At 41.6% G+C, this 121,896-nt stretch overlaps 4 protein-coding genes and 3 long non-coding RNA genes across 14 annotated transcripts in view; 4 read left to right on the top strand and 3 right to left on the bottom strand.

Annotated features, from left to right (window-relative positions):
- Positions 1-2,774, top strand: part of LOC113018152 (polymeric immunoglobulin receptor-like) — a 5,134-nt gene extending 2,360 nt beyond the window's left edge. The window contains exons 2-5 of one of the 3 annotated variants that reach the window (XM_080294030.1): positions 1-276; positions 526-855; positions 1,070-1,289; positions 1,407-2,774. The exon at positions 1-276 is cut by the window's left edge and continues 57 nt beyond it. In XM_080294030.1, the coding sequence (XP_080150156.1) occupies positions 1-276; positions 526-855; positions 1,070-1,260 (797 nt within the window). In that variant the 3' untranslated portion in view covers positions 1,261-1,289; positions 1,407-2,774. Of the gene's footprint in view, positions 277-525; positions 856-1,069 lie in introns of all 3 variants that reach the window. The other 2 variants (XM_080294032.1, XM_080294029.1) reach the window with 2 other exon arrangements.
- A 7,793-nt stretch (positions 2,775-10,567) lies between these two features.
- Positions 10,568-16,599, top strand: LOC145425607 (polymeric immunoglobulin receptor-like). 5 transcript variants are annotated; one of them, XR_013906324.1, is made up of 6 exons: positions 10,578-10,798; positions 12,873-13,205; positions 13,435-13,764; positions 13,979-14,198; positions 14,316-14,706; positions 16,382-16,599. XR_013906324.1 is itself a non-coding variant. In XM_080298809.1 (5 exons), the coding sequence occupies exons 1-4, from the start codon at positions 10,735-10,737 to the stop codon at positions 14,167-14,169; spliced, it is 918 nt and encodes a 305-aa protein (XP_080154935.1). In that variant the 5' UTR covers positions 10,578-10,734; the 3' UTR covers positions 14,170-14,198; positions 14,316-15,677. The 5 variants fall into 5 exon arrangements, 3 of the variants coding, with proteins under 3 accessions (XP_080154936.1, XP_080154935.1, XP_080154934.1); XM_080298809.1 differs by lacking the exon at positions 16,382-16,599 and having other exon boundaries at positions 14,316-15,677; XR_013906323.1 differs by having other exon boundaries at positions 10,584-10,798; positions 13,979-14,706; positions 16,382-16,598.
- Positions 16,600-73,792: 57,193 nt separating this feature from the next.
- On the bottom strand, positions 73,793-80,202 carry LOC145425634 (uncharacterized). The gene is made up of 3 exons (XR_013906347.1): positions 79,963-80,202; positions 75,505-75,603; positions 73,793-74,063 (listed from the first exon to the last, which is right to left on the bottom strand). It is a non-coding gene; the product is annotated as an uncharacterized LOC145425634 (long non-coding RNA).
- Positions 80,203-87,387: 7,185 nt separating this feature from the next.
- On the top strand, positions 87,388-96,799 carry LOC145425616 (ICOS ligand-like). Its single transcript, XM_080298833.1, has 3 exons — positions 87,388-87,654; positions 94,824-95,156; positions 95,393-96,799. Exons 1-3 carry the CDS (start codon positions 87,591-87,593, stop codon positions 95,569-95,571), a joined length of 576 nt encoding a protein of 191 aa, XP_080154959.1. The 5' UTR covers positions 87,388-87,590; the 3' UTR covers positions 95,572-96,799.
- LOC145425614 (uncharacterized) lies at positions 95,397-101,563 on the bottom strand. Of its 2 annotated transcripts, XR_013906325.1 has the most exons (5): positions 100,643-101,563; positions 100,000-100,035; positions 98,733-99,001; positions 98,459-98,653; positions 95,397-95,519 (listed from the first exon to the last, which is right to left on the bottom strand). XR_013906325.1 is itself a non-coding variant. In XM_080298824.1 (4 exons), the coding sequence occupies exons 1-4, from the start codon at positions 100,119-100,121 to the stop codon at positions 95,476-95,478; spliced, it is 630 nt and encodes a 209-aa protein (XP_080154950.1). In that variant the 5' UTR covers positions 100,122-100,605; the 3' UTR covers positions 95,397-95,475. The 2 variants fall into 2 exon arrangements, 1 of the variants encoding a protein (XP_080154950.1); XM_080298824.1 differs by lacking the exon at positions 100,643-101,563 and having other exon boundaries at positions 100,000-100,605.
- A 10,179-nt stretch (positions 101,564-111,742) lies between these two features.
- Positions 111,743-117,621, top strand: LOC145425633 (uncharacterized). Its single transcript, XR_013906346.1, has 3 exons — positions 111,743-111,992; positions 116,047-116,195; positions 117,483-117,621. It is a non-coding gene; the product is annotated as an uncharacterized LOC145425633 (long non-coding RNA).
- Positions 113,647-119,155, bottom strand: LOC113014718 (uncharacterized). The gene is made up of 6 exons (XR_013906341.1): positions 119,037-119,155; positions 118,447-118,482; positions 117,741-118,326; positions 117,276-117,654; positions 114,905-115,003; positions 113,647-113,771 (listed from the first exon to the last, which is right to left on the bottom strand). It is a non-coding gene; the product is annotated as an uncharacterized LOC113014718 (long non-coding RNA).
- Positions 119,156-121,896: the final 2,741 nt, after the last annotated feature.

Below are 121,896 nucleotides of genomic sequence, written 5' to 3' on the forward strand. Positions count from 1 at the left end.
CCAGAGATGTCGTTGTCCTAATGTTAAGGTGGAAAAAACAGGACGAGCAGCGTTATGTTATATTCATCAGAGAGAATCGCATTGATGAAAATCTCCAAGATCCATCTTATAAAGGTCGAGTGGAGTTGAAAGATCCAGAGATGAAGAATGGAGAGCTCTCTGTGATTCTCAAAAATGTCACCGTGAATGACAATGGAATATATGAATGTTCTGCAGCATACAACCAACAGGAACCTCAACTTTTGAACAGCATCACTCTGACAGTTGATCCTCCAGGTGAGTGAGTAGAGGTGTGTGCGTGTGTGTGTGTGTGTGTGTGTGTGTGTGTGTGTGTGTGTGTGTGTGTGTGTGTGTGTGTGTTTTCTCTCTCAGCATCAGCTCATCATCTGTCATGTGTTCTGAGTTTACATTAGTGAACATGCTGTTTGAGTTGAAGGTAGAAATGAAGGTATTTTCAAAAAACTATAACACTATAAAGATCTTTAGTTTCATTTTCCTGTTATTTTCTTTCTTCATCTCATCCAGATGTTCCAGTCAAACGAGGAGAAGAGATTATTCTGGAGTGTTATGGTCCTAAAAATGCTACTACCAGACTATTAAAGTGGTACAAATCTGACCTGAAGTCAGACTTTTATCTTTTCTACTTCAGAGATGGCAAGACTTATGAAAACTATCAGTATCCACATTTTAAAGATCGAGTGAAGCTGAAAGATCCAGAAATGAAGAATGGAGACTTTTCTGTGATTCTCAAAAATGTCACCATGAACGACACTGGAAGATATGAATGTTATGCTGGATACAACGATCAGGGACCTCAACTTATAAACATCACCAACCTGAAGGTAGAAGAAGAAGGTGAGTGTGAAGTTGAGGCTGCTTCCTGGTTGTTGATGTTTGTTTCTAAAGATGTTGTTGATGAGACTTTGTAGAAAGCAGCTGGTCTGAGTGATGTGATCAGAGTGCAGTAGATAATGTCTGACAGCAGTTTGAAGAGGAAATGGATTCTGTTCTGTTCTTCACTCATCACCTACCTGACAGCTGACACCTCACACCTGTTTCTCTCCTGCAGGTCAACCAGGAGGACACAAAGAGGCTGGAGGGAAGGAGGATGGAGGGAATGAGAGTGGATCTGTTGGACTGATAGTTGGTCTGTCAGTTCCTGCTGTGCTTGTTGTTGGTGTTGGTGCTGTTTTTATCTACAGAACATGTAGACGTAGACAAAATCCAGATTACCGGCCCCCTGAGGATCAGGGGCTTTGAAATTCCATCAGTGGCTTCCAAACTGAACTGTGAGTCCTGCTGCTTGTTTCAGATTCATGAAAAGCCAGTTCAACATTCAGAGTGACTGATGTTGGTCCAACAGTGGACTCAGATAGTAGCAATGTCAGTTTTTGTTGTTGTTGCAGGTGTTGGTGTTTTGATCAACATAAGATATGAAGAACAACGTTAGGACCCACATGGCACTGAACCACAGAGACAAATGTTTGAGAACGTTCTGTGGCTGAATTGTGAATCTCCTGCTGATGGAGACAAAAATGATATGAAAACAGACAGCTGTCACCAACACGCCACAAGGATCCCTGATGTCACTTTGACACTTGAGAAGGAACTGCTTCATCAACCTCAGTCTCAGCAAAGAACAGAACTGCATCCAGAAAGTGACATCAGAGTGCAGCAGATAATGTCTGACAGCAGTTTGAAGAGGAAATGGATTCTGTTCTGTTCTTCACTCATCACCTACCTGACAGCTGACACCTCACACCTGTTTCTCACCTGCAGGTCAGACAGGAGGACAAAGTGGAGAATGACGGAGGTCAGAACAGTGGACTTATAGTTGGTCTGTCAGTTTCTGCCATGCTTCTTGTTGTTTTTGTTCTACAGAAATCGTAGAGGGCGACCTCTTTCAACTAATCCAATGATTTGTGTTCAGTGGGTTCATAACTGAGCTGTGAGTCCTGCTGCTGTTCCAGGTTATTATCAGTAAGTTCAGCATTCAGACTGACAGAGGAGAGACACAGGAAACAAGACAAAATGAAACTTTGCATTGTTTTGCATAATTATCTGATCTCTGATGTTCCTGCTCACCATACCAACAAACTGCCTAATTTTAAAAATAATTGTCAGCTTAAATCATCATCTGTTGTTTATAAAATATTTTATTTTATATATATTTTAGATTTTATTAAAAAAAATTAATAATGTATTTGAATTGTTACAGATTATGTAGTGATTTTTAAGAAAGTTTGTAACATAAACATGTATCACTCAGCTACTGTACAGGTGAGAATGTTATATTCTCTTAATACACACACACACACACACACACACACACACACACACACACACACACACACACACACACACACACACACGTGCTAGATAGGTTAGGCTACACTCTATGGTAGGAGAGCCAAATATCCAGCCTGAGAACCATCGGATGGGTTTGAAAAATGGGCTTAAACTTTTTTTTCAAGTTTTTACCATGGCTTTTTTTCTAATATAGGCTTAAAATGTTTTAATATTTGATTTTTAAAAAGTATATCTTGGTTCAACCTCTGACCGGTTGAGCCAGTCAATGCAGATTTAATCTGATCTGGAATCAGTCCAAAGAAAATAAAACACTGATATGTGGGCGTGTGAATGAACCCACTGCATGTACAAACAGATGTAACACTGTGACTGAGTTAAAGTGAAACTGTCTGAGCCTGTCCCTGTGAAACAGAGTTTGGAGCCTGCAGCCTTGTTTCAGTCAGAATAAAATCTGAATAACCAAATGTTGTGATGACTTCCTTCTACACAGAGGGCGGGACTCTTTTAGAGCCCGGCAGCTTCAGCAGTACTGAGAACAGTGGCTGTGTTTGTGGGAGGTGCTTAAATGAAAAGAGCCCAGGCAGCAGGTTTAACAGGTCGTTGCATTCAAACATGAAGTCTGATTCAATACAACCTCGACATACACCCACAGTATACCATCACTAAGCTACATTTTCAGTTCATTCCTCTGTGAATGTTTTAAAAGAAAACTAAAAACAGTAATTTGATTCAGACAAAAGGTGCTGATAAGGTGGGACAGGAATTTTCCAGACTGCTGTGTCATAATATTTGGAGTCCTGTTTGATTTTTCTTCTCTAGAAATATATTTCATCAGGAGGCACAAACCTGCAGCTTTGTGATTTCATTAATATAAGACAAACATTTAATATTTCTCAGGTATATTTGAGTCTAAGTGGTCCTTGTGCTTCAAATTTAAACACTTTCATTTAGATTTAAAACATCTACAAAAATCTTGGGGCAAAAGTCATGTTTGTAAAAACAGAGAGTAGAAAACATGACGTGACCAACAGCTGAGACAGTGGAAAAACTCACTTCCTTCTAGCTGTCCTTCCTCTTACCTGCTGTGTGGATTCATGGATTTTTTTTTTTTCACATTCTGTCTCTCACAGTTGAAGTGTACCTCTGGTGCAAATTACTGACCTCTGTCATCATTTTAAGTGGGGGAACTTGCACAATCGGTGGCTGACTAAATAGAAAATAGTACTGTGTATTACTACTGTGTGTATTTTTAGTAGTGTGTCACACAAATAGCAAATATTGTCAAAAAAGTAAGTAATCTTTGTGGGTGCTTTGATTCATTTTGGGGGCACCCCCAAAGATGGGCTAAAATCCCCCCTGCACAGTACTAATTACTTTTTGCATTGGTACTGAATATTATCATGTTGACTGTTCGAGGAAAAAAGTGCCAGTTTATGTGGATAGCAAATCTTTATTAACATTCGGAGCCTCCTGGCTGCATGCCAAATATCCTTGGGAAAGACACTTCACCTGTTGCCTACTGGTGGTGGTCAGAGGGCCCGGTGGCGCCAGTGTCCGGCAGCCTCGCCTCTGTCAGTGCGCCCCAGGGCAGCTTTCGCTACAATGTAGCTTGCCATCACCAGTGTGTGAATGTGTGTGTGAATGGGTGGATGACTGAATGTAGTGTAAAGCGCTTTGGGGTCCTTAGGGACTAGAAAAGCGCTATACAAATGCAGGCCATTTACCATTTACCATACGGAGAGCTTGAGATCAAATAGCAACACATGAATAAAGCTGAGCTCATACTATTGGTTAGGAGGCCTACATCACTCTCTCCCTTAGTCTGCTGGTTTTGGTAGAATGCAGTTATTAGAGAAGTGAATTTAGTGGGACTTTATATAGAGATTATAAACACTGTAAGTAGATGACCCTGTAAATCACAATAATTTGCCCCACTAACTAAATCACATCTTATTTTTTGATATGTTACTGTGGGGCAAGAAGTGAAAAAAAGAAAGAAAAAAATGTAGGAATGTTGATTAATTAAAATTAGGCCTCTTTACAATTTTAGGTATCGATCCAGTGTAACTCAATCCCCTTTGCTCAAGATTTCCATGGCCAGAGTAAAATTCTTCCCTTACCTTAACCCACCTGATATGAGGGAATAAAAAAATACATTTATTATTCGTTCCATAATACAGCCCCAGAAAGTACAGGGTACTTACAGTGTCGATATTTCATTGTTTCCTGAAAAACCTGACTTCTTGCCTGTGAATTGCTTGTAAGTACCCTGTACTTACAAGCAATACAGGGTTCCCTGTTCGCAGGTCATGTTATTGTCATGATGGGCTGTCTGGCAGGCAGACAGGAGAAAGGACCCTAGATGCAAGAATCTTAAAGACCAGACTGGAACTCAAAACGCAGATTTAACCCTCTCGAGGCAGGCGTTGCCGATTTGCAACAGTTAAAAACTAACAACCTGATTACCCCTCATACATATTTTATGTTTTTTTTCTCAGAAGTACCACTTCAGGATTTTTTTTGTGCATTAGCAACAAAAATTTAATTTGAGCCTAAGTGTCATGATCCTGGGTCTGTTGACCCAGCGTTTTGAGTTTTAGTTTATGTAAGCCCGTCAGGTTTCCTAAGTTCATTTGTTATCATGCCTAGGTGTTTCTAGTTCTTATTATTTCCCCCTCGTGTTTCCAACTATGTTAAATCTCCCCTGCTCTTCATGCGTTTCATGTCTGTGTCTTACGTTGTCAAGTTCGGGTTGTCATGTCTATGTCTCTTTATGTTTCCTGTTTTATTGTGAAGAGGTCTGGTGTTTCTGTGTTCAGTTTTACTCTCCCACGGTGACGTCATTATGTTCATGTGTGCCAGCTGTTTCCCCATGTGTTCCCACTTCCCTCATCATCCTCCTGTGTGTATTTAGTCCGTGTGCTTTCAGTCATTTGTTGTCAGGTCGTCTGCTCATCCATGTCTCATCTCCAGGTATCCATGTCAGTTCACTATGGTTAAGGTTTTTCATGTTTTGTTATTAGTTCACCCAGTTTAGGTTATTGTTTAGTTTTCACCGATGCCCGATTATTTTTACCCTCGTTGCTAGCCTCAATAAACGGCTTGTTTTGTTTATCCACACTACGTTTTGGTCTGCGTTTGAGTCCTCCTCTGCAACACATACGGTCTGCCCCAGCCAGACCGTGACAGTACGACCTGACCAGTATGGACTCAGCAGACCGCGAGCTCTATGAGCGTCGGGAGGCAGCCTTCGCCCAACTGGAGGAAGAGCTCCGTTGGAAGCCGTGGCGTACCCCCGACTACGAGCGCATTTTCCACGGGACTCGGCTAGCTCTCGGAGGTCCCAAGAGCTGCCGAAAGTCCCCGCCTGTTGCGCTGCCCTCATCAAAGCCTCGCTCGCTCCAGGTGGGAGTCCTCCGTGTGGCTTCAGGCGCTCACGCTCCAGCCTCGGTGTCACCGTTCTGTGCACCAGGGGCTCAGTCGCTCGCTCCGCCAGCTTCCTCTGCTCGAAGGAAGCGGCGCACCCGCCGCCATAAACCGGACAATGCTGAGCAACTCACGGTGGTGAGTGACAATGACTCTTATTCTCACGTCCCGTCTGACTGTAAACATGCGGTTAAAGGAAAAACTGTGAACACTTCTACCAGGTCTACAACACTCAGTTCAGGTTTTGTTAAGTCTGGTTCAGTCATCTCCAAGTCAGCTCACTCTAAGACCGTTAACCCAAGGATTCCGAAAACTATTAAAACAAGGACTGCTAATACTAAGACTGCAAAACATGAAGTGGACGGCGGGTTCATTTTTGATAAATCTGTTTTTGTCGACCCCGTATATGTTGACCCTGAGCCTGCCGTTTCTCGGACTGTTTTTTCTGAGCCTGCTCCTTTTCCTGCTCGTGTTTCTCCTCCCAGGGCAGCTCGGGCCCAGCGTACCTCTGCACCCGTACCAGTTCCTCGGGTGGGGGAGGCTGAGGCCCAGTTGGTCCCCGCTCTGGTTTCCAGGCCGGCTGAGGCTCTGACCCTTTCTGCACCCGTACCTGCTCCTCGGGTGGGAAGGGCAGTTGCCCAGCCGTTGCCGGTACCTGTTCCGGTCCCCAGGGTGAGGGCAGCCAGGATACAGCCCGTCTCCGCACCCGTACCTACTCCTCGGGTGGGAGTGGCTAGTGTCTGGCATGCTCCTGCACCCGTCCCTGTCTCTACTGAGGGCTCAGGAGAATTCGGTCTGCAATCCACACCGCCATCGCTACTGCATGCCTTTCAGTCATTAGCTCAGTCATTAGCTCTGTTAGCAGCCCGGTCCGTAGCTTACATTCCTGTGCTTCCGTTAGCCCAGCCCTTAACCCACTGTGCAGCTCAGTCATTTGCTCCATCACCTGCTCAGCCTTCTGTTCAGCCGGTGGTCTCTGCACCTACTGGTCATGCCACGTCAGCTGGAGGGCCCGAGGAGCCCGTCCAGCCTCATGCCACGTCAGCTGGAGGGCCCGAGGAGCCCGTCCAGCCACCCGTCTCCGCTGGAGGGTCTGAGGGGCCCGTTCAGCCACCCGTCTCCACTGGAGGGTCCGAGGGGCCCGTTCAGCCACCAGCTGCTCCACCGGCAGCCTCGTCCACGTCTGCTGCAGCTCCAGCCTGTGCTTCGTCTGCTGCAGCTCCAGCCTGTGATTCGTCTGCTGCAGCTCCAGCCTGTGCTTCGTCTGCTGCAGCTCCAGCCTGTGCTTCATCTGCTGCAGCCTCCGTGTCTTCAGCCTCGTCTGCTGCAGCCTCCGTGTCTTAAGCCTCGTCTGCTGCAGCCTCCGTGTCTTCAGCCTCGTCTGGTCCAGCCTCCGTGTCTTCAGCCTCGTCTGGTCCAGCCTCCGTGTCTTCAGCCTCGCCTGGTCCAGCCTCCGTGTCTTCATCTTCGCCTGGTCCGGCTTCGTCAGAGTCTTCCTCTTCGCCTGGTCCGGCTTCGTCAGAGTCTTCATCTTCGCCTGGTCCGGCTTCGGCCTCTGCTACGCCTGGTCCAGCTTCGGCCTCTGCTACGCCTGGTCCGGCTTCGGCCTCTGCTACGCCTGGTCTGGCTTCGGCCTCTGCTACGCCTGGTCTGGCTTCTGCTTCAGCGTCGCCTGGTCCTGTGCCCTCCAAGCCTCGGCCAGTACGCCTGACACTTGGGAGCTGCCGCTGCCTTCCGCGCGGCCGGCCCCTTGAACTGCTCCGTCTCCTTCGCCGCCGCCGCTGCCTTCCGCGTGGTCGTCCCCCGGATCGCCGTCGCATGAATCGCCAGCCGCTTTCTGGGCCACCAGCTGGACGTCACCGCCGTCGAGGTCGGCCCCCTGAACGGTTTCCATGTCGTTACCGTCCGCACGGTCGGCTCCCTGAGCAGTTTCCACGTCGCCGCCGTTGCCGTCCGCACGGTCGGCCCCCGGAACTATTTGACCATGAACTCCTGTGCCGTCGGCCTCCGGACCGGCCCCCTGATCAAATGAACTATGGACTTCTGGACCGTCACCCTCCAGGTCGGCCCCCTGAGGCGTTATGAACTGTTCCCTGCGCTCCTGTGTTTTTGATGGACATTTTGTTTTTGTGGCCTTGTTTCTGGCCCTCCGTCCTGGACCCCCGCCGCCCGCCCTGGGTTGTTTTCTGTTTGGTTTTGTTTTTCTGGGTTTGGGCTGTCTGGAGCCAGCCCTTGAGGGGGGGGGGGGGGGGGAGGGTACTGTCATGATCCTGGGTCTGTTGACCCAGCGTTTTGAGTTTTAGTTTATGTAAGCCCGTCAGGTTTCCTAAGTTCATTTGTTATCATGCCTAGGTGTTTCTAGTTCTTATTATTTCCCCCTCGTGTTTCCAACTATGTTAAATCTCCCCTGCTCTTCATGCGTTTCATGTCTGTGTCTTACGTTGTCAAGTTCGGGTTGTCATGTCTATGTCTCTTTATGTTTCCTGTTTTATTGTGAAGAGGTCTGGTGTTTCTGTGTTCAGTTTTACTCTCCCACGGTGACGTCATTATGTTCATGTGTGCCAGCTGTTTCCCCATGTGTTCCCACTTCCCTCATCATCCTCCTGTGTGTATTTAGTCCGTGTGCTTTCAGTCATTTGTTGTCAGGTCGTCTGCTCATCCATGTCTCATCTCCAGGTACCCATGTCAGTTCACTATGGTTAAGGTTTTTCATGTTTTGTTATTAGTTCACCCAGTTTAGGTTATTGTTTAGTTTTCACCGATGCCCGATTATTTTTACCCTCGTTGCTAGCCTCAATAAACGGCTTGTTTTGTTTATCCACACTACGTTTTGGTCTGCGTTTGAGTCCTCCTCTGCAACACATACGGTCTGCCCCAGCCAGACCGTGACACTAAGAGGGTTAATGATGAAAAAATCCCCTTAAAAATAACTCTCACAAAAAAACAAAAAAACAAAACTCGGAACAGAGGAACGGAAACACTTGAACACAACAAACTAGTGATGTGACGTTCTGTATCGAGGCTTCAAAGCTTGTGTCGAGTAATTGAGGGGGCGTTTCCGCGAGGCTTGCTTCATTTATGGGAGGAGCTGAAAATGATGACGTCCGAAGCCTCGCAGCCCGGCTGTACCACGTGACTGGTTCATGAAGTGGTTCGAACTTTGCCGCGAGCTATGACAGCGCTATAAACCCCTCAGACTTCAATCAAAATGTAGGTGTTTGATGGAGAGGCCACACTCTTCAAATTCATGCCAACTAATATTTTTACGTCCAGTAGGTGTCCTACTAGAGCAAATGAAGTTTCTAGACGCTTTGCACTGGGATGAAGCAATTGGATGAAAAGCTTCAGTGCTTCATGAAGCTTTTATTTATTTATTTATTTTTGGGTCCCAGCAGAAAGCAAAGGAAAACACAGGGCTTATATACCCAGGGGAGTAATCAGGAAATGGGAAACAAGAGGGAGACACAGCTGGGAGAAATTAGGGCTAATAAGACAGGAGGAAGTAAAACTGAATAGACTGACATAGGACTGGGACTATCAAAATAAAACACGAAGCAAATCACAAAGACACAAACTTGACGCTGAACTAAACCTAGAATAATAATCAAAATAGCACAACTTAAAGAACGAGAGCATAAATCCTAATATAGAAAAACACCAAAATATAAGAAACAGAAAATGCTGGGTCAAAATGACCCAGAACCATGACAGTTATAAAGACTCCGATTTTCTTCCACTAGTCGTTGTGTTTATCTATGTGTTTAACTGGCTGCTGATAAAAATTCAAACCACTTTAGTAAGTTATGGCATAAAATTTGAAAATGTTCACGCTCACATGATAGGCTGCATGTTTTATTATTTTAATGAACAGTCAGGATGGTCTGTTGAAATGAATTATGGGTCATGACTATCTCCTCTCCTTTGATAAAGGATGGTCCAGTCTGTCCTCTGTTGCACTCTTTTGATGTACTCTACAAAAAAAACTAAAAGCGGTTCAGTAAAATGATCACTAGATCTCGCACTGTGTCAGACAGCTAATCTGTCGCTTTAATGTGTGAATAAAAGAAGAGAAATGTGGAAATGGTGATGACAACAGCAGCTGTTAATGTAGTGACTAACCTATAGAAGGTTTCATGGAAATTGACACCTGTTGTGCAGTGAATGTGTTCGGACTTCTTATCCAAGCCAAATATGTCTGAATCATATGTCTCCATCAGCGGGAAAGAAAAGAAAAATAAACTGACACAGATGGAAATTCAACAAAATTGAAAAAATTGTCTTTGCTTTGATAGAGGGCAGAAACAGAAGAGATAATGACCTGACAAGTAACCGCTGCTCTGACATGGTAACAAATATGACAGGGCCTGATGTTGGTGGTAACTGTAACATTTAATATTTTAACATTATACTAAGAAGCCTCCGAAACAAGATACTAAACGACTCAGAAAATCAAATTACAAAATAGTGATCAAATAATAATCATAATCAATAATAATAACTTCATCATGAATTCAAATAAAACGAAATGAAGTGGTTGGTGAATGAATACTAGTGCATGTTTTTACTATACAGTTTATTATTAATGTTATTTTAATGGACACGTCTTTCCCGGTCCTCTTTACAGAGCAGGTTTCATAACCCAAACCAAATGACACTTTCTAAAGAGAGAGTTGAATTTGAAGGTAGAATCCTGCTTTAGAGTTCATTAGATTATAAATTATGGCATTTAGTAAGCTGTAACTGGACACACAGAAACTTGCTATAGATTATATGTGTGCAGACTATCTGTTAGAAGTGAAACCAAACTCACAGGTAGAAATAATGTATTCGCTTCTTCCTATAAATCACGTGACCACTCCCGTCTCTCTCTGTCAGTATCGGCGTCTGAAGGGAGCGATAAACTACATCGTCAAACTTTCCCACCGGCTTTAAACAACACCTGATGTTGTTTAAAAAAAATTACCAACAACTGAGTTTCAGCAGAAAAGAAAGTGAACGATGTTAAAATCAACGATATTTGTGTTTTTCTTCTCCTTTTTTCTGGGACGTCTGGACTGTGCAGGTAAGCCGTTTGTACCTGTGAAAATAAACCATTTTGATCGTGGATAAGTGGATCACTCTGTGTGACTCTATGTGTATGAACAAAAGTCATCTACAGTTTCACTTTCTTATTGCAAAAGTGAGTGAATCGATGAAGAGCAAATGTAAATAAGCAGGTAATCAATTAAAAATACATATTAAATCACTTCGAGACTTTTGAGTCATGACCAAAGTTTAGTTTCATTTTCACTTTGTGTAATGGCGGAGTCCGAGAACGAGTCCCAACGCGAGTAAAATCCAAGTTTAGGCTTTAACAAACTTCTATATTTATAAGTACAATAGATTAGATTGATAGTGAGAATGACAAACTAATGTTTGAAAACAGGACCTGGCTGTAAACCGAGTCACTCTGACATTCACAGTTTGGTCCAAATCGAAAATAAATTAGAGATATAGTTAAAGGGATATAAATTATTTATTACTACAAGTGTCTATCTCAGTAAAACTGGGATATCTCAAAATTTAGGGGAACAATATATTTCAGTTATTACAGTCGTGAAATGCTAAATTATTTATTTATGTAAAATAATTACAATTATTTGAGGATTGGTCTAATCTTTTTTTTTTCTGCAGTATGGTGATGGTAGGTGAGCTAAGTGAGGATGTTTATCACACGTTTTCATACAGCAACAAAACAATGCTGTGAACTGTGTAATGGCCACTTGTGCCTAACTAAATATAAAGTAGAGCTTTGGACACCAAAAACCAATGGCCAATGGCCACTTGTGCCTAACTAAATATAAAGTAGAGCTTTGGACACCAAAAACCTCAGTTATTCAGAAGAGTCTCAAACTGTGATCCCGTTTGATCTGCTTGTAGGTGTCAGTGCAGTATTTGGTAGTTTTAAGGATAGCCGACATTTGTGGGCAGGTGTTCAAGCCAAAAGATTGCACATAAATATTTTTAAACAATTCTCACAACAAGTTTCACACATTAGCAACCTTTTACTTACCTACTGGTTTACTGACTTTTAACACATACACAACATACAGATGGATTTCCAACAGATTCCTACAGAGTTATGACTTCACACAAAGAACATGCATTCTTTTACCTTCACTATTTCTGTGCAGCAAGCTGGATATTTAAGCATATTCAGCATATTTAAGGAAGTAAAATAAAGGAAACACAAAACAGTTTGTTTTAACGTGGTCCACTTTTCTTGGCATTGTGCTACAAGGGATAAATTATAAATCAGTTTTGTAGTTGCTAATTAATGATTACTCTGTAACAAAATAATGCACAGGCTAATGTTTAAGGTTTAAAAATGATATTACTAAGTGACTGAGACTTGGAGCTGACTTCAAGTGTGTGGTCAGATTTTGAACTTGCATTTTTCCACTTCTATTGTCTCTGTGAATGCTCAATGTATTTTAGTCAGGTGGCCTGTAAACTATCCAAACTAGTTCGGACATCTCACGCAGACTGTCACCAAGATCAGGCGGTCAGAGTTGTGACGTTGCTCCTCATGGTGCTCTGAAGGCACATGTAGCTAGCTGTGATTACAAGGAAAGTGAAAGGAAGGGTTAGTCATGAGAAATACAGAACAGCTTTTATTACTGAACTTTCAACTATTCAGCCTGTCAGGAATTTGCATCTGTGTTGTTTTGGCAATCGTTCATGGAGCAAATGGAGGTTTGAGATATTTGTGTATTATAATTTTATTACAGTAACATTTACTATGTTTTTGTTTATCTTAATTTGTTATAGATTAACAAACACAGAACTGAAGTGACCAAAGGGTTGATTCCTTACATCTTGTTCTGGATGCTTCATTGTATTATAACTTGCACTGGTTTATACCACAAACATCAGATGATGACACACTCTCTCTGCTAACTCATCACAAATCTGTCATATTTGTCAATGTGTCAACTGCATGTTAGTACAAGTGGAATGGAAGCACAACAGTTTCTTATTTTTTTCTCTCTGCATTGTCCCATTATCTGTTCTGTGGTAAACTCAGTTTAAAGTGAAAATACTGTTTGAATTATTGAATTCAAATTATTTTGTTATTTTTTTTTTCTCTTTTTAAGACAATAAACAGACCAACGTGAAACATGGAGACAACGTTACTCTGACGTGCTACATTCCCAGAGATGTCGTTGTCCTAATGTTAAGGTGGAAAAAACAGGACGAGCAGCGTTATGTTATATTCATCAGAGAGAATCGCATTGATGAAAATCTCCAAGATCCATCTTATAAAGGTCGAGTGGAGTTGAAAGATCCAGAGATGAAGAATGGAGAGCTCTCTGTGATTCTCAAAAATGTCACCGTGAATGACAATGGAATATATGAATGTTCTGCAGCATACAACCAACAGGAACCTCAACTTTTGAACAGCATCACTCTGACAGTTGATCCTCCAGGTGAGTGAGTAGAGGTGTGTGCGTGTGTGTGTGTGTGTGTGTGTGTGTGTGTGTGTGTGTGTGTTTTCTCTCTCAGCATCAGCTCATCATCTGTCATGTGTTCTGAGTTTACATTAGTGAACATGCTGTTTGAGTTGAAGGTAGAAATGAAGGTATTTTCAAAAAACTATAACACTATAAAGATCTTTAGTTTCATTTTCCTGTTATTTTCTTTCTTCATCTCATCCAGATGTTCCAGTCAAACGAGGAGAAGAGATTATTCTGGAGTGTTATGGTCCTAAAAATGCTACTACCAGACTATTAAAGTGGTACAAATCTGACCTGAAGTCAGACTTTTATCTTTTCTACTTCAGAGATGGCAAGACTTATGAAAACTATCAGTATCCACATTTTAAAGATCGAGTGAAGCTGAAAGATCCAGAAATGAAGAATGGAGACTTTTCTGTGATTCTCAAAAATGTCACCATGAACGACACTGGAAGATATGAATGTTATGCTGGATACAACGATCAGGGACCTCAACTTATAAACATCACCAACCTGAAGGTAGAAGAAGAAGGTGAGTGTGAAGTTGAGGCTGCTTCCTGGTTGTTGATGTTTGTTTCTAAAGATGTTGTTGATGAGACTTTGTAGAAAGCAGCTGGTCTGAGTGATGTGATCAGAGTGCAGTAGATAATGTCTGACAGCAGTTTGAAGAGGAAATGGATTCTGTTCTGTTCTTCACTCATCACCTACCTGACAGCTGACACCTCACACCTGTTTCTCTCCTGCAGGTCAACCAGGAGGACACAAAGAGGCTGGAGGGAAGGAGGATGGAGGGAATGAGAGTGGATCTGTTGGACTGATAGTTGGTCTGTCAGTTCCTGCTGTGCTTGTTGTTGGTGTTGGTGCTGTTTTTATCTACAGAACATGTAGACGTAGACAAAATCCAGATTACCGGCCCCCTGAGGATCAGGGGCTTTGAAATTCCATCAGTGGCTTCCAAACTGAACTGTGAGTCCTGCTGCTTGTTTCAGATTCATGAAAAGCCAGTTCAACATTCAGAGTGACTGATGTTGGTCCAACAGTGGACTCAGATAGTAGCAATGTCAGTTTTTGTTGTTGTTGCAGGTGTTGGTGTTTTGATCAACATAAGATATGAAGAACAACGTTAGGACCCACATGGCACTGAACCACAGAGACAAATGTTTGAGAACGTTCTGTGGCTGAATTGTGAATCTCCTGCTGATGGAGACAAAAATGATATGAAAACAGACAGCTGTCACCAACACGCCACAAGGATCCCTGATGTCACTTTGACACTTGAGAAGGAACTGCTTCATCAACCTCAGTCTCAGCAAAGAACAGGACTGCATCCAGAAAGTGACATCAGAGTGCAGCAGATAATGTCTGACAGCAGTTTGAAGAGGAAATGGATTCTGTTCTGTTCTTCACTCATCACCTACCTGACAGCTGACACCTCACACCTGTTTCTCACCTGCAGGTCAGACAGGAGGACAAAGTGGAGAATGACGGAGGTCAGAACAGTGGACTTATAGTTGGTCTGTCAGTTTCTGCCATGCTTCTTGTTGTTTTTGTTCTACAGAAATCGTAGAGGGCGACCTCTTTCAACTAATCCAATGATTTGTGTTCAGTGGGTTCATAACTGAGCTGTGAGTCCTGCTGCTGTTCCAGGTTATTATCAGTAAGTTCAGCATTCAGACTGACAGAGGAGAGACACAGGAAACAAGACAAAATGAAACTTTGCATTGTTTTGCATAATTATCTGATCTCTGATGTTCCTGCTCACCATACCAACAAACTGCCTAATTTTAAAAATAATTGTCAGCTTAAATCATCATCTGTTGTTTATAAAATATTTTATTTTATATATATTTTAGATTTTATTAAAAAAAATTAATAATGTATTTGAATTGTTACAGATTATGTAGTGATTTTTAAGAAAGTTTGTAACATAAACATGTATCACTCAGCTACTGTACAGGTGAGAATGTTATATTCTCTTAATACACACACACACACACACACACACACACACACACACACACACACACACACACACACACACACGTGCTAGATAGGTTAGGCTACACTCTATGGTAGGAGAGCCAAATATCCAGCCTGAGAACCATCGGATGGGTTTGAAAAATGGGCTTAAACTTTTTTTTCAAGTTTTTACCATGGCTTTTTTTCTAATATAGGCTTAAAATGTTTTAATATTTGATTTTTAAAAAGTATATCTTGGTTCAACCTCTGACCGGTTGAGCCAGTCAATGCAGATTTAATCTGATCTGGAATCAGTCCAAAGAAAATAAAACACTGATATGTGGGCGTGTGAATGAACCCACTGCATGTACAAACAGATGTAACACTGTGACTGAGTTAAAGTGAAACTGTCTGAGCCTGTCCCTGTGAAACAGAGTTTGGAGCCTGCAGCCTTGTTTCAGTCAGAATAAAATCTGAATAACCAAATGTTGTGATGACTTCCTTCTACACAGAGGGCGGGACTCTTTTAGAGCCCGGCAGCTTCAGCAGTACTGAGAACAGTGGCTGTGTTTGTGGGAGGTGCTTAAATGAAAAGAGCCCAGGCAGCAGGTTTAACAGGTCGTTGCATTCAAACATGAAGTCTGATTCAATACAACCTCGACATACACCCACAGTATACCATCACTAAGCTACATTTTCAGTTCATTCCTCTGTGAATGTTTTAAAAGAAAACTAAAAACAGTAATTTGATTCAGACAAAAGGTGCTGATAAGGTGGGACAGGAATTTTCCAGACTGCTGTGTCATAATATTTGGAGTCCTGTTTGATTTTTCTTCTCTAGAAATATATTTCATCAGGAGGCACAAACCTGCAGCTTTGTGATTTCATTAATATAAGACAAACATTTAATATTTCTCAGGTATATTTGAGTCTAAGTGGTCCTTGTGCTTCAAATTTAAACACTTTCATTTAGATTTAAAACATCTACAAAAATCTTGGGGCAAAAGTCATGTTTGTAAAAACAGAGAGTAGAAAACATGACGTGACCAACCGCTGAGACAGTGGAAAAACTCACTTCCTTCTAGCTGTCCTTCCTCTTACCTGCTCACCTGTGACTTCTGTAAACAGGCTGTGTCCACTTTGATGTCTGCGCCGCCTGGTGGCCAGTACAGGTACTACATCAACCCCAGCCCCTCACCAGACCTCAACCTAAGAGCAAATACACACTTCAAAACTGGCTTAACACGACTCAGCTTCTGATTATTATCCACTAAGGCTTTAATTATTTGTCATCTAATAGTAAATTTTATTTTAAATGCGTGAGTGTTTTATGATATTGATCTGTTAATTTTTTCTCTGTCTTAAATGCTTCTTGGGGACACATGACATAAAAGAATTAATGAATAAAAAAAATTCAACCTCAAAAGCTGCTGAGAAATATCGCTCAGAAGAGGTCGAAGCTTCAGCAACATTTGTAGTTGAAAAAATGCTTTTTTTCACAGACTAACCAATTTTTTAGAGGCACACAATCACAAATTTAGCCTATTATCATCTTCATTTACACTTTTGTCTTCTCTTTTATCTTTAAAAACAAACACTTGACTTTAGAAAATAAAACCCACTGAAACCATTATTTGACCTTACAAATCATAAAAATATTTTCACTTTCAGTTTGGCCAGATTTGTCAACCAAACATGGGTGATGAGATCTGCCCTCAAAATGTTTGTGGTTGTATCTTTTTTCTGAACTTTTGAATCCAATATGTATGCAAAATATTAGAATAACTAAGAAAACTTGAGCTAAAAGGGAAGCTAAACTGCAATGAAAATAAAAGAACATTTTCCACAGGATGGCCAGGATGGAGCTGTGATCATGTTGGGGTGGCACACATGTCTCACAAACAATGTATTGCTATTTAAGCAGCTTAAACTACACACCTGTACAATATGTGAATGTAGGTAGTGTAGCAAAGAAGCACTATACAAATGTAGCAGTGTTAATAGAAAATAGTACTGTGTATTACTAGTGTGCCGAGAAGAGATGTTCAGTTTAGCAAAGTAAGTTTATTACTTGAGTCAAAGTGAAAAAGTACAGACTCTGTAATGTACTCAAAGTAAGAAAGTAAAAATGGCTCCTTCAAGGAAGATTCTACGAACTATTTTGCACAAAGAGAACTGAACCTGTGCTATATTAATATAATAATATTACTACGACAGAATACAAATACTATTACAATTTGAACTATAATTTTTAAAAATGGGGCTAGTTTGTTATGTAGGAGACATGCAGTAAAAGAAAATAAGTATTTACTGTTGCTTACAGAGGGCAGAGGGTGACTTCACCTCCAAACCTAAACAGTAAAATTAGAACAGTCAAGGTTTAAATTGGGATTCAGCAGATGTGGAACCCTAAAATCTCTTTAGTGGTTCAGCAGGGAAACAAATCACAACTCATGATAATTTCTAATGTGAGCTTCACTATGTTTTTTAATGTACATGATGTGATCACATGACCTGCTGCTGTTTGTGGATTTACACCATTAAATTCAACAAGATGTCAGCAGATGTTTCACAGCCATCCTGGTTGATCTCCATCCTCTACACTGACGATACGCTGTTTATACTTTCTCTATGCATTTGGTTTGGTATGAAGTTGGAATTCGAGACAAAAGCCTCACTCAGATTTGTTGCATAAAAAGTCCAGATTATGTTATTGGGACTTCATTACCCAGCAGCCCTTGCTCAGTCATACAGACTGTCTGGCTCCAAAGCAGAGCTGTTGTGAACTAAGTGAATCTCTATTTTGACACTTTAGTTAACTTGCTAATTAGTAATTACCACTAAAATTGGCTCATAATTTGATATTTGTTAATCTTGTTCAGGGTTTGTTTGTTTCCTTAAATGTCTGATGTGTTTTCGAACATTATATTGTGTGACTGTGTAAAATGGAGGAGTTGTGAAACCATGTTTCGGGTGTGCAGAAGTTAATTAGATGTGTAGTACATGTGACTGCTGACCTGCCTGAGCAGGAATGATTTCATTCCTTGTGTTGGAGCGCCATCTTGTGGTGGTTTAGAGAATTGTTGAGAATTTATATTCTGTCCCCTTAAAGCACAAATATGATGATGTAACTCCTTAAAGTTGTAAAATTTTTAACCAAGAAAGAGTTTCCTTTCTTGGTTTAAAAATGTATGTTATGTTTTTAATGAATTTCATTAGGACATCTTAGCATTGTGAGATGTGCAGAAACACAGAGCGGAGGAAAACACTGCTCAAGTTCTGAAGTTCTGTCTATATTTTAGCATTTTCATTCTGATTATTATGAAGCTAATGTTTGAGTTCAATAACAGACATTTGTAATCACTCATCTATCTGTTTGTTTTGGTTGCCTTTCCATTTTCTACATCACTACCACGTGGTAGCCGTCAATCTCAATACTGTCACCATTACTCTAGTACAGCGGTCCCCAACCCCCGGGCCTCGGACCGGTTCCGGTCCGTGAGTCATTTGGTACCGGGCCACGAGAGTGTAGGCTCAGGTGTGAAATGTATAGTTTTCAGGGTTTTTATCGGTTTTCAGCGTTATTTTGTTATCGTTTTTATTTTCTTTTTTTCGGTACCGGTACTAGTTTTATTTTGTTGTATTCATCCGCGACACCTTAAAGGCCGGTCCATGAAAATATTGTCGGGCATAAACCGGTCCGTGGCGCAAAAAAGGTTGGGGACCTCTGCTCTAGTACAATCATCATCAGTCCTACCATACTTGACTTATTGTGTAGAGGTGTGGGGCAATAATTACAAAAGTTCTTTGCATCACCTGGTTATACTACAAAAATGTGCTATAAGAATAATGTATAAGGTAGGATATTATAGTCACACTAATATTTTGTTTTTGCAGTCAAAACTATTAAAATTGATTGATTTAGTTTAATTCTCGACTGCTCAACTCCTATATAAGGCAAATAAGGGTATACTGCCAGAAAATATCCAAAAGCTCTTTATACATAAAGAAGGAGGTTACAATTTGAGGGGATGTAGTAACTTTAAAAGGCAGATAGTTAGAACTACCAGGAAAAGCTTGTGCGTGTCTGTGTGTGGAGTGAAACTTTGGAACAGATTGGATGTGGAGCTCAAGCAATGTCCAAATATCCATCTGTTTAAATCGAGGTACAAAAAATGTATATTGTCAAGGTACAAAGAGGAATCGTGTGTGTGATTGTTTATCCATGATAGTAAATAATAATATATTCTTTGTATGATTTTTTTTCTCTTTCTTTTTTCTTTGTTTATATATAGAATGTTAACAACAAATACTTATATAAACAATTATCTTGTAGAGTTGAAATGGACACTGTTGATATTGTCTTACGCTGTTGTTATTACTGCTATCTCCATTATTAGGAAACAGTAGACCAGAATTAATCTTAAAAGTAAAATTGATGAAGTTACTACTATATAATGGAAGCAAAATTCATTGATATTTTCATAGCTACAATATAAATAATATATGGAGAGGATTTAATGACCATGATGGTGATGACTGTGATACTCAACGGTGGTAACAAAGACTGTATAATTGATGCCAAATATTTACACTATATGTTGTAATTATGACAGTGTGATAATTTTATAATTGTAATTGTATGTCACAAATATTTAAATGTAACTACTAAATTACTACGCAACTACAAAATTTAAAACTCAGATAAGATTGCAGGGGTGGGAGTTAAAAAGCTTGTCTTCATCCCACTCCTTTTCGAGCTAAGCTTGTTTTTTTGTGTGTGTGTGTGTAATTGTACATTACAATAACTTTATTAATTGGTTGCTCGAATAAAGACATTCATTCATTCATTCATTCATCTTCTTGCCTGCTTTCTTTGGACTAATCAGGAAGGAGAAAATCTTTTGTTCATTTGTTTGTTTGTTTCTACATGAGCTTTGATCATTCTCTGTAGGATTAAGCTCAGCTATTGAACGGCGTATATTTTAAAGTAAAGGTTTTAAAACCAAGTTAGTTCAAACGTCACTAATGTCACATAACTTTGCCGACATGTGGCCAACAGTAATGTTTTAATGTTCTTCATTATTAAACATTTGCACATAAATAAGTGACATAATATTCAGTACTTAAAGTTCACTCTTCGGGCGCCCCTCATCCGCTGATTTTTTCGGCAAAATGATCCACACCCACCGCCGCGCTATGCATTCTGGGATATGTTGGGCCATGAAGTCTACACTGCCACATCCTTAAAATTCAGGGAAATGAAGGATGCATTTGAGGGCCGCATTTCGAGCAGCCTCCGAATTGGGACAGCCTTCGTCGCCTCACTGTGACGTAATCGGCCTTAAAATGCGGCCTTTGAGGCTGCAGACCCTGAATTGGGATACAGCCTATGTCGACACAGTGTTGCTGTTTTGCTCCATACTGACACCTGCTGGACCTTAAATATCATTGCAGGCAACTTACTTGAGACTCACAACAGACACTGATTCAATGACCTACTCATACTTGTATACACTGTAAGGTATCGTACTGTCCATGGAATCATTTTATATATTTTATACTGCAAATATTGTAGACATCTTTAAAATTTATTGTGAATGACATTAACTGAAAATTAAAATGAAAGTATTGTGAATGTGTTATATTACCCATTTGACTCAGAGCTTATTATAAATTTCTATTCAGAAAAATAGGTTTATCCAATGTTTTTGCATTCAGTCTATTGCGTTTTTTTGACATGTTTTCCCCAGCTTTGGAAAACTCACAGGCACAGATAAAGCTGCGGTACACAAAAACTGTAAAGCCAGGTGGAAAAGGTTCTGATAAGATGTCTTCCTATTCCCCCAGTACGTTAAAGGATCCTCTGATCTTGGAATGTTTCTCTCTGACACTCTCCACAATACTAAGGGGTTGGCAGTCCTTTATAATAAAACTCAGGACTGCCTGGTCCAGAACAATCTTCCTAGATGCTTGATTTGAAAATAATAAAACACGTATTAATAAAAAAAATATGATGATGAAGCTGTTCAGTGTCTATATAGGCCGACCTGTGTTCATTCTCAGTGTGTTTGTCTCCTCATTTTCATGTTTGGCTCTGTAATGCCTAAACACTGAGGAGGTGCTTTTGTTTGTGTAAGAAATGCAGAACAGATGCAACATTTACAATTTAAAATCAGGCCACTGTGCGATGTGTTCACTGCTACAGATACACATGTGGTAAATGCAGACTACAGATACCATGGCAGTGCCAGGATTGTGAGTGATTGCTGAAAATGTTGAAATGTACTCACTCACTTTTTATTATTATTTGTACATATGTGTACAAATGGTTGGTTTTTTGTACTGTTTTCATCAATAAATGTCAGCAACAAAGGACCTACACCCATGTGTGTTGATTTCTCCCTAAGATGGCAAACTGAAACACTCCACTCCCCCACCCCCTCATTCACACACCCCCACTCCCCTCCCTCCAGAATTCCTTTTTAACAACCTAATATACATATGAATGACTAGCCAATTTAGCTTCCACTTGGCTGAAGCTAAAGCTTCATTTGACTGCTCTCTGGCTTTTAAAGGTAGAAACGCAAAATGACTGCTCTCTGGGAGTTCTATTAAAGCGTTGTACTTTTGTTAAAATGGTAAAAAAAAAACAACAACCCTGTTTTTCAACTGTCAACTTGAGAAATAATGTTTTATAGCAGGTAGCTGTTGTGTGTTTGGGGCTAGTATGAAACCCTCTCTCTCCCACCCTCCCCCACTAAGTGAGTTGGGGGAAGGAGCTGTTGTTAAGGAAAGAGGGCCATACAAGCAGGAGGCCTAAAATAGTTAGTGCATACCTTTGTCAGTGTGTTAACTCCAAATATTTGTAATTCACTTCTTCAGTCAGCAAACCCAGGGAGTAGAACTCTTTGAACACAACCATTTTTCACCCAAGCCTTTGGTGATTGCAGAGATACTCAGAATTCCACCTTAAGGCATAGACCCTAAATTTCATCACAGCACCCCTAAAAATAACTACAGTAATACTAGTACTGATGATGTATTTTACTATTATTTTGATATTGTTTTCTAATGTTATATTTGCCAACTGGAGAGAGTGAAAAGCGGCCAGTATTGTTGATGTCTTAAAGAGACAGTGACCTCACACAGAGGCGTTTCTGCTTGTTGATGATGAAGAGGTAATTTAATGACACAAATCAGTGATGCCGCTTTAAAGCACATTTTAACTACGGCAAAAGTTCAAATTGTTCTGATGTTGTGACTTTGTCTGCTTCTTTATATTTGTTCTCTAAACAGCGTCAAAAAAGTGTCGCAAAGCATGAGACATAATCCACATGTAAACTAAGCTTTACAAATGTCAAATCAAATCAAATCAAATCACTTTTATTGTCACATAAATGTGTGCAATGATTTGCGTGTAAATTTTGAGGACCCACACGCAGGTGCTTGAATCCACACACATATACGAGGCAATCTGACCACCACGTAAAACTATTTTACAAATGTGCAAAAGCCAAATAATTACTGATCGTTTAAACACAGTTTACTAAGTTCAGCTTCCTGAATTTGAAAATTTTACCTTTTGAAAACCTTTCTGAGCGTACAAATATCTAAAAGTACACACGACATCACTCTTGCCCACAAAAGCTTATCCTCCTAGGACCCTGCGTCCACATATGTGGACATCAAATTTTGGGTTATTTAGAGCAAAATACTCAATTTTGCTCTACATGGGCCTGATAGCCACTTACGAGGTCGTTATACTGCTACTCTTGTATCAAAATTTTAAAAGAATATCCTAATATGTGGCTCTTATTTTTCTTAAAAACAAAAATAAGGTAAAAAAAAAATCTGGTAATTCTTTGTTTTTACATTCATCGGGCCCCAATCAGCCCAAATATCAAAGAGAAATTAAAACTGCTGTGGAAGAGTTCGGTAGGAGGTTAAATATGTGTGTGCGAATCACCGCTCGGATCACTTCTCACACCCATGTGGGGTTTGAGACAAATGTAACGCTGCCAGCTTCCCACAGAACCACATATGTAAGATGCGTTCAAGTCCCAGGGTAAAACTGACATCTGGGCTTCCACTGCATGTATGTGTTTTTTCTTTCAAATAAAATGCACGCTTCTTTTTCTACATAAACGGAACATAGATTTACCATTATCAGCTTTATTATTTTACTTTGATAAACATTTCTATTCCTATTGAAGATCAGGGGTGCGTGAGTATGCCCACTCCTGTTTCTTCACATCCCAACTCTGGATTAAAATGTAAAGGTGCAAAAAAACGAAACTGTCACAGCTGTCGAGGAGAGCCGTGTGGTGTTGGAGGTAAAAGGACCCTAATGCAGGCAGTTGACTGATAGTGCAAGTGACGTTTATTTACAAGTAATAGATTGACGGAACAGGCAGTGAGGAATAGTGATGTGACGTTCTGTATCGAGGCTTCAAAGCTTGTGTCGAGTAATGGAGGGGCGTTTCCGCGATGCGCGTTTCGAGGCTTGCTTCATTTATGGGAGGAGCTGAAAATGATGACGTCCGAAGCCTCGCTGCCCGGCTGTACCACGTGACTGGTTCATGAAGTGGTTCGAACTTTGCCGCGAGCTATGACAGCGATATAAACCCTCAGACTTCATTCAAAATGTGGGTGTTTGATGGAGAGTTGCGGTTAGTGAGAGTTAGAGACAGTTTGGAGGTTTATGAGAGTGAGGAGAGAAAGTCAGGAGAGAATGGAGCCAGCTAAGAAGAGGAGGATGTCCTCCCCTGTGTGGGAACATTTTGATCTTATTCCTCCCAACAAGGTATGTAAATTTCTACAGAAGATGTATTTTCATAATACTGATGGTGCAATACAATTTATGTTAAGCTGTCTGTACTTTTGTACAAGGTGAAGTGTTCGCCATGTGTCAGGGAGCTGGGATATAACAACAACACCTCATCCATGCTTAGGCACTACAGAGCTTTGCATGAGAATAAGGGGACACCGATTGTGGAGCAAGACCAGGTGAGCCATCAAATGCAATGATAATATAGCATGCAGTAATGTTACTAAATGATATAACAATATTATACAGCTGTAATAAGTTACGTGTGTGATATTTATATTTGTGCTTTATCTTTATTGTCTTTCCTCAGGAGAACAATCTCAAATAGATGAAGACCTGGTTACCATGGTGATTGAGGACTCCCAGCCATTTAGCATTGTGGAGGACAAAGGATTCAAAAGATTTGTTAAATCATTAAATCCTAGCTATGTTCTCCCCACTAAAGGTTATAAAAGCAGTGAAAATTTAGTTTTTACAGAATAAAATGTGAACAGGCAGGACTGCCTCAGTGTGTAGCTGTCCATACCTCAACGTTACAAAAGCACAACCACTGTCCACACCCCAACCACACCTCACCTCACAGTAAATGATCATTTCCATTTTAAGCATTTCCAAATAATCATTTTCCATACTGCCAGCATAAATATACACAGTATACTGCCATCACTACAATATACATGTTTTACACACTCCTTTTGTTGTTGACATTTACAGGCTGTGTGCAAAAGGCCACACTCTTCAAATTCATGCCAACTAATATTTCTACGTCCAGTAGGTGTCCTACTAGAGCACATGAAGCTTCGCGCTGGGGTGAACCAATTGGATTAAGAGCTTCAGTGCTTCATGAAGCTTCATCTGCCCATCACTAGTGAGGAATGACAAATGACTGGAACACCTAAACTGGGAAAACTAAATGACAAACATAAGAAACGGGGTGCAGAGCAGAGCGCCGCAGACGGAGGAACAAAACACCATGAAACGCAGACGAACAGGCAGGAGAACACACAGGGCTTAAACACACACAGCAGTAATCAGGGGATGAGAGACAGGAGGGCAACACAGCTGGGAGAAATCAGAGCTGAGGGGACAGGGGAAACGTAACCTGAACACACTCACATGGACGGAGACCTTCGGAATCAAACAGGAAACTCAGACACAGAGAACCAGACAAGACAATGAACTACACAGACAGATTCACAAGCAGACAGTGGCTGTCTCCCAATTCAGGGTCTGCAGCCTTAAAGTACGCAGCCTCAACGATCCTCAAGGGCCGCGTACTCAAAGACCGCTAAGGCCAGAAGTGCGAGGCTTGTGTAATGGGACGGTCTAGCCTCCGTTGCGGTGATATTGTTGTTTGTCAATAAAGTTTAAAAAAAAGCCTCCGTTGCGCTGCCCAGGTTGCCTAGCAACCATGATACCAACCACTGGAAACGTGTCATAGCTTTGTTTGGCAGACATGAAGGAGAAATTTTTTCTTCATTTGTTTGTTTGTTTCTACATGAGCTTTGATCATTCTCTGTAAGATTAAGCTCAGCTATTGAACGGCGTATATTTTAAAGTAAAGGCTTTAAAACCAAGTTAGTACAAACGTCACTAATGTCACATAACTTTGCGACATGTGGCCAACAGTAATGTTTAATGTTCCTCGTTATTAAACATTTGCACATAAATAAGTGACATAATATTCAGTAGGCCTACTTACTTTTCACAGTTTACTCTTCGGCCGCTCCGCTTCTGCCGTCTGCGGCAGAATTCTCCACACCGACTGCCGCGCTATGAATTGTGGGATATATGGGACCACGAAGTCTACACTGCCACAGCCTTAAAATTCAGGGAAATGAAGGACGCATTTCAGGGCCACATTTCGAGCAGCCTTTGAATTGGGCCAGCCTTCGGCGCGCCGCTGTGACGTAATCGGCCTTGAAATGCGTACTTTAAGGCTGCAGACCCTGAATTGGGAGACAGCCAGTGTGACACTAGAGGCAGACAGAACACAGAAGTGGGACCAGGGCAGGCACAGAACAGAAACCTAACAAATGGCAAATTATAACATGTCTCCCATTTAATGGACTTTTTACAGAACATTCAAATATTGTCGATCTCTCCTGTCAGCAGGGACCTTACAACACACTTTATTACATTTAACTCTTGCCGTGTGTTTTTTTCTAGCTGTTCATTTGTCTGTTTTGTTTTTGTGTTACATTAGATAGGTTATAAAACTATATCCATAAACTGCATGAATGTGTCACAGAGACACAGACAGCTGCTTATCAGTGTCAGTAACAGACAAATAAAATAGGTTCAATTTTCCACTTCTGGGATAGCTGAGGTGAACAGTAGCAGACAGCTAGCAGATGTAATGTTCTGTCTCAAACTTATGAATAACGTGTTCATAATCTGCTTCATGAGCCACCATTATCTTTATTGCCACTCGTCCAGTTCAACATAAAACACACCCACTTTCGTGACAACAAACACTCCCCATTGCCACTACGGTGGACCACAAGGGACAGTAAGCACGGAGTGCAAACATTATAAGCAATACAACATCTCCCTTTTTTTTTTTTTTAAATGCCCGTCAGTGACACAGCTGGTATACATTTCAAAATAGAACATCCCGAACCTGAGGATAAGGAACAGTTTTTCAACATTGCCATTGTGTAAAATTACTGCGGCCTAAACTAACAACAACAATGCGATGTGGGATATGCACTCATTAGTACATGGACATTTGACATGTTTCTTTTTTTTTTTTTTTTTTAGGGCAGCGATCCGCCTACACCCTTTACATCACAGGTCAAGAATAACCCTCGGTTTGACCACTCGTCCTGATCTGGTGGTCAGTGCAGGGCTAGTGTCCATGGTTGGTGTTTTAGTGTCTCTAGATGGCGACAGGGGCTCTGCTTGTTGTTGAGCCGCACTATCTGGCTGGGTTACAAGATCGGATGTTGGTGCTGAAGGTGCCGGTGACGCCTTGGCGCCTCTCAGGTGCCGTCGGTTACGCCGTATAGTCTGTCCCTCGCCAGTGCGGATCACGAAAGAGCGGACAGTCTCTGCAGGTCGGATGATGACAGCCGGTTTCCAGGCTCTGGACTCGTGCTGAAAGCGAATGTGGTCCCCCTGCTGCAGCCTCGGTAGTGCTGTGGCGCTGCGATTGTAGTAACGCCTCTGATGCTCTTGTCTTTCCATCCGTGTTTTTTGCACAACCGTCGGGCTTATGATGCGAGGTACCAGGTGGCATCCGGTAATGGGAAGCACTATAATTTTGTCACCTTTGAAGATGATGCCATGGAAGTGTGAAATTTCATCTCTGAAATTCCAGAAGTCCAAAAGGGTTTTGGGGCATTTTTTTTCTGTCCTCAGGCCAGCCATCCTGCACAGTTTGCTTCAGCAGGGTGAGCTGCGGGTCGCATCCTGTTGCAGCCTGTATCTCTGAGAGTTTTTTGTCACTTACTGGGAGGCTGTTTATCACTGAGTGGATCTGGTCCTCCATGCCTTCACTCAGCGTGCTGTCTTGGTCGGGCAATGGTTTCCTGGACAGTGTGTCGGCCACAGGTATGTCTTTTCCGGGCCGGTGCACAATCTCTATGTTGTATCTCTGCAGCTGTAACAGCATGCGCTGCAGACGAGCAGGGGCTACAGAGATTGGCTTCTTCAGTATGTGCTCCAACGGCTTGTGGTCCGACTCGACGATGATTCTCCTGCCGTATATGTAGGTGTGGAAACGCTTGCATCCAAACAGCACTGCAAAGAGCTCTTTTTCGATCTGTGCATAGTTGACTTCTGTTGGGGTCAGTGTCTTTGAAGCATATGCTATTGGATGTCCATCCTGCATTAACACAGCTCCCAAACCATACTTTGATGCATCTACCTGTAGCCGTAGCTCCTTGGTCGTGTCGTAGCATGCCAGTATGGGGCCTGGTTCTCTGGTTATGAGATCTTTCATTTGCTGGAAGACTCTGTCGTGGGTCTGATCCCAGATGAACTCAGAGTCTTGTTTGAGCAGCTGACGCAGCGGTGCGTTCACCTCTGATAGTCGTGGTGCGAATCTGGACAGGTAGTTCGCCATTCCAAGGATTGTCTCAAGCTCATTCTTATTCTCAGGAGGTGGCATGCCCTTTATGGCCTGCAGTTTCTTTGGGTCTGGCTGGATGCCCTCCCGGGTGAGTTTGTGTCCAAAGTAGCTCACTTCTGTGGCGCCTATGACACATTTCTCTGGATTGAGACGTACTCCTCGCTCCCGTGTGCGCTCAAGCATGGCACGGAGGTTCTTGTCATGTTCCTCCTTTGTCCTGCCAAACACAAGGATGTCATCCACGATGGCTGCCACTCCATTAAGCCCTTCATACGTCTCATCGATTTTCCTTTGGAAAATGTCCTGTGCTGATATTATCCCAAAAGGAAGGCGCAGAAAATGGTACCTGCCAAAGGTCGTGTTGAAGGTGGTGAGGAGCGATGACTTGGTTAGTTGGATGGCCCAATACCCTCAGGGCTGTGTTCTTTCTCCTCTGCTCTTCTCCCTGTACACCAACTGCTGCACCTCCACCCACCAGTCTGTCAAGCTAATCAAGTTTGCAGATGACACCACCGTTATTGGGCTCATCTCGGACGGGGATGAGTCTGCCTACAGGAGGGAGGTTGAACGTCTGGTGTCCTGGTGCAGCCACAACAACCTGGTGCTGAATGCCCAGAAGACAGTAGAGATTATTGTGGACTTCAGGAAGCACACAGCCCCACTCCCCCCCATCATCCTGACTGACACCCCCATCACCTCTGTGGACTCATTCCGCTTCCTGGGTACCACCATCACCCAGGACCTGAAGTGGGAGCCCACCATCACCTCCGTCATCAAGAAAGCCCAGCAGAGGATGTACTTCCTGAGGCAGCTGAAGAAATTCAACCTGCCAACACGGACGATGATGCAGTTCTACACTGCAATCATCGAGTCAATCCTCACCTCCTCCATCACCGTGTGGTACGCTGGAGCCACTATCAGGGACAAACAGAGACTGCAGCGTGTTGTGCACTCTGCTGAGAAGGTGATTGGCTGCAGACTCCCATCTCTGCAGGACCTGTACACCTCCAGGACACTGGGGCGTGCAGCTCGGATCTCAGCTGACCCTTCTCACCCTGGACACAGTCTGTTTGACCTGCTCCCCTCAGGCAGGAGGCTCCGGTCCATTCGCACCAGAACCTCTCGCCATAAGAACAGTTTCTTCCCCTCTGCTGTTGGACACATGAACAATAACCATATGACTGTCCCCGCCACTAACACATGACCCTACGCTGTGTCACTGCATCATTCCATGTTTGGCACTGATCACCACCTGCACTCATGTATATATCATGTATATATCTGATAGAGGATTTTTATGAAATACAATATAATCAAGTGTGTTTTATTTTCTAGTGTTCATATATTTTCACATAACCAAGCCTATTGTTAAACAAAACACAATGCATTCCTTACTTCAGTGTTTGAGATGTTTGACAAGACATGATATACGATGCATTCTTTACTTCAGTGTCTGTGATGTCAGATAAGCATGAATAGTGCTGTGTCGTTATTTTTCAGTTTGTGTGCAGAGGTTAGATAGCTAAGACAATGCCTGAGCTCTCCCCTTTCTGTTAAAAGAGGAAGTGCTATGTAACCCATTTTTTGCCTATAAATAAAGCAAGCAGCCTGTGCTCGAGGTGTGTGATTTTGCTGAGAGGCACACACCCGTGCGCATGTCTTAAAACTCTCTGAGTCGGTCTGCAGTGTCTTATTTCTCTTACTTGTGAACAAATGTCTTAACCCCTGACAATATCTTTCTACGTAGCACTCTTAATTCTTATTCTCATGTATATATCTCATGCACATATCTTTCTACGTAGCACTTTTAATTCTTATTCCTACTTTTATTTATTTATTTATTTATTTTTTCATGTCTATTTAAGTGCTATTTATGACACTATGTTTGCACTGAAGCACCGCAGCAATTTCCTAATGTTGTAAACCTGCTCAACATTTGGCAATAAACCCCTTTCTGATTCTGACTCTGATTCTGAGCGAGCATCCATGACACTGAAGTACTGTGCTCCTGCCAGCTTTGGTGTGATGTCATCCAATGTTGGAAGCGGTTAGTGAGGTCTTTTGATGGCTTTGTTTAATTCGCGAGGATCGAGGCATACTCTGAGCTTCCCAGTACGCTTCTCTGCGACCACCAGTCCGTTTACCCATTCTGTGGGTTCTTTTACTTTGACGATTATGCCGTTTTTCTCCATGTCATCCAACTCCCGTTTCAGTCGTTCCCGCAGTGTGAAAGGGATCCTCCGGGGGGGCACACAACGGGCATGGCGTCTGGGTCAATGTGTAAGTCGCATTCTCCTGGGAATTTCCCTACCGTATTTTCACGACCATAAGGCGCACTTAAAAGTCTTAGATTTTCTTCAAAAAGTACGGCGCGCCCTATAGCGCAGTGCGCCCTGTGTTGTAAGGAGGACGTAGTAGAGAACACCATGAGAACGCTAAAGGGTGAAGTGTGGGCGCAACCCTGAAAATGGCAAAGAGACAGGCTTATGAAGCACAGTTTAAACTGAAGGCCATCAGCTACGCGGAGGAACATGGAAATCGAGCAGCAGCGAGAGAATTTAAGATTAACGAATCGATGGTTCGCAAATGGAGGAAGCTAGAAAACAAGCTCCGGCAGGTCAAGAAAACGCAGCTGAGTTTCCGCGGACGTAAGGCGAGGTGGCCCGAGTTGGAGGAAAGACTCGAGCGGTGGATCATCGAGCAAAGAACGAGCGGGAGAAGCGTTTCGACGGTCACCATTCGGCTAAAAGCAGTTTCACTTTCACTTTTTATGAAACTGCCATTTTTCCATCCGGACCAGGACTACGGCAGCGCAGCAACTTCCAGCGGATTATAAGGAAAAGCTGGCCATCTTCCGCTCCTACTGCAGCAAACACATCGGCGACAAAAACATCCAGCCCAGCCACATCACAAACATGGACGAGGTCCTGCTCACTTTTGACATCCCAGTGAGTCACACTGTGGAGAAGAAGGGGACCAGCACGCTAGCGATACGTACAACGGGGCACGAAAAGTCTTCTTTTACTGTTGTGCTTGGCTGCCATGCTAATGGACAGAAACTGCCGCCTATGGTGATTTTTAAGAGAAAGACTTTGCCTAAAGAGAAGTTTCCAGCAGGAATCATCATTAAGGCAAATGAAAAGGGCTGGATGGATGAGGAAATGATGAAAGAGTGGCTGAGGGAGGTGTATGTAAGGAGACCAGGTGGTTTTTTCCACGCATCACCATCGCTCTTAATCTGTGACTATGCGTGCCCATCTCACAGCCGATGTGAAAAAACTAGTGAAACAAAGGAACTGTGAGCTTGCTGTCATTCCGGGAGGCCTGACAAAGGAATTCCAACCGCTGGACATCGGTGTGAACCGCCCGTTCAAAGTAAGGCTGCGAGCGGCCTGGGAGCGATGGATGACCGATGGAGACCACAGTTTCACCAAGAGTGGAAGGCAGCGCCGGGCGAGTTACGCCACAATTTGCGAATGGATTGTAGATGCTTGGGCTAACATGTCTGCTGGCACTGTTGTTCGAGCTTTCGCAAAAGCCGGCATCATTTCCGAGGAGCCGCATGGCACGGAAAGTGACTCTGACAGTGAAGAAAGTGAACCTGGCATGTTTGATGGAGATTTAGCGCAGCTGTTCAATTCAGACACAGAGGATGAGGACTTCGATGGGTTTGATGATAAAAATGTGAGTACCAAACTTTGTTTTGCTCCTGCTTTATTTTTTAAATACGCACACTTGTATGCTTGTCTGTTGTTGATGATGACGATTACTGGTAATAAAAATGTGAGTAAGGTACCGAACTCAGGTTTGCTCCCGCTTTATTTTTAAATACGCATACGGTACTTGTATGCGCCCTATGATTCAGTGCGCCTTATGTGTGTGTTAAATACAGTAATGGCACACATAACTGAGACTGCGCCTTTTAGTACAGTGCGTCTTATGGTCGTGAAAATACGGTATGCACTTGAACACATCGGCAAACTCCTCCATGAAGTTTGTGATCTGTACTGACATGACCAGCTTGACTAGGTTTAGATCCAGGCATGCTCTCAACCCTAGGATGGGGGGTGCTGCAGTGTCAACTATGTCAAAAGTCAGCATCTTGTGATTGTCTTTCCACCTGCACTTCAACTGGCATGTGCCTTTGATGTTGAGTTTTTCTCCTCCATAGCCAGATAGTGTGTGTGTGGGCGGTGCCAAGCTAACCTGCTTAAAACACTTCTTAAACAATTGGGCAGGGATGACGTTGGCAGTGGCTCCTGTGTCAAGCTTAAAACTCACGGTGGGATGCAGTGAGCCTACTTCTACGTCAGCGTAAGCCTGTTCATCATCCTCCCCTTCGTTGCACTTTGTTATGGAATCTATGAATAGCTCCGCTTCATCGCTTGGAGTGTCAGGGTTAATAGAGTACACTGGGTTGGGTTGGTGTGGTGCCTGTGAACGGCATGCTTTAGCAAAGTGGTTCATTTTATTGCACTTTTTGCACCTCTTCCCTTTTGCAGGGCACTCCTCCTTCTGGCTGTGTGCTCGTGCACATCTTCCGCACACTTTTCCCATCTTATTATGATGAGGTGCCCTCCTATCTTTTTGCTGCGTACTCTGGCGCTTAGCGGATACTGCATGCGCGGGCGCTGCTCCCTGCAGGCTCGTGTGTGGGTCAACCATGGCTTTCAATTGCTCTCGTGCGATCTCATAGGAGCATGCAATGTCTATGGCTTTTTCTAGAGTCAAATCTGACCCTTGGCTCAGCAGCTTTTCTCTGACTTGTGGGAAACTGGTTGCAAAGACAATCCTGTCTCGGACCATGTCATCACTGTTAACGTAGCCACACTGCTTGAGTTAAGTTTAACTCGGTCACAAAGTGTTCAAATGACTCCCCTTCACCTTGGAGCCTTTCATTAAACTTGTATCTGGCGAAAATGGTGTTTGTTTTCGGCATGAGGTAATGTTCAAACCTGTCGAGATATGTGGTCAGCTTTTTAGCTTCTTCATCAGATAGCTGCCATGTGTTATAAATGTCCCTGCCTCTTTCTCCTACCCACAGAAGAAGATAGCTGCACTGGGTCTCCTCGGGCTTGCCGCTGTTAGGTGTGGCTGTGTGCAGGCAGTGTAGGAATGTTTAGCTTATTTTAGAGTTTAGAAATATGTTATTGTAGAATATAGAACTATTGTAGAGATACTGTGAGTAGAGTAATAAAGGCCTCACTCTTTTGTGAAGTTAGGAGTAGATTTTAGAAGGTTTCTCCCCCACTGAGTGGAAATTCCCCAGAGGATGCAAGGTAGGGGTTTATGACCTCTAGGGAGTCATCTACCCCCACAGTGTTTTAACTGTTACACACACACATCCACACGCACACTCACTCATGTGCACTCACACATACACACAGGTATGCGCACACACTCACTCACGAGCACTCACATAGACACGTGGGAACGTGCACATGTAGGCATTCACGTGCTCGTGCACATACACACAGACAGAGTTTGCAGCACACCGTGGGGGGTTTTATGATGGGGTCACTTCTATAAAGCTGACTGTAACCAACAAAGGAGTGAAGATTTTTGCAGAGGGACACCGGCCTCATCTTCCCTTCTAGAAGTGCATGCTTAAATGAAGATGAATGTAGATGAATAAAGATTTTGTGAAAATGACTACTGAGTCCGGTGCCATCTCTGGATGCTCGAGGAATAAAAAGAACCGGGGTAAAACTGAATTCTTAACAGCAGGAATAGGACCCAAGGTGCAGACTCCGGAGACAAACGTGAACTCAAAAAAGGCTTTAATTTAATACTCAAAATATAACATGACTGAAAAAACGCAAAACAAACTTAAACTAGAGAAATGACAGAACACACAGCTAAGAAAACGGTAGATCGCGACACGGACACAGAGAAACACAGGGCTTAAATACACAGAGGGAGCAATCAGGAAATGAGTAACAGGAGGGAAACACAGCTGGGGCAAATCAGAACTGACGAGACCAAAGAAGCGTAAACTGAACACACTGAGAAAAGACAGAGACCTTCAAAGTAAAACAGGAAACACATAACACAGACTGAACAAAGACACAGACTCACATGCAGGCACTACAGAGGGAACAGAGACGTGGGACCAGGGCAGACACAAACACTGACTGAACACGGGGATATAGGAACTTAAGATACACATAGACGCGAACTAGACAAGGGGATGCAGGTGATAGGGGAGACAGAGCAACTAAAGAAGACAGAGACCTAAGCCATAACACAGAACTCAAAGAAACCAAAAACTAGACAGTATAAATAATATCATAAAATCAAAAACCCTGGGTCGACGACCCAGGCATCCTAACAGTACCCCCCCCCTTAAGGGCTGGCTTCCAGACAGCCCAAACCAAAACATCAAAAACAAAAAAACAAAAACAACCCAACCAGGGTGGGCGGCGGGGGAAACAGGATGGAGGGCTCGAAACAAACCAAACAAGGAGCCAGAAACAACAAAACAAAAAAAAGTGCAAACCCTGGAGCCCGGAAAGCAACAGAACAAAACACAGAAACAAAGTCCAAAACAACAGCACCAAGGCCCAGGCAAAGTCCAAAAGCAAACAAACAAAAGAGCTCACGAAAGGCGCAGAGGCCCAGGCAATAGTCTCAAAAAGTTCAGGGGGGCCGGCCCGGAGGCTGAGAGCACGATAGTCCAATCCCGGGCAGTTCAGGGGGGCGGCCCGGAGGCTGATGGTCCAAGAGCCCAGAAAACAGTTCAGGAGGCCGGCCAGGCAGAAGGCACCGGTGGCGACGGAGCAGATCAGGAGGCCGGCCAGGCGGGAGGCAGCGACGGCGACCGAGCAGGTCAGGAGGCCGGCCGGGCGGGAGGCACTGGTGGCGGAGTAGTTCCGGGGGCCGTCCATGACGGCAACGACGTCCAGTCATCGGCCGGACAGAACGTGCAGGACGAGCAGGCCGGACAGGACGTGCAGGACGAGCAGGCCAGACAGGACGTGCAGGACGAGCAGGCCGGACAGGATGTGCAGGACGAGCAGGCCGGACAGGACGTGCAGGCCGTGCAGGATGAGCAGGCCGGACAGGACGAGCAGGCCGGGCAGGACGAGCAGGCCGGGCAGGACGTGCAGGCCGAACAGGACGTGCAGGACGCGCAGGAACAGACAGCAGGGAGACCTCAGGAGCAGACAAAGCTGAACACTCGGAGGCTGGACCAGGCGGAGCTGCAGAGGCTGAGACTGGACCAGGCGGAGCTGCAGAGGCTGGGGCCGGACCAGGCGGAGCTGCAGACTCAGAGGCCGGACCAGGCGGAGCTGCAGAGGCAGGAACAGGTGGAGCTGCAGACTCGGACGCTGGACCAGGCGGAGCTGTGGACTCGGAGGCTGGACCAGACGGAACTGCAGAAGCTGAGGCCGAAGCCGGACCAGCCGAAGCCGAAGCTGGACCAGGCATAGCAGAAGCCAAGGCAGAAGCTGGACCAGGCGTAGCCGAGGCAGAGGCTAATGGCGGCTGGACGGGCTCCTCGGGCCCTCCAGCTGACGTGGCAGAAGGCTAAACGGGCTCCTCGGGCCCTCCAGCTGAAGAGGCGTGAGGCTGAACGGGCTCCTCGGGCCCTCCAGCTGACGAGGCGTGAGGCTGAACGGGCTCCTCAGGCCCTCCAGCTGACGAGGCGTGAGGCTGAAGCGGTTCCTCGGACCCTCCAGCGGAGACAGGTGGCTGAAGCGGTTCCTCGGACCCCCCAGCAGGAAGAGACAGCTGAAGCGATTCCTCGGACCCTCCAGCGGAGACAGGTGGCTGAAGCGGTTCCTCGGACCCTCCAGCGGAGACAGGTGGCTGAAGCGGTTCCTCGGGCCCTCCAGCAGGAAGAGACGGCTGAAGCGGTTCCTCGGACCCTCCAGCGGAGACAGGTGGCTGAAGCGGTTCCTCGGACCCTCCAGCGGAGACAGGTGGCTGAAGCGGTTCCTCGGACCCTCCAGCAGAGACAGGTGGCTGAAGCGGTTCCTCGGGCCCTCCAGCAGGAAGAGACAGCTGAAGCGATTCCTCGGACCCTCCAGCGGAGACAGGTGACTGAAGCAGTTCCTCGGACCCCCCAGCGGAGACAGGTGGCTGAACGGACCCCTCGGACCCTCCAGCGGAGACAGGAAGCTGAACGGATGACCGAGGAGAGGAGCGACGGTGGCGTCGTTTCCTTTTAGACGAGGGAACAGGAACCGGTGGAGAAACGGAGACCTCCTCCTCATCCTCCGACCACACAGCCGCCAGGAAAAAGGCAGGCGAACGGACAGGCGAACAAGGTCCCAGCTGGCGTGAGGAAGGGGAGGAAGCCTGCAGTGGCGATGAAGCAGAGTGTGCTTTGTCCTGCGGCAGCGGTGGGGAAGATGTAGAGAGGGAGAGAGCAAGCTCACTAGCCCTGACCTTCTCTCTCCAGGCAGTTATGGTGTTCCCCAACTCAGTGTCCTTAGCGAACTGGCTAAGCTGGGGATTATGCCGAATGATGGCCTCCACCGCGCTCAGCCCCACTGCCATGGTCCTTAAATCCGGGGACTGGGCGATGCGGTCGAGCAGGCGCACCAGCCGCTCCATCTCGCCGTTGAACTCAAAGGAAAAAGAGTCTGCAGGGTCCATGTTCTGGTCGCGATCTTCTGTTAGGTGTGGCTGTGTGCAGGCAGGAATAGGACCCAAGGTGCAGACTCCGGAGACAGATGTGGCACTATGTTAAAGACAGAGACATGAAAATAGTAGCCCCCCCATTTTATTTGATGCTCAGAGACATTTTCTTTTAGTAAGGCCACTGCAATGTAAGTTTTACTGTTGTATAAGTTCCGCCAGCAGAGGGCGCTCGGTCCTGTACGCATCGGTAGCTGACGCTACAGTAGAAGAAGTAGTGTCAGTGATGAAGAGGCAGCGTACGGCCTGCGCGCCAAAGATAACTGATTGCCTTATTTTTCAGTTTTTACAGGTAAGCTGGGTGGTTGATAATATAAACAGATGTTATAAAAGTGACAGACAGCAGTGGCGATTAATTAATGATAAATGTCTTGTCTTAAATGTTCCGGCCTGGACAGCGCCGAGTCTCACAGCAAGACCAAGAGGACACTCATCAGGTTGGCAGAGGGCATGTTTGATGATGTGGAGAAAAGTGAGGAAGAGGATCAAGTGATACAGTTTTATAAAGACATTGCTGTATACATCGAGAGACTAAGCAAAGATCTTGAGAACACCGCATATGCTACTCCAGTACATATTGCAGATTACTCACCCAGAGCCCGACCAGAGGCAATGCGAACTCTTCAAGAGGTAACACTGAAGAGGGAGTTTAAAATCTGTGGGCAGATTGGAGAGCATGGGCAGAAGGACAAGCTATCCTATCTCAGCTTGATTCGCCAGATTGAGAATGGGAGTGAAAAAGGGCACTCAGAGACTGAAATTGTGGAAGCGGTAATTAGGGCCATTAGTCCAGGAATGCCCCTAAGAGACATGTTGGAGATTAAACGTGGGTTAACACTTAGCAAACTGCTCACCATATTAAAGGGACACTATAGGGTAGACAGCCCCACTGAGCTTTACCATCAGCTCCTCAATATCTCCCAAGAGCCCAAAGAAACTGCTTTAAACTTTGTATTTCGTGCCATTGAACTTAAAGAGAAGTTGTTATGGAAAGCGGCAAATGAGGAGACAGACGAACTGTACAGCAGAGCCACCATCCAGCGCAAATTCCTCCGCTCCATTGAAACTGGGCTGCTCAGTGACTCTATCAAGTATCAGCTTCTGCCCCCCCTAAACGACATAACCATAACAGATGAAGAACTGATTGAGAAAGTCAATGAAGCTTCAAAGCTAGAAAATGAAAGATTTGAGAAACAGAAAAGGTCCACTGCAGCCAAGATTCCAAAGGTCCAAGAGCTCCAAACAGAATGCCAAACAGCCCTGACCTCTGCTCAGAGCCCCTCCAAACCCAGAGAATCCCCCGCTAGGGTGGCCATGACAACAGTGAAAAATAAAGAGACTAAGTCAGACACGCAGCAGATTATAGAAGAACTACGTAAAGAGATGAAACAAATGTTTATGGCTGCTATGGAAACCAGTCCCCGCCCCATGGCACCAAAGCAACGAGAAAAAGGCTGTAAAAAGTGCAAAGAGGAGGGGAAAGGAGAGAACTGCCTGCACTGTTTCAAATGTGGGCGAGAGGGCCACTACTCCCGTGGATGCCGAGCACCGAGACTGCCATCGGGAAACGGGGAGGGACTACTGAGGTGGGACCAACAGTAGTCCAAAGCCCACCAACATCCTCCAAAGAAACTGCAGCTGGTGTCCCATCAGCGATAACTGAGGTACACTATCTACCCCCTCAACGGAAGTCACGGTTAGTAAGCCTGGTGGGAAACAGATGTACTGTGAACTGCTTTATGGACAATCACCCAGCTAAGGTGTTGTGTGTTAAGTCTAATTGTTGAATGTTGCCATTGTGTTTCTTAAATTTGTACAGTCTTAGTTTAAGCAGTAGGATCAAAGCCATTCCTTTGATCCTGACCACCTCTCCAGCCACTCTGTGCTGGGGGAGGTTTTATTGTAGATGCATCCTATCTGAAAGATCTGTTTCTTCTGATCTAAGCTTCCTGGGTTTATGACCCTTTGGTCAGCAGGAGGTCTCACACACACACACACACATTCTCACATAACACACCCAGTGTATACATTTACATACAGTCCTTGTCTTTGTAACCAAAGGGGGGTTGCAAGGGGAGGTGTTTTGTAAACTATTGTTTGAAGTTTGTCAATAAAAGGCAGCGAGAGGAGGCCACCATTGTGGTCATTTCAACGTGCTGGTCACAGATGGAAGGCCTCCCTTGCGCAAGAAATCGATCGAACATTGTTGCCTTGCTTTTCTTTCATGGGAATAAGTCTTGGATACAGCGGGGTCTGAGTTTAGACCCAACATTAATTGGTCCTTCGAGCCGGATTCCAAGAATTTCGCCGCACACTGAGGGGAGAGAGGACACGCCGCAGACTGTCGACAACCAGGCCGTTAGGACGCCTGACAAAGCCCTGGAGTGTTAAATTCGCGACCAGGCCGGTGGAATAGCGTCTGAACTCCCCTCGTGGACGGCGACTGACGGGATTCTAGGACTCTCCTGTGAACAAAACGCAACACAACGGTAAGCAATCAGAGAGCGTCTCTATAACCGTGTGAATGAATGTGGGATCCTAGATACGCGTCACCGTGATTCTGCGTGAAACGCTTGAGTCCGGGGGAGCGCTGGTCACGAGAGCGCACGTGGACCCAAAACAATAGAGAGCGGCTACGGGCTGTGCGTTAAACGTGAGTCCGGGAGCGCGCTAGCCACGTGAGAGAGACGCAGGCTTCTCCGCCGTTTGGGGCGTAGAGAGTTCTCCGCCGTTTGGGGCGTGGAGAGAACCTAGGTTCGGAGTCCGGAATCTCCGCCATTTGGGGCGTTGGAGAGTGTCCGAAGGTTGAATTCTCCGCCATATGGGGCGTTTGAGAGTTTTCAACAGAGAGCGCTCGCTGTGCGTGCAGACACAAGCAATAGGCCTATGTTGTGTGTGTGTGCGGGCCAGACGTGGTCTGCGTGAGTGTGGCTGATTGTTGTCTTGTAATGGAGAATAAAATGTGTAAGTCTGCCTTAGAAGGAGATGTAAAATTTATGCAGAAAGTTTTACCAGGCAGCACGCAGTATGTAGGTTGTTGGTGTAAGAAATGTGGATTTGAAGGGACATTAGTCGAAGTTCAGTGTAAAATGCTGGTAGAAAGAATAGCTGTAAGTGTAGCAGGTAAAACAGGTAAAGCGAAGCAGAGGAAGGAATTGCAGTTAGCAGTTGCTAAGTTGTGGCTGGAGCAGGTTCAGAAGAGGAGAGAAGCAAGAATGTTAGCAGAAAGTAGAGGCAGAAGTGGAGGAGAGATTAAAGGCATATTAGGAGCAGCATTGAGTCCAAGACAGACTAGGCAAGAGAGGAGACAGAAAGGAAAGTTAGTGAACACAAACGTTACAACTACATATCCATCCCTGACACAACACAAAAAAAAAAAAAAAAAAAAAAAAAAAACATATGGTGTTTCTGTAACAGAGTGTGAAGATGAAGAAAGTTTTTCTCCTGATCAATTCCGCGAGTGTGAGAGTGTCTGACGTCATGGTGTGTGTGAAAGGTATCCAGCTGGGGCAGACGTGATTCTGCAGGTCACCTGCCCAGTGGACAAAAAGAAATAAAATAGTTGTGTGGATGAATGATAGCACGAAGAGTGTTTGGTGTTTCTCAGTCTGAAACAGCTGTAATGCTATTTTCTGTTTTGGAGAAAAGTACAGTTAAAGAAGAAAAACAGAGAGAGATGTGTGTTGTTTTAAGCAGTGATGAGAATAATGAAAGTGTGATGAGAGATGAACACAAAAACATACTGAAAATGCATTAACTATACTAACCCCACATGCATATAAACATACAATGATACTCATGAGACCAGACAGCATCTTAAGCATGAGATTCTGTTTGTCATCTTGTCCAAGTCACTAGTAAGATGAAAGTGATACATAGACTAGTGAACTGAATATTATAGGAGGGCAGATGGTTGCATCATAGAGGAGAAAACAGAATGCTGATGAGAGGTCTTAAATGAGTGAGTTGAGTGAGCTGATTGTGAGTTTCTGGTGTGTGAAGAAGTTTTACCATGGCACAAATTTAGTTACACGAGAAGAAACTTATTATGTGCTAAGACAACAGGGTTATGCTGTATGTTGTGTGTATGGCTGATTGGATGAATGTTTGAGATTAAACTGGCTGTTTGATTTGTCTTTTATTACTAAAGTTGAACCTGCCAATTGGGTTGTGACGATTTATCCCCCTGGCATGAAGAACACGTGTCATGACTTAAACAAGGCCTTTCTTTCCTTTATTTTCTTTGATTTCTTTTATTTTCTTTCTTTTATTTTGTTACTTTCATGGTGCACTGAAAGTTTTGTTTGATGATCTCTGTTTGAGCAGATCTGCACAATTAGAACCGAAGCGTCGTCAAGAAAACTGTTGCAAAGTGAGCTTCTCCAAAATTAAAATGGGCTCTTATTTGGGACAATCAGGAAACAAATTCCTGTCCAAAAGGATTCAACGAGGAAATCCAGTCTAAATTTTTTTTCTTTTTGAAATGACGTTGTTTTGCTGAGCGTGGAAACGAATGCGACGATAATTTCCACAATTAGCAAAAGAAGGAATCACTGAGTGAATGAGTAAGAATTTTAAAATAAATGGGGAACTGACCGACTGACAAAAGCTGACAAGACTGACTGACTTAACACCATTGTGTGAAGTCAACCCCCACCTGACAAAGGTGTGGATGTATCTCTGTGTGTGTCTCTGTTGCAGGAGCAGGAGCCACAGGAGGAAACTTGGGTCACATGACTATGTGAACTCTGAAAATTTAACCTTTTTAGTTTAAATTCTATGTCTGTGAATTTACCATGTGTGTGTCATTCACTAACTTGTGTGCTCACAGACATTACTGTGAGAAAGTGTACACACCTGCGCAGCGCTAACATTTACATTTCTTTTTACAGCAGATGGTTGATCATGTGATTTGTAAAGGATTCAGCACAGACAGACAAGTGACGCTTGAACAGATGTGCAGTGGTTACAGAATAGTTACATGGAGCTCATTATCTGACCACACTGTTGGGCTCATGGTGAGTGACAAACTTAAGGGAAGTCACTTTTTACAATGTGGAATGATGTTGAGAGGTTAAATAATTTGGAACAAATTATGGGAAAAAGTAGGAGTTTAATGAGTTTAGAATAAACCTGCAATGATACTTGTCTCTGTGATGCTGAATACTTTATTACTCTTATGATCTATAGTTGGTTGCAAATGTGAAGTTGTTTTAAATTTAAGACTTTGTCTTCTGTGATACAGGAGCTGGGAGTTAAACAAGCTGAACATTTAAGTGCTGACTAATGTTTTACACAGGGTTACAGCTTGGAGTGAAGCTGCTCCAAGGGACCAACCCTGGAGATTGTTTTAGGGAGACTGTGCAACATTCTTGTACATGTCTCATTGGGGAGTTGACACATGGCGAAAGCCGTGTGGTGAGAGGAGTGTCATTTTTTCAATTTGTAGATGTCATGAGGTGCCATGATGAGAAGGAGTGACTGAGAGGATCGCCCACAAAATGGAACCTGAGGGAGCGTGCCAAGCTCCAAAAAGTGACAGTGCAGAGGAGGTCCAGCGATGGACTTGTGGTTCTGTGAACAGCACAAATGCCAGGTGACTGTAAAATAACTAACAGCACTTTTTCCACAAGTGAAGCCAGTAACTTACTATCCTAAAAGATTAGCTCTAGTTGCTCGTGCTTTACCTCCATGCGTGAGATCAGTATGTGCAGCAGCTTAAGCTGTACAATGTTTCAGGAAATAGTTTATTTCACCTTTTGACATTGTTAGTTCCACACGAGGTAGATGTTTACTATTGCAGACTAAACTTACATTTCTGTCTACAAGACACTTGTCTTTAATGTTACTCTCACAACCACACATATTACCATAAAGTGGTGCACAATTCTGAATCCGTCAACCCTTTTTGCCAACGGAGGAGGGCACTTCTCATGAGTGTAGAGAGCGCGAGGAGAAGAAGTGTAAGCTGAGGGATGATTTAATAGATGTGCCACTCGTTGAGGGAAAGGTTTGGTTTGTTGATGATTTGAGTTTTACAACAGCAGAGGGACAGACTAGAACAGGTTTTACTGTAGCTGACAGTGAGAGAGAGTTATCTGTGTAGGACAACTAGCATGTTTCATATTTGCTTGAGCAGCAGAGATGCTAGCTTTAACGGAAGCGTGTAAAGCTGTAGAGAGACAATATACACTGATAGGCAGTATGCATTTGCTACTGTACATTTCTTTGTAGTGCAGTGAGTGAGACGAGGTGACAACCTCTACAGGGAAACCTGTAGGACACACCAAACTCTTGCAAATTCTGCTGGGGGAAGTGTTATTAACCAGTGGAATTGCCATTTGTAAATGTGCAGCACACATGTGAGGGAAAGATCCAGTTGCATTAGGGAAAGTTTTTGCAGATAAGATCACAAGAGAAGCAGCTGTAGTTAAACATGGTGTTAACCTTTTATCAGTACAGCATCAGCAGACATGCAGGCCCACTCACCTACTGCAGGAAAACAGTTGTGACTTACAGAGGGAGCAAGCTTGCAGGATGATTTTCTATCTGTGTGATAAACCAGTACTGCCTAATAATTTGTATAAGACTGCTGCTATTTTGAGCCATTGGCTATACCATGTCTCAAACAGGAGGGAGATGAGCAGTCGTTATACTCACTCTAGGATTATTAAATACTTTTTAAAAAAAAACTTTTTGCAGACAGTAAAGTTAAGATTTAGGAAGACAGGCAGGACATGGTTAGACTGTATAGAATAAGTACATGAGGATTACTCCAACAGAGAACGGTCTGACTCTTTGAGATTACACATGTTAGAGCATTTAGAGTTCCAGTCTTCTGTAGTGATGATAGAAGAGCAGAAGAGAGAGCATATTAGCAGAATAGATGCTTGAAAATGTTTAAAAGTAAAGTAGTTATGAGAACAAATGATCTGCCAGATGATTCTGTTTCTTCGCAGGAGCAGAGCCTGAAGTCTGGAGATTGGATGATGATAAGGCCATGGAGAGGAAGTGCTGGTCCAGTCCACGATGGGAAGGTCCATATCGGATGCTGCTGACGACGACCACAGCAGTGAAGATTGCTGGAAGGAACACTTGGATATATCAAGCGCACTGCAAGAAGGTGACACACATCCAGGCCAGCTCGGAGTAAGTGGCAGGAAGACCGGGAACAAAGGGGGGGGAAAGCCTCCAGGGTCCCTCGTCTCAATCCGGTGAAGAAACCAACTGAGCCACAGGTACTCATCAGAATGGCTGGGAATGTGCTGTGCATCTTCTTGTGCCTGTGGACCCTGAGTGGGATGACAGGGAACGCACTGGAACAGAGCAAACCACACCAAGTGCCGCATGGGTTTTCAACAACTACTGGTGGCAGTTTATGAACACAACCACTCACATAAACAACGAGACCAATGGTTATGCTTGTGATGCCACTGGCTACACATTCTTCTGGACTGTGGCCCTATAGCATCACTGAGAGCGAGACAGTTTGTTTGGTTGCTTTGGCAACACATCCAGGAACACTGCCAACTTTCAACTGCTCTGAACCTGAATGGAAGGTTGATTCACCTGTAGCTGGGAAGGTGAACTGCTCTGGTAGGACAGACCTGCTCGTCTGACTCAAAGAATATGACTTGTTGCAGGACATTATACAGTTAAACGAACTGGAAACAGGCCAATTGCCTATGTGTATGTGTAACGGAGCGGAAAGGCTGATTTATTTCCAAGATGTTTTGTGTTTTTAAAAGGAAGGAGACCTTCCTAAAAACGGGCAGAGCAGTGGAGCCGCCAAGGGAAACACACAATTTAAACTGTAAGATTAAAAATATAATTTATTATATTTAAATAGTTAAAAATGTAAGATAAATTAAAACAACCTTGGCCAAGGGATAACACAATAAAAATCAATAAAACACAACATTAAAAGTCCAGTGGGATCCACCACAGCATAAAAGTCCCAGGGAGTTAAGAAATCCAGCGAAGTAAAAGGGAAACCCAGCGGAGTCCTCTCCTTCCTTTCCGCATTCGCGTCTTGATATGCTAGAGAAAGGGAGGAGCGGCAGTCACTATTCTTCCGGCAGTTTTTATTCAATAAAAGGGGATAAGTCAAAGACTTACCCCGGGTGGGCAGAACTCTCAACTCCGCCCGCCGCTTCTTAAAAACTGCAAAGCCACACAGCCGTCCCGTGCCTTCCGCTGGTGCTGTCTCCGCTCTCCCCGCTGGTACTGTCACTCTCTGCACTGGTGCCCTCTGCGCTGGTGCCCTGTGCGCTGGTACTGTCCGTTCCCCCCTAACGCCCAGCTCCACCAGCCCCTTCGGCTTGCAGGCGCCGCCGCCGCCTGGCACCACTTACTCCTGGCCGTCATTCTAGCCTCTCGGTCGAACCCCTTCCTTTGGTCTGCCAGGCCCTCTTATTGGCCTCTCTGGGATCTCTCGCAGGTGTGATCAGTTTATTATCAGGTAGGGGCGGAGTCTTTCCAGGACAGGTGTTCAATTTAAATAAGATAAAAACATGCAATAAAGCTCATACAAACAAACCCAATATACAATATTAAAATATTAAAACAGATAAAACATTGCAAAACATGCACAATAAAAACTCTAAATAACTTGTCCCGTTTCACCCCGTGACATCTGAAGGACAATGGATTAGCCCAAGTTGGAGATTAACCATGGAACATGGCAACATCACCTATTCTTTTGTCTTTTGCAAGAAGGATGTAAACAGAGAAGCCTTTTGTCTACATTTACATCATGAACACTTGAGGTTTTGAGCCAAGAAGATCAAAACAGCTTGATCCAATTTCCTTTACAAAGCTTTTTCTGTGGTGACAACAGGACAGGAGAAGAGTTGTAAATGCAGATAATTCACAAGTTGACTCTAACCCCCACAGGATGCCTACAGTGAGAAGATTTTTGGGGGTTGATAGGAGTCATAAAGAAGGGTGTTGACTTGCTGCAGCTTTGAAGTTAGCTGAGAGCCACATGGACAAACAATAAAGTCAACTGATGCGTTTAACCTTATTATTATGTTAAGGGTCAATTTGACCCATTCCAGTTTTTGTGTTGACCAAAGTACTGGTCATCCTTTCTTTTTCTTCATGAAAGCTTATGACTTTTCCTTATCTGGGGTCATGAACTGGTGTGTAAAATATGGACACTTTGATGTGTCCTGGAATGTCTCTGCAGTGTTTGTATACAAAGATGATGTTGCGGGTCATTTTGACCCGCACACTTTTATGTAAGTAAAAAGTTGTTCAGATCCAAAATAAACATTTCTCTTTGATGTACTTTGTTTTGACTGCTTCTGAATATACATTCAGACCCAGGTGTGCATGCAAGAAACTTTCTCTCCCCTATTCTTGTCACTGTTCTCATGTCATTTCAACACACCAAAAATGAGTTCCAGAAGGTTGACGACTGAAGAAGCTTTATCACTCCTTTTCAACTGGGATAGTGATGAAGAAGAAGATGTTTCAGAGACTGAGGATCTTTCAGAGGCCGAGGACAATGCTATTGATGATCCGGACTGCCAATTTTCAGACGAGGAGGAGGATTCTGAGGGAGAGTGTGCCGCCATCTCTACATCAAATGAAAACCAAGGAATGCAGCAATCATCATCCACAGAGGAGACATGGACATCTAAAGATGGTAATATAAAATGGTCATTATCACCACACCGAAGTCAAGGCAGGCTGTCATCTTCTAATGTCATCAAAATGACTCCTGGTCCTACAAGATTTGCCATCACACGAGTTGATGATATTCAATCAGCATTTGAACTCTTCATATCCCCTCCAATAGAGAGGATTATACTGGAAATGACTAACCTGGAAGGGAGGCGTGTATTTCAAGAAAAATGGAAGCCACTGGATCAGACTGACTTGCGTGCTTATATTGGAATTCTGATATTAGCTGGAGTATACAGGTCCAAGGGAGAAGCAACTGCAAGTCTATGGAATGAAGAGAATGGAAGGCCAATCTTTCGAGCAACAATGTCTTTGGAGACATTTCTCAAGATATCTCGTGTGATCAGATTTGACAACCGTGAAACCAGAGCTGGTCGACGTGAAAGAGACAAACTTGCTGCAATCAGAGATGTATGGGATAAATGGGTGGAAATTCTACCTTTGTTGTACAACCCTGGTCCCCACGTTACTGTTGATGAGCGCCTTGTCCCATTCAGGGGTCGCTGTCCTTTCCGGCAGTATATGCCCAACAAGCCGGCCAAGTATGGCATCAAAATATGGGCAGCCTGTGATGCAAAATCTAGCTATGCATGGAATATGCAAGTGTACACTGGAAAGCTACCTGGAGGAGCATCTGAGAAGAATCAGGGGATGCGTGTGGTGCTGCAGATGAGTGAAGGGCTGCAAGGGCATAACATCACCTGTGACAATTTCTTTACATCCTACTGGCTTGGAGAGGAACTTCAGAAGAGAAAGCTGACTATGTTGGGAACAATCAGAAGAAACAAGCCAGAACTTCCCAGTGAAATTTTGAAGATGCAGGGAAGATCTCTGCATTCCTCAACATTTGTTTTCACTGAGAAAGCAACAGTTGTTTCATATTGCCCAAAGAAAAACAAGAATGTTCTTGTCATGAGCACAATGCACACAGATTAGGGCTGGGTATCGTCACTGATTTCTAGAATCGATTCAATTCCGATTCACAAGGTCCCGAATCGATTCGATCCACGATTCGATTCAATTTAAATCTGGGAAATTTTGACAGTCAGAAATATAATTCAGATCAGTACATTTACATATTTTTGTATCTATAAAAAGGAAGCTGACACTCGCAAGACTTTATCCAAGCTGTGAGCATCACAGCAGATGCCTTTGTGTCAAAGTAGCTGAAGATAAAACACAGAAAAACATGTAGGTGATTTTCCTGGCCTGGGATTTTATAAAAAATATTCTGCAGTACATCAAAAACGAAAGAAAACCATTAATTAATGAACATTACCTCTGACGTTACAGCGGTTTTATTAGAGACACGGCTAAGCATTTTGCATTTTGAATAATTTTAAAAAGTTTAAATTTGTTCAGTATTGAACAGCAGAAATGAGGTTTTCTTTTCGGAAGAATGTAAAAGGGAAAAAAACAGCGGCCGACAGCGCTGTAAGCAACAGTAGACTTGTGCGTAACAAGCAAGCGAATAATGAAGAAAGCAAAACTGTTCGAGAGAGAGAGAGAAAGAGAGAGGGAGAGGGAGAGAGGGAGAGAGAGAGAGCTGCGCATCGCAATGGAAGCAAAACAGTAAAAGAGTGAATTCATGACGATGTTTATGTGAAGCGTTTGGATCTTCTTTTGCTGCTGGTTCGGTCAATATTGTTTGGAGAGAGATCAAACTAACAGCCTTAGAATCAGCGCATAAAGGGCGTGAACACAAAGCACGGACCCGGATCAGCGAGCTGTCGGCTTTCACTTTCAGCCCCGACTGTGAGAAAGGCGACATCTAACTGATTCTGATCCGCGGGTCACGCCCTGTGTTTAAGTCTATGTGAAGAATCCCTGTACCTGCTCTCATTTACTGTTTGGTGGTTCTTGAAATTTTGTGAGATGTCACCAGAGATTCTGGCATTTCGGACAAAATAAATTTATATTGAAAAATCGATTCAGGATTTTAATGAATCGATTTTACGTTATCCAAGCCAGAATCGATTTTAATCGATTATAAAAACCCACCCCTAACACAGATGCATCTCTGAGCACAAGAGAAGACAAAAAACCACAAATGATCCTAGACTACAACTCCACCAAAGGAGGAGTGGACAATCTTGACAAAGTCACAGCGACATACAGCTGCCAGCGCAAGACAGCTCGTTGGCCCTTGGTAATTTTCTACAACATTTTGGATGTGTCTGCTTACAATGCCTATGTCCTGTGGACTGAAATCAACCAACATTGGAATGCGGGTAAATTGTACCGACGTCACCTTTTCCTGGAAGAACTGGGAAAAAATCTTGTCACTCCCAAGATCCAGATGCGAGTCAGACCAGCTCGATCCCCAGCAGCAGCAGCTGTCATTAAAAAGGTCAAGTGTGCACCATCCAACCAATCTGCAGTTGATCCAGTGGATACAGGTGTAAAAAAACGGAAAAGATGCCAGGTCTGTCCCTCACGAGAAGACATTAAAACAAGCACAGTTTGTGAGAAATGCAAAAAGTACATCTGCAGAAAGCACACAGTCACATTCTGTCCATCATGTGGACAAAATTGAAAATGTTGAACACTGAAAAACTGAGAAAATCGGGCAAGTTCAAAAGAAATGTGTTTGTAAAGAAGGAAAAACTTTTACTAAATTGTTCTTAAAAAGAGTTATGGTAATTCAAACTGTGTTGTATGTCTGTGTTCTAAATGTTTTTCTAATGGAAAATAAAGTTGCTATTGTTTTATTGCAGTTTTTTGACAATTCTGAGTGGATTTACACAGTACGGGTCAAAATGACCCGCAACATAATCAATGTGATTTTTTTTCAACATAATACAAGGGTTAAATACCTATGTCTATATACAGTTGGATTGTAGTGACATATGATTTTTGAGAATGATAATTCTTCTTGTTTGACCTTTGACATTCAGTTGTTTACTTGAAGAAATACATAATGAATTGCACGACAGGAGTAGATCCGCCACAAGACTGGATAGCTTGGTTACCGTCTGGTCCTTGGTGGCATCTTCTTTTGAAAATATTAATTCCTGTTTTTGAACTGTTGATACTGATTTGCTTATGTATAGGATGTAGTTTACTGTGCATGAATGAAATCTACACTGACACTGTCTGAACAAAGGGTGCATAAGTTGAAATTTAAGTATACAATGACAAAAAGGAGGGAAATGTTAAGTCTAATTGTTGAATGTTGCCATTGTGTTTCTTAAATTTGTACAGTCTTAGTTTAAGCAGTAGGATCAAAGCCATTCCTTTGATCCTGACCACCTCTCCAACCACTCTGTGCTGGGGGAGGTTTTATTGTAGATACATCCTATCTGAAAGATCTGTTTCTTCTGATGTAAGCTTCCTGGGTTTATGACCCTTTGGTCAGCAGGAGGTCTCACACACACACACAGACACACATTCTCACATAACACACACACACACACACACACACACACACACACACACACACACACACACACACACACACACACACACTCTCACATAACACACCCAGTGTATACATTTACATACAGTCCTTGTCTTTGTAACCAAAGGGGGGTTGCAAGGGGAGGTGTTTTGTAAACTATTGTTTGAAGTTTGTCAATAAAAGGCAGCGAGAGGAGGCCACCACTGTGGTCATTTCAATGTGCTGGTCACAGAAGGAAGGCCTCCCTTGCGCAAGAAATCGATCGAACATTGTTGCCTTGCTTTTCTTTCATGGGAATAAGTCTTGGATACAGCGGGGTCTGAGTTTAGACCCAACATTGTGGGATTCAGGGGCACAGTCCAGCATAGTAAATGAAAACTGGCGGCAAAACCACCTCCCTCACACGGTCGTCAGACCTGTTTCAGAACTGTTAGACAATGAGACGCTCACAGTGTTTGCTGCGAATGACACACCCATTCCCTACATTGGTTGGATAGAAGTCAGCTTCAGACTAGGCAGTGATTTGTCTCCAGCTGCAAGTTCCAATATTGGTATCCAGTGACCCGGCTGTGGCCAGTGATCCCATCATTGGCTACAATGTCATTGAAGCTATCGTGAACCAGGAAGAAGTAAAAACCAAAGGAGGAAGAAAACAGCTAGCACACTATGTGAGTAAAGCATTTGAAATAACTGTACGCACTGCACATAATGTTGTCAAGCTTGTGCAGAACAGCAGTGAAGGCCCAGAGACAGGTGTGGTAAGGACCGGTGTAAGAAGAGTGCCTTTGTCAGCGAACCAAGTCACTACAGTTTATGTACGGGCACACGTTAGTTCACATGCCCGGGGCCAAGACATGCTCTTTCTACCTGATGGAGCTGACCCACCACCAGAGGGTATAATATTCAGTGATGTACTGGTAAAAATCCCAGACAGAAAAGTACCATATGTGCCCATCCCTGTGACTAACACTACAGACCACACCATTTATCTGGAGAGCCGTAAAGTGATTGGATACCTTGAACCAGTAAAGACTGTATACACAGCTGGCATCCAGACTAAAGTAAATGAGCTGACACAAGAGAACAAAAATGGTACAGAGCTAAAGTCACACAACCCGAGTAACACACAGACACAAGAGAACCAACAGAGACCAAAGTCATGGGACCCACCAGTGGATCTCCAGCATCTGTATGAAAATCAGCGAGCGGCTGCGACAAAGATGTTGCGAGAGGAATGTGAGGCGTTTGCATATGACAGTGACGATGTTGGCTGCATACCATCTCTGAGGATGCATATAAGCCTCCATGACACAAATCCTGTGAAAAAGACTTACATGTCCATCCCAAAACCCCTGCACAACGAAGTGAAAGAGTATTTGCAAGACCTGCTTAACAAAGGCTGGATCACACCATCACAGTCCCCCTACTCATCACCTGTGGTGTGTGTCCGCAAGAAAGACGGCACTCTCCGCCTTTGTTGTGACTTTAGGGAGCTCAACCGCAAGTCAGTTCCAGACCGCCATCCAATCCCAAGGATCCAAGACATGTTGGATGCTCTGGGTGGGAGCTCCTGGTTTTCTGTGTTAGACCAGGGTAAGGCGTACCACCAGGGTTTCTTGGATGAAGAAAGCCGCCCCTTAACTGCCTTCATCACACCCTGGGGGCTCTATCAGCGGGTACGCATTCCCTTTGGCCTGAGCTCCGCACCCGCTGAGTTCCAGAGAAGCATGGAGCAGTGTATGGCAGGCCTCAGAGACACTATCTGCCTCCCATACCTGGACGACAACCTGGTGCACAGCAACAGCTTTGATGAACACTTGGAACATATCCGCCTTGTCCTCCAGCGTTACAGAGAGCATGGTGTTAAGCTGACCCCAAAGAAATGTGAACTGTTCAGGCGAAGTGTCAAGTTTCTGGGAAAGCTGGTAACAGGTGAAGGCTACACAATGGACCCGGCAGAGTTGGCCCCGGTGATGGCATTAAAGGAAAAGACACCTGCAACCGTCGGAGAGGTACATCAAATGCTTGGTTTCCTCTCTTATTACAGGCCTTTCATCCCCAACTTCTCCCGTGTAGCCCATCCACTCTACAGCCTGCTCAGCCCTCCATCTTCTGGGAACTCTGCTCAAGTCTCAGTCGACAAGTCCAAATAGGAAGTGAAGAAAAGTAAAGGCCACTTACCATCACGGGCGCCCATTCAGTGGACGACCTCCCACCAAGAGACATTGAACCAGCTTGTAGATGCACTTACACGACCCCCCATTCTCGGGTACCCCGACTTCACAGAGCCTCTTGTGTTACATTGTGATGCATCACAGGTTGGGCTAGGTGCTGTTTTGTATCAGCGGCAGCAAGGCAAGATGAGAGTCATAGCATATGGCTCCCGCACCCTGAGTCCAGCAGAGAAAAAGTACCACCTGCACTCTGGCAAATTAGAGTTTTTGGCTATGAAGTGGGCGATTTGTGAACGTTTCCGGGATTATCTGTACCATGCCCTATCGTTCGTGGTGTACACTGATAATAACCCACTAACATATGTGCTCACTACTGCAAAGCTTAACGCCACAGGTCACAGATGGGTTGCGGAGCTGGCCAGCTACAACTTCACCATCCGCTACCGTCCAGGCAAGACCAACGCTGATGCTGATGGGCTGTCGCGAATGCCGCTGGACATTGACAGCTACATGAAGAGCTGTACAACTGAAGTTGGACAGGAAGCCATAAGCGCATCAATGGAGTCTGTAACGGTGGAGGAGAGAGACCCTTGCCAAGGCGTTGGAGTTATCCAGGTGAGTGCTCTGAAATTAATCAACGATTCTGACACTACCCAGTCTTTTACACCAGACCAGATACGCAGAGTCCAGGAAGCAGATGAAGTTTTGGCAAGAGTGCTCTGGTATAAGTTGCTGGGTAGAAGACCAAGTAGAACTGAGGTGAAGTCAGAGCATCCTGCAGTAGCTGCACTACTCAAGCAGTGGTTGAAGCTTCACGTCGACCAGAATGGTGTCCTGCGTCGCCAAACATCCCTAAAGCCTATCGCCCCCTGGTTTTTAAAGAACTCCACCAAGACATGGGCCATTTAGGGGTGGAAAGAACGCTCGACCTGATTCGAGACAGGTTCTACTGGCCGCAGATGGCGAAAGAGGTTGAACACTTTGTTACAGAAGAATGTGAGTGTCTTAAGAAGACCGGTTGGGATGAGAGAAGGAAGACAGGATAAAGACATGCTGTGGAAGAGAGACAGAGGTTAATAACAGATATGATTCAATGCAGAGAGGTCTATTAATACATAGTGAGTGAGAAAGGTGACTGGAAAGGAAAAACTCAATGCATCATGGGAATCCCCAGCAGCCTACGTCTATTGCAGCATAACTAAGGGAGGATTCAGGGTCACCTGGTCCAGCCCTAACTAATCTACTAAGTAGAGATAGTGTCTGTCTCCTGAATCCAAACAGGAATCTGATTCCACAGAAGAGGGGCCTGAAAACTGAAGGCTCTCCCTCCGATTGAGTTACTGTATACGTGGAGCTGCCTCTCATTTGGGCCGGTCATTTTTTTGAGTTATGATATTTTGTTAAGTATTTCTTTTTAAAATAGAATTCTGTTTATTTAACCTCTTTCATGGGCCGTCTTAGTTCTTAAAATAGTTTGTTACTGTCATTTTAAATCTTTGTAGTGTAGTGTCTTGGTATAATGAAACTATCACCAAGCATCTGAACTGTACATGTAAAATAATAACTAGAGCACTCAGAGCTCCATCTGAAGGGCAATAATTAAACTGAAACATGCAGTTTTATGATGTTATTACATTATGGTGATGTCTGACCCTTGACCTTTGGCCTATGACCACTGCATACTAAAAATGTCTGTTTTATTATCTTTACCCTTATGATTGGAGCAGAATTGGCTGAAATTATCAGTATCTACACAAAATCTAAATCTTTAACTGTGGAACTGCTAACTGATTATCCCTCTACCTTCGAGGGGTGAATAAAAGACAAAAATATAACATTTACACAAGTGTTCATGGCCTTGGCCATGAGACTCACCTGCTTACAGCCTGACACTGCTTTTAACATGTTTGGTGCTAAGGTAAAGAATGTACTTATCTTCATAGGCCAGCTGGTGGTGCGGTGCTTAGCATTGTTGACTCACAGGAAGAAGGCCCCGACTTTAAATCTACCATCTGGCCTTTCTGTGTGGAGTTTGCATTTTCTTCCTGAGCTTCATTTTTAGTGAGTAAACGTCTAGCATTTCATTTCTGTAGTGATTAAAAACACACAGCAGCCACTGAGGCCTACTCATATAAACTCCCAGCAAAAGAAAATCACTAAGAAAGAGTTCAAAATAAACGGGACAAGAATTGAGTATCACCAAATCTTTATACAATTTTATTATTAAAAGGGTTTGCAATAAAATTTATACAATAGGCCTGTAAAATAACTAAAAATGTTCTATTTTTCTAGACTTCCTTATAGGTATTTATTTTGTGACCTGTCCAGGTACTCTGCCTCTGGAGTAGACTCCAGCCCCTCAGTGACTGTGATTGGATAAGTGGAAGAACAGGGATTCTATAAAGGACGAGGTAATCACCACATTTTATACTGACAGCAGTGGTGATGTTAAAGAGGTTAAACTATTATAAAGCAGCTGCTGTTTTGTAACACAGTTTTACCAGTAGATGGCAGCAAAATGTAAATGTGCGTCATATCTAGCTCTGGCTTTATAGAGAGCTTTAACAGGAGGCACTCTGTGCTGGTTCAGGAGATGCAAGTCAGAAAAATGTCCGGTCTCAATCAAACATATTTATGGGTTTTCAGTTTATGACTGAACGCTTGTGTCAATAGACCTCTCTGCACTGAATCATACTTGTTACTAACAGTGATGGGAATAACGGCGTTACTTACTAATGTGTTGTCTTGTGTAGTTAGTGTGTAGTGTTGTGGATAGTTTTGTGTTGTGTGTCAGAACAATGAGGCGACTGCTGTCTCCAGGTAGAAAAAGGAGTGATACACCTGCTGCTGTCCGGCCTGCAGGTATCAGGCTGTGATGTTCTCCTTTATAGTGGACAGAAATTTTTGAAGTGGCACAAATAGTTTGTGTGGCATTTTATTGAATGCAGAACAGCTGATTGTTATGTAAATAGTTTGAAATGGTTATTTAAAAAAGGGTAAAAGGTAAATGGATGCAAATAACTTTTTTGTTTGCAAAACTTTTCCTATGATTTTAAAATTGACAATTTATATTTGCATTTGAAGTTATAAAATATGATTCATTAAAGATGTTTGTGGTTGTTACAGTAAAAAATATAACTTTTTCTACTGTTACGGATTCAAATATTGGGGATGGATACAGGAGGAAAAAGCCCAAAGAACAACACTGGTCCGGCCGGGTTGAGTCAAACGATGATTTTAATGATCACACGCGTGGGAGATGGACACTGTATGCAGACAGCATCAGATCTCAAAATGGTGGAGTATTGATCAAACTCTTATAGCCTCTGGTGCCCCCACCTTATCATAAAAGCCTAAACATTCACATGCTTTCTCTCACACAGCGCCTAAGCTACGACCTTGGCTCCCTGTTTATCTGCTCCTGCTGAGATGGGGCAGAAAACTCCAGCATATTCTGTTCTCTTCTAATCAGACAAATAAGGCGATGACTTTCTGCAAACAGTATTTCTTATAACTCAGCAGTATAATGCATCATAAAACAATATCATTCATTCACAATAAATCAGCAGTCTAATGTAATGCAAATCAGTTTAACTAATGCAATAGTTATCACCTTCTTCTAATTCAGGAGAATAATGCAAACTAAAACTACAGAATAATTCACAATCTTTAATTAGGGGTCTAACATGGCATAAAATAATATTATAATCCCACACTACACAATCGATTATACACCTCTAAGCATATATGGTTAAATATTTCTAAGCATAAATGACAATCAACAATATAAACCCTGACAATACCGATAATATGCCATTTTCAAGCTGCCAAAAAGTGATTGCCGCCTATAATTTGTCACTGAAACAATATCTCTGCTTCAAAATTGTTCGATTTCACCCAGAAGGGCTATATGTGATACATCATATCCCAAACACTCTTCAAGAACTGCTGAATAACTTTTAAAATAACATTAATACTGATAAGATGTCATTTTCAACCTGCCAAAAAGTGATTGTGGCTTATAACTTATCACTGAAACAATATTTCTGTTTCAAACTTGCTGGAAATCATCCAGAGGTGTTACATGCAACATATTACATCCCAAACATTCCCTTAGAACTGCTGAATAACTTTTAAAACAACATTAATACCAATAATTTGTCATTTTCAACCTGACACAAAGTGATTGGCGCCTATGTCCTGTCACTGAAATAATATTTCTGCTTCAAATTTTATGGACATCATTCCCAAGGGTTTTATGTGACACATTTTGCTGCAAATTTAAATCAAGCCTTTATTGGACAGTGCATAAAAGGTCAAATTTCAAAAATGTTGAAAACCCAAAATAATACAAAAAAAGGATAATGGCCAAATGGAAACAGGTGGGAGGAGATCTGCTTAAACACATTAGGAACACCAAGTAATAGGAAAGAGAAAACAAACGGTAATAAAAATGTCATTCCAATACAGCACTTATTAATTGAAACGAAAACCAAAAACGAATAACAATTACATCCAATTAAAGAAACCACCAGTTAAACTAAACTAACGAATAGACCAGAAACAGAGGGTATAGCGGAAGCTCAACACCAGTAAACCATGGAACAACATATATATTAATTCTTTGCACACAGTAACTATGCTAACATGTTAGGAAACACAAAATAATTGAACAAGCCTACAAACAAATTGCAATCAAAGCTGAACTCTAATGCTGTGAACAACACAGAAACACACACAGCAACACGAACATAAATGAATGAATTAATAAATAAACAAACAACCAATAAATATTATATGAGACTTTTGCTTTTTATGCAGTTTTTGCAAAGCTACACGTGGAAGGAAACCGTGACCTAGGACGAGCTGATGGCATAAGAAGTACGTACAACAAAATTATTGTGCTAGCTTACGTGGTTGCAGTTCTACAGGGATTTAAAAATAGTTACGCAAAACAGAGCGTGCCCGCTCTGACCGGTTTTAAAGGGTAAAATAAATTCTAACAACAGCTGATCAAGCTTAAACTGTCAGGGCTCTGTGTGCGGGCAGGCGGAGAGGAGGATCCAAGCGCAGGACTCAAACACAGAATTGTAAACCAGAACCTCAGCTTTATTGCTGACATGAAAACCAAACGTGAAGTGACGTGAATACAGAAATCAAAGAAACACACAGGCAGGATCTGAGGGTACGACGCCACAGCGAGCATGGGAAAACACAGGGCTTAAATACACAGGGTAGTAATGAGGGAATGGACAACAGAAGGGAGACACAGCTGAGGGAGATCAGGGCTAACGAGTCGGGGGAGCTAAGCTGCACACACTAACATAAGACAAAGACTTTCACAATAAGACAGGAAACAAGAATTACTAAACCAGATGCAGACATGACACTGAACAGAAACTGCAACACACATGAGAACCCAAAACCTAAGAACTGGGGCCTGGGCCCTGTTTCAGGAAGCCGGTTTAGTGGAAAAACTGAGTAAGTATACCCTGAGTTAACGAAAACTCTGGGTTTTCGGTTTCACAAAGCGAGTTCAGCTGAAGCCTCAGTGAGTCACTATGACGACACACGCCGTGAAGCTAACCTGCCCCCTAGCAGGTTTACTACAACTAACCCTGACTGTCTCCGCCCCTTTGTCGGAAACCTGACAGTAGGAAGTGTCGGACATGGCGTGTCCCTTCCTTGAAGAGCCAGTAGATCGTGAAGCCCAAATTCTCCGCCGGGAGAGAGTGATTAGAGCGCGTTTTGACATTTTATCATTTCCTGATGATTTTCTGTGCGAACGTTACCGTTTCTCAGCACAATCTATAAGTTATTTGGATAACATCCTCAGGCCATATATTACGCATGTGACACATCGCGGACATGCTCTCAGTTCATTACATATTATTTGTATTGCACTTCGGTTTTTTGCAAACGGGAGCTTTCTGTATAATATTGGTGACGCTGAGCACGTTTCCAAGGCTACCGTCTGTCGGGCAGTCAGGAATGTTACAGTTGCACTGAAACGTCTCCTGCACTCGTTTGTGGTGTTCCCCGGTCACAGACCCACAAGATTTATCAAAGAGGGATTCCACAAAATTGCAGGTATCAGGATGACCAAAACTTAATTTATGATGTGGTGATACTTGGACTACTACTTAAATTTTACATTTATTTTCAGGGTTCCCAGGCGTGATTGGCTGTATAGATGGCACTCACATTCCAATCATTGCTCCTTCAGTAAATGAAGGAGACTATGTGAACAGGAAGTCTTTCCACAGCATTAATGTACAGGTACATAGTTCCCTGTAGCATTTCAAACTAACAGATTATTTCATTATAGTAATGGATGCTAATTTGTGTTCTCTGCACTGTGAAGATCATATATGATGCTGCCAACATTATCACAAATGTGGAAGCCAAGTGGCCAGGCTCTGTCCATGACTCACAAATATTCCGTGAATGTACACTGAGCACAAAATTTGGACATGGTGAGTTGAGAATACTTTAAAATATATAAAGACCAATTGCTTCAGGGACATTTGAATTGAAGTGTATCCTTCTGTCTTAGGAGAGTTCACCGGGCCCACAGCAGCGATATAATCTGGCTAATTGCAGGACAAGAGCCAGAATTGAAATGACTATCGGAATGCTTAAGGCCCGGTTCCAGTGCCTGCAAAGACTCAGGGTCACCCCAGAAAGGGCATGTGACATTATTGTGGCATGTGTGATTCTTCACAACATTGCCACAATTAGAGGAGAACACTGTCCTTCTGAACCAAACATCAGCAGTGAACCAAACCATGAACATCCTGACCCTCCCACGGACATACAAGATGGAAGCGCAGTCAGAGACACCATATGTCACAATCATTTCTTTTGACCCATCACCTCAACATGTTGAAGGAAGAATAAACAGATTTTTTGTTCAACTGGCTTTATTGGTCGCCTGTGTTTCCTGTACACAAAGTATTAAAAGATGTAAACCTCATAAAGTGTCTCTGTTGCTTCCTCCTCTGTAACAGCTGTCAATGTTTCTTCATTATTTTCCTGTAGTAAAGAAATAAACAACATTGCTGTTCTACTGTAAACTCATATAATCTGTGGAGTATTACTCACAACTGCATGTTGGTCTGGCTCAACAGGAGGCTGCACCAGATGCAGTACACCACCACCATCAACTGATAGAATATGAGGTTTATACAGGTCACTTATAACTTACAAGGGACCAAATGGCAATTAACAAACATACCAATCACCTTACACTTCATTGTCATTATGCTCTCAAAGACAACCAAGACTGAGGGAAGGCAAAATCAGTAGGAAAATAACTTCACTACAAAATAATCCATTATGGTAAAGAGTTTATCAAATGAATGTGTCGCACTGCAAAGGTGACTGTGAAGAAAGGATGTATGCACATCATGTATTATTTTGAATTTACCCCCTATGTAGGCACTTGTGTCTTGCGGGGTTATTGACTCAGAGGATGTCCCCGCAGAGATGCCTTCGGCCACAGGGCGCCCACTGTTTTGGCTGAGGGCCAACTGCTCAGCCTCTGTGAGTGGTGGTGGTGGAGGACCCCCACCTGTTTTTCGGGCCTCCGCTTTTTTTCTGTTGGCTATAACGGGTCACATTTGAGCATACAGAGTAAGCAAATATGTACTTGTAATGTGCTCAGATAATTTCAATAAGTGCTCACAGAAAGAAAATTAATGTAGCCTCTAACTGCAATTGATTTACATGGGACAAACAGACCAAGCACTATGGCTCATAATACAATTACACCTTACCTGTTTGGACTATATTTTTATATTTCATTTTTACTTGCTGCCAGGAACGTTTGGGGCCTGTTGGGTTGCACCTGCGCTCACATCACATCACAAAATAAAATGTATAAAATAACAAATAAAATAACATATGATAAAATAACGTGTTAAATGGGTGGAAATCCCTAGATCAATGTTTAACACTCACGCATTGACTCTGTCGGCTATGTTTTGCCATGCATGCTCCCTTTCTTTGGCAGCTGAGGCTGTGTTACTTTTTTCTGCAAAATTTGCGTGTTATCGGCATATGCTGCCATCAAAATTTCGGCGTCAAGCGCTGTATAATACATTGACCGCGCCTTCTTTCCCTCCGTCTCCATGGTGACTCGCTTAATCTGTGCTCCACTAATCAGGGCTTTATGTATCCTCGTGCGCGTGCTTAACTTGGGGTTAAAGCAACTCCGCGTTGACTGAACTAATTGTTATCAGCCTTTCTGAAACCGAATATTCCGAGTTGGACAGTTCGGGGTTACTCAACCCTGAGTATCGTTTTTCACTCTGAGTTTTCTAAACCGGCTTCCTGAAACAGGGCCCTGTTCTTCGTACCTCGCTAAGTAAGTTAGCTGGAAATAATTTCCCCCAGGGATCAATAAAGTATTCTGATTCTGATTCTGATTCTGAATAGATTGTTGACGATTTCACGTGATCTTGGATCATTCGGTTCCCCGAAGCTCATCCGGGACTTGCTGTCATAGCAACAGAGCCGTAAGCGTAAACCTGCTCGGGAGCAGGTTTACTTTATGTAAACAGGATTAGATCGCGGCCACGCAGGTATGTCCGCTTCATTTATACGAAAGCAACAGCGATATTCCACCACTGTTTCACCATAAATAAATAACATCAATGTAACTAAAGATAATGCAGCACTTGATCCTTTTATTGATTTCACACAGATACATACAGGTCATTTCCTAAAAAAGGGAAATGTACTATTAACATTCTATTACATGTATCAGTATCAGAATCAGAATCAGAATCAGAATGGGGTTTATTGCCAGATGTTGAGGTTTACAACATTAGGAAATTGCTGCGGTGCTTCAGTGCAAACAATAAGAATTAAAGTGCTATGTAGAAAGAAAGATATGTGCATGAGATATACATGAGATATATACATGAGAATAAGAATTATGAGTGCTACGTAGAAAGATATATACATGAGTGCAGGTGGTGATCAGTGCCAAACATGAAATGATGCAGTGACACAGCGTAGGGTCATGTGTTAGTGGCGGGGACAGTCATGTGGTTATTGTTCATGTGTCCAACAGCAGAGGGGAAGAAACTGTTCTTATGGCGAGAGGTTCTGGTGCGAATGGACCGGAGCCTCCTGCCTGAGGGGAGCAGGTCAAACAGACTGTGTCCAGGGTGAGAAGGGTCAGCTGAGATCCGAGCTGCACGCCGCAGTGTCCTGGAGGTGTACAGGTCCTGCAGAGATGGGAGTCTGCAGCCAATCACCTTCTCAGCAGAGCGCACAACACGCTGCAGTCTCTGTTTGTCCCTGATAGTGGCTCCAGCGTACCACACGGTGATGGAGGAGGTGAGGATGGACTCGATGATTGCAGTGTAGAATTGCATCATCGTCCGTGTTGGCAGGTTGAATTTCTTCAGCTGCCTCAGGAAGTACATCCTTTGCTGGGCTTTCTTGATGACGGAGGTGATGGTGGGCTCCCACTTCAGGTCCTGGGTGATGGTGGTACCCAGGAAGCGGAATGAGTCCACAGAGGTGATGGGGGTGTCAGTCAGGATGATGGGGGGGAGTGGGGCTGTGTGCTTCCTGAAGTCCACAATAATCTCCACTGTCTTCTGGGCATTCAGCACCAGGTTGTTGTGGCTGCACCAGGTCACCAGACGTTCAACCTCCCTCCTGTAGGCAGACTCATCCCCGTCCGAGATGAGCCCAATAACGGTGGTGTCATCTGCGAACTTGATTAGCTTGACAGACTGGTGGGTGGAGGTGCAGCAGTTGGTGTACAGGGAGAAGAGCAGAGGAGAAAGAACACAGCCCTGAGGGGAGCCGGTGCTGATGGTCCGGGAGTCCGAGACATTCTTTCCCAGCCTCACATGCTGCTTCCTGTCCGTCAGGAAGTCGGTGATCCACTGGCAGATGGGATCAGGCACATTCATCTGGGAAAGCTTGCCTCGGAGATGGTCTGGAAGGATGGTGTTGAAGGCAGAGCTGAAGTCCACAAACAGGATCCTGGCGTAGGTTCCTGGGGAGTCCAGATGCTGCAGGATGAAGTGTAGGGCCATGTTGATGGCGTCATCTACAGACCTGTTGGCTCTATATGCAAACTGCAGGGGGTCCAGGAGGGGGGCCGTGAGGGTCTTGAGATGGGAGAGAACTAGGCGCTCAAATGACTTCATGACCACAGATGTCAGAGCCACGGGTCTGTAGTCATTTAGTCCAGTGATCCTAGGTTTCTTGGGGATAGGGATTATGGTAGAGGACTTGAAGCAGGCAGGCACATGACATGCCTGCAGTGAGGAGTTGAAGATGCCAGAAAACACTGGGGCCAGCTCGTTTGCACAGTGTCTGAGGGTGGCAGGAGACACACCGTCTGGGCCGGGAGCTTTCCGAGCATTCAGACTCCTAAACTGCTTCCTCACATCTGCTTCATGAATATGAAGAGTTGTGGTCGGAGGAGGTGGTGTGAAATCCTCTTTTGTGTGGGGTATGTGATTATTACAGATGTAATTCATATTGTAAATCACTCCGTGTAATCAAGATGAGAGACCACGGCTATAAAAGCGAAGGTGGATCTGGGAAGCCTGTCGCAGCCATGTCCTGTCCGTATACGCGAGCCACCCTTTGCAGAAGGTGCAAGATTGATAAGGAGAGTCCTCAGAATCCAGCGTATATTGCGGGATAGACAGGATCCTTTAGCTCAGCGCGACAGTGTGCTCATAGAGAGATATCGATCTTCCCGTGAGGGTATTATTCACTTAACCAACTTGTTGACGAGGGGGTGCAGGACCACCACCTGTCTTTTTTTGCTCTGCCCTTTTCTTGGTTGCTGTTATGAACAAACAAACAGAGTATTACAGGGTCCCTTGCCAAGAGACGAAAAGCAATATATATTTCACTTTTACTTGTTCCCATGTTCTTGTGGGTCCTGTTGTGGCTCTAATGTGAAAGGGGATATAATATAACATATTATAATACAATATAATGCCATATAATATTGGATAATATAGTGTCATATGATAGATCTACCCTACCGCCTACTGGGCCAGAGGGGCCGATGGCGCGATATGGCAGCCTGGCTTCTGTCAGTCTGCCCCAGGGCAGCTGTGGCTACAACCGTAGCTGCCTCCACCAGTGTGTGAATGTGGGAGTGAATGAATAGTGGTATCGTAAAGCGCTTTGGGTGCCTTGAAAAGCGCTATATAAATCCACTCCATTATTATTGTTATTATTAAATTACTTACGAGTTTAATTTGTCAGCAACTTTCTGCCAGCCCTCTCTCCTTGCTTTTGCAGCCTTTGCAGTGTTCCCTTGCATTTTAATTAAACTCTGAAACTCCTGAAATCCCTCAATCAAGAGTTCTTGCTCTGCTGCCGGAAAATACCGAGCGCGCTCCTTCGACATTTTCGCCGACCAATCAGCGGGTTGCCGATCAATGTTTCTACTATCGATGCGTAGCCCCTTTTACGACACCCAGTGATGTCACATTACTGCGTCCAGCTGTACTAATCGTCAACGGCAGGTGTGTTCGGGGAACCGGATTAGCGAGCTCACGGTTAGCGCGATGGTTTGGTCTTGGATGTGTCATTTGATCTTGGATGTAGTAAGCGACGTACGAAGAACGGGCCCCTGATCCCTCACCAAGAATAACAGAAACAGATCCATAATGATAATAATAAACAAAGCACCAGAACATCAGAAAACAATCCATAATGCAAAAATAAACCAAAACATAATAAACTCAAAAATACTGGGTCCAACAGACCCAGAACCGTGACATAAACGTGCTGCTGTTGTTTAGCGCGACATCCGCTGGTTTCTTCCTTTTGGCGCAAAGTGGGCGATAAACAAACAAACAAACAAACAAGAGAGACGATCAGCTGATCATTGATCAGTTTCATGATTGAAGTAGCAACAGTAGGGTGGCCCCTAGAGACAAAGCACATAAAAACTCCAAAATGCGTACAAAGTCAGAAGCACGTACAAATCCCAAAACACGTACAAACTTCGAAACACATGCAAACTCAAAAACACAACGGAAGTGCTCCAGGACGCTAGGGGCAGTGTTGAGCTCGATTTTGCAAAATAAACGGGAAGTTTGTTGCAAAAGTGTAGGCCTTCGCGGTCTACGTCGGCCGGGTCGTTCAAAGACCGAGAAGGCCAGAAGTGTAAGGCTGTGAAATGGGACAGTCTAGCCCTCAGATTTGCGTCACCGCTGTCTCGGTGGAGTTTAATAAACTCTGCGCCTCGCTATCTAAAATATAACAGGACACTGGTCTCACACTTCTGTTTAATCAGTTTTCTGTTTGACGTTTATTCAGCCGTGTGAAAATCATGGAGGAGCCCACCCGATGGATTAATTAAGTTCTATTTAATCTATTCCAATCTAATAACTTTGATCTCAGCCAATCTGATTTACTCTGGAACAAATGAAACATCGAAAAAAGCCAAACAATTGCATTTTTAAGTTATCAAAGTGATTTATATATCATGTTTAACCTGAGTAGCGAAAGACCACAGGGGTCTGAAAACGATGAAGCCGGGAGTCCGCTGTTCTAGCCGGCTCGAGTGACCATTGAAACCCCCCCCCCCCCCCCCCCCCCCCCCCTGGCCTAGCAACTTTGAGTTTGCATGTGTTTTGGATTTTGTATGTGGTTTTTGGAGTTCGTACGTGTTTTGAAGTTTGTACGTGCTTTGTCTCTCGGGGCCACCGTACAACAGGAGAGGGAGGGGGAGAGAATGAGAGAAGAAGAGGCAGCTGTGCAGCGTAAAGACACAGAAAAACTCCAGCTTTGTGTCTTTTTCATTCTAGCTGAAGTCCGGGACAAACTGTGTTCCTTTTCAGCTCAATACGAAACACATAATATTTTCTCTGAATACAGGACGATTCCGTTTTTTACGTTGGTAACTAATTAAATAGCTTTAAACAGCATCTGTATATTCTTTATTATTCTTTTTTTATCCAGGAAACTACCAACAATGAAGCTGTGGGAGATAAGAAAGGAAATCATGTTAAAAACAGCTTTAACTGTGTTTTTCGTCTCATGTTTCCTGGGATGTCTGGATTGTGAAGGTAAGATGTGTTTACCTGTTTGAATAAATCTTAAAGATCTTTTCTGTTCCACATAACAGTTGAGTTAAATTCAAGTGAACTTTCACTTGTCCACTTGTTTTTTTTTTTTGGTCAAAAGTGGAAGCTTCACCCCAACAGTAAGGAATATACTTTTTTCTCGCATGTTCATCACTCTTACTCTCGTCTGGATTATTTTTTGGTCAGCAGCTCACTGCTGAGTGACATTTCAGACACTGAGATTCATCCTATAGCTGTCAGTGATCATGCTCCTGTATCTTTAAAACTAATGCACAGGAATAATACTACGCCAAGTAAAAACTGGAGATTTAATACATCACTGCTTAAAGATGAAGACTTTATTAAATATTTTAAAAAGGAATGGACTTCATACTTAGACTTTAATGACACTCCCGGAATATCTGCGTCTGTTCTATGGGAAGCAGGAAAAGCTGTGATGAGAGGTAAAATAATTTCTTTCTCATCACACAAAAAGAAAGAAGAAAACAAAAACATTCAGGAATTAGAAAAAAACCATCAAATCACTAGAAGAAGCCTACGCGTGCAACCAAGATCAGGAAACATTGAACAAAATATGCAAGACAAAACTAGAATTAAATGAAACTATTAATAAAAAAACACAATTCCTTATACAAAGACTTCGCTTGCAGAATTTTGAACACAGTAACAAATCAGGTCGATATCTAGCTAACCAGTTAAAAATAAATAAAGAAAAAACAACTATATGTGCTGCTAAAGATTTATCGGGGAACACAATATATGACCCTGGAAGAATAAACAACATTTTTAGGGATTTCTATGAAACTTTATACTTACCACAAATAAACCCATCTAAAAATGAAATTGATCGGTTTCTTGACAACGTAAATCTCCCAAAATTACTAGACAGTCAAGCAATGGAACTGGATTCGCCACTGACACCAAGTGAATTCCAGGAAGCCCTGATAAGTATGCCCAATAATAAGGCTCCAGGTCCAGACGGCTTCCCTGCAGAATTCTACAAAGAATTCTGGACAATTCTGGCACCAGTATTCCACGGAATGTGGCAGGAAATCGAGGAAAATGGCAGACTACCACCAAATATGAACTCTGCCAACATTAGTCTCCTGCTAAAACCAGGCAAAGACCCTTTATTTCCCTCAAGCTATCGTCCAATTTCTCTTTTAAATGTAGACCTTAAAATAATCTGCAAAGCTCTCTCAAAGAGATTAGAGAAAATAACCCCCCTCTTAATTCACCCTGACCAAACTGGTTTCATAAAAGGTCGGCACTCCTCAACAAACACTCGTAGATTACTTAATTTAATAGACTACTCATACGATAAAAACATTGAAACCATAATATTATCTCTAGATGCAGAAAAAGCATTTGACAGAGTTAACTGGAAATTTTTATTCGCAACGTTACACAAATTTGGTTTCGGAAACTCTTTTATAAACTGGATAAGAATATTATACAATTCCCCAACAGCTCGTATCAGAACAAATGACCAGACATCCTCCAGCTTCTGTCTCCTGAGGGGCACCAGGCAGGGATGCCCACTCTCCCCTTCACTTTTTGCAATTTTTATCGAACCTCTAGCAGCAGCATTTAGACAGGCTACAACAATTAAGGGCATAAAATGTAAGAACATAGAACATAAAATCAGTCTCTATGCGGATGATGTGTTGCTTTTTCTGCAAAACACACAAACCAACCTCTCTGAGGTAATTACTCTAATAAACTGGTTTTCAAGAGTTTCAGATTATTCAATTAACTGGCCAAAATCTACAGTTCTCCCCATTAACTGCTCCTTCCATAATTCTTCCTCTGCCCCACTGCAATCAGGAAATATTAAATATTTAGGTATTAATGTTTCTCCTAAGCTTTCAGACTTAACTAAATTAAATCACATCCCACTTCTAAAGAAAGTAGAAGGCGATCTGACTAGATGGAAATCTTTACCCATATCACTCATGGGAAGGGTCGCCACTATAAAAATGATGATCTTGCCAAAAATAAATTACTTATTTTTGATGATCCCTAACAAACCATCACAAGATTGGTTCAGATCTCTGGATTCATATATTTCCAAATTCCTTTGGAAAGATAAACCCCCGCGTATCAGCTTAAAAACGCTACAAAGAACCAAGGATAGAGGAGGATTAGATCTGCCTAATTTTCACCAATACTTCTTAGCCAACAGGCTTCAGTTCATCTCAAAATGGTCAAAACATACCTTCCTAGATGAGCCCTGGCTAGATGTTGAACAGGCACTATGCAAGGATCTAGAGATTTCAGACCTACCATTTATTAGCTCAAACATCAAAAGACATGAATGTTTTAAAAGTATCAACATCAGCTCCTCTCTGACAGCATGGTGGGAGTTTCTAAAAATAATGGAGTCTTCACTAATCCCATGCAAACGTACTCCTATCTGGAATAACCCTGACATATTACAAAACAATAATATGATTAACTTCCCAGAATGGAGTTGTAAAGGAATTAAATACTTAGAACATATATTGGAGGGAACAGAATTGATCCCATTTGACAGACTAGTTGCACAATATGGGATCAACAAGAAAAAAAATGTAGAATATCAACAAATTAAATCCATTATAAAAAAGAAATTTAACCTCAGTCAAGTTGAATTACAAACACCACCAAGTGCGGCACATTTCCTTACTCTTAAATCCCCCAAATTATTATCTAAAATATATAGAACACTTTCTAAATTAGATGAATCAATATCCCTTCCTATTGCAAAGTGGGAAGCAGATTTATCAGTCAGTTTAGACCAAAACTTCTGGTCTCAGGTATGCTTAAAAACTTTTAAATTGATTAAAAATCCCAGTCTGCAATTAATACAATACAAAATACTACATAGAGTGCACTATACAGGTCATCGGATGTTCAAGATGGGCTTTACATCTTCCAACAACTGCTCACACTGTCAAAACAATACACCAGACAATTACATTCACGCTCTTTGGTTCTGTCCACCAGTGCAGAAACAATCTTAATTCTAACCAATATAGAAATTATCTATTAGATTACATTAGTTTTGATACAGCCTCGGCCACCACATCAGATCAATTGCTCTAGGCTCCTTTGAGCGGCTCCATCACCTAGTGGGGGTGGGGGGTCATAGTTTGGTCCCGCCTTCTATGTTGTGATTGGTGTGGGGGCAGGGACAGGCTTAGGGCGTCGGGGGATTCCCCGGAGGCATCTTCCTTTGGGGGGCTCAACCCGGGGTAGCAGTCATGTCCGGTTGGGGGCTCTTTTCTGACCATTTCCTCGTGGCTGCGTGCAGCGGGGCTAGGGGAGGGTCTGTGGTGATGGACGTGGGTTACTGACCTGGTAGCCTGTCTGCCCCTGGGTGGGTCCGGGATGGGCATGAGGGTCTGGGGGCGCTCCATCTCTGGGCCGGGGCCCTGGCTGGGCCTCGGGGCCTTGGGTCCTGGTTTGTGTGTTGCCGGGGTTGTGGGCGGGTGGGTGCATGGGAGCCCATCCCTGGCGCAGGGTGCCGCCGGTGTGTCGAGTCGCCTGTGGGGCTCTTCAACCGGTGGGGGAGATTGTTACACCTTGCAGGAGCTTCCCTCCCCTCAGGAACTCTCTGCAGGAGGGGAAGATACAGGAGAGGTGGAGGAAGATCTCAGCCTGGGCGTCTATTGTCTTATGTAGTCTGGAAGACGAGTGGATGGTGGGGTGGGTGCAGTTTTCTCTGTGGTGGGGTTGGGTGGACTGTCCCGGGCTCTGTGGGGCCGGGGGGCGCTGCCGCGCTGGGCCCCGGTCTGGATGGGCCTGGGCCCCCTTTTCCCTGGCGGGTCGCGGAGTGTGGGAGTGCCTACTGGGGTCAGCGGGGGAGCTGGCCCCAGGGAGGGGTCACTGCCCCTCCCTTCCTTTCCTCCCCATCTCCAGCTGCCTCCCTCCTCCCGCTCCACCACAACCACCCACACATGCAGGGTCTTGGAGTAGGGGTATGTCACCAGGATGCAGAGGAGGCTACCCCCCCCCCCCCCCCCTCTGTCCCCTTCTGGCTGCCTCTGCCTCAATTTTATCCCACAACTTAGACATTCACATTACTCACACTCTCATTACACATACATATAGGATCTTGGGGGTGGGCACAATACACGGAGTCCAAGTTACCATCAGGGTGTACACCTCACCCCTGGCTTCGTTGCCCACCTCTCAATTTTAAATACATGTAGACATTGAGTGCTAACAGGAGGGACTATGCGCTTACCTGCTGCTCTCTGGCAGGTAGCTCCATGCCCTCCTGGGTTTTAATTGCACCTTAGAACACACATGCATCAACACTACTATGAGCGGGTGGAGGGAGGTTTGGAGTCTTTTCTCACCCCCGTTCTCTGCGGCCTGCTGGAGCAGGGGGGGCTGGGAGGAGTTGGCCGTCCGGCTGCGGTCTGGGGTGTGGGGCCTCCCTGCTGCTGCGCAGTCGGGGCAGTCTGCCTCTCCCCACCGCAGGGAAAAGGGTAACACCACCTGGGTCTGGGTGCAGTTCCCCCCTCCAGGGGCAGGGGTACCTAGACCCGGTATGTAGAGTACGCTTGGGGAGTGTGATTGCGTGTACAGCGTCTCTTTATATTTGTCTCCACGTCGGTTGAGTGTGAAGTGCACATGAGAGCATGAGGGAGGGAATGGATGTTTGTGTTTGTGTGTGCCTGTATGTTTGTGTCTATATGTCAGGTTGGGTATCAGACGCCACCTCTCTGGGGACATCTCGGGCCTTCCAAGGTTTGGAGGCCTATCTCCACCCACCACCACTTCCCCTGCCAGTGGCGGACTCCCTCAGGTGTCGGTGCGTTGGTGGTTCTTTGTATCTGGGGGTGGGCGTCCGGGTACACACCGGCTCACTCCTTGGCGGCCGCTTATTGGGGCTCGCTCGGGCCATTTCGGAGGTGGGGTGCCCCCGGCCTCTCGGCCTGGGGCTCGGTCACTCAGGCACAGCTGGCTGCCGGCGGAGCCCACGGGCGCGTCACTGCAACTCCCCCTGACTTCTGCTCCGCGGCTGCTGAATGAGCCCTCATCTGGGACTCTCCTTAGCTCTAACTGGGACAGTGGCGCAGCTGCCCCTCTGTGGGTCTTCCTTGGTCTCTTGTGTTCTGGGGGCCTCTGGATGTCTGGAGTTTTGATCTCCTCCATACCCGCTTGATACCATAAAGGACAGGGCTGTGGCTCCCCACACTCCCTAACAGATCATTACATGGAGAAACCTTTGGAATGCAAGCATGCTGATCCACACAGGTATGCACATGGGTATTCACAGACGCGGACTAAAGCTTTCTTGGCTGCTGCCTCAAAGCACACTGTGCGCTGTCTATCTTGCGTGCTGCACAATATCGTTTATTATTTAGTAAATATTGATATCTATGACTAGGTAGTTTATTGTGATGGTGCTTTGTTTTCTCTATTATTATGTTGCTCTTTGTTGTTTGCTGTCTCCTCTGTTTGTTTGTTTTTTTTTCTCCATACAGGTGACCCAGGAGTTTGTTTTTTTTGTTGTTTGTTTTTTTTTCTCTCTTCCCCCCTCCTCACCGTCTCTTCTCTCCTTTGGTTTTCTTTCTTTCTCTCCCCCTCTTTCTTTCATTCTTTCCCCCTGTCCTATTTAAAAAAAAAAAAAAAAAAAAAAGATGACAAAGGATGAACTGAAGCTCCGCCATCACGTGATGTCACATGCTGCTGTTTCTGATGTCACTTAAAAAAAAAAAAAAAAAAAAAGTGGAAGCTGACATTACCTCTTCTTGAACTTCCTTTTTATTCTATCAAAAGAAAGTGTATCTTAATATTTTTTTATTTTTTTATATTTTACCATCAATTAGAATAATAATACACATAAACATTCTGATTATAAATGATGAGAAGATTTTAAGAGTCTGTGTTTTGTTTTTCATAAATCGTGCAAGAAAAAACATTTAATTGTAGGTAAATTCAAATGCTAATATACAGAACAGGTTCAGTACATCAGCCTCTCAACTGTCTGGCCTTATGTACAGGTCCTTTAGAAATAAACTATGAAATGAATAACAAGCCATCGCTGTCTGGTACACAAAAATCAACAAATTTCTGTATTAAACACGCTGAATGTGACTGAGAAGTACAAACAGGTTTTGTATACCTTTTGTTAGTATTTTGTACAGACTCTGGGCTTTTCCACAAAGTATGTGAAGCCATTTTACCCATTTTAGCTCAACAAAACCCACACTGCAGTATACAAATGTTAAAAAGGTTATAAATAAATAAACTCTGAACTTAGACTCTCAAAACCCACTGAAGTTCATACTTTAACATACTGGATGTGTAAACTTATCTGGGTGTAAATGTATCACAGTAAAGCTTTTTTACTCGCTTATAAATTCTCACAGAATTTACACAAAAATAAAAACTCAGGTTTCTGATATTTGAAGCACAATAATAAGCGTGTTTGAATTATTGGATGCATATTATCTTTATGACTGACCTGTTTTCTTCTGATTTTAGAGCTAACAGTCAAACAAGCAAAGGATGTAACTCTGGAGTGCTATGGCCCCAGTGATGCTAACATAATGATAAGCTGGCAAAAGCCTGACCTGCAGTCAGAGTATTATGTGTTCTACTTCAGCGATGAACACATTCACAAAGACAAACAGCATGAATCATTTAAAGGTCGAGTGGAGCTGAAAGATCCAGAGATAAAGAATGGAAACTTTTCTGTTCTCAAAAATGTCACCATGAACGACGCTGGAAAATATGAATGTTATGCTGGATACAACGATCAGGGACCTCAGCTTTTGAAGAGCATCAACCTGGAGGTAAAAGAAGGTGAGTGTGAAGTTGAGCTGTTTCCTGGTTGTTGATGTTTGTTTCTAAAGATGTTGTTGATGAGACTTTGTAGAAAGCAGCTGGTCTGAGTGATGTGATCAGAGTGCAGTAGATAATGTCTGACAGCAGTTTGAAGAGGAAATGGATTCTGTTCTGTTCTTCACTCATCACCTACCTGACAGCTGACACCTCACACCTGTTTCTCAGCTGCAGGTCAGTCAAGAGGACAAAGTGGAGGAAAGGAGGATGAGAAGAATGACGGAGGTCAGAATTGTGGACTTACAGTTGGTCTGTCAGTTTCTGCCATGCTTCTTGTTGTTTTTGTTGCTGGTTTTGTGTTCTACAGAAATCGTAGAAGGCGACTTCTTCCAAATAATCCAATGATTTGAAATGGTTGGGTTCATAACTGAGCTGTGAGTCCTGCTGCTGTTCCAGGTTATTATCAGTAAGTTCAGCATTCAGACTGACAGAGGAGAGACACAGGAAACAAGACAAAATGAAACTTTGCATTGTTTTGCATAATTATTTGATCTCTGATGTTCCTGCTCACCATACCAACAAATTGCCTAATTTTAACAATAATTGTCAGCTTAAACCATTATCTGTTGTTTATAAAAGATTTTTATTAGATTTTATATATAAAGAAAAATAAGAATGTATTTGAATTGTTACAGATTATCTAGTGATTTTTTAAAAAGTTTGTAACACATAAACATGTATCACTCAGCTACTGTACTGGTGTGAATGTTATATTCTCTTATCACTCACACACACACACACGCACACACACACACACACACACACACACACACACACACACACACACACACACACACACATGCTAGATAGGTTAGGCTACACTCTATGGTAGGAGAGCCAAAAATACAGCCTGAACCAGCCCATTGGATGGGTTTGAAAAATGGGGGGGGGGCTTAAACTTTTTTTGACAAAAATTGACAGAACAAAATTTTAAATATTTTTTTGAGTGAGTGAATAATTTAATAAAAACAGTTGTTCTTCAACTGTTTTGTCTTCAATTGTCAGCTCAGTTTCATGTAATTACATTTAAAAGTCAAAGATTTGCTGCTCCTAGCTTCTCTCTCTCTTCCGTCCTCCCTGACAGAAGGTTTTTCAGACAGGCTGAGCAATCAGGCTTAAAAAGAGGAACAATGATCACTTTTAGGTTTTAAAAACAATCTCATAATTAATATGGGGCTGGGGTGGGGGAGTGCAGTGGTTAGCATGGTTGCCTTACTGCAAGCAGGTTCTGGATAGCAATCTGCCAGATAGGGTGTTTTTGTGTGAGATTCCTCTGAGCACTCTGGCTTCCCCCAAAAGTCCAAAAACATGCATGTTTGATTAATTGGTGATTCCTAATTGAATTTTTTTGTATGTTAGCTCTGTGACAGCTTTGATGGAGACTAAATTGAATAACCAGTGCTCTGGAGAAAAGAGGAAAAAAGTCAGAAGCAAGACAGAATACATGTGTATATGAGAGAGAGGTGGACAGGTGAACATGTATGGAGTAAAAGAGTTTAAATATCAGGGGGATAACAGGAGGAGAGAAGCTGCAGAGAGGTGTGTAAGACTGCAACTCTGCTTCCTGGTCCCAACTCTGGATTGTCATATTTTGGGGGGTTTAACAAATTTGGCCAGATTTCTAGAAATGAGGGCTGCTCCATCCAAAGTTAGATGTATGGCATTTAGTAACTGTTAAAATAATGTATGTTTCCTGAGCAGAATATTTATACTAAATCTCAAGACAAGATACCTGTGGTAACTCCTCAAAAAGTACCCCTAATCTGTTTATTCCAGGCTCAATATATTTAGCTTTAAAATCCGCTTTTTGCATTTCAAAATAATCCTTCTTTATTTTACCCTGGGCCTTGGTGGTGACCCTTAATTCAAACAACCTTCTTCTAATTGGTCTCCGATGGCCAACAGAAGGTTTGAACAACAGCTTGGTGGGGCATGAGATGTGAAATGTCTTAGAATAAAGAGTGGAAGAAAAAGTAAATATTGCATGGTGAGCAGCTAGCTAGATTCTTTCCAAAGTTATAACTAAAGAGCAGCTGTACCTCTGGTCCTCTTTGCTCTGATGGTTATCTGTCCGGAAATGATGTCTTCTGTTCTCACTGCTGAGTAGACTGCAGCTGGATCACTCCCTACACAATAAAATGAATTCAAATTACTGCAGATATAACAAACATTACAGTACTGTTATATTTAAAAAGAAAATATACGTGTCACGGACCCAGCTCTGGAGGACTCGGGGTCTGTGAGCAGTTTTGACTCACCTCCCGTTGATATTGTTGTTATTATTATTTTGGTCATGTGTGTGTTTTTCTGCACTGTGCTGTGTTAGTCTGTGTCCCACTCATATGTATAGGCAGGGTATGGGTGTGTATGTCTGCGGGTGTGGCTGGAGGATGGAGCTCAGCCACCTGCAGGCCTGAGGGGTGTGGCCCTGCGGAAGGACTGGCCACACCTGAAGTTCATGCCACACATGTTGGTAATCAGGGCTCGTCGGGGGAGCTACTTAGGAGAGAGTTGGAGCTCCCACCGGCGCAGGATCATTGTCCTGCAGGTGAAACGAGGGACCAGAAGGGCAGCACGCACAGGGTGTGCAGTAACACAACAGCGGGGAGCACGAGCACGAGCACAGACGTCGGAGGGAAGCAACGAGGGAGTTATTGTGTTTACAGCTTTCCACTGTAAATAAACTGTTTGCATCGCAGAGTCTGCGTTTTGGGTCCTCCTTTCCCCACACTTTTTTTCTTATCCTTTTCTCATCATCTCTTTGCTATGAAAAGACTGACCATATGGAACTGTTTGTGTGCAAAATGAAGGTAGAAAACCACAGAGCTGCCAGAAGCTATTAATATATACTGACACACTTCACCACAGAGCACAAAGCAAACTGTTGCTTTGCAACATGAATGCTATTATTAACCAAATCAAAATAGACTGGGGCAAGAATTCTCATTAGCTTCAGAACACAAAAACAGGATGCTGCGGCTGTGGTTACAAACTGAACGTTGGCTGTACCTGAAAGCAGGCAGTTAGTCATCTTTGTTCTGTTTAATCTGTCTCTTTATACATCCTGCTAACAGCTTGTGTGTGAACAAAACCCAAATAGCAGAGACATGGGCACCTCTTCTGAGCTGCTTTGGGCAATTGCTGCTCAATTGCAAAACTGCTGAATGATCTGTTGCCCAAAAGTTGATAGAAAGTCACAACGACATTATACTGTATATTAATCATTACTAATAACAGATCAACAGTCTAGATTAACTACAATCAGTCCCATTAGGCTCATGACTGACCTAAAATAATAACAGAATACCTCAAAACAAGATAATTAGCTTTTTCATAATGTCCAGGATTCTGGTGAGCTACTTAAAAGTAACCAAACCTGCGAAACTCAGAATACGCCTGGTAGCCTGGTGTTACTTACCAGATGTCACTAGTTACTAAGATGGAGATCATTAAAAAATTAAACATTTTAATGTTTTGTTAGGATTTTAATGTTAACATTTAGATCAAAACAAAGCATCAGTTCTTGAGTGTAGAAGTGAACCAGGAGACAAAGAAGAACAGATGTACCTCTCATCTTTGATTTATTTGTCTTGTCTCTTATGATGATTTCTCCGTAAGTGACATCTTCAGTTCTCACTGCTGAGTAGACTGCGGCTGGATCACTCTCTGCACAATAAACACACAATAATACACACACAGAGGACATTACTGCAGATCATGCAGAGTTGCTGATACTGATATTGATATTGATATTGATATTGATACTGCTCCTGCAGAAAGATTTTTGAATCTTTTCATTTACTTTAACTGCCATAAATGTAAATTATGTCAGTTTGTTTAATTTATTGTGTTCATTTATGTTATTTATTTTCTTTATTTATTGTTGTTCCTTTTGAGGTAGGAACTAAGGTTCATTCTGTGTTGCGCACAGGCTTTTTTAGGTGACGAAAGTAAGTAAAAAGCATGTGCAAAGAAGCTAAGTTAATAAGTTAACTAAGGCAGAAGAAGGAATAAATAAGCAGTTTAAAGTAAAAGAAAGCTACGAAGAAGAAGAAATTGGGAATTATTTTTGTTAAGTTTTGTTCCTGAAGCAGACTCATTCCCTCACGGTTACGTGCAGCCAGCGAGGTATGTTAACTGTGTTTGTTTATCGCGTATTTGTTAACTTGGGTTTAAATGTTTATTTGTAATATTTATGTTTGGTCATTCTGTACTTTTATGTAATAACAGTTTGACGGTGGATTTTATGGTGTTTCTGAGGAGAAGTGTGACGGAAGAATAAATCCATCTGTGAATGAAGAACCGTGGTGTCGTGTATTAACTGGAGGGAGTGATATTTACTATTCATATTGTTATATCGGTAAATAAATTAACATAAACGCTCCTTTACAGATAAATCCAGGATCAGGATGAGGCCCCTTTTTCAGGTTCCTGGCCTTTTTTTGTGATGCACGATATAGGCCAGGCCTGCCCAATCCTGGTCCTCGAGAGCTACTATCCTGCAGCTTTTAGATGCATCCCTACTCCAACACAGCTGAATCAAATGGTTTGATCTCTTCAGCGTGCCATCATGTTTGGCAAAGGCCTGATAACAAGCCATTCATTTGATTCAGGTGTGTGGGAACAAGGATGCATCTAAAAGCTGCAGGACGGTAGCTCTCGAGGACCGGGATTGGGCACCCCTGTTATAGGCTATCTGTCTCGATAGACTAAAATAAATTATTCTACCTACCATCATGCAGACACTGCCTCGATACAATTTAAACATTTTCACATCTATTCTCTGCATGTTATTTTATTGTTATATTTTTATTTACACATACATAGTTTAAATAACTTAACTCTGTTAAAACTATTCCCCTCAGTTATGGCCGCTTCATGGTTATAGGCATCAGCAGCATCAGATGGGCTTATCTGCTGCTTCAGTGCTACAAAAACATTCCATTTAAGAATTATTTAATATTACACAGATCATCCTGGAACCTATAAATTGTGTTTATTTTCATCTTAAAACTAAGGATTGTCGTGAATTATCCTCCACTTATTGGGTTCTAATAAGCTAATGACCTTGGTCATATTAATTTGTTTTATAACCATGGTTGTGCTGACCTTATTGGCCATGCTGAAAATACAGAATTTGATCTGTATAATCTCTTTATCAACTGCACCTGGGATCTGTCCTCTCGTAAACAGGTTAGTTAACACAGTATATTTTTCAGTATCTTCCTCCAACGTCTTTCTTTTTTTGAGCTTAGCCTTTTCAATTCCTTGTGGCCTCGTGCTGCCCTCTATAATCACAGACTGATGCCTAACAGTGTTCCTGTCACATGCTTCACCAAGTTTGATCTCACACCCTCTGGCGGACAGAGGCTCAGAGATATACAGATATATGGAGGGAGATGTTGCAACAGTTTGAAAATACAACACGTTGGAGAAAAAAACAAAACAATGCAAAACGTTCCATGGTCCATGGTCGGAATTCACATTTGTGTCTGTGTGTGCCTGTATGTCTGTGTCTATATGTCAGGTTGAGTATCAGACGCCACCTCTCTGGGAACATCTCAGGCCCTCCCAAGTATGGAGGCCTGTCTCCCCCCACCACACTCCCTGCCGGTGGCTGATGCCCTCAGCCGTCGGTGCATTGGTGGTTCTTGGTGTCTGGGGCTGGGAGCTCAGGTATGTACCGGCTCACTCCCGGTGGCTGCTTGGCGGGGCCTGGTGCCCGTGGCTCGGTCGGGCCTCTTTCCAAGCAAAAGCTTGCAAAAGCTTGGCAGGGACTCTCAACCATTTTTTTTTCCTACTCAAACCTTTTCTTCTGTTCCAAAAAGTTGATTCTGTTCATCTGGTTAGTGGGAGAAAAGCTACGTCCAGATGAACAGAATCAACTTTTGGGGATTTCCTTACCATGATGATTGCGCATGCATCAAGACCTTGTCTCCTGTTTTGTGGCCAGCCAGGGAGCATAAGCATTTTACTTTTTTGGATTCACTTTATTGTTCACTGTTTCCTTTTCTGCTGGTTGTTTTGGCAGTGTAGAAGCTACTACTTAATGGTGTGAGGTAATTATAATTAGTTTGTAAGATTGTAAAATTAATTTCATGCACACAGTTTTTGTTTGGAGACTCTGCTTATGTATAACTTGAGTTGTTGCCCTGTTACGTTGCACCACTTTTGCCACAGGGGTCATAAGACTTGGCAAGCTCCAGTTTAGATTTTTTTCTCATCCTATATCAGCATTTATGTGATGGTAGTTTATGAGTAGTAACAGTATCATTCAAATGAATATTGCAGAAACTTTCCACGCCATAAAATTGCAGTGGTGTGCGACGCAATCAGTGCTATGTGTATACTGGTGCCTTAATTCTACCTGTCTAAGAAAGACCAGAGCTGTTGAATGAAATTCACATCATGTCTTCATTTCTATGGACCTTTTTGTTAAGAGCAGTGGCAGATTATGGAACCTCTCAATAATTCCAGATGTTAGCAACATACGCTCGTGCGAAAGCGCATTTAAAAACTCTGGGTAACAATAACTGTTCAGACAGATCCATTTATGCCTTAATAATTTTCAAAATTGAAAGTCTGTCACTTAATTTAAATTTGCATTGAAGCACTGCAAGATATATTTGTAGTCTCCATGTATCATGTGAAAGCTCCAGTTCTGAAGCCCTGCTGATGTGACTTTGGCTTCGAGAAAGAAGAGCAATGGGCCAAACCAGCAGAAACATTTCAGATTCTAATAAACTACTAAATATCTAAATATCTTTATATAGTTTACTTAGAATTTGTGAACAGTGGAGACACTGATAATCCAAATGTTGGTGTTAAAAAATATGAAAGTGAAGGAAAAACGGCACTGGAAGTTCTTATTTCAAATCGTAATTTTAAAAAAAATCTGAATATTTGCTAACTTTTATTAACAATTTTGAATTCATGACAGTGTGCACAGTTTATCAATAAGTTATAGATATTCCTTTATAGAAAAAAAACAAACACAAAATAAAAACAAAAAGAAGAAGCCTACAAACTTTTTTTCGCTAATGATGAACAGGAAAGTGGACGACAGCGGAGCTGTTTTTTTTAATTTTTTGTTAACCACAAAGAGTAAATCCAGTGCGCAAACAACACTCAGCAGTGAGATTTTAAAGATGAGTACATTTGAAAAAAGCTTCAATACAAACAATGGGAAAATGAAAACTGTGTACCGATATTGGTTTAAAGTGTAAAAATATGGACTGTAATTTAAGATTATAAGTCAAGCATGAAATCAATAAAATACTTTTTTTTTATTTAAAAACAACACTTATTTTCACAATTCTAATAATCTCAACATAGAAAAGGTTTTTCTTTTTGTAGTTTGTTTTCCTAATTTTTATTCTTCTTTACTCTATAATAAAACCAGATCTTAATTATTTATGAATTTGAAGATCAGAGAAAAAGTCCTTCTGGATAAAACTATGATCATAATGCACATGTGGACATTTTTACTATTTTAAGTTTAAATGTAATTTTGAAAAAAACTAAAAAAATGAGTGACATCCTTTTAAATTGTTGCATTTTATCTTCTGTTTTTATTTTATTTTATCTTTTCTTTATTAGTGAATAGTAGTGTTCTCCCTGCTGAACAGAGTGCAGCTGGATCACTCTCTGCACAATATAAAACACATGCAGAGGACAGAGTTGGTGCCTTTTTAAATGTATGTGTCTGAAAAATACTATGGCTGACTGTGCAGGTAATAGTACTATTTAAATGTTTTTAGTGCAAATTAACAATTAATTGTCTGTGTGATGCATTAGTGCAATGGATGTAGCTTGTAAACAATTCAGTACATTATTGTCTCATCCAAATATAGTTACTTCTAGCTAAAAAGAAAAAAAAAGACAATATGGTATGCTTGCATCCCATAACCTTGGGTCCTAACTCTCTACAAACCCTGAAACATAAAAATGCCCAGCGTTCTCAACACTTTATAAATACCACAAACGTGCAACCCCACCCCCCAACCCAGCAAAAGACAATATTACCTCTTTGTCTGGCTGACTGTAGTTGGTGAGTTGATATTTTGATGTCACTGTACATGACGTCATCTGTGATGTCTTCAACATTTTCTTTTTGATCTGCTGAAATGAACCAATAATGTTTAAGAAAGTTGTTTCCCTCTGCCATAGAGAATAAATACTAACACTAATGCTAATGTAATCATAATGAGTGTATACTTTACTTTGTTCTACAAAACAAACCTGGACACGTATAGTCTACAAGTCTGAGTCTCACCTTCAGGTTTCCTGTGAACAAGTCGTCTAATCAGCAGAATCAGTATCACCAGAAGAACCAAAACACAGACTGGTGCAGCAATCAACACAGGGAGGATGACACGGACATGTGACACATGTTTATTATCAGGAGGAGGTGTGGATGTAGGTGGAGGTGTGGTGGTGTGTTTCTCTATAATAAAGCAAACACAGTCATTAAGTTGTCGTCACATTGTGAATGTTGAAACCTGCAGAAACACAGACAGGTGAGTGTGTCACCTGTGACAGTGATCCAGCTGGATGGAGACTCTCCATGACCGCTGATGTCACACTTGTAGAGGCCTTCATCAGACCTGGAAACATGCTGGATGGTCATGTGACCTGTAGGCTGCTTCCTGATGAGGGAGCCATCTTTATAGAAAGCAGCTGGGAGGTTGGAGGGAGTGGTCTTTGTTTTACAGAGCAGAGTGACGTCATCTCCCTCCATCACAGGGAGGACAGGACTCTGCAGGATCACTGATCCACCTCAACACAGAGACAAACTACAGCATTTCATCCATTTACACACAGCTTCATCAACACTAACTCCACACACTCAGCTTACCAGTGACTGTCAGGTTAACCATGTTACTGATGGGACCCTCTGTGGACTCACACCAGTAAACTCCACTTTCCAGTGGGTCAATATAACTGATGTTACAGGAAGAACCAGCTGGTTTTCCCCACCCATCTCCACACTGAGTCCTCTGTTGTTTGCTTGTGTTTCTCCTCAGAGTCCATCCAGCAGAGCTGTCGTCCTCCTCACAGCTCAGAGACACAAAGTCATCCTTAAACAACTGAGAGCTGCTGGGACTCACAGTCAGACGAGCTGTGAGGGTTACAATGAAAAACTGATGATCTTTTTACTTTACACTCTGAAACATGAACCCAAACAGGTCATATCACTGAGCATTTATCAGGTTTAAACTGTGACAGAAGAAGGTTACTGACCTTGGTTTGTTGTGCAGCTCAGCAGTGAGATCAGAACTAAAGAGAAATTAAACTCAGGTTGGTTTGAGCTGAACATGAAGAACAACTCCACACAAACAGCTAACAAATCTGTTTCTCTGCTTTTTTTATTCAATCTGATGTCAGCAACATATTTCAATAACATTTGGGCAACAAACACAGTAATCAGTAATCATACTAACAAATATACAAATATCCAGACAATTTGGATTCTTCAATCCCCTCTGTCTCAGTTTTGATCTGGGGAAACAGCTCTTGAAGTCATCGTTGTGATTATATAAATTCACTGTGAGAAAATACAAAATATCCACTACTTTGAAATAACACAATAGACTAATGTGTCCATTGTGTTGATATAACGAGTTAATGATTTGATCTTTTCTCTGCCTGCTGTGTTTCCTCGACTCCTGAGCAAAGATAAAGAGTCAGTTCAGACCTGCAGTTGGTCCTTGTGGTGTTTTGAACTTGAATTCAGCCTGATTTGTTTTTCGTGTCTTCTCCTCCATCATCAGTTATCAGGAGAGCAGACAGTCAAAGTACAAGAATTCAAACAAACACAGAGATTCTACTTACAGAGCAGACACAGCACAGATGTTTCCTTCATCGTCCTTCTCACTCATTTCAGCTTTTCTTCATTTCTGTCACTGACACCAAGTAAAGCCCGCCCTCTTCCTCTGAGCACCAGCTTTTCTACTGGTTCAAACGTAGAATTGGGGAACTCAGTTTCTGTTTTCGGGTAAAATGATAAAACTATTTAAAAAAAATATAACTTGAAAAACATTACAAGATCTTTTGTCTTAAAAAGTTGAAGCTATAATGCCCACAGACATTTGTCTGTTCACTGAAAAGACATTTGAAAAACTCACTATCTTTTGATGCTAGTGATCTGTAGTTTGATTGATGAACAAATCCATTTCCATGTAGTTACGTCCCCCTCAGTGAGAGAGGCAGAGATGAGCTGAAACACAGGAATCAAACCAGGGACGCTGCTGTTATGGAGCTGAACTGGAACCATTCAGACACTGAGGCCCTCTGAACACATTTTAATTACAGCTGTGCAGAGACACACTGATGACTGACTGGAACACTCTGATTCACATTTTACATTAACACCATCCTCACACATGGTTTATATATGACCACTAGAGGGAGACATTGCACTTTACATACTAACATGGATGCCAGCTAATTAGCAATGCTGTCCCCCCCTTTATTATGCAGACTTACACAGAGCATCATGTATCCCAATTTCTTGAGTGGAGAATAATATTAGTCTTAACACTTACTTGTGTTTCCAATTATTCAAAAGCTGACCAACAACTCAAATAGAGTTAATTCCGAGCTGAGCAGCAAATCCATCAGGATTATCTAGCTGAGGTCCACCAAGCTCCACCACTCAGTGAAAGCACTTGTGGAGCTGTCTGATTAGGTAGTCCTCCCCCAGTTTGGACAATCCAGCGGTTCAGAGAGTCAGCCTGGTGTTGCCTTCCCTTTCTCAGCAGAGACCACATGGAAAAAAAAACACAAGATCTGAGGGTCCTGTAAGCAGCCTCTGGACTAACTGAAAACGAAAAGCAGCACCTCTACTGGCTAAATGGACCAGGCCGTGTCCACCTTCCTCGCTAGAGAGAAAAAGGACACTTTGAGGAATCCAGTGCAACTTGTCCCAAACAAAATCCACATATGAATATATGCGATCCAATCTTGCCAAAGACAAATGATTGTCCTTAGATTGACTCCAAGCGTCTATGATTTCTGTTGGAAGCCCCTTCAGACATCTAACAGGTCCACAGCTGCAGTCAGCTATCTGAGCCTGTGGGTAATGGGTTTTCAGTGCAAGTGAAAATCCCCACATAAAAACAAATACTCATCATCACTACAATCTTAACAGTGTCACACTGGACATATATATATATATATATATATATATATATATATATATATATATATATATATATATATATATATATATATATTTAAAAAAACATTCTATCCACCCCTTTGGTTGGAGTATATATATCGAGAAAAGCAAAATTCACATTTTCATATTTGGCTTTAACTTTCAATAAATGCTTTGCCTGAAAGAGGAAAAAAATCTTACAGATCCCCACCCCTCCACTAAAGCTCCACTTGTGACTAAAAATGACCTCAAGCCCACAGCCCTTCCTCCAGTCACTCTCACTGTTTCTTGAACTGACATTATATCTAATTCCTTTAAATACACAAGCTTGAAAAAAGCAGCTCTTTTCTTTTCTCTAGCATTGCTTAAATTTAAAGTGCCTATTTCAAATTCACATATAAACAAGGAGAGATGGAGAAGAAAAAAAAAAAAACAGGGACATACATGTCTTGATCTGTTAACACACCATCAACCAAATTTCCAGATTTTTTTTGTCAAAACCTGAGACGACTCAATCAACTCCTTCAGGTCTGGAAGTAGTCCTCCACTTTTACCAGCCTGAGGCCTTTGTCGTCTGTAAGAACCTTCTGATTTCAGCAGCAGAGTACAGATTTTGCTGTTCCTGGTTCAGAGACAAATCACCTTCAGATGCCATACTGCTCACTCCTGCTTTGTTTCCTCTCTTGGCTTTTAAAGTTTTAGTACTGCTGTGTTAGTATGGCAGGTTCAGAGCTCTTCTTCTTCTGGGACAATTTCAATAAATCTTTATCAAACATATTGTCATTCTCACAAAGATCCTCACACACAGATTCATGAGTTGTTTCATTTTTCTGATTTATGTCAAAAACACCTGCAGACTGGTCATTATTCATACCAGTCTCTATGATGTCAGTGCTCCTCTGATTGTAATGCTCACATGATTGTCATTCTCTCAGACCTATCACTGATCATAAGGGGATAACTTTCAACCAACTCCTCAGTGGGGGGGGGATTGTCTGCCTTAGTAATATCGGGATTACCGTGGCCTTGGCAGGCTCTGCAGGTGTGATCTATGTTTCCACACCAGGTGCCTTGGGTGGCACACGCCCTTTAACTGCATCATCCATTGGCAGTGTGTTTCTTAGCCGACAGAATGAAATAAAATGCAACCACAGCCATTTAAGGGGAGCACTCTACTGAGGTCATTCCCAGTAATGTCTGAACTGGCACTGTGTGTGATGCAGAGAGGTGGAGACTGGAGGTCTTGATTGAACTACAAAGCTTGTAATCATGTTTCCTGTTGATTGACCTGTGTGTGCTTGTGTTCAGACTTTAAACCAGAGCCAGATGTTGTCTACTCTTCACTGAAGTAGTCCACCAGTCCAACCACTGACGTCCACCTGCTCGCCTTTGGTCTCCCACCTCAGAGCAGAGAAATTTTTAATGTGTATTGTGTAAATATAAGTAATCCACCTACACTTAAGAGAATCTAATAAAAAGACTTTGCAGTTTTTTCTGTTCCTTATTAATGTCACTGTTTTGTTTCCTCATCTGGTTCTGTAGCTTTCACAAAGGTGTCAGATGGAAAATTTGATTTTTTTTAAATTTAGGAAACCATTATATTTTTCTTCATTGCTCTGCTGCCTGGGAAACTGTCAGTACCGCTTGAAATACCATTGAGTCATATGTACAGACTGCTGCCATCTACTGGTAAAACTGGGAGTTACAGCCAGCAAAGGTGCTTTTTAAAAGAAAACGGCTTTACCTCTAAATATCCAGCAGGTTCCCTGTTAGAACTGGTAAAAAAATAAATATGTTGCAGAATGTGATAACTTGTTGAATAGAATTTGGGTGTGAAGGTGTAGAAATGTGTAGTTTGATATTTACACAAATATACTGAGAAGAGCAAACTTCTCTCTATCTATCTTTTACTGCTTACAACCACAGCTCTGTATGAAAGAGTATTAGGGCCACAGTAAAAAAAAAAAAAATTCTGATCATTTTGAGAATAAAGTCGAAATTTCAGGCTTAAAGTAAAAAATTACTTAATGTAAAGCTCTTAATGTTATTTTGAGAATTAAGCCCAAATGTGGAAATTACAGTTGTTTCCAGACGAACAGCTGTTATACCCTCTACAAAATGCCTGTAGAGTTGGTGAAATCGTACTTAAGAATCCGTATTAGTTACAAGGAAATCTTTCTGAGTTAACTTGAGTAATTACTTCCTCCAAACCATCAATGTGTCTTTCAGACCCAATTCCTACAAAACTGCTCAAAAATCATTGAAAGAGTAGTTGTCAAACACCTGACACATCATTTGCAGAAGAATGGCTTATTTGAAGAGTTGCAGTCAGGTTTCAGAGTTCATCACAGCACAGAAACAGCTTTAGTGAAGGTTACAAATTATCTACTTATGGCCTCTGACAGTGGACTCATCTCTGTGCTTGTCCTCAGTGCAGCGTTCGATACTGTTGACCATAATATTCTATTAGAGTGATTAGAGCACGCTGTAGGTATTAAGGGTCCCGTGGCACAGTGGTTTAAATCATATCTATCTAATGAATATGATTAAACCCAAAAGGACTAAATCATATACAAAAAAATTCTGTTCATAGCCATAGTACACGCAAAAAACGGTGAGAAAAAACAGTTTCTACGCAGCACCTTCACTGTCTGCAATGACAAGTAGTGATCAAACCACTGAATTGCTATCAATACATTAATTGTTGCTTTCTGATACAATAAAATAACACAAAACAAAATGAACAAAATAACTATAACAGCAAACTCTATATTCCTAATTTGAATTTTTGCATTTTCATGATTTTTTTATCTATTTTTTTTCTCAGTTGTGAATAAAAAAAAATTAACTGAGTGGTTAATTTTGTTTTCTTTCTGGAAATCCCTTTTTAAATTTAAATATTTATTATCGGGTTAATAATTCATTTTGCTTTATTATTATTATTTATAGAATAGAATAGAATAGAATAGAATTCAACTTTATTGTCATTGCACATGCACAGGTACAGGGCAACGAAATGCAGTTTGCATCCATCATGAAGTGCTTTAGTGATATAGATATATTACAATATATATTAGCAATAATATAGATATGTAAGTATATTGCAGAAATGGGTCTATTATGTTATAATGTACACGGTATGAAGTATGTTGTGAATATTCTATAACTATAAGTATGTACAGGCTGTAGTGAGTACAAGCTATGTACAGGCTATGAACAGGATATAAATATGAAAAACTATACAGAATATGAAATAAATAACTTTACAGAAATCTGAGATATACAGCTATACAGAAATGGGAACTATGCAAGTTGTAAACAGCTGTAGGATTAAAAATTATCGAATGTACAGAATGATTATTTACACAGAGCTATACAGTAGTGCAGTTAAGATAAGTGAGATATAATTCCTACAGAGGCTATATAAAGTGCTAGTGGTTAAATTATCAAATTACTAACTTAATTATGGTCTAGAAAAGAATAAATTAATGAGTGGATAATTTTGATAGTACATATTTTTATTGTAAAATTAATAAATTCGTGGAAACATGCTTTTATTTTGATGGAGACGTGTTTCCGGGTAGTGATGGGCAGATGAAGCCTCATGAAGCACTGAAGCTTTTCATCCAATTGGTTCACCCCAACGCGAAGCTTCTTGAAGCTTCATTTGCTCTAGCAGGACACCTACTGGACGTAAAAATATTAGTTGGCATGAATTTGAGGAGTGTGGCATTTTGCACACAGCCTGTAAATGTCAACAACAAAAGGAGTGTGTAACACATCTATATTGTAGTGATGGCAGTATACTGTGTATATTTATACTGGCAGTATGGAACATGATTATTTGGAAATGCCTAAAATGGAAATGATCATATACTGTGAGGTGAGATGTGGACAGTGGTTGTGCTTTTGTAACATTGAGGCAAGGGCAGTGATTAGTGTTTAGGGGACACATCATTGGTTTTTATTAAAAAAAAACAGTTTCTCCACTGTGGCAGGTCATAGGCGATTTCTTTTTCCTAAACTGTCTCTAACTCTCTCCAAACTGTCTCTAACTCTCACTAACCGCAACTCTCCATCAAACGCCCTCATTTTGAATGAAGTCTGAGGGGTTTATATCGCTGTCATAGCTCGCGGCAAAGTTCGAACCGCTTCCTGAACCAGTCACGTGGTACAGCCGGGCAGCGAGGCTTCGGACGCTTCAGCTCCTCCCATAAATGAAGCAAGCCTCGCGGAAACGCCCCCTCCATTACTCGACACACGCTTCGAAGCGTCGATACAGAACGTCACATCACTATTTCCGGGTTTTCCATACGCTGGTTCATGTAAATCGCGTGACTTCTTTTTCACATATCAGTCATAATTCGTCCTTTACGAAAAGCGAAACTACGTGACAAAACTTTCTTAGTTAAACCTGCTACTTTTAAACAAGCTCTGATGTTTGACCAAGAAACTGCCAACAAGTGAATCTTAGTAGAAAAGAACGTGACAGATGTTAAAATCAGCGTTATTTGTGTTTCTCTTCTCCAGTTTTCTGGGACGTCTGGACTTTGCAGGTAAGCCGTTTGTACCTGTGGGAATAAATCTGTCAGATCATCGAGATGAGGAGCATAGAAATGCTCAAAGGAAGTAATTTTGCGGATTTATGAAATGAATTTACTCAGATTTCGCGTTAGAGCGAAGTTATCCGCTGTTTCTGTTTCTAGTTGTTTGAGTCAGTGTATCAATGCAGAGTACATGTACGTGAGCAGGTAATGACGGGAGAGGAACTTAGAATTAAAAAAATGTATGTTAGCTCGCTATAAGAAGAGCCACGATCAAAGTTTAGTTTCATTTTCACTTCGTGTAATGGCGGAGTCCATGAGGAAGTTTCACCTGATTAGGATCAGGGGCGCCGCTGGTGTGCGCGAGTAAAATTTAAGATTAAGCTTTAACAAAGTCAAGCCTAAAGACCAGCACAGACGTGTTTATAAAACAATTAAGTTTCATACATTACATACACATTTTTTACTCCCTGATTCCAAAGTCAATAATCAACAGATTTTCACGGAATTATCACTTCACACTGACGATACACTATTTCTGTGTGGAAAGCTGGAGGAGGCTGTCAGTACATTTAAAAGAATATACTTCATATGCTGTATAAGACAGGAAACGCAAAAGAGTATGTTGTAATGTGGTGCAATTTTGTTGGCATTGTCCCACAAATTGAAAACAATACCGTGCATGTCAAAATAATGGGCAGGCCAGTGTTTAAGGTTTAAAAGATGATAAAGATGTGTCTGGACTGACACTTGGAGATGACTTCAAGTGTTCAGGTTGGTTTGAACTTGCATTTTTCCACCTGTATTGGATTGACTGATTGAATGCTGGGAATATTTCAGTCATTTCATTCATTTGATGATCATTATGTTTTTATCTGGGAACAGATTCCGATTGACCATGTGTGAAGTGACATCATAATTATCAAGTATAAATAAAATATGTATATTTTATCCATGTCCCAGGTACTTACATTTAATAATCGAAATTTTAATCATATACGTAATAATTTAAATATGAATGTTGCAAAAACTTATTTTTACTCAATGATCATCTCTCATATGGACTATTGTTTGACGTCCTGGTCACTTGCTTGTCCAACAACACTTAGAACTATTGAAAACATTTATAAAAGAAGTTTAAAACTACTTGACAAAAAACCGACTTCCCACCACCACTGTCATGTGTTAAAAAAACATAAATTGCTGAACTTCAATAACTTAGTGAAACTTAAAAGAGTGTGTTTAATATATACAGGGAGTGCAGAATTATTAGGCAAGTTGTATTTTTGAGGAATAATTTTATTATTGAACAACAACCATGTTCTCAATGAACCCAAAAAACTCATTAATATCAAAGTTGAATGTTTTTGGAAGTAGTTTTTAGTTTGTTTTTAGTTTTAGCTATTTTAGGGGGATATCTGTGTGTGCAGGTGACTATTAGTGTGCATAATTATTAGGCAACCTAACAAAAAACAAATATATACCCATTTCAATTATTTATTTTTACCAGTGAAACCAATATAACATATCCACATTCACAAATATACATTTCTGACATTCAAAAACAAATCAGCGACCAATATAGCCACCTTTCTTTGCAAGGACACTCAAAAGCCTGCCATCCATGGATTCTGTCAGTGTTTTGATCTGTTCACCATCAACATTGCGTGCAGCAGCAACCACAGCCTCCCAGACACTGTTCAGAGAGGTGTACTGTTTTCCCTCCTTGTAAATCTCACATTTGATGATGGACCACAGGTTCTCAATGGGGTTCAGATCAGGTGAACAAGGAGGCCATGTCATTAGTTTTTCTTCTTTTATACCCTTTCTTGCCAGCCACGCTGTGGAGTACTTGGACGCGTGTGATGGAGCATTGTCCTGCATGAAAATCATGTTTTTCTTGAAGGATGCAGACTTCTTCCTGTACCACTGCTTGAAGAAGGTGTCTTCCAGAAACTGGCAGTAGGACTGGGAGTTGAGCTTGACTCCATCCTCAACCCGAAAAGGCCCCACAAGCTCATCTTTGATGATACCAGCCCAAACCAGTACTCCACCTTGTTGGCGTCTGAGTCGGACTGGAGCTCTCTGCCCTTTACCAATCCAGCCACGGGCCCATCCATCTGGCCTGTTGGGGGAAAACTCTGTAAAAGACCCAGGAGAAATAAAGACACAATGAGACAAGATCACTTTTTATGCTTTAACGTGCACACGGGTAAGCTGTTCAGAACAACTCACAACGTGTACAGAGGCTTGGCACTTTTTTATAGGAAACACAGTGAGAACAGGATAAGAAAATACAAAACAGATAAAATAAACAACTCCATATGTGGCGCTAGTCTCGTCAGCAGAGAGCTGGGAGAAAGCTGTGAGAGATAAAACAATCTAAAACAATATGTCCCAAAACAGTATGTCTTTGCTGAGAAAGTCTAAAAGGATAATTCTAAACTAATCTAACCATAGACAAAGGGCATCCAAACAATGAACAAAGGGCATCTTTGTACATTTAAAAGAAGGTAAAGAAACATAGAATCATTTTTCCTGTAACGTGGCCCATCAAGACTCACTCTCATTTCATCAGTCCATAAAACCTTAGAAAAATCAGTCTTGAGATATTTCTTGGCCCAGTCTTGACGTTTCAGCTTGTGTCTTGTTCAGTGGTGGTCGTCTTTCAGCCTTTCTTACCTTGGCCATGTCTCTGAGTATTGCACACCTTGTGCTTTTGGGCACTCCAGTGATGTTGGAGCTCTGAAATATGGCCAAACTGGTGGCAAGTGGCATCTTGGCAGCTGCACGCTTGACTTTTCTCAGTTCATGGGCAGTTATTTTGCGCCTTGGTTTTTCCACACGCTTCTTGCGACCCTGTTGACTATTTTGAATGAAACGCTTGATTGTTCGATGATCACGCTTCAGAAGCTTTGCAATTTTGAGACTGCTGCATCCCTCTGCAAGATATCTCACTATTTTTGACTTTTCTGAGCCTGTCAAGTCCTTCTTTTGACCCATTTTGCCAAAGGAAAGGACGTTGCCTAATAATTATGCACACCTGATATAGGGTGTTGATGGCATTAGACCACACCCCTTCTAATTACAGAGATGCACATCACCTAATATGCTTAATTGGTAGTAGACTTTTGAGCCTATACAGCTTGGAGTAAGACAACATGCATGAAGAGGATGATGTGGACAAAATACTCATTTGCCTAATAATTCTGCACTCCCTGTAAAGTCCTACACTCCCTTGCTCCACCACCACTAAAGCAGTTCATTAGGAATAAAGAAAGCTCAGACAGGACCACTCGAGCTACAATCCGAGGAGACTTGTTTATACCCCACAGACGGACAGCATTTGGGCAGAACGTCCTTTCTGTCCAGGGTGGCCATCTGTGGAACAGTCTTCCTCAACCCATAAGAGAATGCTCGACATTCAACTTGTTTAAGGCAAAGGTTAAAAACTGGTTATGGACAAATCAAGTGTGTGATCATGTATGAGTTGTATAGTTTTAATGTTTTATTTGGGAACAGAATGGTGTGTATGTGTAAGTTTGGTGATGGAGTTTTTATTATGAATGAATGATGAATTTTTATGAATTATTATGTCTACTTTTTATTCTTAAGGACAACAGATGGAAATTAGCCCTTGGCTATAATCTGGTATGTTTACATTCATGTAATTTTTTCTTTACATTTATTTTCATTAACATGCACTGTCCTAAATAAATAAGATTCCAAACAGGCAGGTGTTTGAGCACCATCTGGGGTCTGTCTGTGCACCCATGCTATAAAGGTGATGTGTATCTCTGTTCATGCTCCAGCATAAATTTGTATACATTTTAGTGAAAATCAGGATCACATCATTTTACTGCTTTATATAAATCAGCTAATTAGAACTTTAAATATCAAAATAAGCACAATTACCCATTGCATGGTATGGTCTCAAACACAAAGAGTGAAATGTTACAATTAACCCCATAGTCTGGGTTAGTTGTAACATATCCTGGGGTGAAATGTAACACAATGAAATAAGGGTACTAACAAAATATTAACATGTAATCTTTGTTTATTCAACACATGAATGCACTTACATCCATTTATGCAGCTATGTGTGTGTGTGACAGAATGCAGAAATCTAGCTTTTGAACATATTCCAACCCCCAAAAAAAGACAAATTATGGAATTTTCTGCAACTGAATATTTCATTAATTTTGGTTGGTCTTCCTTGAGTTTGGCCTCATTGGCTCAGTGGGCATTGTAACCTACAACTCTTGCACCAATTTTGAACATAACAATGAAGCTGAAAAAATGTAGTTGTTCACCAGCATCGCAATTCCATTACTTTTTATCATGGCTTACCTTGGTGTGGTTTGCAAAGTGATTCAGAAAGATGAGGAAATCTGTTTCTTGCACCCATCCTGATTTATTTCCACTACCAATACTTCCTACTAGGGCTGGGCCATATTATACCATTCACGGTAATACCGGTATAATGTTGGGCAACGATAGGAAAATGAAATATCGCGATAGAATATGAGTAAAACGCGCATGCGCAGTGCCTTTGTTTTCATACGAACATGGCCGATTGTTGAGTGAATCAGATGAACCAGAATTGGTTTGTAAAAATGGTGCAACTTCAGTGATGTGGAACTGGTTTGGTGTTTGTCCGTCAGATACACGACAAAGCACATTTTTTTTGCAGAACATGTAAGCGGCCGTTGTTATTGTCGTATTTGTCGGACTAAGAGGCTCTTAAATCTGGGAGTAATCTGGGTCCTAAACTCTGTATGCTTCAGGTCAAACAACACTGCAGCATCACTGAGAGTTAAAAACTGTCTAAATTCTTTCATCTTTAATAAAATTATCAGCATTGCTGCTTTACCAGGTGTAACTATGAAGTTTAACTTCCAGGCATCCATGAAAACAAAAGTTATTACATTTAACGGAGTTAGAAGTTAGCAGGAAGCTAGCGGAAGTTAGATCGCTAGTTTCGCTAGTTACCTAAGCATGATATAGCATGTTCTGACTGAGAGATTTCTGAAAAAATTCAAACGTACAGCTCTGCTATCACTTCCAACATAAATGAAGACAGGAAACTAAACAGCAGTGACGTTTGTAGGGTTACTGAAGTTGGGCTAGCTGCTATATAATGATGTGCTACGTGATCGCTAGCGACACAGCTACATTAGCATAACATAAACACAGTGAAGCTGGAGGACGAACACTAACACTTTTCCACTTATAAAAGTTAACGTTCCTGATAGTTAGAGACAAATGCAATCGCATGGCAGGATGCTGTAAACGGACCAAACTTCAGTCAGGAGAACAACTGAGATAATCCATCCACAATACGAGGTTATATACTGCAACAACATGCAGCTGCCAGAGAATTCAACATTAATGAATCAATGGTACAGAAGTGGAGGAAGCAAGAAGAATGAGTTTAATAAAGTTTGATTTATCTGACTGCTTTGTTTCGCTTAATGTGCCTTATAATCCCGTGCACCTTATGGTCCGAAAAATACGTACTGCACACTGCACTGCAAAGCACCTCTTTTTAACTTCAGTGGATATTATACATGGTTATGCTCAGGATATGTCAGCCCATTTCTACTGGAAATACCTTTTGGTTAAACTTTCAGCAAGGAATTTGCATTTGCACTGTTACATTTTTATAAAGCTTTTAATGTACATAAAAACCAGCTTCTTGTTTAAGTGAAAATAAATGGAAGGTTGTCTTTTTGCGCTAGTAATGTTGTGGAGTTGTATTTTGTCTCGCATCAATTATATCGTCAGTTATATCGTTATCGCAAATTTTCAAATATATATCGTGATAAATATTTTTGGCCATATCGCCCTGCTCTAACAGGCAGTGTGGTGATTTATGCCGTGGGGACACCCTCTTACCCATCAATGTCACCCGGATTAAAAGAGTCAAAACAGAATGGTGATGAGAACCCACATGAGTCCAGAAATCCAAACTGACTGTAGGTGTTGTGGGCTGAGATGGTGGTCACATCGTGGGTGTGACTCCAGACAATAATGTTCATTGCTTTTTTTGCTCAGCACGCTGGTGTCTACTGCAGTGAATATAATGGGACCTTAAGAGAAATGACTACTTGGCTGTTGGCTCTCCACTGTACACAAAGGTGTAACTAAAGCTTATGCTTGTTCTATGGTATTGCAGATGTCTCTGTTTCCGTAGGATGCGGTTGGTTAAAAACATTTTATAAATTTCCTTTTATTATTGAGCTGTTTGATATTCATCCTGTCAGGGATCTCTGCAGACATTAGCTGGACTTTCAAGCAAGAGGAAATGTGTTTTTAATACAATTATCAGTGAAAACAAAAAAAACAAGTTAAAAACAAATGGGTGCATCACGGTGGCTACATGTACATGACATTTATTCACGTAGAGCAAAAAGTCAAACTCAAAAAAATGTTTATGGTTCAGAAATCACACAGTTCAGTTTAGGCGAGCACTGTTTAACAAACCGAACTTTAAAGCTCCCAGGCTCCATCCTGTGTCTGTGAAAACACCTGAAAGCACTTTGTAGGACTCACTTAAAAGGTACATTTTAAGTGTAGACCATTTTGATATATATTTTATCTTTATCTAAGTCAACAACAACATGTTTAAAGTTAATTTTAAAAAATACTTTCAATTATTGACTTTAATATGCATACCAGCTTTATTATTGGGGTTTTTCACTAGATTAAAAGCAAAGCACACATGTTGGACATTTGTTCTATTTTTTATGCAAGATATGTACTCAGGATAGAAATCTTCTACAGCACCTTCTACAAAAACAATAAAATTAAAATTAATGAATAAAACAGTAGTAATTGGTATGACTTTACATTTACTTTTGTATAGGCTCTGGTGTTTTCCAAAAGTAAAATCAACATATTTTAAGCAGTTCCTCTACAGACAAAAATCTATCATCAACATAAAAAGATCTATAATCACACGTGAATATGTCACCAGTAAAGCTTCGTTATTCACTTAGAAAAATATGTATGAGAGTTTATATTTCCATCATCTTATCATCTGTTTTGTGATATGTTCAGTTTAAAGTAAGAAGACTGCTTGAATTATTGTATTGAAATTAAATATTTTGTTAGAACTGTGTTACTGATTTTTTCTTCCTTTTTTTTTTTCTCATCTTTTCCTTCTGTGGGCCAAAAAGAGGTCAACGTAACACAAGGAGAAGATGCCACTCTGGAGTGTTACGGCCCCAGTGATGCTACTTACGTACTGTTGAGGTGGACCAAACCTGACCTGCAGATAAAGGATTATGTCTTTTACTTAAAAGACGGTCATTTTCAGGAAGACCTCCTGGATCAATCATTTAAAGGTCGGGTGAAGCTGAAGGATTCAAAATGGATGAAGAATGGAAACTTCTCAGTGATTCTCCAGAATGTCACCATGAACGATTCTGGAACATATGAATGTGAAGCAGGATACAACAATCAGCCAGTTCAAATTTTGAACAGCATCAGCCTGAAGGTAGAAGAACGAGGTGAGTGTGAAGTTGAGTGTGTGTGTGATCAGAGGTGAAGCTGCTTCCTGGTTGTTGATTTTTCTTTGTAAAGATGTTGTTGATGAGACTTTGTAGAAAGCAGCTGGTCTGAGTGATGTGATCAGAGTGCAGTAGATAATGTCTGACAGCAGTTTGAAGAGGAAATGGATTCTGTTCTGTTCTTCACTCATCACCTACCTGACAGCTGACACCTCACACCTGTTTCTCACCTGCAGGTCAGACAGGAGGACAAAGTGGAGATGGAGGGGAGGAGGATGAAGGAGAGAAGAGTGGATCTGTTGGACCTGCAGTTGGTCTGTCAGTTCCTGCTGTGCTTCTTGTTGTTGCTGTTGGTATTGTGATCTACAGAAAATGTAGGAATTCAAAATACAAGTCTCCTTCTGAACCAGTATGACAAGTCCAATAATCGACGATGATGGGTGTGACCCACCATATCCCAGAATTCATAGCACAGCCCAGTTTCCCAAAATGGTTTGCAGCTACTTAGTTTTAATTTTACTCTTTTTAATCTTTCTGGGTCACAAAATAAACTTTTAAGATATTTTCAGGCAAGAATGTAGCTCTGTAAACTTTAAATATCTGCTCGGTTTATCAAGACATCCCACATTAAATGTCTGTTACCCAACAGCCTGATAGCTCGCCGGGGTTCAAGGGTCACTAGAGCCGGCGAGAACAGCAAACTCCCGACGCATCGTTTTCAAACCCAGCCTATGAATTTGGACATGGCTGTAATCATGCACAGTCTGATTTGCGCATTTACAACACAGAAAAAGTCCAAACACGAACTAATTGCCAAAAAAAGTAGCCAGTTTGGGATTTCTTTGGCTTTAAACTGGATGAAAGCGGTAAACCAAAGGATGTAACTAAAGCGGTTTGCCGCTTGTGCAGACGTATAGTGCGAGCAAAGGACTCAAACATGACTAACTTGCATAAGCATGTACGTGTCCACCATCCAACTGTTTTTTTCTGAGGCTACTGCCTCTCTGTTATGAGTTTGAGTAAATGACTCGTTGCATTTGGGCGCACTCTGAGGAGGGAGCATTTGATCGCAGATGAAAGAGGGTCCTGTTAAAACAGCGCTTTGATTTTATATTTCTGTTGACTGCTTCTGTTAGCTCCATCATTATTAGCCAACTTACTTATGGGCAAATAAATAAATAAATCGCCTTTGTAAAAACTATCGACGATGGGATAGTCGATGTATTCGTCCAATCGCCCAACCCTAAACGGCAGATCTGTTGGACTCATAGTTGGTCTTTCAGTTTTTGCTGTTAGTGGTGTTGTTGGTTTTTGGATCAACAACACATTCTGTCAGTGTCTTTACCAGCGTGCACTGCCTTATTATTTCTCTGTAATTCAAGTTAATTGTAAATTCAGAAGAATGCTGTGAAATGACTTTGCAAACACTGTGATCTATAGTGAAAGCCGGGAGAAAGTGGAGTTATGCACTGGTGAGAAGACGAATGAAAGTCAGTATAAACAACACAGAATACATGTGAGTGAATGACAGAGAGATACAAGGAGTACAAGTAGTGACTGTTTGCCCCAAATCAAAAGTGTCAAAAACATTTTTTGTTTGTTTGTTTAGAAACGTGTTTTTATAAATAAAGTTTTAAGATGTATCAGTGTTTTGTATTTCTTTTTCAGTCCTTAGCAGAAAGACAATAAGAATAACTTTATTGATCACAGTGAAATGAGTCTTGAGAGGAAGAAAACTCTGACCTCTCAAATCAGTGTGTGCAGCTTTAGTCTGATCTGGAATCAATCCAAAGAAAATGGCAATGTTTAGGAAGTAGATGTGTGAATGAACCCTCTGCATCTACAAACAGTTATTACATGAATAACAGAAAACCCATGTAAACCTATGTTCCTGTGTGCTGGAGCTTTGTTTCAAGCCTGGTGGCTTCAGCAGTGCTGGGAACAGTGGATGTGCTAGTGGGAGGTGCTTAAATGAAAAGGCCATCAAATTTTTTTAATTTGAAGTAAGATTTGATAAAAGTAGCATTTGAGATATTTTTTTTTTGTATGTTTTATCAATTAAGTTAATTTACTGTGGTGGTTTGTGGCTCAGCTGCAGGGTGACCCACACAGGTGACCTCCATCATGTAATCATGCCGCCCTATTTGAGCAGGATGCTGAGCTGTGCTGCACTGGAGGCTGCTGGAAAGCTGTACATAAAAATATTCACGTGCCTGCAGTGTTATGTGCCTCAGGTACTTTCTGTCACAAGTACAGATTAGAGTAAACTAATAAAGAGTACAATAAAAACACAATGGCTAACACAGATAATTTTATTATGAAAATCCCAAATGAATTTATGTGTGTAGGTGTGAAACAGATTAAACGGCTGATTGCCAAAATGTTAAAACTGACCTCACAGCTGGATACAAAAACAAGAACATTGAATTGTGTGACTGTTAAGCAGAGGAGTTATGGAGCCGTATTCCTGGTGCACAGAGGTTAGTTGGAGGACCTGATCGCTGACCTGCCTGAGCAGGTATGATTTCATTCCTTGTGTTGGAGTGCCATCTTGTGGAGCTTTTTAGAATTTGTTTGGTACAGCACAATTTGGAGTTTGAGGCCTGTTTCAATGATCTTTATTCCTTATTAATATTGTAATGAACCTTTTGTTAGTTCATCGTAATTTTTTCTCTCCAATGTTTCTTGTGATTCTCTGTAAAAGTCAGGCTTTGGAACTCAAAGATCAAAAATACGTTTCTTGTGTTTTTTGTGTGTGTGCTCCTGAATCTGCTCCTGAAAGATGTCTCAGTGAGTTTATAGCGTTGGAGGGAGTCATGTTTCCCTCCCTCTAATTTAACAATGAGAAGCATTCAGTAATTTATTAACTTTTACTTTCAAAAAGATCCAGACTTGGTGTGTTTGTTACTTCAGTTTAAACTTGATTAGAAGAGCTGTGTTCCCACCTGGAAGCTAAATTATGTGAGGACCTTCATTGTGATCACACAAATTGAGAAAAGACAAAAATCACAGTTAGCATACGTCAGTCATTCATGTTCTTCTATCCAGTCACAGTCTTTACTTAATCATCTATATTTGCCCAAAGTGTCCCAGGTGACTATGGTTAAACAAACAAAAAAATTCAGTACCCCATCATTTTAGAGGCATTTAAAATTTAATTTATTTCCCAAGCACAAACAGAAGCAGTCTATGCCTGGGGCGGAGCTCAGTGAATAATTGGAGTTTCACCTGCGGAGAGAATCGCTCCTGTTCAGTGAATATGTGGATGAAATAAGAGGTGAAATCAGAGTGAAGCTCCTCACCTGTGATATGGCCTTCATCAGACCTGGAAACATGCTGGATGGTCATGTGACCTGTAGGCTGCTTCCTGATGAGGGAGCCATCTTTATAGAAAGCAGCTGGGAGGTTGGAGGGAGTGGTCTTTGTTTTACAGAGCAGAGTGACGTCATCTCCCTCCATCACAGGGAGGACAGGACTCTGCAGGATCACTGATCCACCTCAACACAGAGACAAACTACAGCATTTCATCCATTTACACACAGCTTCATCAACACTAACTCCACACACTCAGCTTACCAGTGACTGTCAGGTTAACCATGTTACTGATGGGACCCTCTCTGGACTCACACCAGTAAACTCCACTGTCCAGTGTGTCAATATAGCTGATGTTACAGGAAGATCCAGATGGTTTTCCAAATCCATCTCCACACTTTGCTCTGGAGTCGGTGCTTGTGTTTCTCCTCAGAGTCCATCCAGCAGAGCTGTCGTCCTCCTCACAGCTCAGAGACACAAATGTATCTTTAAACAGAGCTGCTGAGAGCTGCTGGGACTCACAGTCAGACGAGCTGTGAAGGAGAGGGTATGATGTGAATCAACTTTCACTAAAACTAAATCAAAATGAACTCTGCAGCCTTGTTTTGGGGTAAAAATCTCACATCCATTCCAACACAGCAACTCTGCCAGTTACACTTAAAATAATTTGTAATATTTTGGACTCCCTTTGAAAATACATGATATTGCATACGTTTCCAGTGACCAGCTTTGAGTGCTCCTCAGTTTTCACATGTTTGCTGTCTGTGTATTCTATCATAATCAATAATTATACTTTTATCTATTCAGTAAATGCTGTCAGTTGTAGCTTTGTCTCATATGGGTCTTTCTTCTTGAAGTTTTCTTTTTCCATAATGTGGTCTCAAAGAAAATGGTCACTGTAGCTAATTTCAAATGTTTTCCCATTTTCCAATTTTATAAATATGACTACTTTTTTTTACACTTATTGCAAAAATCATAATCATACAATCCGTAATTGTAACCAAAATTTAACACAATTATTAATTAATGTAAAAAATGGTTTGTGGTTGGTGGATGTGTCAGCAATAGAAACAAACAGAAGTCTGAAGTTCTTCCCTCCTGGGTCTCCACTCTGTGTCATTTTTTAATTTATTTGTCTTTTCCAGAGGCAAGCATGTTTGCCCCTTAAGTTTTTACACTTAGTTTCAGTAATCTCCATCCAGGAACTGAACTGAAAAAGAACTGAACATGCCAGTCACAATATCAGTGCACAGCGTCAGTAGGACATATAGTTATTTTTCTAGGGTCTACAGCCACAACATGCTGTTAAAACCTTCTGTTTTTGTGAGGAGCAGCCATTTAGTGACAGTTGGCTTAAATAGGGAGGAGCTAAAAAAAAGAAAGCTTGTTTCAGAGAGAGAATAAACTAAAGGGCTGCTCCAAGGCAAATAAAGAAGGATTAGTTTTGAACTGTGATTAATGCAAAGTTACTCTAGTAGAGTCCAAGAATAAAAATAAATACTTTGAACTATAAGACGAGAAATTTGCTGACCTTGGTTTGTTGTGCAGCTCAACAGTGAGATCAGAACTACAAAGAAAGGCAGATGTGTTAGTTTGACATTTCACAACTGAGACCAAAAAAAAAAGAGTCCAGATGTGCAGTGATATTTTCATGATGATCTTTTAGCAGGCTGAGCAGATGAAGCAGCAAGCAGCAGACTGGATATATGCAATGGAAAGAGAACAGACAGAAAACCTTCCTTTTCACACCTTAAAACTTTACATCTACCAGTTTTTCTTTTACAAACACCTGAAATACAAAAAATGTTTTTTTTCCAGTCTTTTATGTTCTTGACATTTTGCTCTTCCTCCTTTTGATGAACATACATTGAACAACTGAGTTGCGCTGAAACTAAAACAAAAAGAAACGGGCACCGATAAACTGTTTTAACAAGTTTTTTTTAGTTATGTATTCATAGTTTTAAGTAACCTGAGTAAGTAAATAAATAAAAGTGTTGTAGGAACCGTGAAAAACACCCTTAATATTTTCTCTTGTTGCTTGTCACGCCTTTTGAGCTCCAAAAGCTTGGCAAAACAAACACTAAAAAGAGTATTTGAGAACTAAATATGTTATATCAGCATGTATAAAATATATACAAATATTTTCTAATCTTAAAAACAAAGTGTGGACTTACAGATCAGCGACAGTAGACACATGCTATCCATTGTACTGCTTTGAACAGTTTTCTTTGATCACTTCACTTTTTGTATGACCCCTCCCAACAGCTGCAGTGAGGGTTTTGCAACACGTTAGCTTTTTTTTCAGCATGCAGCTTTAATCTGATCTGAAACAGATGCAGAAAAAATAAAACACCAATGTGTGGCACATAAATGTGTGTGTGATCCCGCTGCATGAATAAACAGATTCCAGACTGTCACTGAGGCAAAGTGAAAACCTGTCTTAGCCTGCTTGTGTGTGTGATGGCTGCATGCAACCACACAATTCAAATACTCTGGTTTCTATCTTCCTTCTACATTAAGTTACATTCTACATTAAGTTAAGCTATTGTCAATGTGGTTTTAAGGTGGACCTTACAATAATAAAGAAAAACCAAACAAACCCTTTTAATAGGAATAAACCTTCAGCAGAACAAGACTCAGGGAGGGGCGGCCATCTGCTGGGTAAGAGAAGGAAGACAGGACAAAAGACAGACTATGGAAAGATCCAGAAATTAATAACAAGTATGATATAGTACAGCGAGGTCTATTAACACATAGCGACTGAAGAAAAATAACTCAATGCATCATGGGTGTTATAACCTCAGGATAAAAATGCTCGGAAACTCAAGTGCCAGTTTTAGGACGTTTACTGACCACTTTTAGAAACAACCACAGCTAGTCGCATACATACAGGAAACTGTCCCACACATAACATTCCGGCAGGGAGAACCCTGAAAAACCTCTGAAGGTTCCGGGGTGCAACATACATTAACAACAACACTGTCTATAACAATGGGAATCCCTGGTCCAGCCCTAACTATATGCTTTAGCAAAAGGTTTTAAGCCTAATCTTAAAAGTAGAGATAGTGTCTGTCTCCTGAATCCAAACTGGAAGCTGGTTCCATATAAGAGGGGCCTGAAAACTGAAGGCTCTGCCTCCGACTGAGTTACTGTATATGTGGAGCTGCCTCTCATTTGGGCAGGTCATTTTGTTAAGTTATGATATTTTGTTAAGTATTTTTTATTAGAATTCTGTTTATTTGAACTCTGAAACTGAAACTGTCTTTGGCCAGCACAGGGCCAGCAGCACTTTTGTGGAGTTCAGTGGTCTTTTTTTTTTTTTTTGGGGGGGGGGGGGGGGGGGTTCTCTCTATTCTGACTGGCTGCTTTAGAAGTGAACAGTTATAATCTGAAACCTTTAACCGTTCTGCATAGGCGAGTTTAGACGCTTTTTGGGGATACTCAAGCGCCTCTAAAAGTAATTGTACAAATAGCAGTAATATTAATTCCTTTTAGTATTATTTTCTGTCAGAATTGACAACATTTGCAAGCATAACCTGTTGTTACAGCGTGTGGCCTGTTACAGCAGCTCTTTTGAAGAGACTATATCCATTAAATTATGTTTTTTTTTAATAAAAGCCTGAAAGTAGAATCACTCCTGCCTCTTTGTTTCCTCTTCTCAGACCAGAAGATCATCACATCTGAGTCTGAACAGAACTCAACACTGCCATGTCGAGCTCCAAACAACAACAAACCCATTATAGTGGTGAAGTGGAGCAGACTACCAATTCTCTCCAGCTGTGTTAATTAATTATCTATATTTGCCCAAAGTGTTCCAGTGTCCCAGGTTACTATAGTTACACATAAGAAACATAAGAAACACATAGCCCTGTGAAGCATATACCTGACAATCTTTGTTGGAAATGCAAAATTGAGGTGGGGACTTTCTTAAATTGTTTTTGGGAATGTTCCCTTGTAGCTCCTTTTTGGAAGGAAGTTGTCACACTTCTAAAAGGTTGGTCAGGATTAGAATTGCCCTTAACTCCTGGATTGTGTTTGTTAGGAGACCACTTTCATATCCCAAAAATTCATAAAAATATTTTTACTGTTGTTATGGTTGGACTAGTAACTGCATTGAGGGTTATCCTCAGGCACTGGAATACTACAGTATGTCCTGAGCTGAAAGATGGGATCAGAGCAATGGCAGAGACTGCTTCCTATGAGTCCATGCTCAATAAACTTAAAAATGATGCAGAAGACAAAGATAAACATTGGGACTACTTTTGGAACTATCTGAAGCAAACAGAAAATCACGATCATAATACCATAATGTGAAGAATTATTAACTGTGACTACTAACTGACTAGTTTTCTTTAAAAGTTTTTTTTTGAGGAAGAAAAAGAAGAAGGAAGGAAAAATACACTACTCCATCCTTTCAGAGGCATTTAAAATTGAGTTTGTTTCCTAAGCAAAAACAAACACAATCTATTCCAACAGAACATGATAACACAAGCAAAATAGTACTCTCTAAAATGCCATGTGTTCGATTTGACATGTTGTTTCCTATTGATGTGAGATAACTGAAGAAATTACTGCTTATTTGCAAGAAACAAGAATGAAAGTTACAAATGTATTGTGCATGACATGGGTATTCAAATGTGGTGACGGAGCAGGTGCAGATGCGTTACAAGTTAATCTGGTTGTAAGGCAGTTTGCCACAGGTGGTGCTGGTGGACTGGAGTCCGTTTGAGCACAAATAATGCAAACTGCACACTTTAGTTGTGAGGTTAGAACTAAGGAAAGACGATTCTCCAGACTGATCACTTTCACAGCACTGGTGTGGTGACCTTGCAGTTCTCTCACGTATGGGAGTATCACCAGAAAAAATGGTTTTTAATATTTTTTTGCTCAAGAACAATAAGAATTATAGATTATTGTATTTAAACCAATACCAAAAATGTGGATAAGTGTTTGCAATTCATGATTTACAAACACTATTGCTCTCATCTAACAACAAACAGCAAAGAGGGGTGCACACTAGAGATGGCACGATACCACTTTTTTATGTCCGATACCGATACCGATATCATAAATTTGGATATCTGCCGATACCGATATGAATCCGATATAGTGTTTTTTAATCAACAAAACTGTTTTTTAAAATATCTTGCTGCATTTTGCAAGTCTGCAAGTTCATACTCAAGTTTAAAACAACAACTACACTAAAGCTATTCTGTTATACCTGTATACAAAAAAAATATTTCATAGTTCAGCAATACTGATCAATCTAATAAACTTAGACCTACACCATCCTCCCTATTCTGGTATTTTAAAGAGTACTTAGCGTAAATATTAAGCAACCTAACTAATAGGGTTCCAACTCCCAGCAACAACAAAAATAAAAAAATAAAAAAATAAGGAACCACCCCTCACCCTCCACCTCATGATGCTTAATCAACGTAATCAACCTTAATTTGATGCAGTGTGAAAAAAAATGCACAGAAATCAATTATTTTTCAAGAAATATTAAATAGATTCAACATCTTTCTTCAGCAAAATTGCAGACTGCACAGATGGTACCTTCCCAAAGGAAAAAGTACTATAGCTTACTAGGGTATATTAGACTTAATAGTCACTATATACAGTAATTGACTTCTATTCATTTTACATCAAATTAAAACTTTGGGTGTCAGATAATTATTTATTAAAAGCTAGACATTTTAAATGAGAATAAGAAAGAAAAGTATGTCTTTGTGCCCCCTTTTCCCAGTTAATGCCCTATCGGCCCCCCTGGCTAAACTTTGCTAGATCCGCCCCTGCACAGTTACCAGCCGTCAGCTACTAGAAAAAGATCCTGGTGTAGAAAGAAATATTAAATAAATTCTAACAACAGCTTATCAAGCTTAAACGTGCTGCTGTTGTTCAGCCGCTGGTTTCCTCTTTCTGGCGCAAAGTGGACCAAAAACAAACAAGAGAGACTCACGACAGAAAAGCCGATCAGCTGATCATTAGCAGTTTCACGATTGAAGTAGCAGCCGGAGAGCGAGAGGCAGTCGCTCGTTAAGCTTAACGTGGGAATGCTTTACAAACATTCAGAGATGGACTTACACACTTGCTTTACTTCTCTCGGGGATAACTTTGTCGGAGATGAAATGCCAGGTTGCTAGCAAAGCTCCAAATGCTATCCAGACCACCACAGGTCCCGCATGCCACAGCTGCTCTATCACGTGATGCATACTGCTCTGACGTTCTGAGGCGAGTTACGGCGTGTTGCAAGTTTTGTGAGGTGCTTTCGTGATATTTAATGGATCGGATTACATTTTTTATTTTTCTCCGATATCCGATCCAGTAATTTAGGTCAGTATCGGACCGATACCGATACGTAATATCGGATCGGTCCATCTCTAGTGCACACACAACCACACACTAATGGAAGGAGCTATACATATAAACCACAGGTGTCAAACTCCAGGCCCGGTGTCCTGCAGGTTTTAGATCTATTGTTGGGCAGCTGATTTAAATGGCAGAACTCCTCAACAGGTCTTGAAGATCTCCAGAGGCCTGGTAATGTACTAATCATTTGATTCAGGTGTGTTGACCCAGGGTGTTATCTAAAACCTGCAGGACACCGACCCTCGGGGCCTGGAGTTCGACACCCTTGATATAAACAAGTATGGGACTTGATCATGGAACATGACAAAGTCTTCTTGAGAACAGATAAGAAATCTAGAGTCGAAAGTTTATGAACTGGTTCAGAAAACATGTAAAAGAAAGTGGAAACTGCTGATAAACACACGGCACTGGGTTTGATTCAGTTCGTAACTGCTCTGTGAGATTCTGTGGTGACATCATCACCCTCCTTGTCCAATCCCTGCTCACCACTGGTTGATCTGTTTATTACCCGGGGGCAGACAGATCAATTAACCAGAAGATGGAAAATTAAGGATTTAATTTATCACAGGTTCAGTTACAGACAGCCGTTAATTATCAGGGTATTGGTTACTAATTAACAGGACAGTGTGTTACATGTGCTTCTATGATGCTAAATGTCCCTGTGAGGAGAGACAAGATGACGTATGGACAGAACAACACCAGTTAGTGACTAACTGGTGACTTGATGGACTAACTGTTAGTCCATCAAGTCAAAATGCAGGAGGGACATTCCAGGGATATCCATTTTTACCTGGATAAATAATTCAATTCAATTCAATTCAATTTTATTTATATAGCGCCAAATCACAACAAAAGTCACCTCAATAAAGTATTAATAATAAAAGATCTTTTTGTTGTGTTTTCAAAGTTTCACATAATGGGGTCAGTGTTTGTGAGCCAAACAACACTGTTGGCTCACGGCTCGAAGCTTTGCTCGACTCTCAGTCTTGGTCCCCCACATCAGCTAACATGGACATTTTGGGCAGAGAAACTCCACCCACCTGCTCTCCAATCCTTCTGTTTTTGAGGAGCAGCCTTTAGTGAAAGTTGCCTTAAATATGAAGGAGCTAAAAAAAAAAAAAAAAGCTTGTTTCAAAAAGAATAAACTACGGGGCTGCTCCAAGGCAGATAACGAAGGGTTATTTTGAACTGTGATTCATGCAAAGCTACCAGTTTTCTTTTTACAAACATCTGAATTACAAAAACATTTTTTTCCAGTCTTTTATGCTCTTGAAAACTGAAGGCTCTCCCTCCGATTGAGTTACTGTATACGTGGAGCTGCCTCTCATTTGGGCCGGTCATTTTTTTGAGTTATGATATTTTGTTAAGTATTTCTTTTTAAAATACAATTCTGTTTATTTAACCTCTTTCATGGGCCGTCTTAGTTCTTAAAATAGTTTGTTACTGTCATTTTAAATCTTTGTAATTTAGTGTCTTGGTATAATGAAACTATCACCAAGCATCTGAACTGTACATGTAAAATAATAACTAGAGCACTCAGAGCTCCATCTGAAGGGCAATAATTAAACTGAAACATGCAGTTTTATGATGTTATTACATTATGGTGATGTCTGACCCTTGACCTTTGGCCTATGACCACTGCATACTAAAAATGCCTGTTTTATTATCTTTACCCTTATGATTGGAGCAGAATTGGCTGAAATTATCAGTATCTACACAAAATCTAAATCTTTAACTGTGGAACTGCTTACTGATTATCCCTCTACCTTCGAGGGGTGAATAAAAGACAAAAATATAACATTTACACAAGTGTTCATGGCCTTGGCCATGAGACTCACCTGCTTACAGCCTGACACTGCTTTTAACCTGTTTGATGCTAAGGTAAAGAATGTAATTATCTTCATAGGCCAGCTGGTGGTGCGGTGTTCAGCATTGTTGACTCACAGGAAGAAGGCCCTGACTTTAAATCTACCATCTGGCCTTTCTGTGTGGAGTTTGCATTTTCTTCCTGAGCTTCATTTTTAGTGAGTAAACGTCTAGCATTTGATTTCTGTAGTGATTAAAAACACACAGCAGCCACTGAGGCCTACTCATATAAACTCCCAGCAAAAGAAAATCACTAAGAAAGAGTTCAAAATAAACGGGACAAGAATTGAGTATCACCAAATCTTTATACAATTTTATTATTAAAAGGGTTTGCAATAAAATTTATACAATAGGCCTGTAAAATAACTAAAAATGTTCTATTTTTCTAGACTTCCTTATAGGTATTTATTTTGTGACCTGTCCAGGTACTCTGCCTCTGGAGTAGACTCCAGCCCCTCAGTGACTGTGATTGGATAAGTGGAAGAACAGGGATTCTATAAAGGACGAGGTAATCACCACATTTTATACTGACAGCAGTGGTGATGTTAAAGGGCAGGGGTGCCCAATCCCGGTCCTCGAGAGCTACCGTCCTGCAGCATTTAGATGCATCCTTGTTCCCACACACCTGAATCAAATGGTTTGATCTCTTCAGCATGCCATCGTGTTTGGCAAAGGCCTGATAACAAGCCATTCATTTGATTCAGGTGTGTGGATACATCATATCCCAAACACTCTTCAAGAACTGCTGAAAAACTTTTAAAATAACATTAATACTAATAAGATGTCATTTTCAACCTGCCAAAAAGTGATTGTGGCTTATAACTTATCACTGAAACAATATTTCTGTTTCAAACTTGCTGGAAATCATCCAGAGGTGTTACATGCAACATACTACATCCCAAACATTCCCTTAGAACTGCTGAATAACTTTTAAAACAACATTAATACCGATAATTTGTCATTTTCAACCTGACACAAAGTGATTGGCGCCTATGTCCTGTCACTGAAATAATATTTCTGCTTCAAATTTTATGGACATCATTCCCTAGGTTTTTATGTTACACATTTTGCTGCAAATTTAAATCAAGCCTTTATTGGACAGTGCATAAAAGGTCAAATTTCAAAAATGTTGTAATTCAAAAATAATACAAAAAAAAAGGATAATGGTCAAATGGAAACAGGTGGGAGGAGATCTGCTTAAACACATTAGGAACACCAAGTAATAGGAAAGAGAAAACAAACGGTAATAAAAATGTCATTCCAATACAGCACTTATTAATTGAAACGAAAACCAAAAACGAATAACAATTACATCCAATTAAAGAAACCACCAGTTAAACTAAACTAACAAATAGACCAGAAACAGGGGGTATAGCCAGTAAACCATGGAACAACATATATATTAATTCTTTGCACACAGTAACTATGCTAACATGTTAGGAAACACAATTGAACAATCCTACAAACAAATTGCAATCAAAGCTGAACTCTAATGCTGTGAACAACACAGAAACACACACAGCAACACGAACATAAATGAATGAATTAATAAATAAACAAACAACCAATAAATATTATAGGAGACTTTTGCTTTTTATGCAGTTTTTGCAAAGCTACATGTGGAAGGAAACCGTGACCTAGGATGAGCTGATGGTATAAGATGTAAGTACAACTCCTCTGGTTTTATATGCAAAAAAAATTATTGTACTAGCTTACGTGGTTGCAGTTCTACAGGGATTTAAAAATAGTTACGCAAAACGGAGCTTGCCCGCTCTGACCGGTTTTAAAGGGTTAAATAAATTCTAACAACAGCTGATCAAGCTTAAACTGTCAGGGCTCTGTGTGCAGAGAGGAGGATCCAAGCGCAGGACTCGAACACAGAATCGTAAATCAGAACCTCAGCTTTATTGTTGACATGAAAACCAAACGTGAAGTGCCATGAATACAGAAATCAAAGCAACACACAGGCAGGATCTGAGGGTACGACGCAACACCGAGGATGGGAAAACACAGGGCTTAAATACACAGGGTAGTAATGAGGGAATGGGCAACAGAAGGGAGACACAGCTGGGGGAGATCAGGGCTAACGAGACGGGGGAGCTAAGCTGCACACACTAACATAAGACAAAATTGACTTTCACAATAAGACAGGAAACAAGAATTACTAAACCAGATGCAGACATGACACTGAGAGACTAGACACTGAACAGAAACTGCAATTCACATGAGAACCCAAAACCTAAGAACTGATCCCTCACCAAGAATAATAGAAACAGATCCATAATGATAATAATAAACAAAACACCAGAATATCAGAAAACAATCCATAATGCAAAAATAAACCAAAACATAATAAACTCAAAATACTGGGTCCAACGGACCCAGAACCGTGACATAAACGTGCTGCTGTTGTTTAGCGCGACATCCGCTGGTTTCTTCTTTTTGGCGCAAAGTGGGCGATAAACAAACAAACAAGAGAGACGATCAGCTGATCATTGATCAGTTTCATGATTGAAGTAGCAACAGTAGGGTGGCCCCTAGAGACAAAGCACATACAAACTCCTAAATGCGTACAAAGTCAGAAGCACATACAAATTCCAAAACACGTACAAACTTCGAAACACATGCAAACTCAAAAACACAACGGAAGTGCTCCAGGAGAGACGCTAGGGGCAGTGTTGAGCTCGATTTTGCAAAATAAACGGGAAGTTTGTTGCAAAAATGTAGGCCTTCGCGGTCTACGTCGGCCGGGTCCTTCGAAGACCGAGAAGGCCGGAAGTGTAAGGCTGTGAAATGGGACAGTCTAGCCCTCAGATTTGCGTCACCGCTGTCTCGGTGGAGTTTAATAAACTCAGCCATCTGCGCCTCGCTATCTCAAATATAACAGGACACTGGTCTCACACTTCTGTTTAATCAGTTTTCTGTTTGACGTTTATTCAGCTGTGTGAAAATCCTGGAGGAGCCCACCCGATGGATTAATTAAGTTCTATTTAATCTATTCCAATCTAATAACTTTGATCTCAGGCAATCTGATTTACTCTGGAACAAATGAAACATCGAAAAAAGCCAAACAATTGCATTTTTAAGTTATCAAAGTGATTTATATATCATGTTTAACCTGAGTAGCGAAAGACCACAGGGGTCTGAAAACGATGAAGCCGGGAGTCCGCTGTTCTAGCCGGCTCGAGTGACCATTGAAACCCCCCCCGGCCTAGCAACTTTTGAGTTTGCATGTGTTTTGGATTTTGTATGTGGTTTTTGGAGTTCGTACGTGTTTTGAAGTTTGTACGTGCTTTGTCTCTCGGGGCCACCGTACAACAGGAGAGGGAGGGGGAGAGAATGAGAGAAGAAGAGGCAGCTGTACAGCGTAAAGACACAGAAAAACTCCAGCTTTGTGTCTTTTTCATTGTAGCTGAAGTCCGGGACAAACTGTGTTCCTTTTCAGCTCAATACGAAACACGTAATATTTTCTCTGAATACAGGACGATTCGGTTTTTTACGTTGGTAACTAATTAAATAGCTTTAAACAGCATCTGTATATTCCTTATTATTCTTTTTTTATCCAGGAAACTACCAACAATGAAGCTGTGGGAGATAAGAAAGGAAATCATGTTAAAAACGGCTTTAACTGTGTTTTTCGTCTCATGTTTCCTGGGACGTCTGGATTGTGAAGGTAAGATATGTTTACCTGTTTGAATAAATCTTAAAGATCTTTTCTGTTCCACATAACAGTTGAGTTAAATTCAAGTGAACTTTCTGACAGGGAATAAGAGTCCACTTGTTTTTTTTTGGTCAAAAGTGGAAGCTGACATTACCTCTTCTTGAACATCGACTTCCTTTTTATTCCATCAAAAGAAAGTGTATCTTAATATTTTTTTTATTTATTTTTATTTTTTTACCATCAATTAGAATAATAAATGGTAAATGGCCTGCATTTGTATAGTGCTTTTCTAGTCCATAGGACTCCAAAGCGCTTTACACTACATTCAGTCATTCACCCATTCACACACATTAATACACATAAATATTCTGATTATAAATGATGAGAAGATTTTAAGAGTCTGTGTTTTGTTTTTCATAAATCGTGCAAGAAAAAACATTTAATTGTAGGTAAATTCAAATGCTAATATACAGAACAGGTTCAGTACATCAGACACAGCCTCTCAACTGTCTGGCCTTATGTACAGGTCCTTTAGAAATAAACTATGAAATGAATAACATGCCATCGCTGTCTGGTACACAAACATCAACAAATTTCTGTATTAAACACCCTGAATGTGACTGACAAGTACAAACAGGTTTTTATACCTTTGTTTTATCATTTTGTACAGACTCTGGGCTTTTCCACAAAGTATGTGAAGCCATTTTACCCATTTTAGCTCAACAAAACCCACACTGCAGTATACAAATGTTAAAAAGGTTATAAATAAATAAACTCTGAATTTAGACTCTCAAAACCCGCTGAAGTTCATACTTTAACATACTGGATGTGTAAACTTATCTGCGTGTGAATGTATCACAGTAAAGCTTTTTTAATTAGTTTATAGACTTTATAAACAATTTAAAAATCACAGACTTTACACAAAAATAAAAACTTTAAAAACTTGAGTTTCTGATATTTGAAGGACAATAATAAGCGTGTTTGAATTATTGGATGCATATTATCTTTATGACTGACCTGTTTTCTTCTTATTTTAGAGCTAACAGTCAAACAAGCAAAGGATGTAACTCTGGAGTGCTATGGCCCCAGTGATGCTAACATAATGATAAGCTGGCAAAAGCCTGACCTGCAGTCAGAGTATTATGTGTTCTACTTCAGCGATGAACACATTCACAAAGACAAACAGCATGAATCATTTAAAGGTCGAGTGGAGCTGAAAGATCCAGAGATAAAGAATGGAAACTTTTCTGTGATTCTCAAAAATGTCACCATGAACGACGCTGGAATATATGAATGTTATGCTGGATACAACAGACAGAGACCTCAGCTTTTGAAGAGCATCAACCTGAAGGTAGAAGAAGGTGAGTGTGAAGTTGAGCTGCTTCCTGGTTGTTGATGTTTGTTTCTAAAGATGTTGTTGATGAGACTTTGTAGAAAGCAGCTGGTCTGAGTGATGTGATCAGAGTGCAGTAGATAATGTCTGACAGCAGTTTGAAGAGGAAATGGATTCTGTTCTGTTCTTCACTCATCACCTACCTGACAGCTGACACCTCACACCTGTTTCTCTCCTGCAGGTCAACCAAGAGGACAAAGTGGAGGGAAGGAGGATGAGAAGAATGACGGAGGTCAGAATTGTGGACTTACAGTTGGTCTGTCAGTTTCTGCCATGCTTCTTGTTGTTTTTGTTCTACAGAAATCAGGGCGACTTCTTCCAAATAATCCAATGATTTGTGTTCAGTGGGTTCATAACTGAGCTGTGAGTCCTGCTGCTGTTCCAGGTTATTATCAGTAAGTTCAGCATTCAGACTGACAGAGGAGAGACACAGGAAACAAGACAAAATGAAACTTTGCATTGTTTTGCATAATTATTTGATCTCTGATGTTCCTGCTCACCATACCAACAAACTGCCTAATTTTAAAAATAATTGTCAGTTTAAATCATTATCTGTTGTTTATAAAATATTTTATTTTATATATATTTTAGATTTTATAAAAAAAATAATAATAATGTATTTGAATTGTTACAGATTATCTAGTATCTACATTATCTAGTATCTAATATCTACACACACACACACACACACACACACACACACACACACACACACGCTAGATAGGTTAGGCTACACTCTATGGTAGGAGAGCCAAAAATACAGCCTGAACCAGCCCATTGGATGGGTTTGAAAAATGGGGGGTCTTACTTTTTTTGACAAAAATAGACAGAACAAAATTGTCAATATTTTTTTGAGTGAGTGAATAATTTAATAAAAACAGTTGTTCTTCAACTGTTTTGTCTTCAATTGTCAGCTCACTTTCATGTAATTACATTTAAAAGTCAAAGATTTGCTGCTCCTAGCTTCTCTCTCTCTTCCGTCCTCCCTGACAGAAGGTTTTTCAGACAGGCTGAGCAATCAGGCTTAAAAAGAGGAACAATGATCACTTTTAGGTTTTAAAAATAATCTCATAATTAATATGGGGCTGGGGTGGTAGAGTGCAGTGGTTAGCATGGTTGCCTTACTGCAAGAAGGTTCTGGATAGCAATCTGCCAGATAGGGTGTTTTTGTGTGAGATTCCTCTGAGCACTCTGGCTTCCCCCAAAACTCCAAAAACATGCATGTTTGATTAATTGGTGATTCCTAATTGAATTTTTTGGTATGTTAGCTCTATGACAGCTTTGATGGAGACTAAATTGAATAACCAGTGCTCTGGAGAAAAGAGGGAAAAAGTCAGAAGCAAGACAGAATACATGTGTATATGAGAGAGAGGTGGACAGGTGAACATGTATGGAGTAAAAAATTTAAATATCAGGGGGATGACAGGAGGAGAGAAGCTGCAGAGAGGCGTGTAAGACTGCAACTCTGCTTCCTGGTCCCAACTCTGGATTGTCATATTTTGGGGGGTTTAATAAATTCAGCCAGATTTCTAGAAATGAGGGCTGCTCCATCCAAAGTTAGATGTATGACATTTAGTAACTGTTAAAATAATGTATGTTTCCTGAGCAGAATATTTATACTAAATCTCAAGACAAGATACCTGTGGTAACTCCTCAAAAAGTACCCCTAATCTGTTTATTCCAGGCTCAATATCTTTAGCTTTAAAATCCGCTTTTTGCATTTCAAAATAATCCTTCTTTATTTTACCCTGGGCCTTGGTGGTGACCCTTAATTCAAACAACCTTCTTCTAATTGGTTTCCGATGGCCAACAGAAGGTTTGAACAACAGCTTGGTGGAGCATGAGATGTGAAATGTCTTAGCATAAAGAGTGGAAGAAAAAGTAAATACTGCTAGATTCTATCCAAAGTTATAACTAAAGAGCAGCTGTACCTCTGGTCCTCTTTGCTCTGATGGTTATCTGATGATGTCTTCTGTTCTCACTGCTGAGTAGACTGCAGCTGGATCACTCCCTACACAATAAAATGAATTCAAATTACTGCAGATATAACAAACATTACAGCACTCTTATATTTAAAAAGAAAATACACGAGCACTGCTGGTACAGTTCTCTTGGATGTTTTATGCCATGTTTGATCATAATCTTCCATTTATTCCCAGTGTTGCTATAACCAGTAATGTAGTTAATGCACTACAGCTGTGACAAATATTTTATTATTTGTAATGTTACATCATGAGAAGAGTAAGAGAAGTAAGAGAAGAGTAAGTCATAAGGAATAATGTTTATAAACCACAGCAGCTTTTCACACTTTTTTTCTTATCCTTTTCTCATCATCTCTTTGCTATGAAAAGACTGACCATATGGAACTGTTTGTGTGCAAAATGAAGGTAGAAAACCACAGAGCTGCCAGAAGCTATTAATATAGACTGACACACTTCACCACAGAGCACAAAGCAAACTGTTGCTTTGCAACATGAATGCTATTATTAACCAAATCAAAATAGACTGGGGCAAGAATTCTCATTAGCTTCAGAACACAAAAACAGGATGCTGCGTCTGTGGTTATAAACCGAACGTTGGCTGTACCTGAAAGCAGGCAGTTAGTCATCTTTGTTCTGTTTAATCTGTCTCTTTATACATCCTGCTAACAGCTTGTGTGTGAACAAAACCCAAATAGCAGAGACATGGGTACCTCTTCTGAGCTGCTTTGGGCAATTGTTGCTCAATTGCAAAACTGCTGAATGATCTGTTGCCCAAAAGTTGATAGAAAGTCACAACGACATTATACTGTATATTAATCATTACTAATAACAGATCAACAGTCTAGATTAACTACAATCAGTCCCATTAGGCTCATGACTGACCTAAAATAATAACAGAATACCTCAAAACAAGATAATTAGTTTTTTCATAATGTCCAGGATTCTGGTGAGCGACTTAAAATAACCAATTCTGCAAAACTCAGAATACGCCTGGTAGCCTGGTGTTACTTACCAGATGTCACTAGTTACTAAGATGGAGATCATTATAAAAATTAAACATTTTAATGTGTTGTTAGGATTTTAATGTTAACATTTAGATCAAAACAAAGCATCAGTTCTTGAGTGTAGAAGTGAACCAGGAGACAAAGAAGAACAGATGTACCTCTCATCTTTGATTTATTTTTCTTGTCTCTTATGATGATTTCTCCGTAAGTGACATCTTCAGTTCTCACTGCTGAGTAGACTGCGGCTGGATCACTCTCTGCACAATAAACACACAATAATACACACACAGAGGACATTACTGCAGATCATGCAGAGTTGCTGATATTGATATTGATACTGCTCCTGCAGAAAGATTTTTGAATCTTTTCATTTACTATTCATATTGTTATATCGGTAAATAAATTAACATAAACGCTCCTTTACAGATAAATCCAGGATCAGGATGAGGCCCCTTTTTCAGGTTCCTGGCCTTTTTTTGTGATGCACGATATAGGCTGTCTGTCTCGATAGACTAAAATAAATTATTCTACCTACCATCATGCAGACAAAAACTAATTTAAACATTTTCACATCTATTCGCTGCATGTTATTTTATTGTTATACTTATATTTACACATACATAGTTTAAATAACTTAACTCTGTTAAAACTATTCCCCTCAGTCATGGCCGCTTCATGTTTATTGGCATCAGCAGCATCAGATGGGCTTATCTGCTGCTTCAATGCTACAAAAACATTCCATTTAAGAATTATTTAATATTACACAGATCATCCTGGAACCTATAAATTGTGTTTATTTTCATCTTAAAACTAAGGATTGTCGTGAATTATCCTCCACTTATTGGGTTCTAATAAGCTAATGACCTTGGTCATATTAATTTGTTTTATAACCAAGGTTGTGCTGACCTTATTGGCCGTGCTGAAAATACAGAGTTTGATCTGTATAATCTCTTTATCAACTGCACCTGTGGTCTGTAAACAGGTTAGTTAACACAGTATATTTTTCAGTATCTTCCTCCAACGTCTTTCTTTTTTTGAGCTTAGCCTTTTCAATTCCTTGTGGCCTCGTGCTGCCCTCTATAATCACAGACTGATGCTTAACAGTGTTCCTGTCACATGCAAGTTTGATCTCATACCCTCTGGCGGACAGAAGCTCAGAGATATACAGATATATGGAGGGAGATGTTGCAACAGTTTGAAAATACAACACGTTGGAGAAAAAAACAAAACAATGCAAAACGTTCCATGGTCCATGGTCAGACTTCACATCTGTGCCTGTTTGTCTGTGTCTATATGTCAGGTCGAGTATCAGACGCCACCTCTCTGGGAACATCTCAGGCCCTCCCAAGTATGGAGGCCTATCTCCCCCCACCACACGCCCTGCCGGTGGCTGATGCCCTCAGCCGTCGGTGCATTGGTGGTTCTTGGTGTCTGGGGCTGGGAGCTCAGGTATGCACCAGCTCACTCCCGGTGGCTGCTTGGCAAGGCCTGGCGCCCGTGGCTCGGTCGGGCCTCTTTCCAAGCAAAAGCTTGCAAAAGCTTCTCTACCATTTTTTTTCCTACTCAAACCTTTTCTTCTGTTCCAAAAAGTTGATTCTGTTCATCTGGTTAGTGGGAGAAAAAGCTACGTCCAGATGAACAGAATCAACTTTTGGGGATTTCTTTACCTGGATGAATGAGCATGCATCAAGACCTTGTCTCCTGTTTTGTGGCCAGCCAGGGAGCATAAGCGTTTTACTTTTTTGGTTTCACTTTATTGTTCACTGTTTCCTTTTCTGCTGGTTGTTTTGGCAGTGTAGAAGCTACTACTTAATGGTGTGAGGTAATTATAATTAATTATTATAATTATAATTATAATTAATTTGTTTTCCTAATTTTTATTCTTCTTTACTCTATAATAAAACCAGATCTTAATTATTTATGAATTTGAAGATCAGAGAAAAAGTCCTCCTGGATAAAACTATGATCATAATGCACATGTGGACATTTTTTACTATTTTAAGTTTAAATGTAATTTTGAAAAAAAAAAACCTAAAAAATAAGTGACATCCTTTTAAATTGTTGCATTTTATTTTCTGTTTTTATTTTATTTTATCTTTTCTTTATTAGTGAATAGTAGTGTTCTCCCTGCTGAACAGAGTGCAGCTGGATCACTCTCTGCACAATATAAAACACATGCAGAGGACCGAGTTGGTGCCTTTTTAAATGTATGTGTCTGAAAAATACTATGGCTGACTGTGCAGGTAATAGTACTATTTAAATGTTCTTAGTGCTAATTAACAGGTGTCTGTGTGATGCATTAGTGCAATGGATGTAGCTTGTAAACATTATTGTACATTATTGTCTCATCCAAATATAGTTACTTCTAGCTAAAAAAATAAATAAAAAATTATGGTATGCTTGCATCCCATAACCTTGGGTCCTAACTCTCTACAAACCCTGAAACATAAAAATGCCCAGTGTTCTCAACACTTTATAAATACTACAATCATGCAACCCCACCCCCAACCCAGCAAAAGACAATATTACCTCTTTGTCTGGCTGACTGTAGTTGGTGAGTTGATATTTTGATGTCACTGTACATGACGTCATCTGTGATGTCTTCTCCATTTTCTTTTTGATCTGCTGAAATGAACCAATAATGTTTAAGAAAGTTGTTTCCCTCTGCCATAGAGAATAAATACTAACACTAATGCTAATGTAATCATAATGAGTGTATACTTTACTTTGTTCTAGAAAACAAACCTGGACACGTATAGTCTACAAGTCTGAGTCTCACCTTCAGGTTTCCTGTGAACAAGTCGTCTAATCAGCAGAACCACAACACAGACTGATGCAGCAGTCAACACAGGGAGGATGATATGGACAGGAGGAGTGGATGTAGGTGGAGGTGTGGTGGTGTTTTTCTCTAAAATAAAGCAAACACAGTCATTAAGTTGTCGTCACATTGTGAATGTTGAAAGCTGCAGAAACACAGACAGGTGAGTGTGTCACCTGTGACAGTGATCCAGCTGGATGGAGACTCTCCATGACCGCTGATGTCACACTTGTAGAGGCCTTCATCAGACCTGGAAACATGCTGGATGGTCATGTGACCTGTAGTCATGTTCCTGATGAGGGAGCCATCTTTATAGAAAGCAGCTGGGAGGCTGAAGGAATTCTTTTCTTCGCAGAGCAGAGTGACGTCATCTCCCTCCATCACAGGGAGGACAGGACTCTGCAGGATCACTGATCCACCTCAACACAGAGACAAACTACAGCATTTCATCCATTTACACACAGCTTCATCAACACTAACTCCACACACTCAGCTTACCAGTGACTGTCAGGTTAACCATGTTACTGATGGGACCCTCTCTGGACTCACACCAGTAAACTCCACTTTCCAGTGTGTCAATATAACTGATGTTACAGGAAGAACCAGCTGGTTTTCCAAACCCAGCTCCACACTTTGCTCTGGTGTCTGTTGTCGTGTTTCTCCTCAGAGTCCATCCAGCAGAGCTGTCGTCCTCCTCACAGCTCAGAGACACAAAGTCATCCTTAAACAACTGAGAGCTGCTGGGACTCACAGTCAGACGAGCTGTGAATTACAATGAAAAACTGATGATCTTTTTACTTTACACTCTGAAACATGAACTCAATCAGGTCATATCAGTGAGCATTTATTAGGTTTAAACTGTGACAGAAGAAGGTTACTGACCTTGGTTTGTTGTGCAGCTCAGCAGTGAGATCAGAACTAAAGAGAAATGACACTCAGGTTGGTTTGAGCTGAACATGAAGAACAACTCCACACAAACAGCTGACAAACCTGCTTCTCTGCTTTTTTTTTTTCAATCTGATGTCAGCAACACCTTTCAATAATATTTGGGCAACAAACACAGTAATCAGTAATCATACTAACAAATATACAAATATCCAGACAATTTGGATTCTTCAATCCCCTCTGTCTCAGTTTTTATCTGGGAAACAGCTCTTGAGGTTATGGTTGTGATTATATAAATTCACTGTGAGAAAATACAAAATATCCACTACTTTGAAATAACACGATAGACTAACGTGTCCACTGTGTTGATATAACGAGTGAATGATTTGAGCTTTTCACTGCCTGCTGTGTTTCCTCGACTCCTGAGCAAAGATAAAGAGTCAGTTCAGACCTGCAGTTGGTCCTCGTGGTGTTTGAACTTGAATTCAGCCTGATTTGTTTTTCATGTCTTCTCCTCCATCATCAGTTATCAGGAGAGCAGACAGTCAAAGTACAAGAATTCAAACAAACACAGAGATTCTACTTACAGAGCAGACACAGCACAGATGTTTCCTTCATCATCCTTCTCACTCATTTGAGCTTTTCTTCATTTCTGTCACTGACACCAAGTAAAGCCCGCCCTCTTCCTCTGAGCACCAGCTTTTCTATTGGTTCAAACATAGAATTGGGAAACTAAATTTTTTTTTTTGAGTAAAATGATAAAACTATTTAAAAAAAATATAACTAGAAAAACATTACAAGATCTTTTGTCTTAAAAAGTTGAAGCTGTAATGCCCACACAGTCTGTTCACTGAGAAGACATTTGAAAAACTCACTATCTTTTGATGCTAGTGATCTGTAGTTTGGTTGATGAACAAATCCATGTCCATGTAGTTACATCCCTGTCAGTGAGAGAGGCAGAGATGAGCTGAAACACAGGAATCAAACCAGGGACGCTGCTGTTATGGAGCTGAACTGGAACCATTCAGACACTGAGGCCCTCTGAACACATTTTAATTACAGCTGTGCAGAGACACACTGATGACCAGTGTTGGGACTAACGCGTTATTAAGTAACGCGTTACAGTAACTACATTATTATTGTGGTAACGAGCACGGTAACTAGTTATTATGCCAAAATCAGGAACGCGTTAGTCGTTACTGGGATTTAGATAGGGTCGTTACTCGTTACTTCGTGTGGTGGCTATCGCGGAGCTTCCACAGATTCTGTAACATTAGCAAGTGGTGGAGGGCAGCAGGTGGATGAGGGAAAGCAACACGTTCTCGGGCTGGAGAAAGGGGACGCAGAAGCAAAAGAGACCCGAGGCGGCCGCTGGTCCGAGTGTGAACTGAACTTCAGGTAAGAAGTTATGACCTGCAGTCTCTCTGGGTCAGATATGAACCAAGTTTAGGTGGAGTTTATTTTCGTTATGCTGACTTTTTCCGTACTGCGTGCTAGCTAGCATGACGGAGTTTCTATACAGCTGGGTGGGTGCTATGAAGTTAATGATGTTGAACTTTATTTTGTTCATAAGTTATTAGAGTTGTCAACCGTCCCGTCTGGTATTCAGAGAAAATATTACGCGTTTCTTATTGAGGTGAAAAGGAACAGAGTTTGTCCCGTAATTCAGCTACAATGAAAAAGGCACAAAGCTGGAGTTATTCTGTGTCTTTGCTGCACAGCTGCCTCTTCTCCTCTCATCCTCCCCCCTCCCTCTCCCGTTTCTACTTCAATCATGAAAACTGATCAATGATCAGCTGATCGGCTCTCTTGTTTGCGCCGAAAGAGGAAACCAGCAGATGTCGCGCTAAACAACAGTAGCACGTTTAAGCTTGATCAGCTGTTGTTAGAATTTATTTAATATTAATTTCTAGTATCAGCTGATGTTTGCTGGAGCCACAGCTGCAACAAAGCTGCTGGTCATGATATCGGTTTGTATATCTGGTGAGAGGGAAACATGAAGATGAAACCAGGAGATGTCCTTACTGGATCATCAGAGCTGAACAGGTGATGGAGAAACAGGTTTACCTTTTAGGTGACATGAATGAGTTGAAGTTATGAACTGTTTCTGAGAGACAAATAACACCAGGATCCTTTTCTATGTAGCTGACAGCTGGTAACTGTGCAGGTGCGGATCTAGCAAAGTTTTGCCAGGGGGGCCAGGTAGGGCATTAACAGGGAGAGGTGGGCACAAAGAAATACTTTTCTATCTTATTCTCATTTAAAATTTCTAGCTTTTAAAAAATAATTATCTGAATCTTACAACAAATGATTGATAGATTGATGCATATATACCATCAAAACAGTGTACATCACTGTCACAACAGTGTTTGTTTTCATTCAAAGGCTTTATGATTTTTCCTATAATGGTGGGCCGGTCTCTAGTCAAAATGTCCGGGCCAATTTTCTGTCCCAGTCCAGCCCTGTATGCAGCTCATCTGCAGTCTGGTGTTACCAACATCTTCCTATTCAGAAGGCAGAATTTCCGAGTTCTGAGTACAATCGAAAGCACCACGACTGCAGTTTTTGTGTTGGATGTAAAAGGCGCACATGACGCTGTGACGTAGGCTAGAATCATGGCAGCAGTCAATGACGGTCCAGGCGTGGGATTTCTCTCGTGGAAATATGCACATTATCTTTTCCTTTCTATTGGTAGGTGGCACAGTGCACCTGTGGCAAGTAAACAAGCTAGAAGACTGGCAAAGTTATGGAAGCAACACATTAACAAGAGAATTCTGAGTAAAACCAAAGTTACTTTCCCTAGTAACTAGTTACTTTGAAAGTAACGAGTAACTTGAAGTAACTGGGTTACTTTTGAGAGAAGTAACTAGTAATGTAACTAAGTTACTATTTTAAAGTAACTTACCCAACACTGCTGATGACTGACTGGAACACTATGATTCACATTTTACATTAACACCATCCTCACACATGGTTTATATATGACCACTAGAGGGAGACATTGCACTTTACATACTACCATGGATGCCAGCTAATTAGCAATGCTGTCCCCCCTTTATTATGCAGACTTACACAGAGCATCATGTATCCCAATTTCTTGAGTGGAGAATAATATTAGTCTTATCTTAACACTTAACTGACCAACAACTCAAATAGAGTTAATTCCGAGCTGAGCAGCAAATCCATCAGGATTATCTAGCTGAGGTCCACCAAGCTCCACCACTCAGTGAAAGCACTTGTGGAGCTGTCTGATTAGGTAGTCCTCCCCCAGTTTGGACAATCCAGCAAGCGGTTCAGAGAATCAGCCTGGTGTTGCCTTCCCTTTCTCAGCAGAGACCACATGGAAAACAACCACAAGATCTGAGGGTCCTGTAAGCAGCCTCTGGACTAACTGAAAACGAAAAGCAGCACCTCTACTGGCTAAATGGACCAGGCCTTCCTTGCTAG

The sequence above is a fragment of the Astatotilapia calliptera genome, chromosome 3, assembly GCF_964374335.1.
Source record: "Astatotilapia calliptera chromosome 3, fAstCal68.1, whole genome shotgun sequence".
NCBI lineage: Eukaryota > Metazoa > Chordata > Actinopteri > Cichliformes > Cichlidae > Astatotilapia > Astatotilapia calliptera.

Coding starts and splice junctions, on each gene's coding strand:
- LOC145425607 (XM_080298809.1), top strand. CDS start 10,735: ATGTTAAAATCAACGATATTTGTGTTTTTCTTCTCCTTTTTTCTGGGA. Junction 10,799..12,872: donor GGGACGTCTGGACTGTGCAG/GTAAGCCGTTTG, acceptor TCTCTTTTTAAG/ACAATAAACAGACCAACGTG. Junction 13,206..13,434: donor TCTGACAGTTGATCCTCCAG/GTGAGTGAGTAG, acceptor CATCTCATCCAG/ATGTTCCAGTCAAACGAGGA.
- LOC145425616 (XM_080298833.1), top strand. CDS start 87,591: ATGTTAAAATCAGCGTTATTTGTGTTTCTCTTCTCCAGTTTTCTGGGA. Junction 87,655..94,823: donor GGGACGTCTGGACTTTGCAG/GTAAGCCGTTTG, acceptor TGGGCCAAAAAG/AGGTCAACGTAACACAAGGA. Junction 95,157..95,392: donor CCTGAAGGTAGAAGAACGAG/GTGAGTGTGAAG, acceptor TCTCACCTGCAG/GTCAGACAGGAGGACAAAGT.
- LOC145425614 (XM_080298824.1), bottom strand. CDS start 100,121: ATGAAAATATCACTGCACATCTGGACTCTTTTTTTTTTGGTCTCAGTT. Junction 98,654..98,732: donor GGTTAACCTGACAGTCACTG/GTAAGCTGAGTG, acceptor CTCTGTGTTGAG/GTGGATCAGTGATCCTGCAG. Junction 95,520..98,458: donor TGATGAAGGCCATATCACAG/GTGAGGAGCTTC, acceptor CATTTTCTGTAG/ATCACAATACCAACAGCAAC.